This window comes from Halichoeres trimaculatus, unplaced genomic scaffold (genome assembly GCF_033239565.1).
Source record: "Halichoeres trimaculatus isolate MK-OKI-2021-1 unplaced genomic scaffold, fHalTri1.1 fHalTri1_scaffold_20, whole genome shotgun sequence".
NCBI lineage: Eukaryota > Metazoa > Chordata > Actinopteri > Labriformes > Labridae > Halichoeres > Halichoeres trimaculatus.
Window position 1 is genome coordinate 21,275,961 of NW_027437198.1, and position 135,345 is coordinate 21,411,305.

A 135,345-nucleotide genomic window follows, 5' to 3' on the forward strand; every position below is an offset into this window, starting at 1 on the left:
TCATAAATGAATTATCATTATTGTCTGTCAGAACATCGGTATATACAGGTACCTGGCCACAGGTGGTTCATACAGAAGCCTGAACAATAGCCCTTGTAGGGCAGCGTGCAACTCTTCAGAAAAAGCAAAAAGTGATGGGAGCCTTGACATCATGAAGTGCTCCATGAGAAGAGATCATGTAGTGCACAAGAATAGTGGAATAGCCCTTTCAGGAACCACCTGTTTGTTCAATTGACCTGAGCTAAGTCCCGCCCACACATGCAATGAGCCAATCACAGTGCGTATAGCGTTCCTCAGACATTCTCTACCTGAAAGTCAGTTTTCGTTCGGTTTTATGAGGCTTTTCCCTCTTTAGTTTGATTTTGAGTTTAAAAATGGCCAAACTGTGTTCATAGGGCTCATTCAAATCCAACACAAAGTATCCCGAGAGGCTGGGAGACGGGATGTATTTTTTACTCTTTAAAAAGCCACATCTCAACCAAGGGACGTGTCTTCTTTGGATAAAGTTGTGCGGTTGACCACATCAACACAGCGAGGATGTCTACATCTGTTCTGGGGTAAGCTAATATCGTATTTGAGGTGACCTGTTGTTAATTTGCTGGCAAGAAATAAAAAAGTTATCTTAAACACGTGAACCGCTACTGCAGTCTAACGGGAGGCTAGCATTAGCTAAAGTTAGCCAACCGTTAGCTCCTAGCTGTGTTATTCATCATGTTGCTTGTTTGTTGGGAGTTAATTGGCCTGTTTTGTTCTAGTTTTGTACTTATATATCATTGTTAGCTGTTGTCCAAGGGGCTCTAGTTAAACTAAGATTAGCTTTTGGAGTTTAGCTTCAGTATCTGATCAGTAATAGCCAGATTTGTGGACTCGAGTCATGTGACTTAGACTCAAGTCAGACTCAAGTCACAATTTTGATGACTTTGGACTCCACTTGACAATATCATCAAAGACTTGCAACTCGACTTGGACTTCAACATCAGTGACTCGGGACTTGACTCTGACTTTAGCGTGATGACTTGAAAATACTTGAAATTTTCAGTAAGACTGAAACTTTAACCTAAATAACCTTAAGTTAAGGACTAGTAATAACACCTTAACCTAATGTTACCCAGTCCAACATCTTCACTTACACACACCAACCCTATATATCCACTTACACACCCTGCATAGATACACACACTCAGCACACCCACACATTAGATGAGTTAAAATGAAATATCACATCACAAAATGACCACACTTTCAAAAGTTCATTTGTTGTTGCAGTGCTCAGCACTCATTGTTTTTTGAATGCTACGTCAGCACTCTTTTTCTGTCATCAAGTTCTGTAAGGCTGGTCACATTTTATCTGGAAAATAAAGCACCTGAAAATACCTTAATCGTACTGGTCAAATTTGATAGATTATTTGTTAAAATTACATAATATTTGGTAAAAAAAAAGTGCTTATGACTTGAAAGGACTCAAAAATTTTAAGCCTATGACTGCAGACTTGACTTGACTTGTCTTCTCTTTACTTGAGACTCGACTTGGACTTGCACGTCTTTACTTGAGACTTGACTCGAGACTTGGGTTTAAGGACTTGAGACTTACTTGAGACTTGCAAAACAATGACTTTCTCCCACCTCTGGTAATAGCCGAGATAACAATGGTTGGCAAACGTTATGCTGAATGATTCAGTGTAAACACTGCAGCACCAAAGCAACAGAGACACACTCTTGGTAAAGATGATTAAAAGCCCAATATATTTTTGTCATGACCAATGCTGATTCTCCACCTTGTTGTCTGAGATGGTGATTGTGGCAAAGAGATGCGATTTGTCACGTTTGCACATGGATCTGTAAATTTTGGCTTGTATTTGAAGCTTTTTATCAAAGGAAAAACTCACCTCTTCTCTTGTGTTGGTGCATTTTGACCTGGTGAGCCCCACAATTCTGACCTGCGATGCATTTAGCGCAGCAGTTGGCGGTGCCCTGTCCCATATTCAACACAATACTGAGCGCCTTATCATGTGTGGCTCTCGCTGTCTAACGGAAGCAGCAGAAGTACTCTGTGGGGGAACAAGTAGCACTGGCTTGTGTCTTGGCGTCTTGTGTCTATACTAACACTTGCAAAAATGTATAGTATATTAGGATTAAAACAAATATCGTCATTCATATTCATTCATATTGATTCACCAGGGTGTCAAATCTGCAAGTTGCACGTCTGCAAATCTAATCTAATAAATGAGATGCTATACATATTATTTGGTTTTACATGGTTTAAAACACTTTTTGAATGTTTTTTTTCTTGTAATTTGATTAAAAAATTATCCCACAAACTCTTTTATGACAGTGAATCTAGTTTCTAATGCTCTTATCTAAACAAACATAGCTGTTGTAAAAGCAGTCTTTATTAGCTTTGGCCTCCTCCCCTTGTTCACCATAATAAAAAGCAGTCATTCTTAGTCACTGTGTAGACCCTGCTCTGCTTCGTTGGAGAAATGATCTGCAAAACTATTTGCACGCTCCTCAATTGCCTTTTGATTTTTGCAGTTGTTGCTTTGTTGATAAGTAACAGCGTTTTGATATGGCTTAACACCCAGCGTATTCCACAGTGCCCGGCCTACTGGGAACACTCAGACCAACCTGTGATCCACAATGAGCGCAGTGTCGTATTTGCTGACCTATCGGAGGAAGAGATTCTTCAGGTGCGTGACTATATGTCCACGATCCAAGGGATGAACATCTCATTTGACCCATCTTCACCTCTATCAGCTGACTACTTGTATATGATCGAACTCTCACTGCCAAAAAAACAGGAGGTTTTGCAGTATTTGGATAGCAATGGACCAAAACCAACAAGAGAGGCAACTGCTGTGGTTTTTCATGGCAGTGATAACAACATAAAGGAATATGTGGTTGGCCCTCTACCCAACCCTTCCTACTACAGAGATGTCACTGTTGAGAGATACAAAAAGGAGATCCCCTTAACTGCACGTCCAGTTCACTATGGAGAATTCATTCGTTTACAGGCTTTTATAAAAAAAGGACTCGAACCAGTACGTACACTCATGAAAGAAAGCTTTGGTCTTACTCCGTCATCATCCCAAGTTTACTATGACAGCATGCCCAGAGGGCTCAAGTCAGGAGACAGACAGACATGGATTGCACTCTGTCGACACGAGGAGGGCTTCTTTATCCATCCGGTGGGTTTTGAAATTTTGATAGACCACCAAAGCACCAATTTTTCATTGTGGCGTATAGAAAAAGTGCTATACAATGGTCAGTACTTTGACACTTTAAATGAACTGAGGCAGCAATACGAAGCAGGGACTGTAAACAAAGTCACCTACCAACCCATTCCGAACTATGCATCACTCAAACCCAGGAAGAGACCAACAGGTGCTGGTCCCCAACAGTTTGATATTCAAGGCAGGCGATTCAGTGTAGAGAACAACAATGTGGTGTACCTTGACTGGAGCTTTGCTTTTGGTCTGAACCCCCTCAGAGGTATGAGAGTATTTGACATAAGGTTTAGAGGTGAGAGAATCATCTATGAGCTGAGTGTCCAGGAGGCCATGTCAGTCTATGGATCTCTCACCCCAAATATCATGCTATCTAAGTTCCTTGATGGCAGCCTTGGCATTGGTGCGTGTGCCTACGAGTTAGTCAAAGGGGTTGACTGCCCTTTATCTGCTGAATACATAGACACTGTCCACTTTATGGACAATGATGTTCCATACAGGCAAAGAAACTCTATGTGCATATTTGAACACAACATGGGCCAACCTCTACGGAGGCACTATTCTGGGTTTGCCTTCAGCAGTTATGGAGGACTAGCTAACAGTGCTTTGGTGTTCAGGACAGTTACAGCAATAGGAAACTATGACTACATGTGGGACTTCATCTTCTTCCAAAGTGGCTCAGTGGAGGCGAAAGTACATGCCACGGGTTACATCGCATCCTCGTTCAAATTCAACAATGATTTTAGATTTGGTCATCAAGTGGCAGAGAATGTTACGGGAAATATCCACACCCATTTCCTTAACTTCAAAGTGGATCTTGATATTTTAGGTAAGTCTTAAACATTAATATATTATACACATATAATTGAAATTTACAAATCACAATTACAGATATTTTATATGAAATGGAATATTGGGAAAAAATTAAGGTATGATGAAAAAACAGTGGTGTAATTCTTCTTTATAGGGGAAAAGAATGTATTCCAGACTAAAGACATGGAGTTTGTGAACGTCTCTCTGCCCTGGATGCCTGAATATCATGCCATGATCCCTCAGATGGTAGAAAAGCAGCTACTAACAGAGAAGGTACATTTTTCCATTGGTTATATCTATAATGCTAGATAAGTGTATCAGTTTGACTAGCTTTTTCCTATAAAACATACAGAATGATTAAATTTATTATGCTTGACTTTTAAAGGAGGCAGCACTACGTCATGACACAAAGACCCCACGCTACCTCCACGTAACCAGCAGCAAGCTCAACCAGTGGGGCCACCAGCGCTCTTACAGGCTGCAGGTGTTCAGCAACACAGGGGACCACCTCCCAGAGAGCCAGCCACAGGAGAAAGCCATGTCCTGGGCCAGGTGAGAATCAAATCAATAATCAGATCAATAACATTCTGCATTCACCCTGTTCTGTGGTTTCTGTGTCTGCAATGACAAATTAAATCTCCTCACCAGCATCCAATCCCTTCCTTTCCCTGGATTTTTTTTACTCTCCTTTAACCAGGTATAAGGTTGCCATAACTAAGCATAAGGACCTTGAGCAGAGTTGTGGCAGTCTGTACAATCAACATGACATCTGGAATCCTGCTGTTGACTTCAGCACGTACATTGAAGATAATGAAGCCATTGAAAATGAGGTTCGTGCATATGTGTGTTAGCATTCAAAACCTAAAAAAAAAAAACAGGAAAAGACACAAAACTCGATACATTATTTCTCTGTTTCACCCTATTTCTTTTTCAGGACCTGGTTGCATGGGTGACCACTGGTTTCCTGCACATCCCCCACGCTGAGGACATCCCCAACACGGTGACAGTGGGCAATGGGGGCGGGGTTCTACTGCGACCACACAACTACTTTGACGAAGACCCATCAATCCACTCTCCTGATGGGGTTTACATTAGCCCAGGCAATGAGGACAGCTGTGAGGACAACAGGATGGCCTGTCTTGCTGAAGAACCCTGCACTCCGTTCCTGGAACCTTTCACCTATGGAGGTTTCTACTGAAGTTCCGAGTTAATCCCGAGAAGGATTTTTCATAATTTTCTTTTTTTCTTTCTCTTTTATTTGATTTCATTTTCTTTAGACTACAGCAAAGTTAACTCAGTTTCTTAAGATATTTCAAAGTAGAATAAAGAAGCACTGTTGGTCTATCAGTTCATTGTATAGCTGCATTATTTTTTTTGTCTTTTATTTTTTACTTTAGTAGATAATTTAATTTGATTTGATGTGACAAGTCTTCTTGAATTGTAGAATGTTTTTGAAATTCTGTTTTAATTTTCTGCACACAATTAATTAAACCATTCAGAGATAGTTTTTATTTCCTGTTTCTTAAAAGGAAAATCACCTATTAAAATCAATACCATTGATTTTAACAAGTAAAGTAAAAAAAAATTAAAAAGTAAAAAAAATAAAGAGCATTTTTTTAAAAACAGCATCATATCTCTTTGTTGGAAGCCTTTATTTTTAAATTCACTGTATTTATTTTGTGTACACTGTATTCAACTGCTTTTTGTGTTTTTATGTGAAGTACTTTTAAAATCTAATAAAAATCTTTTGCTCAGCCTGCCAAACTTAATTGTTTTTATTTCATTAAGAGGAGAGTATTGGCATGTTATAAAAACCCCTTTTCATGTTAATCAAAATGCTTGATTTCAATACTTGGCTTAATACCTAACTTAAAAATTTGTCTCCAAATAACAAAAAATGTATTATTTGAAAAGCTGAGTTGAAAAAAGACATGAAATCAGTTTTTTTAGTTTGAAACTTAAGTTTTCTTCACACAGAAAAAAATCACATTCATTTTTCAAGGTTTAGTTTTGATCTGCACATTTCATTTTCATTTACTCAGATTTCCACAGTTTATTCAGAGACACATCCCCTTGAACTAAAGAGCATTTAAAGTCGATTTGTGTCTTTGAGCAGACAGTCGAAATGCCCCAAGTTTATTCTAAAGAGTCCATACAAACGGCATAATGTTTATTTACTTTACAGTAGACTATCATTTGCTTTCAACACATAAACCTGACAAAATGAGAGATAAAGGTTGAAAAATGGTAATGCCATCACAGGTGGCCTTGCAGAGGGAAGCAGACAGCTGAAATACACAATGAATGAACAGTAGAAACATGAAAGAATTTTGGCAAGAGGGGGCTTATTTTCCACCATATGCCTTTGAGGCCAAGCTGCACACCATTAACTGTACTGATTTTTATTTCGGACACAAATGCACACAGACTAAAGAAGCTCTAGCAGCATAGTAAATTCATGAATAACCCATTTTCTGAAAGTCTTGTTAATCTTGCACGTGAGGTTTAGTTATAACCTCGGGGCAAAATAAAACTTATCTGGACGGTATAATTACTAACAGTTAACTTGTTGCCCTGTATGCCCTGCCATAATCCCATAGAGGTGGTGGATCTGTAAACAAAACAGATCTCTTACAGCTGCAATCAAAAGCAGGGTTGAAGGACAGTTTGAGATAGTGTTAATCATTAAGCTTTTCATAAAGATATATTTAGTTACAGATTGACTGCTTGCATTCAGGACTTCAATTTAACACTATCAAACCATAACTGTAAATACCAAGGATAAGTAAGACTCGTGTCAAAAACATTTCATCAAAGTTGATACAGAGCTTGTCATTCCTTTGGAGACTGTCTTTTTTTAAACAATAATTTAAAAAAAATAACCGATGTAATAACTTATACTTAGTTAATCCCCCAGTTTCCTTTATATTTCCTATTATTTGCTAATATTTTCTCTGCAACCATACCTCCCCAAAATATTTTCTTCTAGTTCCACTTCCTTGTGCAAGTAATGTGTTTGCTTTTTTATTGCTAATTTTCTCCTTCATCAAACATCTTGCACAGCTTTTAAATGATATCCTATTAATGTGTTACTTCTTGTATCAATATCTTTGGCTACTCCGGTCAATGCCGACAGCTTTATAAAGATATGTTTGCCCTTCCTCAGTTCCTCTTGACTTCAGAGAGATAAGTGGATAACGTTTATTTGAATGGCACTGTAATCATGTCATTTGGTAATTTATATAAAGCATTTTATTGCCCAGTGTTTCTGTACACCACATTTTGCTGTGTGAACTTAGTTTGAGCAGGAGTTTCAGTGTAGGGCTTTTCAAGATAAAGAAAAAACATTTCTAAAGTTGTACTTTTATCAATGTAGAATACTTAAATATCATCTGCAGAAAAAGGTTTATCTGTTACAAGCAACTCCTGTTTGTTTGGTTTTTAATTATGTAACAGTGTTTAACCTCAATATGGGACACAAAAATAAGAATTAGAGAAATGAACAGGTATTCAAATCCCTTCAAACTTATTTTCTATTTTTTAACAAGAAGAGTTTGATGCTTTAATGACTGCGACAAACACTTAATCTAAAAAATGACAGGAAGCAGATATTGAAAAATTACCTTCATTTTTATTTGTTTATTTTGCAGAAAACATTCACAGGAAAAAGTTAGTTGGGGACGTAGCCAACCTTACTGTTCACCCTTGTACCCTGAAAACACAACAATATGATTTACTACCTGCCTCATCAGAGACAACACTTAACAACAATTTTGGGATGACGTCATCAGGATGTGATTTGTAGTGATAAATCTTCTAGGTCTTTCTCATAACATTTTGAATTGCCATTATAATGATACTTTAGCATAATCACAGATGGACCTCTCATACTTGGCGGAGAAATTTTATCCCAAAGGTTAAAATATCATCAACTAGCCCTCATGTTGTGTTGGTTTCATGTTAAGCATCATTGTGTTCCAGTCATAAATGACGCATTGTCATCATAAAAACTATTATAATACAAATATTATAACTATTTGTGTTGGAATGTCTTTAAAATAAAGTTCTTGTGAAAAAAAAAAATTAAACTTCTGTTTGTATTTATATCCTGTAGGCTTCACTGATCCGAGCTGATTCAAGCTCCAAAAAACACAATTTCTGGATTATTTTTTATACATTTATTTTTATAAAGAATGATCAGTTGAAAAAAGTATATAGTTTATTCCAGACTTCTGTGGGTCTAAGTGACAAAGTATATTTGTCTTGACTCCATTGTACATTTTAAACAGTCATACAAAATAACACCCAACAGTGACAGTAAATGTCTCATTTGTAAACAAAGTAAACTATACCAAAGTACACTTCACAATATTATAAGATCAGTGTTTTAAAACAGTAAAGAAATAACAAGAACAATTATACTGTAATCATCAGTATATCATATGTGTTTTCCCTTATAACAGAAAACAAACAAACATGTTCTCAGGTCGTTGTCAACAAGACGAAGTGGCATCAGTCAGAGAGGTTTGGGACAAGAAGGCTGAGCACTTAACTCTAATCAGTAAAACTAGTCCAAACGTCACAATAGATGATCCTCTGGTCACTTTTAGAAGACGCCCATCAACTGTGACCTTTGGACTTGCTATAGGAAAAGTAAATTTTATTCAAACAAATATTATTGAAGCTCAGTTTCAACTGCCTGTAAGAAAAAGAGACTTTATTGGGCTACAGTTTAAACAAAGGTGTATGTGTGTGTGTAGGTGTGCACATGTGTGTGATTGTCTGAGTGCAGTTGCATGCATATGTGTGCAGGTGAGTCCTTTTGACAAATAGGGAGGTACCTGGGTTTAGTGTTTTTTTCACTCATTTTTACACTCTCCCCCTATTTATTTCTATGACTGGTCATTTTTGACTGAGAACAAAAAAAAGAAAACACAAAATAGAATCCAAATTAACAGTAAAATCCTACTGACATGGACATATGTATCTGTTCTGTGCTGTCATACGTGCATGAATAACATGTAATCTATCAGTGATTTGAGAAAACATGGAGAAAACATTCCAACACTACTTGTATTGGTAAGTAACCTGCTAACACTGAGTAAGTAAGACCCAATCCTCAAACTTCAAGACTCCATCAAAGCCATTGTAGGTGAAGGATTCAAGGTTAGGGCTGCAGGCCTCTTGAGCAAGGCAGGCCATCCTGTTGCTTTCACAGCTGCCCTCAGTGCCTGGGCCTATATACACAGCATCAGCAGAGTGGATAGAAGGGTCTTCATCAAAGTAGTTGTGAGGCCGCAGCAGAACCCCGCCCCCATTACCCACTGTCACTGTGTTAGGGATGTCCTCAGCGTGGGGGATGTGCAGAAAACCAGTGGTCACCCATGCAACCAGGTCCTGCAAGTGCATTTTTAAAAACATAGTTGTCAAGTTTACAGATATTTTTTTGTTTTATTTTTTTTATGTCACATGCAGATAACTCCAAACAAACCTCATTCTCGATGTTTTCCTTGTCTTCAATGTATTTGCTGAAATCAACAGCTGGAGCCCAAATGTTGTTTAAACTGTACAGACTGGAGCTAGTCCGCTCTGAATCCTTGTGCTTGGTTATGGCGACTTTATACCTGGGGATAGAGCAAGTCAATAGATTTCAGCAGACAATCAGCAGTTCCTTGAAATCACAGGCTCGGCTCTACCTAAAGAGCGTGGCCTAAGTTTGAAAAAAAAATAAATAAATAACACAGCCATGTGAAAGTTGTAATGTTGCAACTTGTAATGGGGGCCACTCTCACCCCCTTCATCACTCTTTCCAGCTACTGCCATCAGGCAGACGGTATAAAGTTCTACCGGCCTGAAAAAAACAAACATAAAACATCTATCTATCTATCTATCTATCTATCTATCTATCTATCTATCTATCTATCTATCTATCTATCTATCTATCTATCTATCTAATTGAGGCACAAGGACTTTGCCTTTGTTTCAGTCTCACCTGGCCCAGGACATAGACCTCTCCTCTGGCTGGCTCTCTGGGAGATGGTCTCCAGTGAAGCTGAACACCTGCAGCCTGTAGGAGCGCTGGTGGCCCCAGCGGTTGGTCTTGTTGCTGGCTATATGGAGGTAGCGTGGAGTCTTTTTGTCAAAACGCAGAACAGCTTCCTGTGGAGGATTGGCAGGAGTCATTTGCCATGCATAAATCACTGTATACCCAAACCACAATGAATAATACCATTGCATAACAACAACAACAACAACAACAGCAGCATGAACAAGAACAATGAAATAGTCATAATAAAATTATTTTGATAGTAATAACACTTCAATACAGTGGAAATGGGGGTACTACTGTTCAAACTAGTGTGGTGAAAAGTTGAGGTTGGACATGTAGCTTTGAAGACTAGTTAGATTTGTGTAATGGCACAAGCTGGCTGAATTTTGACGTTGACTACTAAATAATTCAACATAATTTCTGTGTATTATTTATCAACGATCTCTACAGGGAATGGAGAGGGAGGTCTAGATTATAAAAGACACACTTTTGACTTGGAAGATCACCTCCTGGCTTAACCGAATTGAAGTAACATGTTGTTTTTCTGACCTGCTTGACCTTGGTGCCAGGTCAAGATTCTGGTTAGATCAGCTTTTACTCTGCATCTGTCTTGGTTTTACCTGCCTGCAGCAGCTTGCCTTTATGGTTTCACTGAGCCTAAAAAAATCCTCTCTACACTTGATTTACTGGCCTTTGGAACAAACCAAAAGCAGTTGAGTCTGGGGTATTAGTAAACTGATTTTAAAGGACTGTTTTGGCAAATTCAGTTTACTAATGCTTGACAGTGTGGAGGGTGCCTCTATTCTAGTTTAAAATGAAAAGGTGCACAAATCCACAGGTACTCTCCCAAACTTAACACTGAATATGTAATCATTATGGTTTACTCCCCCCACACTGAGGACTGACCTCTTCTGTTTTTAGTTGTTTCTCCACCAGCTGAGGAACCATAGCGTAGCGGTCAGGCATCCAAGGGAGGGACGTGTTGACAAATTGCATATCTTTGGTCTGGAACACATTCTGCAACCCTGCAAATAAAATGATGCAAAATGTTTTTTTTTTTATTTAGCAACAACATCAACCGTGTGATTTTAAGTTTTTATTAACTTTCTAAAACATGTGCATCAAAGGTACGACTGAGATTCTGTCATGTCCTTTCCTAACAATATACGGTTGTTAAGAGTTAAAGATATCAAAGCTTAGCTAATCCATGACTCATTGGAATTGAATGTTTTAGTTGTACTGAGCTGCAGCTGCTCCTTAAATATGTCAACTAGTTTGGTATTTAAAAAAAATAAAAATCAAAGTTGAAATGAGGTCAGGCACTAGTGCTTCCAGAGAGAGACGGGGTTTCATCAAGGCTAAAGGGGCATTTCCAGACTTTTAGGATGGCCCATCTGGAACACTGATTTCTACGGGGGTGGCATGACTGATGTGTGCATACCATGCATGCTTCCATGTTTTTAACCTTTTACCTTTCTTGTCTCTGCTAATAAAGCCTGCATTTCTAATTTTACAAGCTAAAAAGTTGATGTTGAGTCACAATCTAAACCCAATTGCAAGCAAACTCAAGATTAGCTCATCTCCAACATGTTTGTACCCACATATTGTTGATAACGGTTTAAGTTTGTGCTCAGTAAGACAGTTTATGAAGGTTTTTGTTGCAATTTTTGTGTGCTGATCTCCTACCTATCCACTTGTCTTGTATTGAGACTTCAATTTAAAGTGCAAAAAAGAGAAGTATTGCACCTAAAGGCCAAGAAAATGACTGCTCAGGCTTTTGAACTACAATTTATTTTTGAAAAAATGACCCGCTTTTGACAAGGTCATGGTTTGACCCCAGGGGTGGTGACTTATCTTTCAAGGGGGGCCATGCCACCCAAGACCACTCCTCTGAAAGCGCCCCTGGTAGCCTACTGAATTCCAGCTGCTCTGTATTGATTAACACTCTCAATTCTTTAGCATTTATTAATGACCTTTGACCCTGGTTGGTGTGAATTGGTTGGCTCTCCTGTTTGTGAAAATAAAAATTTAAATCTTTGCTAAACTTAACTTGACATATCCAAGCCCTGTGTTACTCTCTACATTGGAGGGACACATTGTTGAAAATGTTTGACTGCCACTCACCCAACACATCCAGATCCACCTTGAAGTTCATGAAATGAGTGTGAATGTTCCCGAGCACTTTGTCTGCCACCTGGTGTCCATACTTCAGATTACCATCCACCAGGTAAGAGGAGGAGATGAAGCCTGTAGCATGCACCTTAGCTTCCACTGATCCGCTTTGGTAGAAGATGAAATCCCACATGTAGTCATAGTTTTCTATAGCTGTTATGGTCCTAAACACTAAGGCGCTGTTGACCATCCCTCCATAGCTGTTGTGGAAGAAGTCAGCAAAGTGTCTCCTCAGGGGCTGACCCATGTTGTGCTCAAAAACGCATATAGAGTTTTTAAATCTTACAGGGACTGGGACATCGATGTAGCGGTATGTGTCGATGTAGGTTGCATCATAGGGGCAGTCCACACCACGGGCCAGTTCGTGGGCAAAGCGTCCAATTCCGATGCTGGAGTCCAAAAACTTTGTCATCATCATACCTGGTGTCGCTGAACCATACACAGACATGGCCTCCTGCACACTCAGCTCATAGATGATCCTCTCATCCTTGAAGCGCACATCAAAAACTCGCATGCCCGTGACCGGACTCAGCCCGAAGGCAAAGCTCCAGTCCAGGTACAGGACGTGGTTGTTGCTGACGCTGAAGCGTTTTCCATCCATTGAACAGCTGTGGACCTATCTGTGGAGGCTTCTGTTTTGGTTTCAGTGATGCATAATCTGGAGACTCTTTGTAAACTATTTTCTTCACAGTCCCAGCTTCATATTTCTGTTTCAGCTCCTCTACTGTGTTGAAGTACTGACCGTTATAGTACAGCCGCTCCACTTTCCACTCGGAGGCTTTGACACTCTCGTGTTTGACCATCACCTCAAAGCCAACCGGGAGGACGTACACGCCACTCATGTCTCTGAAGTAAGAAATCCAGGTTTTTCTGTCTCCTGATTGAACTCCGCGGGGCATCTGCTCGTATCCATTAAGCTTCCTACTACCCCCCACACCAAAGCTCTCTTTCATGAGTGTCTCGAGTGGGGAGAAGACATGTTCCTCTAAAAACGAGAAGAGCACTACGTATTCCCCCACAGTGATGGGGCGCGCAGTAATGGGCAGGTCTGTCTTGTATCTCTCCTTAGTGACATCCCTGTAGTATGTTGGATTTGGAAGAGGCCCCACAACATACTCCTTTATCTGGCTGAGAGTACCGTGAAAGACCACAACTGTTGCCTCTCTGACTGGTTTGCTCCCTCCTCCGTCTAAGTAAGCAAGCGCATCCACTTTCTTTGGCACGGAGAGCTCAATCAAATACAAAAAGTTTTCTGATGGTTTTGTGATCTGGTTTGTGGATATTCCCAAGTCCTTCTGCTGGAGCATGTACTGCTGGACTTGCGTGTATTCCTCCCGGGTGAGGTCAGCGAACACCACGCTGCGCTCATCGTGCTTGGCCCGCAGCGGGTGGACGCGCTGCACGGAGCATTTAGGTTTTCTGCTGGAGTGGATGCCGATCAGGACGATGTTGAGAATGATGGAGAAAAGAACAAAGAGGATAAGCGCCCATTTCACAAGAGAGTTCATTCTCAGCACTACTTTTACGCACAGGCTTCTGCCACAGGAACGAGCAAATGCTGAAATAATTTGGAAAGAATGGGCGTGACACTCCCCCTTTTCTTCCCACCACTTATCGATGAATGCCAAAACACCAAACCGTATCCTTTTACAACTGGGCTGTGATATAGCTGCATTTGTCCAGCCCAAAATTTTGTTGCAAGTGCCTCTGTTATAGCGCGCGCCAAGCTACTATGTTATAAGATTACTCCCAAGGCACAATGAAGAGGTGTGAACTGTCTCCTTTCTTAAATTTTGATAGTAAAATGCCTGAATTTGAAGTCTAATCTTACATTGTGTGATGACATTCAAGCGTAAACAAGCCCACAGAGTTCTGCTGCAGTGAAAAATGCGTCATGCTCCGATTCCTGGTCAAAGTGTGGCTGAGATGAGCTGTGAGCATTTCAGCAGTGAAAGGAGGGGAGTACTTCTGACAAGAAGAGTGATTAATGACAGATGAGACACAGATTTTAGTTTTCACAGAGCTGGAAAAAAAACAGCTCGCTTGAATCTGTAGTAAAATGCGTGTTTTTATTAAAAAAAGATTTAGGGTTATTTATTTTCCACATTTATCTTACATTTAAAAATGTTTTGAGGCTACTTCTAGCAGCCTTTAGGTAAAACAGCACACTTAGGAATATAAAAGCTTTGACTCTCTTGATGATACAAGTTTCTGTGCATCAGATGTTGCATCTAAAAAGCTAGAGAAATAAAATGAGCTTGCATGATACAAAAGAAGAATCAGATGTAGGAGAACCTTATTAGCCTGTATGAAGGGGAGACTGGGGACAGTTGGAACATTTTTGACATTTCAGTCTCTAACTTTGAGCTCTCTTAACCCAGTGTCTTTAAACTGATGTACAAACTAGTTTAAAGTGTCTGCTTATAAATGACTAAAAATTGCCTGAGCAACACAAACAGAAAATGCATGGCGTACTAATCACTCTAATATTTTCTGATATTCTGTTGTCATTTCATGTTTTTGATTATTAATGAAAGTTGCATTTTATTTTATTTTTTATCAGTGCATTTAGTTGAAGAATTTTGGCAGAGCTTGAATACAAACAAATAAAAAATAATCTTCCAACCACGCTGTACTACATTTCAACATCAAAACAGACTTTTTGTTGAAGAAGTAGATAAGCACAACCTGAAATTAAAGCCTAACAGTGCAAAAATCAAAGCTAATCAATGCTGGTAGATGCCTTCATAAGTGAAGGACTCAAGGTTAGGGCTGCAGGCCTCTTGAGCAAGGCAGGCCATCCTGTTGCTTTTACAGCTGCCCCCAGTGCCTGGGCCTATATACACAGCATCAGCAGAGTGGATAGAAGGGTCTTCATCAAAGTAGTTGTGAGGTCGCAGTAGAACCCCGCCCCCATTGCCCACTGTCACTGTGTTGGGGATGTCCTCAGCGTGAGGGATGTGGAGGAAACCTGTTGTCACCCATGCTACCAGGTCCTGTAAGTGCATTTTAAGAAAGCATGCAGCTACTGTAAGTAACACGATCCAACATCAAGTTTCCAGACGTGTAGTTTTTATCTTGTTATTTATACACACAGATAACTCTAAACAAACCTCATTCTCAATGCTCTCGTTGTCTTCAATGTATTTGCTGAAGTCAACAGCTGGAGTCCAGACGTCCTGTTGATTGAACATACTCGAGCTAGTCTGCTCTGAATCCTTGTGCTTGGTGATTGCGACCTTGTACCTGAAGACAGACAAAGACGGTTACAGGAGAAGTTTTTCATCTTTCCCAATGGAATCTTTCCGAATGACTTCTACGAAAACAATAGTATACATGGAAAGGAATATTCCAATCTCTGGTCTACATGCGCCGCTATAATCAAACTGAATGGTCAATGGGGCATGCGCAGAAAAACGTAAACATCACGGGATTTATCAAAGCTGGGGGACGACAGTTTGTTTATCACGGTGTTGCAATACTACATATTGCGAGTTTGTTGTCCGTCCAGTTTTGAAATTACATTCATTTCTTTCAAAGTTTGGATCAAAAACAAACTTTCAGCCGCAGTCCAGTGCTGACGGCTCGCCGCCATTTTTAAAGTTGAGGAACGTCTCTAGTTGCGTCTTACGTCATATCTGAGCATGCGCTGAAAGAACATACCCTGACAACTTTCCGTTTGAGTGGATACATGATACCTCAAAGGAATATTCCACCCCCGTGAAACTGATTAAATGTCCATTCGGATTGGTACTTTTCTTTCGGAATGAGGTGTATACAAAGGTTAAATTCTTTCTGTTTGAGCAAATAAACCAAATGCAAGCGGAATATTTGGGTCCATGTATATGTGGCTACTGAATGACCCAAATGACCCATGCCTGCAGCTGTGATGAGTCTCATATAGAGGAATCAGGGAATCATCAATCACAATTATAAAAGATACATATGGTAGAACTATGTTGATGACGGCGGTGACATGCTTAAACACAAACCTTACCTTTTGAATTACTAATTACAAACAGCCTTGTGTGCACAGCATTGCTAAATAATTTAAAAATAATTAGAATTGTTTTTAATGTTTTCACAAATTTATCTAACCCCCACCATGAAATTTTATGTCTATACTCCACAAAGAAATTTTAACATGCCATATCACTGACTTAAAGATGCCATGAGGAGGATCTGTTTTAGTTGCACTCCCATGCCACCTTGTGGCCCGGAGTCTCTGCACACTGTTGTATATTACTTTTAGCAAGACGTGTGTTTGTTTTGGAATTTAATGGAGATTGAATAAAAAAAAAAATCTTTGTTTAAGGCAACTTTTTACTGGATGCAATGCGCCGAGATAAGGTTTATATAAGTACAGTTACGTAGCGCTAAGGTTTGAAACATGACATCAAGCAAAGTTGTAGTAGCCAGCTATAGGTTAGCAACATCACCAGCCTGGTGCTCCAACATATCTGTAGGCTAACAGGACAACAAGTAAACACTGTCAGTTTTATAGCAGTTTAGTAGCTGTAGCTTTTAGTAGGCTAATTAGCCTTTAGCTCAGGCTGTAGCACTCTCCCGTTTAGCTTTCTTCTGCTTTTCTGTCCTTTTTCTGTCTGACAGTTAGGCTCCTGTGTCCACCATCACTACAAAATTAATCACAGAAATTGTCTTTAGCAGAGATAAACACAGATTTCTGTGTTTTATTTTTTCTCACTACCAAACTTCGTCAGCTGGCGTGGTGTTGTCATAGAGGCCTGGATGACCCCTCTTGGAAGCTAAGAAGTAGCTATTTAAAGTAGGCTGTAACCAACAATATTGGCGCTGATAATCTCATTTTAGAGTGTGGATTATGATCAGACATATATCTAGAAGGGAGACTTTTTCAAGATCACTTTCAAACTCCTTACAGCCCCTTTAAACTAGTTGATTTTCTTAAATAAATATACCGGTTTTTAAGAAATTTAACAAGAAAACTTTGCTCACCCCACTGCCATCATACAGGTTATAAGACCTAATTTTTGGCTTATAACCTGTATGATGGCAGTGGGGTGAGGTTTTGGCTTCTAATATCTAAAAACAGGACTTTTTAGAGGAACTTGTCTGGTACATATGGCTAACATTACTTAACATTTGCTTGGCTCTGAGCTTTTGCAGTGTGATTGAACAGCTGGATTTCACTCTCACATTGTGAAATAAGTTTTGCTTCTTGCTTACTATTCCACAAGTCCTTTGACTCTACTGGGATTATTGCTGAAAATAAGGGAAAGGTTCACACTCTTGCAGCACTTTTAAGGAACCCACTGTTTTAACAGAATCAGAAAGTAAGCAAGCTGAACGGTTGGTGTAGTCGTTGATTTATGAACTAAACAGAAACAAATGTCCTGCTAGAAATTCTTTGAGTCAAATTCTCTGAGACCAGAGTGCAAGAAGTTGTTTTGCCAAACCTTTAATATTAGTTGATGTTAAATGGTAAATGGACCAGAACTCATATAGAGCTTTTTTAGTCTTTCTGGCCTCTCAAAGTGCTTTACACTTCTGATGTCTTTCCCCTACACTACAACCACACACTGGCGATGGATCGTGCCATTGTAGGAACCATTAGTTTTATTATACACATTTATATTCAACTAATTGGTCACACCAACAGTGACCAACTGGGGGCAGAATTTGCTCAAGGACACTTCAGCATGTGACCGTAGAAGCTGGGGTCAAAATGAGGGAAAACAACTTTACTGCTGAACCATAGCCGCCCCCAATGTTAGATGAGACGACTTTTTTTTTCTGCCGTCATTGGCTTATTGGGACACAAAGATGTTTTGCCTTTGTTGCTGTCTCACCTGGCCCAGGACATAGACTTCTCCTCTGGCTGGCTCTCTGGGAGATGGTCTCCAGTGAAGCTGGACACCTGCAGCCTGTAGGAGCGCTGGTGGCCCCAGCGGTTGGTCCTGTTGCTGGCTATATGGAGATAGCGCGGGGTCTTTTGGTCAAAACGCAGAGCAGCTTCCTGTGGAGGAATCACAGGAGACATTGTCATGCATCAATCAGAGTTTCACTGAAACAAAAGCACAAAAAACAACGATCTACAACGTGTCACAGTTTGTAAACAATTTCTCTTCCAAGTTTCTCTTCACTTCCTGAAGAAGCATGTGGTTTTCTGTGGTTGGCAGTGGAGCTGAGCTGAGCTCCAATAGAGAGAAAGCTGGGGAAAGCAAACTTGTGTTTTTTTAGCCCACAGGACATGGCAGACAGAGTGTAGCGATTGTCTGTTATTCTGTATTATGTGGCAATTCATGGTGTTTACTTGTCCACAAGGTTAATCCCTCAGAAGTGGACTTCGGATTGCAGATATTTAATATGTTTAATTACAATTCAAGTTGGGCCATCTCAGCTGTCCTTCAAGTAGATCAGGGAAAAGACAATTGCCACTGAAATGAGAAGTTGCTGACTTTACCCTGCTTGAGATAAAGGGGATTCAGAGCACCTGACATCTTTAGAGTCTGTCTATCCTGCGAATGTGTTTGCGTAGGATTTGCTACATAAGCTTTTCATAAAACACTGCCAACTTCTGCTTGGGAATGATTTAAAACCTAGGGTAATTATAGGATCTACACTTTCTCACAGTCTCCAATCAGAAAAAAAAGAAAAACAGATCATTTAAAACATTGTAGACACAATAAAATAGTTTGCGTAACTTTTACTTTTTAGTTTTCTTCGACCCAGAGTTGTTGATGATAGGGGTGGGAGAAAAAGTAGAATAATAATGATAATAATATTAATAAACTTCATTTATATAGCACTTTTCAAGACAAAGTTACAGAGTGCTTTACATCATAAAACCAGCCAGTAAAAAGAAATAGAAGAGAAGAAGTGAAAGAGAGGTAAAAGAGAAATGTGAGGAAAAATATTAAAATATACAAAAGACTACGAACCACCACCTATAAAAGAAAGAAAAACATCTGTAAAAAAATAAATTAAGGATTAAAACAAATAAAACAACAAAGGATAAAAAATCAAAAAGGATTTCAAATACTGCCCATGACACTGTCAATTAAAAATGAAATAAAAATAAAGAAATACGACTTATCAGGATGTTTTGTTTGACATTATCAAAATCTGGATTCTTTGTCAAATTTTTTTTTTTTTTCAAATTCATTTTCTTCATTTCAGTCTTTGTTTATAAACTGTATTTGAAAAAAGTTTCCACTTTTCTCCAGCAGAACATTTGTACATTTTAAGGGAAATTATGGCTCCCTATTTAGTCTGTAGACATTATCATCATCATCATTTTACTTTTCCCCATGATCTGGTGTTAAAAAAGCAAACTAAGAATCGCAAAAATCGAAAAAATATCAAAGAATTGTAATTTCAATCAAATTGGCACCCCAAAAATCGTAATAGAATCAAATGGCAAGAAAAGCATATCGTCCCAGCTGTAGTTGATGGTGCCAATATTGCTGTGCTCAGATTTGCAAAGCTTCAGAATCAAAAAAATTTCCCTGTCTGCTCAACATCATATACGACAACATCCTCAGTGCTGAAAATTCTGACCTGTTCAGTTTTCAGCTGATCCTCCACAAGCTCAGGGATCATCGCATAGTGATCAGGCATCCATGGCAGAGACTTGTTGACATATTTCATGTCTTTTGTCTGGAAAAAATTCTTCTGTCCTGTGAGGAGAATAATGGCGACATGATTTTACAGGTTTGTCTGTTTCAGTGGAATCAGAGATGAGCTGTGGATGTGCATGTATCGGTAGTTTGTAAGAACTATAGGTCCTTGTTTAACTGCTGTGTGTTTCCTGTTCCTTTTTATAGCTAAGTATTCACAGGAATTCAAAAGATGAACAGATTTTCCTCTTTTCTGGGAAACTTTCTCTCTAATGAGCTTTTTATGGCCTCTTTTGGAAATATTTGGAGCTGAAGCTGTCTTTTAAGCAGCTGGAAATGGGCTGAGAGTCATCTGTTCTTTTTTCTTATTTACGCTAGAGAGCTTTAGTCACTTTAGAAAATGACGCAGAAACAACCAGCTGTGAGTTTTAAATCAGTGAACTGAGAAATACATTTCCACTCAATCAGTCTCTTGTTATTGGTTTGACTATTGAGTACACCAATGATTCCCAAACTGTGGGAAATATACAGTATAATGTTTAGATACTTTGAAACTTACTCACTTTTAAATGGATCTTGAAAATGATCAATATTCTTTAATTCTGTCTTCCTTAAAGTATTAGATGTGACAAGCAAATGAGAGACAGGAACTTTTGGTATCTGCTGGGTCGTGTAACAGAATTCAGTTCAGTCCTCAAAGAAAGTGCTCTGAGAATGCATTTCATGGCCTCTAGATTCATGGGGTCAGAGGTGGGCTGCGAAAATGTTTGAGACCTGAAAGGGGGCCCTGAGTTGGAAAAGGTCAGGGATCACTACCTTACGCTTTTGCACATGGGAAGGCAAACAAGGGACAACTCATATATCAGTAACTGATGCGTGACTTGCAGTGAGGAAAATGGATGAGAAACATGTGGGGTAACATATGACACATGACATGAGAAACAGTTTGATAAAAGACAAACTTTCATATGAATTAAGACTGGTACTCCTTTGTTTTCAGAGAACAAATACATGTCTGAGCAAAAGTCTTCAACTCTGTTGTATGAAGTTAGGTTAAATAAATAGGTTAGGTTAAATTTCTCATGTTGATCAGAGGTGTCAAGGAACTAAGTAAAAATACTTTATTTCCTTACTCAGGTAAAAAAATTTGGGTATCTATACTTTGCTTGAGTAATTATTTTTAGCCGACTTTTTACATCTACTTTTTACATTTTCAAGCAAATATCTGTACTTTTTACTCTGCACATTTTTAAAAAATAGCTTCACTACTCCTGTTTCTTTCCAGCTTGTCGACGTTCAAAAAGACACACCACAACGTTCACAAAGACACACAAAAATTAAAAACTAGGGGTGCACCGATCACAATTTTCTGGCCAATCACCGATTTTTAAAAAGCCTGACCTGCCGATACAGGTTTGGGCCAATATCAATTTTTACTTTTTATATTTTATCAGCATATGCCTTCAATGTCCCAGTCTTATTTTATTGAAAATCATTAAAAAATTCCTGTGAAACGATAAAATCTTTATGTTTTAAGTTAAACAACCAATTAAGTGTCCTGAGTTTTAGGTCTCAGAGCAACAAGCAACTAAGGCCTTCCCGACGGTATATAAGATCAGTTTTGTAAGGATGGGCCAATCACCAATCCCTGATTGCCGATCCCCCAAAATTATGGAAATCGGCACCAATCAATCGACCAGCCGATCCGATCGGTGTATGTCTAAAAACCTCTTCTAAAATCGCTGATGTAGCTGTATCCTGAAAGAGTAAATTTGATTGTGTATGGAAGAAATGTATAAATGTAATACTATTCCAATACCTTGTTGGTTTGTAGGCGATCCATCACACCTGCACATTACACAGATCAATCCACCTTCAGTTACTTTTACTTTTATACTTTAAATTGTTTTAAAACCTGTACTTTTACTCTTTTACTTAAGTAAAAAGCTTGAGTTGATACTTCAGCTTCTACAAAAGTCTTTAAAACCCTAGTATCTATACTTCTACTTGATTAATGAATGAAAATACTTTTGACACCTCTGATATTGATCTGGTGTACATCTTGGTAAAGATGTGGTCATTATTTTTCTATTTTTAACAAGCAAAAATCTGCCCCATTATATGCTTAGGTTGGCTAGTGAGGTTAAAACTTCATGTTTCTACTCACCCAACACATCTAGATCCACTTTGAAGCTCATAGAGTGAGTGTGAATGTTCCCAAGCACTTTGTCTGCCACCTGGTGTCCATACTTCAGATTACCATCCACCAGGTAAGAGGAGGAGATGTAGCCTGTAGCATGCACCTTAGCTTCTACTGATCCGCTTTGGTAGAAGATGAAATCCCACATGTAGTCATAGTTTCCTATTGATGTTATCGTCCTAAACACTAAGGCGCTGTTAGCCATCCCTCCATAGCTGTTGTGGTGGGAGTCAGCGAAGTGCCTCCTCAGGGGCTGACCCATGTTGTGCTCAAACACACAAATAGAGTTCCTGAATCTTACAGGACCTGGGACATCGATGTAGCGGTGTGTGTCGATGTAGGTTGCATCATAGGGGCAGTCCACACCACGGACCAGTTCGTAGGCAAAGCGTCCGATTCCGACGTTAGACTCTAGATATTGAATCAGCATCATGCCCGGTGTCACCGACCCATACACAGACGTGGTCTCCTGCACACTCAGCTCGTAGATGATCCTTTCACCCTTGAAGCGCACATCAAAAACTCTGGCGCCTGTCAGCGAGCTCAGCCCGAAGGCAAAGCTCCAGTCCAGGTACAGGACGTGGTTGTTGCTGACGCTGAAGCGTTTTCCATCCACATTATACATTTCAGGACCTATCTGTGGAGGCTTCTGTCTTGGTTTCAGGGATCCATAATCAGGAGACTCTTTGTAAACTATTTTCTCCACAGTCCCAGCTTCATATTTCTGTTTCAGCTCCTCTGCTGTGTTGAAGTACTGACCGTTATAGTACAGCCGCTCCACTTTCCACTCGGAGGCTTTGACACTCTTGTGATTGACCAACACCTCGAAGCCAACCGGCTGAATATACATGCCACTCGTGTCTTTTAAGTAAGAAATCCAGGTTTTTCTGTCCCCGGATTGAACTCCGCGGGGCATCTGCTCGTACACTCTCAGCTGCTCCCCCTTGCTCACGCCGAAGCTCTCTTTCATCAGCTGAGTAAGTTTGGAGAAGACATGTTCCTCTAAAAATGAGAAAAGCTCTATGTATTCCCCAATGGTGACGGTGCGCGCAGTGATTGGGAGGTCTCTCTTGTATTTCTCCTTAGTGACATCCCTGTGGTATTTTGGTTTTGGAAGAGGACCCACAACATACTCCTTAATGTAGCCGTGCGCACCGTGAAAGACCACAACTGTCGCCTCTCTGGCCGGTTTGCTCCCTCCTCCGTCTAAGTAAGCAAGCGCATCTGCTTTCTTTGGCAGAGACAGATCAATCAAAAACAAGAAGTTTTCCGATGGCTTAGTGAACTGGTCTGTGGATATGTCCAAGTCCTTCTGCTGGAGCATGTACTGCTGGACCCGCGTGTATTCGTCCTGGGTGAGGTCAGCGAACACCACGCTGCGCTCATCGTGTTCGCCCCGCGGCGGGTGGACGCTCTTAGTGGAGCATTTGGGTTTTCTGCTGGAGGTGATACCGATCAGGATTATGTTGAGGATAATAGAGAAGATGAAAGAGAGGATAAGCGCCCATTTCACGAGAGGGTTCATTCTTAGCACCACTTTTACGCACAGGCTAAACAGGGGAAACTGACAAAGCTCCACCCAGGGGAGAGTAAACACGATGCCTCGAAAGGTATAGGGCTGTCCCCCGCCCCTTTTTTATGAATGCCAAACCCTGAAATCTGCGTCCTCTTCCACATGACTGTAAGATTTGAAGATTAAACAGCTTGTAAAGAAATTGTTATACGAGATTACTCTTTGGCACTGAGGTAGTTTAAAGTGACCTGGCTGCTATATCACAAACTGAGTTTATTTGTCCTCTCTATCTTCTCATTCAGGTATAATCCACAAAGCAGATTGTGCAATGATATACAATGGCAAACACACCCAGACACGTTTTGTGGCTCTGTATAGGCTTTGTGCTCTGGTTCCAGGTCAAAGATGAGCTGTGAGCATTTCCACTCTGCTTCACTCTGTCACTTTTTGTTAGATGTGTTCCTTTGTAGGGGAGACCGGGGACTGATGTAACATTTTAAATCCCTCTAACTTTTAGCTCTTTGAACGCGGTTCTTCAAACTACTGTACAAACTAGCTTCAAGTGTCTGCTCATAAATGGCTCAAATGTGTAACTGGCCTAGAAAGCACACACACACAGAGTAACGACCTTGAGACACAAGTGTGTGTCAAGACAGGTGTAGCAAATGAGTGTAATCAAACAGAAGAGAAACACAAAAGCAGAAGGTAAAAGTAAAATAGTAAACACGAAAGGCTCAAAAAACACAAAGGAAAACAAACAAGACAAGAATCACTAAGAAAAATATCTAAAGCATAACCAAAAACACTAAATAAATCCACTAAAGAGATTAACTCAAGGAAAGTACACAACGATAAGGGCAACACTTGACACACCCTTGCATGTGCTCTTATCTTTGAGGGGTGAGCTGAGGGTAAGGGAACACTTCTCTCAGTTTATTGGTGAGAGGTTAATGATAGATGTGACACACATTTACACGTTTTCACAGAGCTAGACAAATACAGCAAAAAAAACCCCTCATAATTTGTACGTTCAAGAGTTCAAAAGTTTGGCAAGGTTTGCAGATTTTGGTAATCAAATGTGTCCATTTTAATGGTCATTCACCGTTGAAATGGAGTTAGGTGCAATTAATCTTTTCATTAATTTGTACATTTGTGAATGCTTTGCCTTTCATTTGGATATTAATATCAGAAATATTACTTGGCATGACATCAATTCTCCAGCAGATTTAAGTCTGAAATATTTTTTTTAAGGTACAATAGTTTTATAAAATACTTCAGTATAGAATAGAATAGAATAGAATAGAACTTTATTGTCATTGTAACAAGTACAACAAAATTGAGGTCACAGCAGCAATCAAGAAAACAAAAGTAAGAAAGTGTATAGAAAGTGCAAAAAGCTCCATAAGAAAAAAGATGATGACAGCTTGTCCATCATTGTCCAGTTCAGCCAGCCTCCACCTCCACAGGGTCCAGGACTGAGCTTCTTCAGCAGTCTGTTCAGTCTCTGTCTCCTGGATCCTGTCTGCTCACAGCAGGTGAAGCTCTTCCAATGTGGCGTTGGTGTCTGGTGTTAGCTCTGTTAGCCATGTCTGTGAATAGCTAGTAGCTATTCTGCCTTCTGGTATTCCCTCTGTTGCTGGGTTAGCACAGCTAGCTCGTCCATCTTATTGGAGATAGATCTTACATTCCCAATAACGATGGATGGAAGGACAGGTCCATGTCGTCACTTCTTAGCTCACACCTGAGAACCAGCACATCGTCCTCACCTCCTTTTCCTCACCTTGTGGGAAGACATCAGGCCTTGCACCAGTTAGCATTGACATGCTACAGACTGCAAACAGCTGAGTTCACATGTAAACAATGCAGCCATGGTTACATGTAGGATTCTTTAGACAAACACAGGAGACAAAGTAGTAAAAATATCGCTGGAGCCACAAAAAGTTTGGTGTCCATGACCAACAAATGACCCGTTCAAAGTAATGATCCACTCCAAAAACAAAGATGACGAAAAAGTTACAAGAAATGGACAAAGAAGAGAGAGCTGCTGCAAAAGGCAGCCATAGCCAACAGGGCGGCGCCTAGCAGTATAAGCTGTGGCAGCGGTGCCTTAGTGGTTAAGTTGGTTACCTCTCAGATTGAAGGTCGAGGGTTTAATACCAGGCTATGCACTTAGTTTGGTCCAACGTTTGATTCAGAACAATAAAAACATGGACAGATTGAACAATATTTTTTACTCTAAAAGCAAAAAAAAATTTAAATGCGAGTGTGCTCCCGTTATAACTTCATCTACCTTCCTACCTGCACTGGCAAAGTTTTAGAATAGAATAGAATAGAGTAGAATAGAATAGAATAGAGTAGAATAGAATAGAATAGAATAGAATAGAATAGAATAGAATAGAATAGAATAGAATATTCTTTATTGATCCCCTTGGGAGAATTTTTTTTGCCACAGCAGCTCACAAAAAAAGTGCAGTAATGCAATAGAAGAATCACTAAAAGGATCTTGGGTCAAATTTGTCTCTGCGAGTATTTAATCAGCCTTGTAATGTAGAGTAGCTGTTTTTACAGAGTATGAAAGCAGTCTGCAAGAAAGCTTCCTGAGTCTAAGTTCTCTGGGCTTTCTGTTCAGAAAGAAGGAAACACATGAGACACACACATTGCATTATCAGCACCAACGGTCTGATGACAACCACAGCACACAGTTTTAGTCACGTAAGGAGTCAAACTTTGGTCAGCACAGCGGTGGCAGATACACAAGAATAAGCGTGAGGGGTCAGGGTTTTTTTTTTTAATAGCTCTTACATTTTAAGTAAGACTTGTTAAACAATAAATGGATGAGAAGTTACATGTTAGTCTACGATGCAATAGAAAATTTTCCACCATAGTTGATAAGCTAATGTTTTTTAAAAATCTTAGAGCACTCCTATAACATATCATCACATCTTTTATCATGCTTTAATAAGCATCAATTCATCTTCATGTTAAAGACAGGGTTGAAGCACTGCCCTTGTATTAAAAACAGGTTTTTACAGGACAACCACCAATCACAAATCTGAAACAAACAGCCCCACTGGCAACAAACACTGAATTACAAGCAGCTTTCTTAAATTTAACCCGTTTTATATCACTATAATTTTCTACTCACAATACAAAATCTCAACGTTACAAATACAACTCTTTCCACTTATACGCTAGTAGACAACTCAGACAATTATTTTCGTTCATAAAAATAGTTTCCAAGTGGTTCCTGTCACATGACATTATCTGCTTCCTGCTCTTTCGGGTGGAAGACATGGAGGATGCAAATCATTCTGGAAAGAGCCAATTTTAATAAATTTCTTATGGTTTCCCCCCAAACATATTTATAATTATTTAACCATTCAAGTCTCTAGAGTACCCCACCCCAAAATAATTGTACCTGGGATAAGTAAGGTTTTTTTTTTCATGGGCTTATTTCTGTGAGTGTTGGGCATTTAGCTAGTTGCTAACCAAAGGAAAAACACTGCCTGCAGGATTGCTCATAATTTACTTATTAGGTGCAATTTTCTTGACACACAAGTACTTACCGCAGCCAATGCCCACACCTACCACCCCCCATACACACCACTTTTTTTTTTTTTTTCTAAATTTATTATGACTATATTGTTATTTTTTATAACTTAATTATTTTTATATTTATTGTTATTTCCATTTAATTATTAGGTGACCTAGTGACAAGCTGTGTGACTACCAGCAACAATTGTTACCAGTCATAGAAATCCTATTTTCCTCAAAATGAAGTACAAAATGGAAAAAAATAAATACATAACATGGTTCAGAGGGACTGAACTGATAAAACTATATGCCTCACAACTCTGAAAAAAAATAGAGCATAAATTGGTTAACTGCAATAAAACATTGTCATTGGCCCTCAAACGCCTCCCCCTCTCATCTCCACTGAGAGCCTCTCATTGTTATACAGTCACATCCTCCCAATAGTCTGTAACCTTGGGATCCATCTCTTCTTCAAATCCCTTACCAGAAACATAACCAAACCCTCTGCGTTCTGCCTCCATCACATGACTTAGACCCACCCTTTCCTCTTCTGCTGACACAACACCCATCTGAGCCCTAATAACCTCCAGACTGGACTGCTCTAACAGCATCCTTCATGGCCCCCAATCTACAGACCTCAAAAATGTGCAAAACTCAGCCACCTGGTTGCTCACCCAGTCCTGCTCCAGTTTATAGTCTGGTTTCAATGTGTGTGTCAGAAATTATCATAACCTTGTCTTGTATTGTTTTGCAAAGTAATCCAACCATTTATCATGGAGTTATATGCACATATGGTGAAAACGGCCCTATCTCACAATGATAAAGAATCCTTTAGAAAAATCCTGGATTCAGACGGTGATCTGGATCACCTCCAAAATGTAATCACTTCTTCCTAATCCCATTTTGAACATTTTCTGAAAATTTCATCAAGATCCCTTGGTTACTTTTTGAGTTATGTTGTTCGCAGACAAACAAACAAACTCTCCCAAAATCATAACCTCCTTGGTGGAGGTAATTACCGCAATATCTAGTTGTGCTAAGAGGATAATTTGGGATTTTTTTGCTTTTTGGTAGACACACTTTCAACTGTTCATGTGAACTTTTAAATCAGGTGATAATAAATTTAATGAATACCCATTTATAACTTTGAAATTCAAAAAACAGAATTCACAAACACAAGTGTATAATTTTTTACTCCTTTAAAAAAAAATCAAAAAGTCACAGTTTAAAGTACAAAGAAAAAAAATGTGCCACACTTAATCCACAGCCCACAAAAACCTTTCTAATTTAAGCCTTTGAAGGAGTTACACATAATCTAGGATTATGATGCAACACCTGGGGAATCAAATTTCAGGCAGGAAGGGGCACGCCGCTAAGGACACCGATATTTGCTTTTGCAGTTTAAATGTGTTACAAAATCTGCTCTTAATACTGAGGCATCAGCTTGTACTTTTTACCATTTCTGTCTTAGTTTGGAGCAGTGTACTGCAGGGAAACTAAGGGACTTGGCTCAGTGGTTGAGTCAGTTGTTACTCAATTGGGAGGTGGGGGTTCACTTGTTTCCTGTTTATATGCAGGATTGTCATCAAGGCACTTAACCAGCCTGGAAAAACTCCCCCTGGTGGCTGCACTGAGCTATGACTGTGAGTGGAGTGAGATGAATGAATACTAATAGATTAGACAAAGCAACCTGAATGTGACATGTAATATGAGAGTGCTTTGAGAGGTCAGGATACAAAGAAGTGTTACATAAACACCGCCCATTTATAGTTCAGCTAAAGTAATCCCAAAGGAATGCCCTGCAGCACTGATCCAGACAGGTTATTAACTATTTTAAGTTGCCTGTGAGATCACTGCCATTATCACATCTTCTACAGGAGGGCAAAATCTGAATTATAAAATGTCCAAAGAGTCTTTTCAAGCCTCTGCCTGGATATTTGATCTCATAATGTGGATCTTATCACCCAAAGCCAAGTTTTTCTGGGTGGAGTTTTTTAAAATCTCATATTTATCTCGTTATTATCCAGATGACCTGTTTGTTACTCCATGCTGATATGCTCCATGCTTGTTTTGTTGACAACTGCATTTTCTGGTGTCCTGTTGGTGTTTAAGTGTTTTTGAATGTTGCCTTTATTTTCATATCGGTGCATCAATCATAAAAACAAACTTCTTGTTATATTAGTAGATAAGCACTTTCTCAAGCAATAACTGCTGAATCAAAGCCAATCCTCAAACTTCATGACTCCATCAAAGCCATGGTAGGTGAAGGGCTCAAGGACAGGGCTGCAGGCCTCTTGAGCAAGGCAGGCCATCCTGTTGCTTTCACAGCTGTCCTCAGTGCCTGGGCCTATAAATACAGCATCAGCAGAGTGGACAGAAGGGTCTTCATCAAAGTAGTTGTGAGGCCGAAGCAGAACCCCGCCCCCATTGCCCACTGTCACTGTGTTGGGGATGTCCTCAGCGTGGGGGATGTGGAGGAAACCTGTTGTCACCCATGCGACCAGGTCCTGTGGGTGCATTTTTAAACACAGCATGGAAAGTGGGGTTATCTGATCTCAAGTTTCAATAAATGTATGTTTTATTTAATTATTAATACATGTAGATAAGACCTCAACACACCTCATTCTCAATGCTCTCGTTGTCTTCAATGTATTTGCTGAAGTCAACAGCTGGAGTCCAGATGTTGTTCTGACTGTACAGACTGGAGCTCGTCTGCTCTGAATCCTTGTGCTTGGTGATGGCGACCTTGTACCTGAAAACAGACACAAGAGACGCAGAGTCTTCACTGAAAGACCTGTGGAGACCACCCGCACAGACCTCAGGCTGTGACAACAAATACAACCATTACATATAATTATGTGCAAGATCCTAACTTGGGTTGAAATGGAACTTTAAAGGTGCAATGCAACTTAAAAATAAATAAATAAATACAAAGTAGTGGTGGGTACCAAATTGGGTACTTATACAGGTACCAAATTTTGTCTGTAGTACCAATTCACGTAAAATCAAATGGTACCATGTTTTGGTATCCGAGCGCTTGTTACTGGGAGAAAGTGGAAGAGTAGATGATTTACCATACTGGACATGAACACAGCATCAAGTTTTAAATCAAATGAACAAATAAATAAAAATTACTATTGATCACCAATTCTTGACATTGGTACCGTTGAGAACCAATACTGATTTCCAGGTACCGGGCATCAGTATCATATTGATTCAAATGTGACACAAGGATGTTTTGCCTTTGTTTCAGTCTCACCTGGCCCAGGACATGGCCCTCTCATCAGTCTGGCTCTCTGGGAGATGGTCTCCAGTGAAGCTGAACACCTGCAGCCTGTAGGAGCGATGGTGGCCCCAGCGGTTGGTCTTGTTGCTGGCTATATGGAGGTAGCGTGGGGTCTTTTGGTCATAACGCAGAGCAGCTTCCTGTTGAGGATTGGCAGGAGAAAATTTGTCATGCATTGATCAGAGTTTAACTTAAACCCCAATTAATTAATTGTTTGGTGTATGCCTCACTTATTGAGATTGATACCAGTACAAGTACTTCCTCTTGAGTACTGAACTACACTGAGTACCCATACCACTAGTACTTGTGATACAAAAGATTTCAATTAAGAGTGACAGATCATTTTGAACAAAGGCAGCACAGTCACTCTGCCACACATATTTGCCATGGTATCAAACTGCAGCAATGTAGCGCCAACCACTGGTGAGGAGGTCTTACTCGACGTAAGATGTTTCTGCCTTGAGTATCGGCTAATTCCAGTATGATTTCTAGGTATCTCTACTCGCAAAGGTTACTAAGTCTTGTAGCGTGTGTATCCTTCAGGGAGATAGGGTGGATTTCATATCATTCACATCTGCCTATCAGTCTGTTTATCTTTGAGCATACATATACCAACAGATAATCAGTGTCTGTGGCTGAGCAAAAGAATGGAAAGTTTTAGTTGCCACACTGTAGGATTTGCTGCCTAACCTTTCTAAAAGTCTTCCTGCCCTGATCGCCTTTCATTTCTTTCTTTTTTTTAACCTTTGCCAATCTTTAAAACTCACAAAAGTGAACCTACTCTGATGGTATGCCCTGCTTGTGGGCTCAGGTTTTGTTTTTCCTGAGCTTTTACAGAACACTGCCACCTCCTGTGCGGTAACAGTTTCCTGACCCTTCAGGCCAAAACAACAACCGACTGTGGAGCTGATGATAAGACAGACTTTCTCACAGTCTCCAACCTTAAAAAAATAGTAAAACAAGCAACAAAAACATTAAGTAAAACTTTTTAGACACAAGATTATTGATTTGCGCAACCTTCACACGAGTTTTCTTCTACCCAGCTTTACTGATGGTGTCGTTGTTGCTGTGCTATTCAACAGCTTAAAAATGAAGCAAATTCCTTTATCTGTTGAACATCATGCACAACAACATCCTCAGTGCATCATCCTGACTGTGTGCTCTGCCTGTGGGCTCAGGTTTGCTGTTTTTCTTGAGCTTTAACAGAGCAGCGCTGCCTCCTGCTTGGAAACAGTTTCCTGGCCTTAAGTCCAAAACAAAAGCTGACTGAGAGCCGATGCTACTGAAGATAAAACTCTGTTAGTTTCTCACGGTCTGCAACCAAAAAAGGTAATACTACAAATCATTCAAAACATTTCAACTATTAATTAAAACATTAATGGTTTTTCACATTCCCCTACGCTTTATATGTTTTCTTTCACTTAGGCCCAAAGAGTGCCATTGTTGCTGGTAGAGGTGTCCCAGTCCGATATTGATATCTGATATCGGTCCAATATCAGCAAAAAAAACAAATGGACAATCGGAATGCATCTAAAATCTCTAATATAAGCAGTTTCTGTTACCCATTGGTTAATAATAAATGGGTCAGTTTTTCCTCATACCTACTGTTGCTGAAGACTGTTCTTTGTTGGAATAATATCACTTAATCAAGCCATGTCTAACATGACAGACATACTACAAAATAAGTAATAAAAGTATGAATGTTAAATGCTGATATCGTATTGGATTAATATCGGTATCGGCCAATACTCAATGCTGCAGTATCGGTATCGTATCGGAAGTGAAAATGTAATATCGGGACATCCCTAGTTGCTGTGCCGAGATTTGAAAAGCTTTAGAATAAAACAAATCCCCCGTCTTTTCAACATCATATACAACAACATCTTCAGTGCTGAAGCTTATGACCAAATCTGACCTGTTCTGTTTTTAGCTGATTCTCCACAAGCTCAGGGACCATCGCGTGGCGCTCAGGCATCCATGGCAGAGACTTGTTGACATATTTCATGTCTTTTGTCTGGAAAAAGTTCTTCTGTCCTGTGAGGAGAATAATGGCGACATGGTTTTAGAGGTTTGCTGTTTCAGTGAAATCAGTCTATTTTTATACAACCACCAACTAACACTTTAAAACATTTCTGTGCCTCTGATGGCCAACCTCTTACTATGTGAATCACATCCTTTTCTGTCTCAATGATTCTGGTTCATACTGTGTTGTCAAGGAATTGGAGATGAGCAATGCATGTCCTTAGTTTTGTATGTTAAGCAGCTGAAATGGGCTGAGTGTCATCTTTTTTTCTGATTTATACTATTAAACGAGTAATTACAGCTGTCCACAGATAAAGAGAAAAATATGCGAATTATTGGCAACATATGGATAAGTTACTAGGATGCTATTAGGGGTGGGAGAAAAAAATCAAAAATTTATATATCAGGATTTTTTGTTTGACAATATCAAAATCAGGATTCTTTGTCAAAAAATCTTTTTTTTTTCAACTTCAAATTTTTCATTTTAGTCTTTTTTTATAAACTGGATTGGAAAAATGTTACCACTTTTCTCCAGCAGAGGGCGAAATGTTTCTCTCTGACCCACGTGATGTTCATTTTATGGGAAAACATAGCTCCTGATATAGTCTGTAGACATTATTGTCTTCATCATTTAACTTTTTCACATGGTCTGGCGTTAAAAAAGCAAATTAAAAATTGCAAAAATTGTAAATAGCAAAGAATTACAATTCAAATCTAATTGGCAACCCAAACATTGTAATAGAATAGAACCGCACGAATAGCATATTGTCCTAGCCCTAGATGCTAGCTAGCTATAAATACAGGAAGGGGTGAGGTTGAGGTGGAGTCTTGCCCCTGAAACTCCGCAAAAACTCCACCTAATATTCAAACATCCTTTTCATTACTTTTTTTTGTTTGTCCTTCAAGTTTCAGACGTGAAAAATGAAAGATAGCGACTTTTGTTGTCATCGGCTGGACCACTTTGTAGCAGAACTGCATTGCAATATTCAACTTAGTCTTTAATTAAAAAAGTGCACTGAGAATGCATCACATGGCCTCCATATTTATGGGGTCAGAGGTCGGCTGTGGAAATTTGGAGACTTAAAAGTGGGCTCTGGGTTGGATAAGGATGGCAACCACTGTGCTAGAGAGCTTTAGTCACTGTAGAAAATGACGCAGAGAAAACCAGCTGTGAGTTTTAAATCTCAGGGAATTGGGAAAAAACATTTCCACTCGGCCTGTCTCTTGTTATTGGTTTGTCTAATCTCTACACTTTTGCACATAGGAAGCAAATGAGGGAAATCACACATCATTTAACTTAAGTTAATAATAATTGTGTCACATCAGTAAAGAGTTATTGACACATAGCACATTCATGCATAGGCTGCATTGGGTATTTCTCAAGATAAACTTTCATACAAGTTAGGACAGTGCTTAATTCAGAACAATTATATTTCTAGAGAATATTTCACTGGTAACTCCACTGAATGATGTAAAGGTAACTAAACACTGCTGTTCCCTCTGCTATGAACATATCATTGGGAGCCAGGCCTATGATCTCCTGCTTTATGGTTAAATACTGCCAGAAACTTTGCAAGCTGTTAAACCACAGAGATCCTGCTCACATTTGGGATCTTAACCTGATGATCACATCTTGATTTTCAAGGCCTAATCTGTGGTGACCTTAGAGGTCACACACACAAAAAACATAATTAGGTCAAATATTCATGTTTTTACTCACCCAGCACATCTAGATCCACCTTGAAGTTAATAAAATGTGTGTGAATGTTCCCAAGCACTTTGTCTGCCACCTGGTGTCCATACTTCAGATTACCATCCACCAGGTAAGAGGAGGAGATGTAGCCTGTAGCATGCACCATAGCTTCCACTGATCCGCTTTGGAAGAAGATGAAATCCCACATGTAGTCATAGTTTCCTATGGCTGTTATCGTCCTAAACACTAAGGCACTGTTGACCATCCCTCCATAACTGTTGTGGAAGAAGTCAGCAAAGTGTCTCCTCAGGGGCTGACCCATGTTGTGCTCAAACACACAAATAGAGTTCCTGAATCTTATAGGAGCTGGGACATCGATGTAGCGGAATGTGTCGATGTAGGTTGCATCATAGGGACAGTCCACACCACGCGTCAGCTCATGGCCAAAGCGTCCGATTCCGATGCTTGAGTCCAAAAACTTTGTCAGCATCATGCCCGGTGTCACTGAACCATACACAGACATGGCCTCCTGCACACTCAGCTCATAGATGATCCTTTCACCCTTGAAGCGCACATCAAAAACTCTGGCGCCTGTCAGCGAGCTCAGCCCGAAGGCAAAGCTCCAGTCCAGGTACAGGACGTGGTTGTTGCTGACGCTGAAGCGTTTTCCATCCACATTAAACATCTGTGGACCTATCTGTGGAGTCTTCTGTTTTGGTTTCAGGGATCCATAATCAGAAGACTCTTTGAAAAGTATTTTCTTCACAGTCCCAGCTTCATATTTCTGTTTCAGCTCCTCCACTGTGTGAAAGTACTGACCGTTATAAAGCAGCCGCTCCACTTTCCACTCGGAGGCGTTTACACTCTTGTGGTTGAGCATCACCTCGAAGCCAACCGGGTGAATATACATGCCACCCATATCTCTGAAGAAAGAAATCCATGTCATTCTGTCTCCGGATTGAACTCCGCGGGGCATCTGCTCGAACGCATTCAGATGCTTGTCCTTCCCTGCGTCGAAGCTCTCTTTCATCAGCTGAGTGAGTTTGGAGAAGACATGTTCCTCTAGAAACGAGAAAATCAAAGCGTATTCCCCAACAGTGACGGTGCGCGCAGTGATGGGCAGGTCTGTGTTGTACCTCTCTTCAGTGACATCCCGGTGTTTAGTTGGTTTTGGAAGAGGACCCACAACATACTCCTTAATGTAGCCGTGCGCACCGTGAAAGACCACAACTGTTGCCTCTCTGGCCGGTTTGCTCCCTCCTCCGTCTAAGTAAGCAAGTACGTCTGCTTTCTTTGGCAGAGACAGATCAATCAAAAACAAGAAGTTTTCCGATGGTTTAGTGATCTGGTTCGTGGATATTCCCAAGTCCTTCTGCTGGAGCATGTACTGCTGGACCTGCGTGTATTCCTCCCGGGTGAGGTCAGCGAACACCACGCTGCGCTCATCGTGCTTGGCCCGCAGCGGGTGGACGCTCTTAGTGGAGCATTTGGGCGCCCTGCTGGAGTGAATGCCGATCAGAACTATGTTGAGAATGATGGAGAAGAGGACAAAGAGGATGAGCGCCCACTTCACGAGAGAGTTCATCCTCAGCACTACTTTTACGCACAGGCTTCTACGACAGGATGAGAGGATACAGTGCCCCGGGCAGGAGCGAGAGGTTCGATTTTGAAGAGAAGCGCTCCCCTACACCCCTCCGTTCCCACCCCTTCTGCACGGATGCCAGAACCCCAGCTCCACCTTCCCAAAATGAAAAGTTAAAGAGTTACTTGTATCCAACCCCAGAACTTTGGTTTCACACGCTCCAGTTTATTTTTACGCATTCCATCCAGTAAATGTAGATTCAATTTAATAATAAGCTTTATAAGCATAAGGTTTTTAATTTTTTGGGTTGTTTTTTGTAAAGAACATGTTACCAAAGCAAATGTTCAAAATAAGAAGATTAAAAACATAACAATCAAACATATATTCAGAGCAAGAAGACTAATAACACCAATTAAAAATACATCAAACTATAATAAAATAATGAATAAATTAACAATGATCTATGTTTACAATGACAGCTGGTTTTTGTTAACTGTCTTTCACAGAAGCATGTTTAACTGTGACAAGCTGTCACATATTAAATAAAGATGCAGAAAGATGTCCTAGATACAAAACAAGGTTTTTGATTCTTCTCATACTTAAATCAAATAAACTAGTGAAATGTTGCAAAACAAAATCAAAATAACTCCAAATTCAAAGCTGTTAAACTACTTCCCCTTTTATTCAGTTTGCCTGATTGAACACAGGGAAAGAAATGAAGTGAAATTATTCAGTAAGTTAAGTAAGTTAGCATCAAAGTATCTATTTTTGTCACTTTGTCTGAAGCAATACATCATCCAACCACCAGGAAACCAACACCAGCAACCCTGACCACGGACAAATGATGACTTTTTTCTTTCTTTCTTTTTTTGTCACCCTCAAAAACTGCTGTCATGGTTAAAGGGCATTTTTTACAATTAGAGTGAACCTTAAACAACAATGGCGCTGGGTGTGCAGCTTGTGAGAGCAACAACAGTAGGGACACCCATTGTTGTTTGTCCCAAACCATGCACAGCAAAGAAAGTGAACCAGGCTTTCAAGCCTGCTGTGCTTCCTGCTCAAACTGTGGGAAATGTTTTGGGTTTTTTTTGACTTGCAGACAGTATTCTCTCTGACATGTTTCAACAAAAAGGCACAGATTAGGTTTGGCAGAGAGCAAGTCTGTTCAAATGAAGGTGTAACTGTTATGTTTTTATAACTAGTCACCCCTTTTCATTCTGAATACTGAGGCAAACATGTCCTGTTGTGCTGTTACTACACTTCAGGTCACCTCTTCCTGACATCAAAACTGTTTTTAAGCAAGATTTAAATATCTAGACCAGTGCTTCGTGCTTTGCTTTGCTTTTTATTTTAAGAGAAAAATAATTGTGTTCCTTAGCTGCTTGGACTTGTGTATGTGCTATTAACCAACAGGCTAGTCTAAGTTAACTCATCAGCTCTACAAACAGAAAGGTGGGAAAATGTTAAGTACATTGTTTAAAAGGAAATAAAGTTTTACTGACATCTTTTTTAAACTTTAATTAGCCAGACTGTTGATGGTGAACAGCACTTGCTGCTGGATGGCAAAAAAGATAGATAGATAGATAGATAGATAGATAGATAGATAGATAGATAGATAGATAGATAGATAGATAGATAGATAGATAGATAGATGGATAGGAACTTTATTGATCTCTTGGGTACGGTGCCTGGTAACGGACACAGAAAAGTTGTGAAAGTCTGTAAATGATTGTTTTCTTTTTAACTTCAGCTTTGATAAATATATTTATAATGCTTATGTTTATTAATAAAGCTAAAAATAAGACAACACATTACAGGTAAACATAAAAATATAAGTACTATGAAGGATATCACTCGGTGACACTCCAACACCCCACCCAAACCATCAGACACTTATTGGCCACCATATCTGGGAAGGTTCCCGGAGAACAGGGGTGGCCAACCTGTGGCTCTTTGCCTTTCTGTGTGCAGCTCTTCGATCCATTCATAATACATATATGTTATGAGTAGTGGTGCTGATTAATTTCAAATATTGATATATTGATGCCAACGCTGGGTTCAGTATTGATTAATTCTTGGGCAATGAGATTGATACTTAAGTTTCAGTTTCTTTTCTCTACATGTGTTCCCCTCAATTGCCCATGTGCTCATATTTATGTATCTAGATGGATGGATAGATAGGTAGATAGATGGAACTTCGTCTCTTCTGCAATGAAAACAGAAATTTTGTTTTAAATACACCTATAAACACAATAAATCTGGCTTTGAAAATTGGAAATGGATTTATTTTCATTTTATGTCATTTTGTTTATATTTGAGAGTAAGTGCGTTTGTAAGACTGCGTGTGTGATGTGGCTCTTAGTAGTACCACTGTAATTTTTGTGGCTCTTGGTCTCTAACTGGTTGGCTACCTCTGCTGAAGAAGATTTAGATTCCAGCAGCAGGTAGCACCAAAGGATAGAATCAGCTCACAGGTGCAAAAAAAAAATGTTTGGATAAAAGCTCGAGTTATATACAAACACTGTACACAACAGCAGGAATAATAGTCATGTCTATAAAGGAAATACCAGCAGTTTTTTTTTCTAAACTATCAGCAGCAATTAGAAAAGTTAGCAAAAGTTGTGTTGTTTTATATTGTCCTTTGTATCTATAAATAGATGGTTAACAATAAATCATAAACAATGTCTGGTGTAAGCTGTTAGGATTGTGTTGTGCTCAGTTCAGACCTATTTTTTCTCATCTTCTGTCCCCCCAAGTTCAGAAATGCCCTTCATTCAATCATTAAACAAACATGAGAAGACCAAACACTGATCATAAAACACTTTAATTCATTTAAACAAAGAAACACATTTACTGTGAACACCAGAATCAGCTTACATCAAATTAAGTGGATTCAAAGTCAATGTAGGTATGTTTGATTTGTGTCCTACTAAAAGAGGAGGAAGATTTAGTTGTGCTATTTAGACAGGATGCTAAAATCACTGGACACACCTTCAGTACAAATCATAATTATGAAGCTGAAGAGACACACTACAACTGTTAACCTGCTTTAAACCGGACCTAGTGTGTTTATTATAAATCTTTGAATACACACTTAAGCAAAGGAGTAAAAAAAAGACTGTCTTTAGACATCATTTTCCTCATATCTTATCCCTTTAAGCTTTCTAAAGCTTCATTTTTTTGCATGTAATTTAGTTACCCTAACACTTTCCTGTCAACTAAATGCCATATAATCTCTATGCTTTATAATAGAGAAGTATTACAATACAGGGAAACCCTTAATTTGTTTCTTTGTTAGACTAACCACACAGTATGTGAGTTCTTTGTTTAAAGCTGAAAAAGCTTCAGGCGAAGAGGAACAATTGAAACAAGAAGAGTGTAATTCTTATGCACTGAATGATTTTGTTGACTGGAGTTTTTAAAGTAAAAAACTTGGCAAATGCAGGATCATATATCTTGACGCCAGAGTTGCTTTACCAAACTTTAGCTGAGAGAGTCACAGCGCGCTTTAATTTTGGGGCTGTCTTGCCTTGGGTTGCAGAATCCCATTACCATTCATCAACTGCCACGCAGCCAGAGTGTTTGTGTTAAAAGACACAGAGACATGCTCGCCTGGTCTCGCCCTGTCATGCTCTTTTTCCTTTTTGCCTTGCATGGACTTGTTTTTTCACTATTTTTAATTGTACAAAACAGAATAACTAACTTTTTTTATCTGGTTCCAAAAAGCATTGCAAAATCCCAGACCTCTTGAACATTTTTAGCTCAGAGAACAGCAGTAGTATGCCTGCTTTCTTTCCCACCATAACCCTACTTGTTGTGTAACTCCTCTTGGCAGGGCTGTGTCTTTCTGATTAGCCTGCAATGGCAGCTGACCTGAAAATAACCCTCTGGTTGGCTGTTGCTCACCTAAAAAATGCAGCGAGGGAGAGAAAGGCTTCAAAATAATCTCATATGGGATCATAGAAGTATTGTTTACAGGCGACAGGATGGACAACTACAGCTGTAGTAATCAAGCGTTAAACACAGACACTGGTAACTCGCAAGCCAAGAAACCTTGGATCCTGCACAAACTAACACATTCAGGCATGCACTCGTTCACACACACACACAGACGCACACACACACTCACGCAGGTCTGTTACCAGTTAAGCTTAAAAAAACTGCTGTTTAGTTGACCCTGTGGTCTGTGTACATTCCAGCTTTTTTTCTGAACATGTTCCCAGTCTCTCCCTGCTTTAGTTGCTTAACTCTTTTTAGATCTCCCACCATGCAAAAAGCACACGCTGTCACAAAGTACCTCCTCATCTTATGCCTTTATTATTACTAACAAAAAATGTTTAGTCCCCTAAGTTTAAATGCAGCTGCAGCCCCTGAAAGTCCCCCAGTGCCTCCTTTTTATGTAAGGAATGGGCCTGAATGAATAAACAGGATGCCTAGCTCCCAGCTCCCCAGTGCTTTTGTGCACTTCCGTGAAAACGATTCTTTTTCTTAAAGCTGCTCCGAGTCTCTGTGTTTCACAGTTTATATAAAATGACTAAGTCAATATTTTTCACAGAGCAAGGAATTGTTAAAGAAATGTTAACTCAGATTATGCTAGAGACTCCCTTCTTAGCTTCTCGATCAGATCCAGCAGGACAAGATTGATTGGTTTACGGCACATTGAAGTCTCCACGACAACACCACACTGGCAGACAAATTTTAAAGTGAGATGTGAGATCTAGTTTTTCTCTGCTGCAAATGATTTCTTGGATTTTTTTTTGTCATAATGGTGGACACTGGAGCCCAAAGTCTGATTAATGCTTGATGCGTCTGTAGGGTCCGGGCGGCCTCGTTTGGACAAATGACGTCATTTTTTGAACTGCGCGCGGTTCTTTTTACACAGAAAATTCTTGCGCACACTCAAAAATTTGTAACCTGTCGGACGGAGATGGCAGATGATAGCATCTCCTAGAGGTCAAGTGCAGAAATACAGGCATCTGTATGACTCTTCACACAGAGATCACCATGATAACCGAGTGGTAAATAATTAATGGCGTGAAATTGCAGCCACTCTCAGCAGAAGAGGAATAAGTTAAAAAAAAAAAAAAACTGGGGGACAGATGTGTCATGTTATAAACAAAGACAAACTTCTTTGACTCTCGTGTAGTACTTTGGTAGACCAACATTTGTGATACACTGCCCCCTGCAGTTTGGAAATGGACACCAACGGACACCACGTGGGTAGTAAAAAGCATAAAAGTCTCATGCGTCTCATTTCTGCGCGTTAGGTTTGCACGGAAAGCATAACACAGCCTTAACTGTCTGATAGAAAAAGGACAGAAGAGCAGAAGAAAGCTAAACGGAAGTGTGCAAGAGCATGTGCTTAAGGCTAAAACACAAGCTAAACTGTTTCATTCCAACCCACATGTAGCAGTTATTCTGCAGTAGACTGTTCAGACTTTAGAGTCTGTCAATAAAATGAAGAGTGAGGTTACGTTAGCTCTGATTGGTAGATGACTGGCAGGACATAACCAGGATTTACTAACGTCACACATTACAGACATGTCTTATGCTGCGTTCCATTTACATCGGAACTGGGAAGTGGGGAGTAAGATTGACGTCATCTCCAAGTTAAACGCATTCCAGCTGCCAAGTTGGAAAAACCTGCCATAACAACAATATTTCTGTGTATAAACACTGAATTATACTATTATAAGGCTAATTTATTGGGACAAACACTGGTCAGAAATGCTAAAATAAACAGAATATAACAGGAGCTTAATTACTGTTTACACCTGGGGCAGCCATCTTTGATTGTAAACTCGGGGGACGGTGTGGATCCCCCAACTTCCCAGTAGGAAATTGAAATTCTGACTTCAAGGGGCAGTACAGTTGAAATTTCTCTCTCAGAACTCATAAATTCTGACTTCCGAGTATGAATGGAATGTACCATTAGAGCGCCGTGCTACCAGCTGTGCTACACATAGCCGGCTACTAAACTATGGTACAACTGAAAAAGTTGGCTTGTTGTCACGTTTCAAACAACAGCTCTATGTAGCTGTTGATAAATACCTTACCTTGTCGCGTTGTAAGAACATTTATTTCAATATGATACCCATTTATTTCCATAACAAAAAAGCGTCTTGTTAAAAGTCATATCTTCACATCAGTGTAAGTGAAACTCCGGGCCAAAAGGTGGCGCTGCACTCCAATTAAAACAGATCCTCTTCACAACAGGTTTAAATATATTAGAGGTTGTTTGTGACTGTAACGTAACTTTATTCTGAGCTTTTTAACTGAACCAAAAATAAATTGCAAGTTGATGGACATGGAGAAAATTAGTTGAAGTAGGTTCATGGAAAGCTTTAAATACTTAAAATGTGTTAGTTTTCCAAAACTCTAATAACATTTTATGCAATTGCAACATCATTCTCCCCGACCAATTTCAGGGTCATGTTGGAACAAGCAAAGGCCACCCAAATATGGTATGAGCCCTTTTTCCCAGAACAGAATGGATACAGTGAAATAGTAATACAGTTATAAAAAAAAAAATCATGATACACTCATAAACATTTCCCATTTACTTGAACATAGGGTTGTCAAAACTGGCATTTTCCCCCTTTTTTTAGTGCTCCTCATGTAAAGAAATCACCGCTAGTTGAACTATTCCCTGTGAACTTGTGTTTAAAAGTAGCACAAACACGTCAGTGTTTCCTCCCTTCATTTTTTAGAATTCCAACTCCTTGATATGATAAGCCAATCTTAGCTCCTGTCCTCTTTTGAGCTGGGATTTTCTACCCTCATGTTCCTCCCAGCAGGAATCTGTTAGATAAGACGCCTTTTTGTATGTTTATATGAAAACTAAACTATTAATCATATATATACAAATCGTCAAAATCTATAACAACATAAACTCTTAAGGTAACCGCAACATCCTCTGAACAGTGGTGTGGGTAGTGACGGCAGGAATAGGCCACAGGCTGGATTTAAACCCGAGACACCAGTTTGAGGTCGAACCTCATGGAGTGCAGCCTAGACCCCTAGGCCAGCTGCTCTTGCCTAGACCACTTGCGCTCCAAGGTGTAAGGTTTTTACATTTATACTCAAACACTTTTCAGGGATTCAAAGTGAAGCTGTGACTCTCTTAGGCTGGGATAGGCCACAAAATAATGTCAAAAGTCAAGGGCAAGAAGTGATGATACCAAGACAAAAGGAGAGTTTGTTTACCAAAATAAAACAGGCAATACTGGAGAACAATGTTCCGATAACCTAATCACAGGGCCAGGATGTCCCAGAAGACCTGCCTTTGAGCATTTCCTGTTAGTCGGCGCTACGCCAACAGCTTCTTTGTTTTTGATTTTCAGTGTTTTTGTTTATGGAGGGGTTAATGATTGGTCATACGTGGTCGTCTGGTTTTATACTTACAGCACTATCCTCCAGTGTGATCACCCTGCTTAATATGTCGTTCACTTTATCCGTGTGAGTCTGTGTGCATATAGTTAAAATAAACATGATAACCACATAACAGTAAGGAGACCACATTTGTATTATTTCTATTGGACTGAAGCTAAAACAATACAAAATAGGCCATGCCAAAAAATGTCGAGGGATGTTACTTCTAATGTTTACCAGTGTTTTCTATAGCTCACAACTTCAACAAGAAGTTGGCTAAAGGATTTCTTTTTAACTCAGTCCCTAAATCAATAAACTCTGTGAGTAATTTGTCTGAGTGGTGTTACTGTGTTTTCCATAATGTCACTCATAGACCTGTTAATTTTTTTTGGAAAGTGTTTTGAGATCATGTTTGTCGTGATCCGGAGCTTAATAGATAAAGCTTGATGGAGAACAAAAATCATCATATATCCTGAGAAAATTATTGGGATAATCATTACTGTATATCAATACAAACATTTCAAATCAAGCTATGTGTTTTTTGAGGAACGTATCCGCCATTTTTATTGGTGGTACAAACTATTTTTTCCATTATTTTGGAGGTGAGAATCTGTAGTAAGTTTTAAAAAGGTAAATTATGTTTTTTTAATAACATATCAGAATGTACATAATGTACTAACTGCACTTAAGCACTGAGAAAAAACAGAGCTGTCAATCGATTAAGATATTTAATCGCGATTAATCGTATCATTGTTCATAGCTGGCGATTAATCTCAAATTAATTGCACATTTATCATCTTTTCCAAATCTACCTGAAAGGGTTAACTTTCAAGCTTTTAAATGTTAGAGCCTGTTTTTTTAGGCAACACAAACTGCCAGAGCTCATGCATCATTGTCCAAAAAGTGCTTTTGGTCAGAAAAAAAAAAAAATCCGGCACAATTCACATTTTAAAAAATTATCGCACACAAAAAAAATTTCTTACTTACTTAAATCAACAGTAAATGCAGATAACTTCGTTCTTGTTCAGAAAACCATCTAAAATCATCTGAAAGTGCTCTAGAGCTGAATTTCCTTTTCAAACACTGTCTTTACTTGTTTCTGTTTGTCAACTACAATGTTATGTTGTATGTATCGAGTCCTGATTTCCCAACCTATGTGGGAACTCTTTAACTTTCACTCCTTTTAGTGCAACAAGCTATTCATTAAAGCTAAAAGATATCACAAAAGTCCCTGTGACATACTTTCATTGAGTGCGTGTTTAACATTAAATACATGTGTGGGTTTAAGTATACTTTTATGTTTATGTTGGAAATGTTTCAGATATTGCTTCACTTGAAAAAACAAGCTCTGTTGTTTTTACTCTGTGCTTAACCTCAGGCAAATTATTAAGTCTCATTTATCCACTGACAGACACCCACACACAGACCTGTGTAACTGCTAACTGTATCATGTCATACTGAGCAGTAACAGAGAGATAGCAACGTCATAAATACATATCCTCTGTGCATTCTTTCTGTTATATATGCTCGTAAATTAAGCTCTTTGCCTGAGGTGACCCGTGCCATGAAGGGAGATATTTACTCCTATGCTCCTCCTCTCTCCTTGTCGCCGAGCAAAGACCTTGGAAAGAACAAAGAGAACTGTTAGCACTAGATTTATATCTGTCATGTTGGAAGCCAAAGTCATGCACTTCACTCAGCCACTGCTCCACAAGTCCTTTTACAGAGAAGACTGCCATATCTGGTTTTCCCCAGAGCGACTCTCATTTAAACTCCCAGATCTCTGGCTGTCAATGAATATGCACCTGATCGTATCAAGTCGGTTGCATCTACATATCTATGACCATTTTTTCTACAGTCAAAATCCTCACGTGGAACCTCACCGTGTACTGGAAATAAAAAGAGAAGTTCGCAGTAACTCCAAAATTCAGACAGAAACAGAGCTATTCACTGTGCACTGGCTTTGAATAACAGGAAAGCTACGATGTTGTGATAAAAAGCTGGAGTGCGGAGAGTTTGGCATTACACAGTGTTACATAGTGTTACACAGCTTATTGGCTGTTCAGGGCCAAAAGGCACTTTATTAATTGCTCCCTGAAGCATTGCATCAAAAAACTAAAATGAATAAATAAAGAAGTACATAAATTAATTAATTAATTAATTAATACATAAATAAATAAATAAATGATTACATAAATGAATGAGTAAATAAGTAAATAAATACATACATACATAAAATAATAAATGAGAAAATAAAAAAATAAATAATAAATAAATACACAAATAAATAAATACATAAAAATAAGTCAATTTCTACTGGAAAATATCCTGTTAAAATAAATGTTATCAAAGTTTCTCAAACATATCCTAAAAAAAACTGTTCAAAAGCAAAATAAATAAATAAATAAATATTTGCAAGTAAAAAGTGAAAAAAATCTGCCAGTGGGGTAAGAAAAATCTATTTGCAATGTTTCTTGAAAAAAAACTTCAATTTGGATGTTTTAATGAGTTTATTCAAGAAAGTGATTTGGATTGTTTTTTTTTGTTTGTTTGTTTTTTACCTCAGCGGCAGATTTTCCTTTACTTTTGAATTATAGTGTATTAAAGTAATTTCTTAACAAGACGACACACTAAAATAAAAATGGCAATTTAGCTACAGGTTGTTAAAACCTCTGTAAATTTTAAAAATCAGGTGAAAACAGTTTTCTTTTTCTAGAAATGGAGACAGAATACATACAGACAGGTGGTAGATACTGCACTTTTTATGTTCCAACAGCAGAGTGCAGTATCTGCTTTCTGAGGTCATAGGTCACATTATGGTGACAGTTCCGTTTCTAACTAATTTCCTTTGGAAGAAATATCAAATAAATACATTCACACGGATCAACCAACAACATGTTTGTCTGACCTAACCAGAAACTTAATGATTATTCTCTCAGTTGCTCTGTTTGTAGTTACTGCACATTGCCTTTTTAGGGCAGAGTAGTTTTGTTTATACCAGGTCCATGCTGAGAAGGATAGTTTGGCTGTTTGTGGTGCTCCACTCATTACACCATCTTCTGCAAAGGATTTAAACAGCTGTCTGAAGAAGATGTGGTTAATTCTTGTCTGACTTATAACCTGAGAATTCAAATCAGTAAGTGCTGAGTGCAAGTGGTCAATTTGCCCCATAAGAATCCATGATACTAAATGCATATTTCTTTTCAAATTTGTATTTCCTCTGTTCTTTGTCCAGTCTAGAATCACATGGATCACTTTACCAGTAAAATGTGTCATTATCATAGACTGTAAAAAAAATGGACATCCGCTTGTTTGGCTCAAAGTGAGGTCTCCACTAAAACTGCTCCCCCTGGTGGCTGGCTGCAGTATAGGTTAAAAAATCTGGCTTTCCAGTCATTCCAGATGGGCTGTGGTCAAATTTTAAAAAATTGATACACCTCGTAGAAATGTTTCTCACGTTCGATGGTTGTGGTGATTTGGAGATATCATTTGGCTGTCTTGTATCCAAGTCCTCTTTGTTCTGAAGAGTTTTGTTTTCATTAGTTGTACAAGGTTAAAAACGAGGCTTTACGTAATGTTTAACGATGGTTGACAGCTGCCTTTCGTGTGTATTTTTTTCAGGATTGTAACATACGTCGGAAGGTAGAGTCAAGAAGTGATTAGACTCTCGAAAAAAAAATATATATATTATTTTTGTCACCAGCTCCACTCAGATTCTCCCAGAATCCCTCACAGTCTCTACTGCGCAGACTCTGGCTGCAATTGCTACCAATGGCTGCGCCTGTGACGGAGGAATTTTGGCTTCAAAACCATACAATGATAAATGGAGGAGCCACACTGACCACTTTATATACAGTCTCTGGTCATTATTGGTTTATTTAATAATTATTTAATCTTTATTTAGTGCTTATCTGATTGCGAACTCCAAAACTTATTAGTTTAACCTTGTTGATAATGTCTCAGGAACACTAGATATTTGTTATTCATTAGATATCCGCAAAAATAGGGATTGTGTTACTCTTTACTAACCCCATTCTCATTAATTAAACTGTATGAACTTTAAAGAGATCCTTAAAAAAGTTTCTCTTCTTGATATATGCCTGATTTTATTCCAGAGCTTGAAATGAGATCATCAGCACCAACATTAGAGAAGAAAGCTAAACGGGAGAGTGATAGCGCACAAACTAAAGGCTAAAACATGGGCTAAAGGCTAAATGTGGTTATAGTGTTTTAATAAAGTAATCAAACATCTTGGCGGGGCTATATTAGTCTTAAGAAGTCTAGCCTTTGTGTTGAGTAAGACCCTATTGGTCATTAATAGACCCTTACAGGCAGCTCGTCATCATATTTTCTGCTCCATTAAACACGTTAACGTCAGCAGTTTTGAGGTGGGGTGTTTTCTTTCGTGACAGTGAGTCTGTACTCTCTTTTTTTAACCCTCCTAATTACAAAACCTCCCACAGGTAGAGTCACAGGCTGACATCACTTAGGTGTGCTCATTCACTCCCTCATTCACTTAATGCTCTATAGTAGTGATCGGGGGCTGCTAAATGAACACAAAAATGGAGTCAAAAGGAGAAAAAAGGGAACAATGGAAGAGAAAGAGGGAATACATTCTGGCTGCAGCAGGCAACGTGGTGGGCCTGGGGAACGTGTGGAGATTCCCTTACCTGTGTTATAAGAATGGAGGAGGTGAGCTTGATTTCTGGCAAATCTGCAAATACTTAAAGAGATCTTTCCAGGTAGAGCTTTTGAAATCTTTCTGGTGATATGCAGCACTCAAGGCAATGCTCATGACATTTTACACTTTTATTTTTTAATTTTCAAATGAATGTCAATTCTATCCTCACTGACAGCAATAGCAACATCAATCATCATCATAATCCTAATCAAACTCAATATAAATATCATCTTCAATGGCTTCGTTACATCATCTCTGGCATTAATGTCACTGAATGTCTATAAAGATAATTATTTCTGTTAAAGCAGTTTATGTAGTTTTTGTCACATAAATAATTAAAAATGCAGCAAACAAAAGAGTATAAAAAGTATAAAATGATGACACTAAAGGAATAATTTAAAAATCTTCACTGTTGGCCTGACAAACTAACACACTTTCATAATATTTATTAATAGTTGTGTCTTGACGGCTTTATGTTTCAAGGAGCTCATATGGAAAAACGCTCCTCAGAGAAGTTGTGCTGCAAGTTTTACTGCATGCTTTTGCTACTTATGAAGTTAAACTTCATTATTAAGTCAAAAGTCTGCTCTACTGGTTTGAACAGTCTCAAGACTGTGAGCTTACTCTTCTTCAAGACTATTAACTCTTAGAGTTACTTAAGAACAATCACATCATGAGTCTAAGCCAGAAAAGCAGTGTCTATGAAGGACTGGAATGTTGATGAGTGGTTTAAGCATGAAGTAAAAAATAATAGAAAATTATTAATATAGTGTTCATGATGCTAAAAAAAAGTCCCATCCCAACGGAAGACCTAACAATCTGCTATGTTGTGTGTCTCCTCAGGGGTCTTCCTGGTGCCCTACTGTGTCTTTGCTGTGCTGTGTGGGACGCCACTCTTCCTGATGGAGACTGTGATTGGTCAGTACACACAGGAGGGCGCTGTCACCTGCTGGACCAAGCTCTGCCCACTAGCAAAGGGTAAGTTACACCAAATCTGTCTGAGTTATTTTTAACAACAACATTTCCCAAACTCTGAGAAAACCAACTCTACACACTGTTTGTTCAAATTCAAACGACAGTGAAGACATTTTATTCTTCAACGAGTCAAAACATGACCTTACCGCTAGAAAGCTACCAGCAGCTCCATAACTTGTAGTCTAAGTCAGTGGGTGTAAAACAGGTTTTTTTTTATTTCTTATTGACAAGGTCGAGTACTTTCTAGAAGTCAGTAAATGACTTGATGTACTAAATCAATCATCGCCAGACATTAATGCCAACAAGAACATGCTTGCATTTTATTTTCATTGGCCCACATCTTGTTTATTAGTTTCGGTAGGTCTTTTGATTTACAATGAGTAGGGAAGGGTGGGAAGTGCATCATGATGATAGATAATTGCGCAGCTTTTTTTTCTCTCTACTTTTTTCTTTAGTTTGTTTTGTGTTAAAAGATCCAGCGTTCTATGCAAAGTTATAGAATATATGATACAAACATACAGTTTTTGTTTTGTTTTGTTTTTTTACAGTTATCGTTGTAGTTCATGGTGCTGAAAACATGGAGCTGATGTTTTTCTTTTGTTTGCATAAATACAGCTCTAATGCTAACGTTTTGACATGACTGATTCTTAAAGCTAAATACAAGATGATATATTACCAATAAGGAAATGTAAGTAATATAAAGGATATATTGAGGTGAGACCCATACGAAGCTTTATTTGTCATAGATGCAGTTAGTAAAGAAAAAAAACATTTTGTGAATTTCACAACTTTTCTGTGTCCGTTTAGATAAATAATCTCTTTTAACTTCCTTTGTGGCTGTGGCGTTAGCATTTGTGTTCTCACTTTTGCGTTTGTGTTGTGGCTTCTGCATGTCATCTGATACCTACAGGCCACCGTATTATAGAGAAAGGGATGGAGCAAAAAAACAATTGAAAAACAACACATAGAGGTCAGCAGAAAGTCTAAGGTGGTTGTTTATTGATAAAAAAAGGAAAAAAAATAAAAAGAAAAAGAAACTAAAGTCAAAAACAAAGGAAAAAAAAAACAGCCTCACATCAGACTGTTACCAGTGAATCTCTCCAGGTAAAACAACGGACTTCTCCTTTAAATTGGAAAACAATTAAATAAAAGAAATAAACAGAAAAAGTAAATCCCTCTGAATCAAAACAAAAAACACCAAAGAAAAAAGCTCCTTATCGTTTTTTTATTTTTGTTGATTTTTTTCCAACTCATGTTTTTATTCATATTTTTCTTGACCATTTCAATGAATGGCACAACTAAATTGAGATAAAATATCATGAAAACTTTAAATAATAAGGCAGAGTTTTTCCACGTAGTTATTAATCAGGTGTGACCAAAACAACTGGAGTAAAAAAGTGTCAATGAAAAAATGGAAAAAAGGAACTACAGTTTGAAAATATATCTGTTCAAAAACTGTTGTCAGCTTTTTAAAAATGGCACCCCATAGCTTGCAGTTCAGTGACTTCACCTGCTAAAGGAAACAGAGAAATGAACAATGGTATCCTGATAATTAAGAAAAAGGAATTCTGTTCATGGCCTGAAACTTTTTAACAGAAATTGTTAGGATGATTAAAAGTAAAATGTGAATTTTTACAAACTTTGATAAGACAGCATATAGTGTATTTATAAAAGCTGAAGGCAATTCATCAACTTTGGCCCATTGCATTCAGGTACCTGTTAAACAACAAATAAATCTGCCCCAAGCAGCATTCTTCACTTGGTATCATCCATGATGTCATTCAAGACAGTGACTTTACTGTGTTATTTAAAAAAAGAAAAAAAATATATATATATTAGGAATGTAATCAATTACATTTAATTGATTATTTATTATCCAAACTCTTGGGAAAAAAAACTTGCTTAAAATTTGTTGGAAGCAGATGGATCAGCTTTGTCAAATCAGAATCTGAGCAGAGATATTTTGGATGTTTTCTACCTTCAGGCACTGGTTATTCAATCATCATGATCCAGCTGTATTCCAGATTCTACATCATCATCCTGGCATGGGCCGTCTTTTACCTCATATACAGTTTCAGAGACCCTCTGCCCTGGGCAACCTGCAACAACCCCTGGAACACAGGTCTGTGAAAGATGAGTTTTACTGTTGTACAGAGCAAAATCAAAATGACCTCAGACATATAAGTCATTTTATAAATAACAGACTCTGCACAATGTTTGAAAACTTAGAAAGGGTTAGCCTCTCTTTACAAAAAAATAAATAAATGTGTAACTACCTAATCGCTCATAGGATTTGAAGATTTAGGCTTATCAGTCTCCTTCCTGTCACTAACACATCACCAGATCTTTGTGTGGACCTCACCTCTGCAAGCACCTCTACAGTACATACCAGCAATCTGACAGGAAACTGGACATCTGGAAATCTCACTACGTCTTCTGTCTCAGAGTTCTGGGAGTGAGGAAATCATAAATACATCAAATTGTGATAAATTACATTGGATGGCAGAAAAAACTAAATATAAAGTGGGATTCTTTTTATGTGTTACCCATGAAGGAGAGGAGTGTTGTCCCTGTCTGGAGGAATAGACGAGCCTGGTACTGTACAGTGGAAGCTGCTCCTGTGCCTCCTGGCCTGCTGGGTGGCCTGCTACTTCTGTGTCTGGAAAGGGGTCCGCTCAACGGGAAAGGTCTGTGAACAAGGCTGTTCTGGTTTGAATATAAATTGTCCTATGGGGGGTCCACAGGTGTATTGTATATAGAAGTGCAGTAATGTTTACGTTACAGGTGGTGTATTTCACGGCCGTGTTTCCCTACGTGATGCTGGCCATCCTGCTGGTCAGGGGGTTGACACTACCAGGAGCCTGGCAGGGTGTAGTCTACTATCTGTACCCGGATCCCTCTCGCCTCACAGACCTTGAGGTGGTACATATACTTTATACTTAGATACTTAGAAACTATCATAAAATTCAGCAACAAAAGAGATTATTTTACATTTCATCTTTGGGTCATCAGGTTTGGATGGAAGCTGCTGCTCAGGTCCTCTTCTCTTATGGTGTTGCATCAGGAACTATAATCACACTTGGCAGCTACAACAAAGTCAAGAACAATTGCTACAAGTGAGTAAATGCAGAAGTAAGGCATCTTAGTACACTTTCTTTTGATTGTTTACATTTTCTGCAAGCATGCCTCATACTCTCAAAGCACACAATAAGCAAAAACCCTTCAATGTTGTTTCTTCTCATTTAAGACTTGTTTCCTTTTACCGTGGGGTATGTGTGCACAATTGATTATCTGAATCCATGCTAACAACACTGGGGCACTGAGATGCTATTAGCTTTGCAATCTTGCACTTCAAATGTTGTGTGTGTGCAGGGACAGCCTGTGGTTATGCTTGCTGAACAGTAGCACCAGCTTTGTCGCTGGCTTTGCCGTCTTCTCAGCTTTGGGCTACATGGCCCAACAACAGGGAGTTCCAATCAACAAGGTGGTTCAATCAGGTAAGATGTTAAAGATAAATAAAAAAAATATATGTCTAAGACAGTGATAAGGACAAGACTCAAAGTATTTTCTTTGTCCCTTTAGGTCCAGGGCTGGCATTTATTGCTTATCCCCAGGCTGTGGCCATGATGCCCCTTCCTCAGCTGTGGGCGGCCTGTTTCTTCATTATGCTGATTCTGCTGGGGCTGGACACACTGGTGAAGAGAGGAGAGCACACCTCACATCCTTAATTCTTTTGACCCATAGATTTAAGGTTTTGAAGATGGAAATTTTCCAGCACGAGCATGAAGCATTAGGATTTCTCATTGGTTTGGCACTTGTGGCATGTTTAACTATGATTGGCTCACAGCTGTTTAACAGTAATGTTTTTAGCTTTGCATCCAGTTTTAATAACCATACTGTCAGATTTACTTTAGTCCTAACAATAGTTTGTGAATGCTTTCCTTTAAAAACCATTCCAGACTCCTAATTTGTTTCATTTGTTGTAACACTGTTTTGTCTCTTTGACTGTTTAAGTTTGCAGGTCTAGAAACAATAACTTCTTCAGTGATCGACCTGTTCCCAGATCAGATGCGCAGACCCTGGCGCAGAGAAATCTTCCTCATCTTTTTTTGCTTCGCAAGCTTCATCGTCCACATCTCTCTCACCACTCAGGTACCACACAGGCTTGTGTATGTTAATGAATTCTCTCATTGGAGTAGTATTTGTGGTGACTTCACAAAAATGATTTGTTTTGTCCTTCCAGGGAGGAATGTATGTATTCCAGCTGGTTGACCACTATGGAGCCAATGGAGCTTGTATACTGTTTGTGTCATTTGTGCAGTGCATGGCGGTTGGTTGGGCTTTTGGTAAGTGGTAAATAAAAAGCAGAAGTATGTTTGCCCCAAGGATCCTAAACTCCAGGTCTTTGGGTCCAAATTTTTGGTTGTATTTCAATTTATTGGTGACTATTAATACAAAAAGGCAGTGTAAATGAAAAGTGGGCTATTTATGTAAAAAGATCTTAAGGGCAAGTGTGACTTTCTAGAGATTCACAGATTCTAAAAATGAGATTATCAACGTCAATATAGGCTACTTTAAAATGCTACTTCCTAGCTCCCCAATTGGGTCGGGTAGGAACGGATTAATTTGAGGCGCGTTGAAGTCTCCAGTACTTCTGTGGTGATGGTAGACCTGGGAGCCTAACTGTCAGAAAAGGTACAGAAAAGTAGAAGAAAGATAAATGGGAGAGTGATAGAGCAGGAGCTAAAGGCTGAAACTAAACTGTGTGTGATAATATTCATTCCAACCCACATGCAGCAGTTATTCTGCATTGGTCCATTCAAACTTGAGAGTCCATCAAATTTATCGTGTTAAATATAGCCGGCTACTAAACTGACAAAGTTTGCTTGTTGTCAGATTAGCCTACAGATATGTCGGAGCTGCCAATAGGGCTACATATAGCCAGCAACTAAACTACGGTACAAACTTACGTTTGTTTGTTGTCGCATTTCACACAGGGCTACTTAACTGTTTGTAAAAACCTTACCTCTGTGCGTTGTATCCAGTGAAGAGTTGTCTTGCACAAAGAAAATATGTTCCAATTCAATCTCCTCTTAATTCCAAAACAAACACGCCTTGTTAAAAGTCACGTCTTCACGACAGTGTGCATGAGATTCCAGGCCAGAAGGTGGCAGTGTAGTTCAATTAAAACAGCATCTTTAAAACTAGTAATACAAATGCAAACAGTGATGTTGTCTGACACTTTTTTTTTTTATTAATTCTTCTTTTTAATTAATGCAGATCAAGACTCTGCTAAGGAGCTGCCTTCAGCTGAACTTGAGCTAATGTTTGCACCAAGGATGCAAACTAACATAATGATACATGTAAAACCTGCAATATCAGGGTAACTTATACTTTTTTATTGCAAGGACTGTTTCAAACTTTTGGAGTGCTAAAACAGGCGGGATCTCTGCAGCTAAACAAACAGTGTTAAGCAGCAGAAGAATCCCTGATGAAATCAACTTGGTAACAAACAGTGAAGCAGTGCTACTACTTTCAGAGAACCTTCTCTTTCAAATTGACACAAACTGTCATCCTACAGGGGCTGAAGAGATGTGTGTTGCAGTCAAGGACATGACTGGACAGAGACCATCTACTCTTTTCAAACTTTGCTGGCGTTACTTCACCCCTTTGATCTGCATGGTAAGTTAAAGATTAGAGGTATTTTAATCAGAGTAATCAGAGGGTGAAATTATTTCATGCTGACCTGTTGTTATAAAATGTCTTTTTATGCAATGAATGGAACTGTATTCTATCAATGATATTTCTTGAGGTATTACTAACATACTACTGTCAGCAAAGTCAGGGGTTGGTTTAGTCCTCTTCTGATTTTCATTTTTCTCCCAGGTTTGCTTCATCTGCTCCTTCTTGGACTACCAACCCCTGACATCCAGTGCAGGCAAGAAGTACCCAGACTGGGCTTACTCTCTAGGCTGGGCCATGGCCCTCTCCTCTGTGATTGCTATACCCATCTGGACTGTATGGAAGATCTACCTCACTGAGGGCACACTCAGACAGGTAACAGCACAAACACATCCTTTTTTACATATACAGGCTTCATATATTAAATATCTGCATCACTCCTGTATAGATAACATTTATTTAAGTCTGTTTTTAACTTGTCTCTTTGCTGTCCTCAATAGCGTCTGTTGGTACTTTGGTATCCTGTGAGAGATTCTGTGCAACACAAGACAAACAAGGATTATCTTTCCAATGACGCAGAATCAAGAAATATATCAGATTCTTACTCAGAAAAGTTTTAATTCCTGGATTTTACAGCATTTCCCCTAAAGAGAAACCTGGGCCCCAATTCATTTTCTTACCATTATCATTCGTTTTACATTTTTTTGGAATCTGTATAACTCAGAACTGAAGTAAAAACAGGCACATGCAAATAGTTAAACTTGGATTATAAACATCTGAATCCAAAAACCAAATGAAGAGCTTTTTCATCTCTTTTTGAAATGTATTCATGAAGTCATGAAGAATATCTATAGCAGGATTAAAGGCTTGTAGCATTAAGGTAAATACGAGACAGATTTACCTTGGATGCTCCCTGTGGAGGTATTCCACATGTTTTAGATCAGTGTTTCCTTCCTTTTCATGCATTTGATTTACTCAGTGCTACACTCATTATCGCCATCTCCTGTTCATAAATGGAAAAAAAGTGAAATTATCACCACAACTGTACTTTTCACAAGCTGTGCGTGTAAATGACATGCAGGGACACTGAAGGAAGTTGGCAGCTTTGCAGCAACCGTTACACAGTTTATGTGGATGAGATCATTCAGTCCTCAGGGAGATTTTAGGAAACAGATGCTAGGTTAATCCTGGCATGCTCCCCGTCAACAGGGGAGCTGCATGTGCCTAAAACTGGGAAAGAGGTGCTCCAAACCTCTAAAATGAAGCATCTATCTGTATGTTAATGCAAATAAACAAACGGGCATAATCGTGAATAAGGGCTCTGTATTTTATTTTTGTCACATTCTGTAAACTTGTACTTTTTGAAACTTTTATGTCTTATTTTGCACGCTCTACTAATGTGCTATTTGATCGCATGTTTTTTATATGCTGTAATGTGTTTGTTGTTGCTCTTTTTGGAAAATTAAGTACATGATCAGCAGTTTATTTGTGGGATAAAATGGTGCTTTTTTTTTTTTTTTTTTTTTTTTAAATAAAATCGTTTTCAAAATACTTGTCTTCCACTTCTTGAGTGATAAACATTGCCTTAGTAAAGATGTGAGCATTTCACAAATAACAATTTGGTGTGCTAAACACCATGATTGCTTCATGGTCCAAGGACCGCAGTTTTATATGACAATAAATTTTGCAGACACAGATTGTTGGTTCTATTGTTGCTTGATTTTTTTTTTTTTACAAGTTCAGTGTGAAGTTTCCAGTCATCATCTGGGGTGCCATGATGTCATCTTCTGGTGTTTGCCCACTGTGTTTTATCAGGCCCCAAGTCAACACTGGGAGACTTCAGATCTCTAAGCACCTGGCCACTATCTCAGAACTACAACCAAAGTGTTTGCAGGGCATTTTATCTGAAACCCACTGAGATAATGGATTTTTTTTTTTTTGAGAAGAGTAAGAAACACCCATAAATAAATTGAATAATTAAAAATTAAATAATTAAAAATTAAAAAAAAACATCAGTGAACATAAGCTGACTTCAATGATAAAATAGCAAAGCAATCTTACAATTTGAGATAGATTTCTGACATGAAAGGCGATGTACGATATGAAAATTTACCTGAGAAAATTAAACTAGAGGAAATAAACTCTTTTCATTATATTCCCATTTGTCCAGCTATTTTTAGAAGTCTTTTAATAAGTGTCAGTTAACTTCAAAAATGAAACTCTACCGTCCTCTAGCGGTTCCTGTTTTTTACCACCATAGAACCGGAAGCTTCGACCTCTCTTCCGGACACGTGGTGCAAGGTGGGCGTGTCCAGCGCGCTGATGTAAACACAAAGTACGCCTCATCCCCATCGGACAAGTGACTGGGAAGCGAATTGGCGAGATTAACCCAAATAGTTGTTATTGTCGGGGAAAACGCTCCGTCGTTCGTCGTGTGTAATATGCTTTAGGGCACTGAAAGACAGCGTCATGGACTTCTACATTAATCTGAAGGTGAATTTCAGGGGAAATTCAAAAAATTTCCTCCTGTCGGGATCCGAGACCAAGAGCTGGGAGTCAATGGAGGCAATGGTAAGAGGAGAATCGCCGGGCCCGTTCTTAAACACCACCGATCACAGCACGTTGTTAGACCGTGTTGCCTCTATCCTGCCTTAATAAATTTTACTTATCACAAATGATGACACATCAAATTGTCCTTACCTTTTTGCGGAACGGCCTTCCAGCTCCACATATGCTATTAATATGCAATGCTAACACGTTAGCATCACGAAGTGTTGACCTGAGCTACAGCTGTGGAACCTGTCTTCAGAATGACACCACAGCAGAGACAGCAGTGTCACTGAGGACAGGGAGGAGGTGGTGCATCGCACTTTTAGGATAGGTACCAACCTTTTCGTCATGGTAACATGTTTATCAGATTGTCATACCTGGTCCGAGCAGTTTGAATCCACCATTTGAGATGCATTTCACTGCATTAGCTCAGTTGCTTTGAGATGTGGCTCATGGTTGGATGTGCACCCTCTAAATGTATAATTTGTTTATACATACTATGGTATGTGTTGTAATTTAAATAGGTTAGTATTGCAGGTAGGCTTTCACCTTGTATATTTGCTTAATTAAGATGGCTATCTGTTTGCTGTTATGATTTTCTCCGAGTTATTGATCTTATTTTGTTATTGATTCAATGTGTCATGGACTCTCCTGTCATTTGAAAATCAAGGTTTATTCACACGTTATCTGGTGTAATCTTTTGATTGTCCAGTGTTTTTTTATTGTTTGTTGTTGCAATTCCAAGGCAACCCTAAATTGTTTGCCATAACTGGTTTAAAATGCACCATAGCCCATGCCCTCATACTTTTCCTTATGTCAATTACAGTTCAATAGTCATACTGAGCACAGCCATTCAATGAAGGTATCATGGTGTTTGTAGAAGATGCTCATTTGCTGTGTGATCTCTGTTTTTTTGTGAGTGTAAAAGTTGAAGTAGTAAAAAAAATTAGGGATATCCTGATATTACATTTTCACTTCTGATACAATATAGATACTGCAGCATTGAGCATTGGCTGATACCGATATTGATCCGATACGATATCAGCATTAAACATGCATACTTTTATTACTTATATTGTAGTATGTCTGGCATGTTAGAAAAGGCTTGATTGAGTGATATTCAAACAAAGAACAGTAGTCAGCAACAGTAGGTATGAGGAAAAACTGACCCATTTATTATTAACCAATAGGTAACAGAAACTGCCTATATCGGAGATTTTAGATACATCCCGATACAATACCGATACTTGTTTTTTAGCTGATATCAGACCGTTATTCGATATCAATATCTGACTGGGACACCTCTAAAAAAATGAAAAGCCTAAATATTACAGTGACTGGATTTCATTATCTGGACCTTGTGATCAGGGTTGTTTCTGACTGAGGCCCTGAAGCCCTCTGGATAGTCAGCTCCAGGTTTCTCCTCCCATGCTTTAGACATCCTGATATTACACATAACAGAGGTGTTCTTCCTGCATGGCCCAAAGACTGCCACACTTCCACTGGTGTCTGATTAGCTGCAGGGTCATTGTCTGGGGACCACGACTCATTAATAATTTGCCCCTAACAAAAAAAGCTCCTGATTTGCAGGGCAGAGGACTCTCTGACACTCTCCACAGACAACCTTCTTTGGGAGCTGTTTGTCCCTTCTCCTCAGCCATAGCCAGAAGCTTGCTTTTCAGCAGCCTCTGACAGCTCCTGGGTTTCCTTATGAAGCCTAGCTCTCTGACACTCCAGGAGGTTTCAAGCCCCCACCTCCACTGGCTAGAGCCTTACACTTCATCATCCTCTTCTTATGATTTTGCCCTCTTACTCTTGGCGGGCAGCCTAATGGAGCAGTCTGCCCACGTCAACCTCCAGCTAACCCTGGCGCCCGGGGCTTTAGTACAGGTATCCTGTTGGTTCAGGCTCCCTCTGTGTGAAGAAGATGATCCTTTGTTGGCACCTAGCAGAGCTCTTCCTGCTGCCTTAATTCTCCTTCCTTTCACCACCTCAGCCAGCTTCCTGAGCACTTGGTTGTGTCTCCATCTGAAACAACCCACATTAAGCATGGTTCCACAGACTTCATGGGTTTTTCCTGTTGAAACCTCTTGTGGTTCAGGCTTTGAGGGAAGGGGAAGGTGCAGTTCCAGACATCTAACCAGCTGATCGCTGATTTGAATTTATGGTCCTTATTTGTCGACCACAGCAGCCTGGGAAGAAATTCATTAGTTAAAGTGATGCTGAGTCACCAGCTTCCCTTTGAGTTGTTGTTTTACTGATGAGAAGGATGTGGGAGAGACCTCTGAGTACAGGTTCAGCAAACGGCTCTTGCGTTTTTGGCGTGGTCCAATGAGTCTTGATATCTCAGATACACACACTTATCAATATGACTTTTGAACACTTAGATCTTTCTGTCTGTTTGTTGTGCAGGTGAAACGATCTTTTGGTCTGTCCAGTCTTCAGCTGACCTACTTTGATGAGGAGAATGAGGAGGTGAGAGACTCTTTTGTTAATCCTAGTTGGTTTATTTGATGCCAAGTTTAACAGTGAAGTTGGGCGATACTGTGTGAAATTAAGAGACTGATATATTTGCGTCATCACTACAACACAGCATTCATCCTCTATATAACAAATAAGGACACAAAGTTAGAAGATCCTTCCTAGTTGCAGCTGTAAAACAGACTTTTATGGTTCCTTAAAACAATTTTCAAAAATTCCTAATAAATGCTCTTGGTGTGGACTTTTTATTGGACTCAAATTTCTACTGGCATTACTTTGACTCCATTACATCCTGTTTCACAGCTGCTGTCTGGAGTCAGTTTTTGTTTTACTTGAAGACTGAGACAAACAAAGTTTTAATGATAGGGATGAGTCACCAATTATTTTTTTTAATAACTTTATCATCCATCCATTATCATGTCCATTTTTCCTTTATGTAACATGGGCTGAAGCCTATCCCAGCTGTCTTTTGGTGTTACAGGCCTCACACACACATGGAGCGGTGGCAAGACATGGTCAGCTGGTTAAACTAATAAATGTCAATTGGTGTAACCGATATTTTACATTAAAAATTTGGTATTGCACCAAAAAGTCACTATAAATATGATTTTATGAGTCTGATATTCTATAAAAATGGTATTTACAATGATTTCAAACAGCTGACCCCAAAATAAAGAGAAAACATTGCGGCATAATGGCTTGCTCAGTGCAACAGAACCCATATTTTCAAAATTAGAAATGAAATATTTTAATAATCTTTGACATGATATTCCATTACAAATAACTGATTTCATCTGTACACTTGCATGATTTCTAGGAAGGTGAATTATTTAACACTTGTTAGGCTTTTGTGGTTTCACCATTTGACAATTTACTGGGACTGATTCTTAAATTGGTTAAAAATGGTAAAATTGCCATTTAGAATACAGTGACACCAACAGAAATGCAAACTACACATTGAAACAGACAGCCAACATGTTCAATAAACATGTTTAAAGCATATTTTTTATATCAACACATATTTGTCATTGTCCCAGAGACAGACAATTAGTTGGTTGTGGCTTGGTGGTTGAGTCAACTCTCTACCATCAGTGTGTGAATTTGGTGTGGGTGGGTGAAAGAGATCAGAAGTGTGAAGCCAAGCAAAAGGCATCAGTCAGGCCACGGCATCAAAAGAGAAACCTTCTTGCTGTGACACAACAGACCACTGCATCTCCATGCCAAACTTTAATATAAACGGAGAAATGACTTATTGAAGTTTGCTCTCCTATAAGGACATCGAAGCAGTTTGATTTCACATTTCTGTAAAGTTAAGAGACCGAGAGACTCAGCTGGTGACTTAAGGAAGGATTATCTGCCCTAACCCAACATGTGCCCTCATTCAGCTCTGATCCCTTTTTCTCCAAACCATTCCCTTCATTCTGCTTTATTTGCTTATTTCATGTTTGATGAAAGCTTTACCAACTCCACTTTAGCATCATTCAAGTCATTTTCTCTGACTTTGACTCAGCCAAAAGTGTAGTATAGTTTTCAACAACTTGGCAAGTGTAACCGACCACAGAAGAAACTGGGTTTCTAAAATAATAAACTCACAAAAATCAAGAATTATTGACATATTTACATTAAAAATGTTCTTTCCTTTCTCACCAGGTGTCTATTAACAGTCAAGGTAAGCAAACATACAATCAAACACAATAAGCTAAGGAGCTGTTTCACATTGATGTTGTGATAATATTTCTATTATTTTTGTTCCAGCCGAGTATGAGGAAGCACTAAAGGTAAGTTGATTTTAACTAATATGACTAATAATCATTTTTACCAAGACTCTCTTGACCTTTTTAATTACTTCAGAGCCATACTACAGCTACTATAGAGTACAGTTCACATTCAGCCTTGGTTTAATCTAGAGCACATGCACAAATCCTCTGGATTTATACCATAGACTGTAAAAAAAAAGTGGACGTCATCTTGCGTGGCTGGAAGTAAGGTCACCACAAAACTGCTCCCCCTGGTGGCTGGCTGCAGTATAGGTCTAAAAAACCATCTCCCCAGTCTTTCCAGATGAGCTGTGGTCAAACTTTAAAAATTAAATACACCTTGTAGAAATGTTTCTCACATCTGATTGTTTTGGTGATTTGAAGATATTATTTGGCCGCCTTGTATTTAAGTCCACTTTTTTTCTGAATTCTTTTTGATTGAGTTATAAGAGGTTAAAAAGGCTTTACCTCACATTTAACAACGATTGACAGCTGCTTTTTTATGACTGAGTTACAAGTAGTCAGATTTTCCCCAAACTTCTAACAAAATTTAAAAGATATTAAAAATTTTCCGTGTCTTGCTTTTCTCAGAGTTGTGACAGACTGTATTGTTTGAGGGTGTTTCAGGCTGTTGAAACCAGCTTCCTCAGTAAAAGGTGTTTCTTGTTTCTCAGAGCGCAGGGAGGCAAGGGAACCGACTGCTCATGAACGTGTACGAGACTCGGGGCCAGCCCACACGGGTCCCTACAAACAAGGCCAGTGCAACAGAGCCAAAGAGGGGCTTCAGACCCCCACAACACTGCCCCGCTCTGGCCCAGGTGGTCAGCCGCAAAGTCCAGGCTGCAGTGCCAGAACAGGGCATGGTAAGAGCTGCTTACACAGGAGGGTGTTTGTCTTTACACAAGTTATGATGATCAGATCTGAGCTACCATTCAGCTTCTATTTCATTAACAAAAATGAGATATGAAGTGTTCTTAACAAGTAAAAATATCTGCAAACGGAATAAGGCAAGTTATTTTTTTACTTGTTTCAAGCAATTCAGGCCTCATTTTTGTCTTTAAAAAACTTAAATCAAGACATTTTTCTGGACTGTTCAGGAGGATGAGGCTCATATCAAGTCAAATAAAACATTTTTTTAAATAAAATTACGACAAAAAAACTAGATAAGAGTTCATTTTTTTGCAGTGTAATAAAAGGCTTGCACTAACTAGTCTTTCTCCTCTGCTCATCAGTTGATTATGAAAGAGGTGAAAGGGACCAAAGAAGAAGATAAGACTCCTCCAGCCTGGTTCACCTCCTACATGGAGAAGGTAAGAACTTTATGAGGAGTAAACTCTGAGAAAGTTACATCTGTCATCTCTTTTTATCATTCTGACCCTGCTCTTTTTAACCCTCCAGTTTAAGGACCAGGTGGTCCGTGAGGCCGTGGAAAAGATCTGCAGAGAGTTTTCTGGACAGTGCTGCATCCACAAGCCCCTGGGGGGAAGTGGAGGAGCCGGGGCGGGAGCTGGAGAAAGAGGGGAGGCAGTGGGAGGAGCAGAGGCCCAGCAGGTCCCTGAGGTCTCTTCTTCTACTCTGCCAGGAGCTCCATCCTCCTCCACCCCTCCCTGCTCCTCCTGCAGGGGGCAGACCACTGGAGGAGGCTACCAGTGCAGGTAAGTTGTTAAAGCACTATTTCAGTGTCACACAGAGGTTAAGATCACCGTGCAGCTCAGAGATTCTTTAGAAATAAAACTTTATTCTGTATTTATGTTCTTTTTTATGCTGAGGTCCTAATGCAGTTCTTTAAAAATATTTAATATTTTCCAGACAAGATATGAATGAATATACATTTTGGTCTGTGTGCGTGTGTGCAAAGACATGAAACAGCATCAACATGTGAAATAAAAACAAACTACAGCTAGAAAAGCACTCAGAGAGCACAGATCTCCACCAAGCATATTGTGATTATCACCAACACTTTAGTCTTACTTTAATGTTATACTTCCTTTCAGCAGACTATCTGCTACAATTTGGTGTTAGTTGCAGGTTTGTATGATAATTTGTTTCCTGACAGTGTTGAAAATGATAATGGCCCAGTACATATTTCATATTCCAGATCTTAGTATCCAGAATATTGCCAGGATCTGGATCGTACTTTTACATCTGTCAGAAATTATGGTGACTTTGTCTTTTATTGTTTTGCAAAGCAATCCGACCATTTATCATGGAGTTATACACACATATGGTGAAAACGGCCCTATCTCACAATGATAAAGAATCCTTTAAAATAATCCTGGATCCAGACAGTGATCCAATTCACCTCCAAAATTTAATCACTTCTTCCTTATCCTATTTTGAAGATTTCCTGAAAATTTCATCAAGATCCATTCGTTAGTTTTTGAGTTATGTTGTTCACAGACAAACAAAATCTCTCAAATACATAATCTCCTTGGTCAAGGTAATGAGTTACAGGTTGTTAATATAAAGCCTCAAAAAAAAAGAAAATGATTAGTTAAATTAAAGCAGGGGTGGCCAACCAGTCAGAGACCAAGAGCCACAAAAATTACTGTGGTACTACAAAGAGCCACGTCACACGTGGTCTCACACACACACTTCCTCTCACACATAAACGAAATGTCACAAAGTGAAAAGTAATTCATTTCCATCTATCTATCTAGATAGCTATGAGCACACGAGCAATTAAGAGGAGCACATGTAGAGAAGAGAAACCGAAACTTAAGTATTCCTCATCACCCAAGTACTGATCAACACTGATCCCAATGTTGGCATCATTGTATCAATATTTTAGATTGATCAGCACATCACTACTCAAAACAATATATAGATCTATATATATTTTTATGAATGGATCGAAGAGCCGCACACTGAAAGGCAAAGAGCCACATGCAGCTTGCCACAGGTTGGCCACCCCTGAATTAAAGGGACAAAAGATGAAACAGTGGTTACAAGGCTGATCATGTAGACCAGGCCTAGAAAAAAGGAGAGTGAAAATAAAAGAAAGAAATCTACAACTACGGCAGCATTGTGCTCCATTGTCCAAAGTGATGAAGTTATCAAAGAGATTGTCGTTAACATCACTGGTTTTTGTTTTTATGCCCCTCTGTAAGTGACTCTGCAGCTACTTCTGTCATCAGACAAAGGGCTTGTTTTTAGTTAACTTTGTTCACAATATTCTAATTTTTACAATAGTCAAATATATCTCCTGCTCCTGCTTTATCCATGGGAGTAATGCAGGTTAGAGGCTGCAAGACTGGTTTCGCTGAGGCATACAGGCAATATTTCCAGACTTTTCATGAAATCTGAAGATAAAGCTGTTAATCAGTTTCTGTTTCTCTGAATACCATGACTCAGTAGACTCTGTTTTCTCCTTTTATGTGTCACAGCCACGTGGAAGTAGTTAAAAGCTCTGTGTCAGTGCTTATAATGGACTTTGAGAGGTTTTCATTGCTGTGGTAGTGGGTTTTGACTTCCTATTTTCTTAGTTATGATGCAAGTCCTTAGGTCAGAATTACCCAAGATCTCATCTTTCTCTTTCATTTTTTACTTTTCTTTGTCGCTCCACTCTCTCTTTACCTCCTCTCTGCTCAGTGTATGTACGTCCTGTACTCTGTGTGAACCCTGCAGCTTCTCTCACGACCCCAGTCATAACCTGGTGAGAGCTAGGACTCCTCTTTCCATACCAGAGCACGGATCACCTGCGCCGGACCACAGCAGGTACTGTACCACTGAAACAAATTAAGCTAGGTTTTTTTCTTAAATTTGAAGCTTGTGTATTTTTACATGGCAGGAAGCAGAAGTTTAACATAAGTGTATTGTTTCAGTATCTTATTGAACATATGTGCATCAGATTCTGTAGCTTTACTCATCAATCTGCATCTGGTTCCATTTTGTTGAATCGTTTCATGTTCATTTTATTTCTGCCTCTCAGGTTTTACAGGCGAGGCGACCGAAGCTTCCGTAAAGCGGAGAAGCAGCGTCTGAAAGCGGAGAAGCGTCTGCTGAAGGCGGAGGTCAAAGAGATCAGAAAACAGCTGAGGATGGAGAGGCGGGGCATTCAGTGGAGCTCCTCTCACAGGGATGGAAGCTCCTCTCCTGTGCTTCTGCAGCCTCGAGCCACCCAGCACACCAGCCCAGAGTAAGTTAATAAAAAAACAGCATGGTGCAAACTAAAACACTGCATATGAGAAGAAGATGCAAGCATTTCAACTGCTGAGTCTATAAACCTGGGTAATTAAGATGCTAATCATGCTAAATATAAACTATGGGTAATAAGAAATGCTTATCATGGTAAGGGTTAGCCAGCATCAGCCACCCACACTCACTCCTACCAAAACCCACATTTTCAAGACAGCTTTCAAGACATGACTCATTAAAAACTCTTTTTTTTTTTTTGTTCCGTGTGATATACTTCTGTCCATGTTTTAAAGTGTCTTTGAGTACTATTAAAAAGAGCTACATAAATCTGGTTCATTATTATAATTATTAGGGTTAAGTGACAGTTTAGAATTTATGTGTAAAGAGAAGTTTTATGGAAAGTAACCTATTTAGAGTGACATGAGTTCGTGGTAACTAGAACACTTGAATTTATTTACCAGGGTCGAATGGGAAATATGATGTACTACCCATGTTCCTGTCAAGGGCACATTCAAGTCCATCAACAAGTGTAGCTCTTAACTGTTCCGCCCTAATCATGTGTTAAATGTCTCATATTCTGCACCTCTTCTGTAGTTTTATAAGGATCATTGATGTCTTCATGAAACATGTTTTGGTCCAAAAAGCCAATAAATCAAGCACAGCAGCATTGTTTCCAGGCTCTCATAGCCCCTCTGTTCAGAACGCTCTGATTTAGTGGGCGTGGCCTTCATATGTAAATGAGCCACCGCTGATACCACGTCACTGAGAGTGGCGCCACGAACTCCAAGAGCACAATGTTAAGAAAACAGCGAAGCTCGTTAACTGTAACATTACAGGCTAAAACAACAGGCTAACCGCAGCTAAAGTTAGCATCCTGAAGCTAACACAGAGACAGGGGGGGGCACTGAGAAAAATCTCTTACATCTGCTCCACAGCACACAGCATTTAAAATACTCACATTTCCAGGGTCTGAGGTTTGTTGGTGGATGGTTGGTAATGCGCCTGGATTCAGGACCAGTCTTTAGCTAGCCCTCTGTTGTACTGTCCAGAGTTGGAAAAGCAGTCGGCCGTGAAGTGACTAGCACACACATGCACAGTTTTACTGAGTGTAGCTGGAACATTTCCTGATAAATGAACTCTAGCCACTTAGACTTGTCTTCTTCAGAGATAGGAGGCGTGTGCATGGAACTATGTGGCTGTTTACAGCCCAAAACAGAGCAGTGATGGCTCTTCAACTTTGGCATTCTCCTCCCCGCTGCTGGAGAGATTTCTCCAGCAGCGGGGAGGAGGTTCGGGGGTATCTGCTCCATGCTGGACATGAACACAGCAATGCAAGGTTATATATTGAAGAGTAAAGAGTCAAATCGAAGAAAATATATATTTATTATTAAACAAATTTATATTTTTTACCACATAAACACAAAAAAGTACCAGAAATTGGTACTGTTGAGTACTGTATCATTTCAAATGTGAAAGGTACCCATCCCTGGTTAAAACATCTTTAAACAAACAGTCCAGGAAGCATGACTAAAGCACTATATTTCTCATCCAGGCGCCCGAAGCGTCCCTGTCCCCTGGTCGTTCCAGCTATGACGGCTGCTTTTCTAGACGAGAACCTCCCTGACGGGACCCGTCTGCGTCCCAGGACTAAGTTTATCAAGTACTGGAAGATGAGGAACACTGGGGCAATCAACTGGAATGCTGACACTAAGGTGGAGATTTCTTTCAACTAAATAAAAAAATGAAGTCATTGCTGTAAGTAAACAACCACCTGAGCCTCACACTGTCCTGTTTCCTCCTGGCAGCTCAAGTTCATGTGGGGAAATCTAGCAGTGGGATCTGGGGACCGTTGGAGGGAAGTGTCTGTCCCCTTTCTCCAGCCAGGACAGGTGAGGTGACACTGAGACTTGGAGAAGGAGACTAGTTTTTGTGACCTCTGTGATCTCTGTCTGTTTATTATGTTCCTCTATTCATGATCTCGCTGAAAATGTTCATGATCATATCATGTGTCCAGGTTGGTATAGTGAGTGTAGCACTGTGTGCTCCCACTGTGGAAGGCTCCTACACCTCCCACTGGCGCCTGGCCCACGCTGGAGAGCAGTTTGGACCGAGGGTTTGGTGCAGCATTGTGGTCGATCCGCTGGCTCCAGCACCAATGATGGCTGATGGGATCCTGGTGTCACCCTGTGTCACTCCACAGGTAGACCAAAGGATTGATGACTGGAAAAGCAGTTTTAGGACAGAAATCAGAAAAAGATCAATAAGTATTTAAAGTGTAGACTTTATTTTAATGTGATTGCTTATCAGCAGGGCAAGAACCCTGTGACTAAGGATGGGAAAACCTGTGCAGCCTCCAGGGAGCAACCATTAATGTCTGTTGACCAAGAGGAGTACTACATCCCCTCTGTGGACCTGCTAACTGCTCAGGTAAAATCAACACTCTTTACACTTTAGGGTACATTACTTCAAGTTTTTTTTTTCTGCACTGACAGTTTTAACTGTGGCAGTGCTGTTATATCATGACAAAACTATAAGAGTTTGGTGGTCTAAGCCATCTCATACCTGTTCCTTTCAGCACTAATAGAATATTAGTGCTTATATATTAGTAATGCAACTTGTTGGAGAGTAATCTCCCTTTCTCTGCTTGTGCACATGTTAATTCTGCTGCCATGAGCGTAGTCTCCTGACAGTCACATGAGAAAAGAAAATACTCTGTTATGTCCCTCCTCTCGATGATTATTGTGGAGAAACCTCTGCTTTTTATAAACTGTAGATCTAGTTTAGTCAGGATGTTTTTCCCCCAGTTGTTTTTACAAATAGTAATGTATAAATATATCCTATGTGTCTGCCCAAAGATGCAGCTCACATCCAACTTCAACCAGGATCCCAAGACTTGTTCGTATTAAGTGTAGTAAAGTTGTATTAGATGATTGAATTTAGTCAGCCTCGTAAACCTTTACCAAATCACTTCACTGTTTGAAAAACACAGACAAACAGGAAGAGCACACACATCTTTAAGGAGTGTAGAACAGCAGCAACGTAAACAAAAATCACCAAACATGAAAAAAGGCAACCAACCTGTTTACGCTTTTCCTCCAAAACTCCTCTAAAGAAGCCTTTAAAGGCACAATTTGGTGCTATTGACCCCCATAATGAAATTATTCAGGGGCCCAGCAATATTTCTTTTCATGAGGCCCAAAATACCTGGCAGCGCCATTTCCCCCCCAAACAGCATTTGCTCTGGCCGGGGGCCCCCTTTTGGAAACAGACAACGTTTCAAAATATGTAAAGAAATGTCACCATGTAAGAATTTATTTTCCAACTTTTTTTTTTTTCCATTTTTAAATAATTATTACATTTGTTTAGAACAGGAAGTTATTAACAAACAAAAGCCAGAATCATAAAAAGGAGAAGGCATTTCAGGTCTCTGTCAGCCAAGGTGGGATACTTCTTTTTTACATGTAGCCAGTAGTTAGACAGGGGAAGAGCCTCAAAGTTCAGTTTAGTTTCTTAAATAGCTTAATAACAAACAAAAACTGTCAGGTCGACATGGATCATGATGTCATTATGCCAAAGTCACAGTTGTCACACAAGGTGCCGTTAGGAACGATGAGAAACTTCGGAATCTGGTGGTTATGGTTCATTACATGTTGTATGTTCAAGACAAATGGTTATAAAAAATAAGTCAATAAAAACTATTAATGCGATCCTATTTTAACCTTCACTCCAATTTTCTTAAATCGCTACATTTTAGCTGCTGTCTCTTTAAGCTCCCCACTCTTTAAACCCCCTTCATTCTGATTGGCTGGTGTTCTGTAGGACTGTTTGGGCATGCCAGCAAGTCTCATGGGGATCTATTTTTAAAACAGGCAGTTAAAACACAAGTTAAAGTATTTCCAAAGTGTATGAATATAAAACAGGTTGAAAATCTGCACTTTAGTATGAGCATCCAGCGTTGTGCTTTACATCCATGCTTAAAATATAGGAACTCATAATACAGGCCAAATTCTTTGACTTTAAGTTATTCACAAATCAATCACTGAAATTATTTTCCACATGCACATTTTATAGCCCTGTCTTTATCAAATACTAACACTTTAATAGCTAAACTGGTAAGAATTGTAAGCATAAAGAAGAAACACTTAAGAAAACATAATCCTGAAGCCCCCAAAAGTCCAAATGTTTTTTTTTCTTGCACAAAAAAATCAAAAAGCTAAAGATGTTTCAGTTATTAGTGAGTTTTAGTGATTTATGTCAGGAGGTTGTCTTGTGGTTTAGTGTGCCTACCTAAAGCTCCTATGCCCCCAAAGACACGTTAGAGTGATTGGTAAAAACACAATAACAGGGACAAAATCCTGACATTTAATACAGAGAATGGGCCAAACTCCAATAAACCTGCTGCTGAAACTGACCATTTGTTGTTTACTAATCTCTCAGGATCTTCTGTCCTTTGAGCTGCTGGACATCAACATTGTACAAGAATTGGAGAGTGTCCCAAACAACACGCCTGCACGTAAGAAGCTCTTATCAAAATAAAATTTATGGAAACAGATAATATGGAAGACATGTAAATAACTAGAGAAACTGTAAAGAGTAGAGTGATAAAAAGACAGAACCAGGTTCAGTAGATTTGCTGTCTGTGTGCTCTGTCTGCTCAGACGTGACACCGTGCATGTCCCCTCTGCCTCAAGATGGACACCTGCAGGACAAGAGCAGTCCCTCCTTGGGACTCATCCAGGAAGAGACTGAAGCCATCAACAGCATCATGAGTAATGGATTTTATTTGTTTTTGAAAGGTTGTGGATGTGGTTTTGTGATTTTTGGTGAATTTTTTTACAGGGATCAAACAAAAACACTTTGGCTCTTTGTTGATTCTTGTTGTCTCTTCTTTTCCCAGATGTTCCTCACACAGCAGGACTGGCAGCAGCAGAAGGAGGTGGTGTCCCAGCTCAGGAGGAAGGGGATGATGACATCAGCGGGACTCAGTTTGTGTGTGAGACAGTGATTCGCTCGATGACTTTAGAGGAAGCGCCTGACCATGCCCCTCTGAGAGGGTCTCGCACAGGGACAGGCAAAGGTCAGTCCTTCTTCTGCTCAATATACAGGAAATCTTAAGGTTTCTTTCACCATCAGGATGTAAAAATGATTTAAAACTGCAATGAACAGCTGCAGTTTGAGAGTTGTAATATTGGGGGGAGCTGTTTGTTCTATCTGCGTTTGATCATATGTGATTCAAAGTGCTGGATTTCCTTCTGGTTTCTAGTCATGCCTCCAGCTGCTCAGGGCAGCTCCTCCTTCTCCTCCGTGAAGAGTAAAATAGTGAAACCAGAGGAGACCCCAGACAGCAATCCCAGCTGCCCAGAAACCCCTCAGAAACCATCAGCCACCCTGAAAGCTTCTCTCCCTGCCCCGCTGAAAGTATCCGTACCTGCTGCCCTGTCTGCAACCCAGAGCCTGGGACCTGGCCCCAGCTCAGCTCCCACCCCGCTCCACGGCTCACCCAGGGCTTCAACACTGCAGGAGCATGTGAATACGGGTGACTTTAAAGTTCTTATTTATTAACTGGAACCTTTTACTTTGTTCATTTGTGTTCACTTTTATTTGTAGTGCTTTTGCATGATGTTTTACAGAATGTAAATAAAAAAATTATGTAAAACCCAAAATGTAACAACTCGTCGGTCAAGAAAACAAAAGTGCCAAGCCCAAAATGTAATGATGACTTACAACATAACAAGTTGTTACGTTTTTTTGGCAAAAAGTGGGTTTTATTACATTTTTTAAATTCTATTTTTAAGGGCTGGGATGTTATGCTGTTCTCGTGATTCAATACCATTACTGTTTCAATTTAAATTGCGTTTCTTCGATATTTTCAATTTTTGCTATCTCTAGTTAGCTTTTTTAACAACAGACCATGTGAAAAAGTTAAATGATGATGATAATGTCTATAGACAAAATCAAGAGCCATATTTTTTTCATAAAATGCACATCACGAGTCAGAGAGAAACATCTCGCCCTCTGCTGGAGAAAAGTGGTAACTTTTTTTTCATTCAGTTTAAAAACAAAGACTGAAATGAAGAATTTGGATTTGAAAAACAAACAAACAAAAAACATTTTTTGACAAAGAATCCCAACTTTGATAATGCCAAACAAAAAATCCTGATGTGTTGATTTTTTTATTTTTTTTCTCTCACCCTTACTATTTTGGGTCATTGTTTGGTTTCAGTCTCGAACAAGTTTTCCTAAAGTAGCAACTAGACATGCACTGATCAATGGATTGGTGCAGATTTCCTTAATTTTGGGGGATCGGTGATCAGGGATCGATAATAGGCCCATCCTAACATATGAAACTGATCTTATATACCTCCAGGAAGGTCTGACAGCCATTGTTGCTTTTTGCTCTGAGACCTAAAACTCAGGACACTTTGTTGGTTGATAAAGCTAAAACAAAAAGATTTTTCAATGATTGTTCAATGATTTTCAATAAAATAAGACTGGAATATTGAAGATATATGCTGTCAGTTATAAAAAAATAAAAATCAGTATTGGCCCAAATCGGTATCGGCAGGTCAGGCTTTTTAAAGATCTGTGATTGGCCAGAAAATTATGATAGGTGCACCCCTGGTAGCAACAGTAATACTTAAAGCAATGTTCAGTAATAATATTTCATGTGATGAAAAGTTGAGGTCCAGAGTTTTAGGTCGCTTGTCTGTATAATCAGTCCAAAAGCTTCAAGGCTGTCGGATCTATAAGACCAACTGATCAGACAACTATTGAGACGACTTAGGACAAGAAAAATATCTAAGCTGCATAGGTGTACGCATCGTCTCTGCCTGTAATCCAGAAAAGCAGACAGAAATTTTTTACAGTTTTTCTAGTTTTTTAAGACTTAATTCTAAGAGGACAGGACATTAGATCAGAAGGGATACAGATCGAGTGCGACGTGCGAGTTGGATTCAAACCAAGACCCTCTGCTCCGGATTAGCTGTGACCTAAACAGCTAGGCCATCCCAAGGCTTCAGATAATGGCTTTACTAATAAAGTGATTTGGAATTCATGCAGTGACTTGTTCTACAGAGTCATGTCTGTTAATTAAAAAAAAACTTCAAGCAGTTCAGGGCCAAAGATTAAAGCCATCCTGTTCTGGTTCTCAGCCTTGTCTCTTTCTCCAGATTCTCTGAATCTTTTAATCATATTATATACCGTTCATGACGAAATCTCTAATTTTGTTGCAATTTTACACTGAGGAACATTTTTCTCAAAATTTATTAAAAACATACACCCACAGGGGGATAAAACTTTTCCCCAATTTAATAATAATTACTCACTGCATAAAAAATCTTAACCACACATGAAGTCAGGGGGACACACAACCTGTTTTTCGCTGTGAGATAAATGTAGTGCACAGCTTTTTGAGAAAGCTTGAATGAATTTTGAGAAAACACAATATTACTTCATGACTGCTTCATGATTATTTGTATTTGAGCTCCTAATTTCTCACAAGTTTTCTGGGTTTGTCCACAGATACAGGAGAAGTTTCCCAAATGAAGAGCTTCTGTGTGGAATCCAGGCTGAAACAGAAAGAGAAAGAGCCAGAGGAGGGCAGGGAGAAAGAAGAGGAGGAAAAGAGAGAAGGTATAAGGAGTCGCTCCTCCTCCACCTCCTCAGAGGATTACATTATCATCCTCCCTGACTGCTTTGACACTAGTCGCCCACTGGGAGAGTCCATGTACAGGTAGGTGATGTGGACACCTGGCACACCTCCTGGCTGTTTGAAACAACAATGAAGTTTCAACACCTTCCTGTTTCTCACCTTTCTTTTTACATTTTTAGTTCAGCTCTGTCCCAGCCTGGGGACATCCCAGCCAGAACCTCCTCAGACCCAGAAACCCCATCTCCTGACCAGCCGGGCAGTTCTATGCCCAAGGGAGATCCAGTTGAGGGTGATGCTGCAGCGGCTCCAGAGACGGGGATGCCAGGTGCCAGTAGTGCTAATGACATGCTTTGCACGTCTCAGACACTGGATGACGAGCCGCTGACACCTGAAGTGGTGACTCTGCCGCAGAATGTCATCACTCCAAGGTCAGGACCGTGATCACTGTCACACAAGTAGATGATAAATTCAATGAATGGATTATCAGTTTGGGCATATTTGCCATCAGAAGAGGAATAAATTAAAAATGCTAACTGGAAATACTTATTGAAATTTGAAACTTGTTGTTGTGATTCAGCCCAGAGAGCAGTGGAGACACAGAAGTGGACCCGGCAGCTAGCGCAGAGGGAGCAGAGGGCTCTGATCTGTACCAAACAGAGGATGGTAATCACACTGCTACTTAACAACCACTAAAACTGAGCGTTAGCCATGCTACTAGCTGGCTGTTAGCATCTGTTTCACTGGTGTCTGGAGAAGTGAGAGCTTGAAGAAGTTTGTCGTACTTTTGAAACTGGATAGAGCTTAATGTTGTGTCGATGATAACATGATTTAACATTCTTCCCCACAGAGTCTGCGCCTAAAGAAACTCCAAAAGATGATGCTGAAGCTACTGAAGACACAGAGGAGGACAACTCTGAGGATCCCAGGTGTGTTCAACACACACACAGAAAATCTCATGATATGAGGAGAATGTTTGAATGAATCGACATGTTGCTGTTTTAAGGAAAACATGCTGAGTTTCTAGCATAAATATACATATGAATGTAAACTGCTCAAAGACACTTCACAGAATAAGTCGACACAAAAACAATAACACTTTAAAACATAGTCTGTTAAAGCGCCAAGCAACAGATGAGGTTTTTGAAGGTGGGCAGGTCTTTACAGTCACAGGTGAGATGTGGCAGAGAGTTCCAGAGGGTGGGATCAACTACAGAAATGCTCGATCTGGTTTCAGGTGGTATAAAGGGGAGCCTCGTGTCAGAGGAACAGAACCACCAAATAATGATTTCTGAACTCTTAAGTTAAAACATTAGTATTGTATTGTTAAAAAATAACTATGAACTTGTTTTCCTGCATTATTTGTGGCATGAGAACCCTGTGTCTTTTTGGATCTTTTGGCCATTCGTCATTTTCTGTAAATGCTCTAAGTGAAAACTTTTGTTTAAAAGTTGGAAGAAATGTTGTCAGAAAGTTTGTCAAACCAAAGTAAAATTAAAATTATTAAAAGTGAAATCAGAGGAACTAATAATTGTACTCTTATTTTTCTCAGAGCAGTTTACCTGTTTACCATATTTTGAAACACAGCTGTCTGGTTTTCTGTTTCCTAACATATCTGCATGAAATGGTTTGTTTTCCTTTGTATGTTTAAATGGAAACACTACCAAAGCTGAAGGTGATTGGAAACAAAATGTGTACTTCAGAACCACAAGTGAACCCACAAAAAGCCATTTTATTAAGTTTGATTGGGTTTTGAAATTTGAATATTTCTTTAAGTAAGTAGTTACCAAACTGGTTGCCTTAGGAGTAGTGCTTTTGCTAATTTTGTTTCTGAGTGTTTCCAGAGATCGTAGGTGTAACAATGGTTGCATTGTTTACACACAAGCTCAGCTGTTAGCATCCTGAAGCTTATTGATGCTAGCCGGTGCTAGATCCAATGTTCCCTGTAAGCTGAGGAGAAGGGGGCAGGAATGATGTGTTGGTATTGCAGTGTGGGCTAAGAAGAGATGACATCGACCTGTTGTTCCATCTATGGTTATGAATCTGTTTCCATTAAGACGGATGAGCTAGCCATGCTAACCCGGCACCAGAGGGAATACCAGAGTAGCATCATGCTATTCACAGACACGGCTAACCGAGCTGATGGACATTTTTTTCTAGTTGACACTTTTGATATTATTCTTTTTATATATTCTGGGATTTTTTTGCACTATGCACTTTCTTGTATTGCTGCTGTGACTCTGAATTTCCCTTAGAGGATCAATTGAGTAAATTCTAATCTATTCTATTCTGTTCTATTCTATTCTATTCTGAAATATTCTAAAATATTCAATCCATTCTTAAGACAAATATTTGAGTCCGGAAACTGGGTAGGCATTGAATGAAGTCTTTCTGGTAGAATTTTGATTGTGCTCATGTATTATGGATTTGTGCCCCAGTTACAAGGGAAACACCAAGAAAAATGACTTTATAACTTAGACTGTGCCATTCATTTTCTCTTTTTTGAAAATTAAAGTCTGTGAAAAGGTTGGTTTAAAGTGCAGACAAGGTGTTTCCCATTCTCATTGTAACCTTTTCTCTGTCTCATCAGGCACCCAGGCATCACCAGCGGTCTGGTGAAAGGAGCTCTGTCTGTAGCTGCTTCTGCTTACAAAGCCCTGTTCACTGGACAAGGCCCCACACAGGTAAGCAAACAGTTTATAACCTGTAACCGCACTGCTTACTTTGTACATTTCATCAGACTAATGCGATCTTATCCCTGTGCAGCCTCCGGTGGATGCGTCCACACAGGAAACTATGATGGCGGTGCTGGTGGAGATGGGATTTGGGGATCGGCCGCTGAACCAGCGACTGCTGAACAAATATAACTACAACCTTCTGGATGTTGTGAACGAGCTGGTCCAGATGACCGACAATGACTGGTACTCTACACGCTACTGACACGAAAGATAGGAGGAAGCATAGTGAGGAAAAAAAAGGAGGGGAGAAGGAAAGACAAGACAAGAGGCTGAAACACCAGAAGACAGAAATTCTGTTCTGCTCATCTGCCTTTTTTTACTTCTTCTGTAAAATCATAGAACGAAACATTCCTGCAAACTTTCTTTTCTTTTCTTTGCGCTGATGCACTGGGCCATCAAACACACATTATCTATGACACTACTTTAAGTTTAGGCCTTTGTAGTGATAGGAGAGCTGCCTGGTGTGCAGCTTTTAGCAGAATAAAGAGGGTGTATCCAGTGAGCCATCCTGAGAAGAGTAGAAGCTGATACAATATATCAGTTACAGAATAACCTGTGTTGAAAAAACAGTTTGCACTAAGTTTGATCTCAATGGTGTAAATTTCTGTTGCAGTTTATAGTTAATGTCAGATACAGCAAATCTGAGGTTAGTCAGCACTGAAATGCTACTCAGTCTACTTCTTTGACCAAGGACGGTCAGAGGCAAAGCAGAAAGATAATTCCCACCTCTGCACTTAAAAAAGTAACGACACATAACAAGACACTTTGTCACACACTTGGTTTTTATAATGTGTTTCTTTGACATAGTTACTTACTACAGTCGTTTGTGTTCTTAAATTAAATTAAACATTCCACTAATGTAGCAGGGCCAAATGGATGGGGCGTAGTCTTCTTAGTCAACAACATTAAAGCAAATTATTTCCAAAAGCAAATGAATACCAAGTCTTAAAATAGTGTAGTGCTTACGAGTGTCACTATCTATTTATCAGCAAATTTCAAACAAACAGCGGACATAGATGCTCTGAATTAAATATAGCATCCTTGCTTTATTTGCTGTGCTTTTAATTCGACTGGATACATGATCAAACTTTTAAGACCAGCTGAAAAACTGCACATATTAACATTTTGCACTGTTGGATCTTAATCAGATTCTGAGTGGAGCTTCAAAACGCAAAAAAGGAGAAACAGGAGTAAGATGAAAATAAAATGAGTAAGCCATTTATTTCAAACAACAGTTGAAGTGAAAGTGGCTGTTTGTTTTGCATTTTGAAGCTCTACTTGCAACCTTCCAAAAAATTGTGCAGTTTTTCAGCTGGTCTTTAAATGTTGCTGTTACTAAAAGCAGTGATGCCACTTCATGTGCATCTATAGAGAGCAGGATTCAGATTTCTACTGAAGCATTTTCCATTGGGTAAATTTTGCTCCTAGCTGCTGTGAAGGGCAGTTTATAAAGCAAGTTCACTTCTGCTGTTGTCATTACGACTTACTTTTACATTCTTGTTCAGGAGACCTAGACCTGGGCATAATGCAAATCTTTGTGTCAAGTAAGGCTACACTTTATATGTTTGTTTTTTTTAATTATGATAGTCCATATCACTGGAGTGAAAGTGTTTCTTCACTTTCTCAGTTCTGTTTGCTGCTGTACTTATGTATGTAAGACGACTAAAAGCGGAGAAAATTATCTTTTGGGTCTGGTTTTATCTCTATTATAGGATATAGGGACCATCCAGTCAACAGGAAATGTTCACTATCACACTTTGTTCTTTTGGGTTTTGAGAACTCCTATATTTCATATTTGTTTTATAATTCTTAGCTAGGTCTTTCAACAAAACTCCTCTTAGTATGCTTCAAACAAACTCTGCAGTATTTTGGTCTTTAGCTGTAACAAAACAAACATGGAGGGTGTTTATAAACAAACTTTTTATGTTCCCCCTAAAGGCTATCTTTGTTAAGATACATGGGAATAATGTCAACAAACTCTGGCATCAACTGAAGAGATCTCTTAAGAGATGTTTTAGACATCTAATTCATGCTTTCTTGGTCTCAGAATAAATATAATGAGCTAAAAGTGGGACTTAAATGCTTCCATGAAGGCTTCGTTTGAAGTGTGCAGTCATTAAATTTATAAAGTGACTTAGTCAGAATTACTTCTATGCCAAACTGTAACATTTTTGAACGGTAATGTATATTCACTAGGGCATAAGCTACCCAGGTAACTGGGTAACTGGGTAACTTATACTTGATATGTATGAAGTCAAAATCTGTTATTGATCTTTACTCCCAGAGGCAGAAACTCAAGTGGTCGTACTATAGCATAACTTGAGACTTGACCTAGACTCAAGCTTCAGGTCTTGCAGATCATCTTTTTATTTGGTATTTTTGTCTCATTAACAAAACATGCTACAGTTCAGTGTTTTCAACACAAAGACAAGAGCTCGATAGGCTACTCAAGTGAAAAACCTATTAAATTCCTTTGCTTTTTTCACAGAAGATTATTGTCTAGGCACAATAAGTGAACTATCTCCCAAATGTAGCAAATAGCATCTGTTCTCTGATCCAGTGGAGACAGAGAGATCTGCATCTGTCAGAGTATCCTCCCTGATAATGCTCTGGCAGAGGTCAATGTCTCATGTTTATTGTGAAGTTTTCTGCTGTTTTGAGTTTAATAAAGCTTCTTGGTGCACTCTAGGGATGGGTATTGATAAGATTTTATTGATACCAGTGCCATTATTGATTCTGCTTATTTAACTGTTTCTTTATTGATTCCCTCATCAGTTCATTCCGGGAATATTTGGTGGTTGATGCCGTGTGTCGACAAATGTTTTAACACGTTGGTGGTGCTGCCACCCTTGCATCTTATTACAGCGTAGCACAAATTGCACTTTGGGTATTTAGCACCCTTTTTTTGGTAAAGTGAAGCCAATCTTTCCATCACCTCGAACTTTTCTTGGAAATTCTGCATCAATGTAAAGTCTAGCCGCTCTTGCGTTAAGTGAAGAATCAACAAGGGAACCGTTTAGCATAAAGGCTAATGATTCTTAGCAGGAACCCTTTATCGATACCCATCCCGAGTGCACTCTCAGTTTTGGATCATCACTAACAAGCTTTACCCACAGACAGATCACCATTTATGATTAATGAAAAATTTAAAACTTAAGTTGTGATATTTGGGTTGGCTGCGGATAATTAGAGAGACTTAATTAGGATTTACCTGTAGCCGTCTGAGACTGTGACTCATGTCCGACTATGTAAGACTAGACTGGGATTTGCAAAATATCACTTGAGCCCATCTCTGTTGAGGAGGCAAGATTAAATTTCAGATATAACTCGACCAAACCTTTGTAAAAGTGGTCAGGCTGCTATTCCAAAAGCATGGCTTGGTGAAGTTAATGAGTGTAAGAGTGTGACCAGTGCCAGTGAGGTTGTTCAAAACTGAAACCAGAACGTCAGTGTGTGACTTACTGAAAAACATTTTTGTACTATTTACAGAAGGTTTGAGCTTTGACTATCAGCTAAATTAATGATGTTAAGTTAAGATCGTTTAAGGTGTTTTTCTTTGAATGCTTGAGTTGTCTGGAAATGTTTAAACTTTAAGCCGTGTTAAAAGATGAGCTGTTGTATTTTTAGGCTTGTTGTACGGTGGTTGAATTTGCACTTCTGTATGTGTGTTAGTGTTTTTCTTTGGGAAAATATGTCATCAGATTATTTAAGATTGTCCTGTTTTGCCAATGAAGAGGATTAAAGGATTAGTGGTCAAAGACAAAGAAACTTGTATGGTTAAAATTAACTTTCTGCATACTGTATATTAAACTTCAATGGTTTAAAAACTTTAAATGATCTTGCAGTTATTTATTTAGATCCAGCAAGGAATGAAATTAGTAAATAAAATGAAGCAAGCACTAAAAATAAAAGTCATAAAGATTTTTATGTGGGATGCTAAATTAGCTTAGTTGGTGAAGCAGGTGCCCCATGTACAGAGGAAAGTCCTCATCAGAGTCTCAACATGTTTTGGTGCAGGCCATCCTGTGCTCTTCCCCACAGATCCCCCCTCTTCTCTTGATCTGTCCTGTTAGAGAAAGGCAAAAATCTCCCAAAAATATACATATTAAAAACTTGTTTACATTTTGTTAAATACACAAATTAAAGTTTTGCTGTCTGTATCTTGAGTTTTAAGTCGCTCTCTGCCATCCAATATTTATAGGGGCTGTGAGGAGTTTGAAAGTGATCTTGAAAATGGCTCCCTTCTAGATATATGCCTGATCTTAATACAAACTTTAAAATGAGATTATCACCTACACCACCAATGAAGGTTATTTCAAAATGCTACTTCTTAGCTTTCCTATCAGCTTAAGTAGGAATGGACTGACTTACATCTAGGTCTCTATGACAACACCTCGCCAGCTGACAAAGTTTAGTAGTGAGAAGAGAGATCTGTGTTTTTCTTTGCTAAAAACGACTTCTGTGATTAATTTTGTAGTGATGGTGGACACAGGAGCCTAAATGTCAGACAGAAAAAAAAAGAAGGGCAGAAGAAAGCTAAATGGGAGAATGATAGAGCATGAGCTAAAGGCTATAACACAGTTAGATTTGTTGGTGATAATGTTGATTCCAACCCACAGTCAGCAGTTATTCTGCAGTGGTCTGTTCAAACTTGAGAGTCTATCAATAAATGAAGAGTGAGGTTACGTTAGCTCTGCTTGGTAGATGACTGACAGGACATAGCTAACCAAGATTTACTGACGTTACACATTACAGAGACATCTCATCGCACCAGGCTCTCGGTATCGCTACTTATGGACGGCTACAAAACTACTGTACAAACTGACAGTTTGCTTGTTGTTACGTTTGAAACCACAGCGCTGCGTAACTGCATTGATAAAAACTTTACCTCATCACGTTGTATCTGGTAAAAGTTGTCTTGAACAAAGAGAATTTGATCCAAAACAAACAAACTGTCTTCACAACAGTGTGCGTGAGACTCCAGGCCAGAAGGTGGCGAGGTAGTCCAATAAAACAGATCCTCCTAATACCACTTTAAGCTTAATTTAGTGTAATAACCCTGCCTTGAGCATTGCATTGAGGGGTTAGATATCATATGTTGGCCTTGATACTGAGGGATTCCCTCCTGTTTTTGCTCTGCTTATTACCAATAATATTACTCCTGACAAACTTTATCTGGATTAATACAGAGCACGTCTTGTAAACAGTGTTTTGAGACATTTTCTTTGCTGGTGCTGTATTTTCCAAAACCAAAGTTTTTTTCAGCGAGCGGCTGAGACTCACTCACAAAGAGATCACTGCTACTCACGGGGACTGAAACTCTCTCCCTCTCTATAGATATTAGATAATAAACTAAAAAATATGCTGGTGACAAGTAATCTGAAAAGAATTATATTTAGTAATGAAGACAACAAACTGTTCTGTTTCATTTAAAGGTGTATTTGGATTCATCTCCTGCTTCACACACACACAGTTCTTAAAGGGGAAGCTGCTGTTTTCAACAGTACACCTAACAATCTTTGTATTCCAAGGATTTATTTGTTATTTTCTACACTGAACCTCACCACGGTACCTTTAACAAACATCACGCTCTATTCTGCTGAAATGGGCTCTGACTGAAATGTGCGCCTGAGATGGAGGTGAAACGTTTCACGTACGTCATTAAGTTTAAAAACAAATCTCATGTGTCCAGTGAAGAATCGTTCGGTTAAAAAACGTTCATTCAGTGTGTGGATATAAGTGAAGTGTTTAAGGAGGAGTAAAGCTGGATTGTTTGAGCTTATTTTTCTGTGTTGCACTTTATGAACATGTTATGATGTACAAACCAATCTGTATCCTATTAAAGTTATTACACCCATGGGAGGCTTCCGTTTTATTTTTGCTGTTGAGTAACGTGAAGAGTCCGAGCACCCAAAGGGGACCACGTGAAGGTTTCAGTTTGTCCCAGCAAGTTTTTCTCAAATATTTGATTTAAAAGTAAGTTAAGAGAGACTTTGGTCATAGATGTTTTAGTCTTTCTTGGGTTTCATTAAATCAAATGGCTCTAAATTGTAGGCATAAGGAAGGATCTTGATCAAAGAGCTGTAAACAAATCAGGCAGTGTATGGTTGATGGACTTGATACACAATGAGGAGCCTTATTAAAACAAAAATAATAAAAATTGTTAAAATAAAAAAAAAGCTTTACATAGTGGATGAGTCCTAATTTCAATTTTAATTTCCATTTTATTTAGCTCAGCCCCTTGAGATGCAACAACTTAATTCAAAGGGGTCCCAATACAAAACAGAGGTAAGAAGGAAGTAAAAGAAGGAAATAGAATAAAAAAATAACAAAAATAATAAAGTACATAAACAAATAGAAGGAAAATGAAGTTGTGATAAAAGCAATGAAAGGCAAAATTCATCATATCAATAATAATGATAAGTTTATTAAAATTTTTTAAAGAAAACCACTGAAAAAGGGGGGATAATAATAACAAATTAACTGTTAATTAACAAAGAAGAGAATAAAAGTTAGAGTAATTAAAGTAGTTAATGATAATAAATAACATAATTCTAAAAAGTTTTCTTTTTTTAAGTTATGTAAATTTATGGGAGTACCAATAATTGAACCAAGGAAATAGAGGAATGGAACAAAGAATCGATAATAGAATAAAATAGTAAAGATTTATTTACATGATAAAGGAACAACAAACATATTTTTAAAAGCTTCTATTCAAAAGAGAACACCAACAAAATAGAAGCTAAACCAACAAACCTAAAATCAATCTTTAATATAAATAAATCAAAACAAGGTCAATTTTCATATTTGAATTCCTCCAGGAGCATCTGCTGCAAAACCCGACTAAGATACTTCCTCAGGGCGTCCACGTCATATCCATGAGTCCTTGAACTAATCATGGAGCAGCAATCATCCTCCTCTTCCTCCTCACCACTGCTGGTTGTACTGCAAAGACTGAGAAAAACTGTCATTCCTTCTCTTCATATTTAAATCCTTTTAGAATATATAAATCTAAATAAATCAGCAGGTGGCTGTGGACACTTACTGAGTATCTATTGGGGATCTTTGGACCATGATGGACAGGTGTCTTCAGGTCACCATTACAGTGAGGACACTGTCCCACACCTAAAAACAATATATGGAAAATATGACGCAAGCTTGGCAAACAATGACCAGGTCATAGGAAAACAGTAAAACAGGTTTTTAAGTCACATGACGTGGTTTCTGTTACATGTAAACACTTTTCAGTCAAACTTGAGACAGTGTGTGTCTCTTCATGAATCGATCAACAGGATGACCTGATGTTTATCTGAGTGTATTTGTGCTTCTGTTTATGTGGATGCCTTAAGTGTAAAGTAATGATGACATGTTAAAGTTTACTTTTGGACTATAAAAAGTGGATAAGCATTATCATTTTATTATTTTCCCGATCATATATATCAAAAACACTGATACCTGTTTGCTCTGGTGTTGAACATGATGCAGGTTCGTTGCTGCTGGTCTCAGAGTCCTTTTGAAGCTGCATTAAAGAATGCACATTTCTTATTTCCAGTAATACAAAAAAAGTCTTTCAGTCAGTTTAAAACGACGACACAAAGTCTCATACTTGGAACTAAAAATGTTGAAGTTTCGAAGAGTAACAATCATTTTTAGTCAAGTTTGCTTGTATTGACGATGTCCTGTGGGTTTTCCTGGAATAAGTCCTAAATACTGTATTTTTGTAAATCTGAGCTCTTATTAGTGTAATGAGCATACGAGCCAGCTAACAAGTTTATTCGTTTATTTATTTGATGTAATTGGTTTTTTTTCAAGCATTCATGTTTTATTTTCTTGATTACACATTGCTTCTTGAAATAACAACGGTTGACCTGTGGGTTTTTGTGATGTCAGCAGATTAATGTGAATCAGAGCGATCTAATGCTTTTTCTGAGCATGTCTTAAAACATTGCATCAAAGTCCAACTAGTCTTCAAAAAACAGGAGACACATTTAAATTCTCTTATCAACTTCTCATATGTCTGCCTTTTGCTCCCTGTTGTTCCTGACATGACTGTCAACACATGTCTGTCGACATTATCGCTCAAATGTCGAGTGTCTCTACATTACCTGAGTGTTTTTATGTTAACAAGAAGATAGAGGAAAGGGTTTATTTATCTCTTATGCCTTATCTTTTTTCCGAGGCATTTGCAAGTAAAAGTCAGTAATTAAAATAGTATTAAAAAATAAAAAACAGTACAAGTATAACACTGAATCTGGAGGAAAAAAATGAAGGGTTACAACATGTTTTTCACCTGCAGTTTGTGTCTGGCCATCCTGTTATCCAGAGAACTCTGACGCCGTCTGGCCTCCCAGTGCATAGCTGACATACTTGAGTGCAGCAGCTAGAGGAGACAGTGCAGTTGTACCGGTAGTTATCTTGTTGTTACATTACAAACAATAGCATAGTCACCATCACTAAACACCAGCCTTTCCAGATCGTCCCCACAGACATGTTGGGATGTTAAAGAAGCAAATCACAATGAATAGTTGAGGAGAGATTCATACTTTTTTCTTTTTTTTCTTTTGAAGGTCATACATAAGCTACATTAATTGGTTTCATTAGTAGCTTAAAGCTCCTCTGGCTTACAAACATAATTGTAGAAATTGGTCAAAATTCTTAATTTAAAGAAGAAATGTTGTCCTTTTGATTCACCTTTAGCAGCTTTTTATAATTTACAGAACAAAAGAACCCACTATTTTTCTCCCACTGGTGTTTAAGAAACTGTTATTTCAGCATCTTTCTGCAACACTTTTTTTTCACCACTGTCTCTTTAAGACTCCCTGCTCCAAAAACCCCCTTCCTTCTGATTGGCCGGCACTCTGGAAGCCTGTTGGAGGCAGACCTTGGTGTTTTAGGCCCACTTTTTTAATATGTCATATCAAGAAAGATAAAATGTAGCGGTTTAAAAATCTGAAAACGCTCAGTACGGACTCCAGTATTCCAAATTCAAAATAGAGGTAAGTGAAATGCCCTCTCAAAATGACATTTGGAAAGTATATATAGCACATTGCTGTGCTAGAATGATGAAATATTTTCAAAAAAAAAAACATCAAGACCTGATAGGACAGCAAAAAAATGTTTATTTAAAACAATGTCGGAAATCATAAAATAATATTATTACTTAGATGTTAATGATTATCATTGTCATCTCTCAGCTGCATTATAATACAAAAATTATAGCAGGCTGTTACGCCACTGTCCCTGTAGTTTATTTCATTTCTGCCCCTGTTGAGGCAAATAATAATAATAGTAATAAAAAAAAGCTATAGTAAGAGAATTTAAGATGATACCTACATGCATATTTAAAGTTACTATTTAAAGAAATTAAAAAAAAAATAAAAATAAAAAAAATAATAGGTTAAACCCAATCAGAAAAAAAAGAAACAGCTGCACAAACACATTTGTTGGGGCTTCACAATACTGTTTAAATATGCACCAGCTTCCCTCTTGTCTTACTCCATTACATCTATTTGATCTGACAGAGGCTTCACCTGATCTGCAACAACATCCAGCAACTAACAGCAGCGACTCTGATTACGGATATCTTTCCTGTGTTTCCTTCTCTGTGCGCACTTTGCTTCTCGGCACAAAATGAGTAATTTTAACATCTAGCAGTGTGACCTTTTCGTGTGTTTTGCCTGCTTTTTACTTTTCTTATTTCTTAATTTAACCTTGATGGAAAAATCTAAAAATATCTGGGTATCGAATTCAATGTAGACCAAACCACTTAAAGTGATGGAAGACATGTCCATCAAAGTGTACTGTAATTTCCTTGCATAATTCAGATCTTTTTACTGTAAATTTTCACTTAATAAGGATTTCGTCATTCAGTCTGTATTTAGATCTTGCACATTACATTAATAAAATCAGACTAATGAAAAAACAGGGGAGATATTCGCTCACCTGGCCTGGGCTCTGGAGAGAAAGCAGCTGAACCAGTGAGGACTGGAGGACTAGAGGACTGTTGAAGGCTGAGGTGTCGGTCTCTCTTTACCACTCTCCTGTCTCTGACCTTGTTAAACTAAAGTTTCCAGGCAACACAATACTCCCCGGGGAAGTGTTCATAAAGAGAGAAGCAGAGAGGTAGAGGAAAGAAATCATTGTGCACTGCCACACTTGGCTGTTTAACAATGACTCTGACTCTGTGTGTGTGTGTGTGTGTGTGTGTGTGTGTGTGTGTGTGTGTGTGTGTGTGTGTGTGTGTGTGTGTGTGTGTGTGTGTGTGTGTGTGTGTGTGTGTGTGTGTGTGTGTATGTGTGTGTGTGTATGTGTGTGTGTGTTTTCCATTTATATTGGATATGGTTTTTTTGTTTTTGTTTGTTTGTTTGTTTTTTTTCCCCAGTAGTACCACAACACAGTATAATAGCATTTTTTATTTTATTTTATTTTTTTTATTATTTTTTACAAAACAGCATACACTCCAAAACTTTAAATTAAATTATGAAATTATATATATAATTTGTTTTATTTTATCTTATTTTTATTTTAATGTGAAATCACTAATGAGAGTCTATTATGCAGTGCATTTATAGCGACACAGTGAAATCCCTGGAGTCACCCAGCATCCTTGTACTCCTGTCTATTTGTCATAAAAATGGTTTCTGCCATTGGAATATTCCTAATGTTAGATTTAACAGGATTATAACTATTTCACTGCAACAATAAATATATTAATCTACCAGATGTTAAGGAGAAACTAGTTTAGTTTTCCCTAAAGGACAAAGCACTGGTCAGTTTTATTTTGTTTTTTTGACAAATGGTGTTTAGTTATTTTTGTAAACATGTCAGGGCAGCTCGCTGACATGTTTAAAAGCCACTTCCGAACAAAGGCAGAACAACTGGGACTAATGGTTTGTTTTTCAGCTGCCTCTGTTCCTGTGACAGACAGCAGAGTGTGCTAATATACTGTGCAAAGAAAAAAATGGCTTCTTTCCTTAAAGCTACTCATAAGAGCAACAAAACACCTTTTTTTTTAATTTACCAGCAAAGATGTGAAAAAAGAAAGAGTCATAGTGTCAAGATTTTTTTTCTTTTTTTTATTCTTTTTTCGTCTTTTTTTTCTTTATTCCTTTTTTTTACTGTATATACTTTTTTTTAAAAAAAGAAAAACAGCTAGAAAAGGTTGAAAACAGACAGTTCTTGTTTTTTTTTTGTTTTTTTTTTTTAAATGTAATTTACCTTACCTGGCCAGGGCAGCTCTTTGAGTGCTCACCACCTCTAAACCTCTAATCCTAGAATCGTTCCCACTGACAGCTAATAACTTTCCAGCTGTATCCTCTATTCAAATACTCCCCTCTGTCACAGTGTTATCAAGATTTTCCCAGAAGAATCATTCATGTCATAGTTTCCTCTCATCCACTTCATCCTCCAGTGGATCATTGCTTGTATCACACACACAGACATTTGCAGACCCACATCACTCTTTGTTGCATAACAATAAGGAACTACGTAAACCATTGCAATGCAAATCCATAAAGCTGACCCATTATGTCATTGATATTTCCCACTGACCCAAGTCGACCTTCTGGTTGTCTGAGCTGCTGTGACTGAGGTAAAGTGTTACAGACACCCGTTCATGCTATTTTTATTTACCCTGGGGAGACCCTGTTACTTTTTGAGCAGTATTATCATTTTTTTCTTGCATTATTTTTCAAGAATATTTCAAAAAATATAATACTAAATTTGGAGTTAATAAGCCTTTCACCTTGGATTTCTGTCACTAAGTCTTGTTGATTTTCTTTGAGTGGGTGGCCTGGGCTCAAATCCAGCCTGTGGCCTCTTTCCTGCTCTATCTGCTGTACTTTCCTATATCTCATTAAAGGGATGAAAAACACTCCCAAAAAAGTCACACTGGTGCAACTAGTGTTTTAAATGTTTCCGAGTGTTGTGACCTTTTGTCAAGGATTGGACATGAGTTTGCAGACAGACTCAGTGACTGAAAAACTCTAGTCCGATGTGACACTTATGGCCAACCCCTTCATAGATTTGGACATGAGATTTAAGGACAGATGGCTGAACTTTTTCTGTGATGCTCCTGTAGAAATGGAAACTGAGGTTATCAGTCTTCAAAATAATCTGCAACTTGAGCCTCAACAGCATTCTCAACATTTCTGGAGCTTAGTAGAGCCAGGTCACCAAGCAGCTTAAAAAAAATGTCTGCTTTCTTTGGGTCTACATTCCTCTGTGAGTCAGCATTTTCTTACATGAATGTTATGAAATCAAAGTTCAGAGCAAAGACTGATAGATCAACTGTTAAATAACTCCATAACAGTGAACCCAAGTGGTTACACTCTACAATACACTTCTTTTATTAACTCCATGCATCTGTCATCTCACTAATTAAACCCTCTGAATACATGCCACACACACAACCGGGAATGTCCACTGTATTACTCCACTCTTGTGGAGTAATACAGTGACATGTGAACTGATAATATAATTAAATGTGGATAAGAAACAGTATCTGTGTATTTGTAATTGCATATTTTAAATTTATTTATCTATTTTTTTCACAGCATTCAGGTTTTCAGTTAATAATACGAGATTAACTATAAAGAAATACAAGATACAAATGAACAATTTTAATATTTTTTTTAAAATTCATTTTAACAATTTATTATTATTATTATTATTGTTATTATTATTATTATTATTTATTTATTTATTTATTTATTTATTTTAATACAAAATGTGATTTCAGGATATCAAAATTTTGTTGATATCCAAGCAAAACTGTCAGTTTGTTTGGGTTGAAATAAGCTATAAAAATATATGAGTGGCACTCTTACGTTTTCATTCTGTAAGAGTGGCTCTCAGAAGAAAAAAGGAAGGAAACCCAAAGCAGTATCTGTCTTTAACATTGGGTTTGAACAACAACACAACACTTAGCTGACAGCAATAAAATACAGGATAAAGAAGTTTAAAGTTGGGGTATTGCACGAGACAGTCTGATGAATAGTAAAGAACGTTGAAAACATACAAAGTAATCTTAATTATTATTATTATTATTATTATTATTATTATTATTATTATTATTATTATTATTATTATTATTATTATTATAAATTTTTATAATACAAAATGTGGGTTCTGGATATCAAAATTTTGTTAATACCCAAGCAAAACTGTAAGTTTGTTTGGGTTGAAATAAACTATAAAAATATATGAGTGGCACTCTGACATTTTCATTCTGTAGTAGTAGCTCTTAGGCGGAAAAAGTAGGAAACTCCATGCAGTATCTGTCTGTAGCATTGGGTTTGAACAACACAACACTTAGCTGACAGCAATAAAATACAGGATAAGGAAGTTTAAAGTTGGGGTATTGCACGAGACAGTCTGATGAATAGTTCAGAATGTTGAAAATACACAAAGTAATCTTTATTATTATTTTTAATAATATTCTTATAATAATAATAATAATAATAATAATAATAATAATAATAATAATAATAATAATAATAATAATAATTTTATTTAGATTTCAAAAATATTCATCTGGAATCCCCCCCAAAATATCCATTTAATTGGAGAAAAATAGTCGAACTAATTGAAACACTGTCAAATCGTCAATAAAAACTTGAAATAGCATAACTCTGTTCAGCTTCTCATTTCTTTAATGCCAGAGAAGGCCATATCTCAAACTTGAATTTATTAGATGAACACATCCTCAGAAGCCCAGCAGTGTGGGTTTTATTCGTGTTATTGGACCACTGGCTCAACCCTCCCCCGCTGCTCCCGTGACGTCATCAGCGGGGGGTTGGGAGAGCTATTCCCGGGTGCCGTGTCTCTACTTGCTGCACTCTTCGTCGGACCGGCTGAACAGATAACACGCCAGAAATCTGAGAACGAATTTGTCGGGACTACTTCGTGTTGACCTGGGATATTATTGCATTTATTTGTAACTTAAACATCGTTTTGAAGTCCAGGGTCCTCGGGGCTTCTTGAAGGTGAGTTACATGAACGTGTCTGAAACAGCGAAAAATCTCCGTTGACTGAAAACGCTCGAGAACAATCTCCGCAGATTGCACGGTTCAGCTCATTAAAAAGAGGAGATGCTCGGTCTGTAGATTGTCTTTTTTAATACTAGCTTCTTAACTTAATCATGACCTTTAGTTTTAAACTAGAACTTTCTTCGTACAAAAGTATTTTCCTCGACTTCTTATCTTGTAATTCTGTTGCGAGCGGCTTTGTTTTTAACCGGATTACTGACTAAACCAAGAGTGTTGTCTGCAATTTTCTGGTACTAGAAACTCTTTGTATACTCTTTGTATTTCCAGTGTTTCCAGCTCTGTGCTGGAAACAGCTAGAAACAGAATTCACCACAATAGTTTGACAATACCATCTGCATGCCAGTTCAGTAGCTTTACATTTACAGAGAAAGCTTTCAGGCTATTTACAACGTTGTTTGTCCACCATTACTTTTCACGCAAAACCCTACAAGAAAAAAAAATAATAATAATATATTTTTTTGTATGTTTTGTTTTTGTAAAGAGGCAAATGAGTATTCTTTTGCTCAGTTTTATGTACCAAACAAACAAAAAAAATTGTTTTGTGGTATTGCAGGAATGAGGATTCCACTAAACTCTTTTAAAACACATATATATCATCTATATAATTTGTTAATCAGGTGTTACCCAACAAATGGTCTTAAAAGATGGGTAATCTTGTAGATACATGATCCACAATATGTGCAATATGTGGCAGTGTAAGATGCATTTGTAGTACCAGACAAACATTTCTATAAAAACACATGCTAAACCTTTACCATGGTCTAAATATGAAATTTAATCTTGTATAAGTTATGAAACTGCACAAAATGTCATATACACCCCCTGTGGTCCTCTGCATAGAAAGAAGTAGAAATGCACGGAGCTGTGCATGATTACTCACAGCGTAGTGCCCTTGCTAGAATAGCTTACTCATGTTTTCCTCCCCCATCCTTTTTTTATGTCAGGTCTTCTGTGACTGCAGCCCAGTGTCCTCCTGCATCAACCTTTGAAGTACAACCAGGAGTGTGAAGGCAAGTTTGTGTGTGAACTGTTCTCCTGTCAGACACGCCGTCCTTCCTGTAAACTTCAAAGCAGACTGACTGAGAGAGACGGATCCAGGAAACAAACAATTCAGAGAGTGAAGAGAATGGCCTGCTAAAGAAATCTGTTACATCCTGTGAGTTTTTAGAAGAATTTGCTACCTTAAGGACATAAACATGGGGAACCAGTTAACAGAAATCGCCCCCAACACCCAGTTTCTCCCCAACTTTCAGTCGTTACATATAGTTGTGATTGGTTTGGACTCTGCTGGAAAAACATCCCTCCTTTACCGACTCAAGCTCCAGGAGTTTGTTGAGACCATCCCTACCAAAGGTTTCAACATGGAGCGGATTAAAGTGTCAATGGGGAACTCCAAAACCAACACCACTATGCTCCAGGTTTGGGATGTAGGCGGACAGGATAAACTGAGGCCCCTCTGGAAGTCATACACCAGGAGGACGGATGGACTGGTGTTTGTGGTGGATGCTGCTGAGACTGAACGCATGGAGGAGGCTAAGGTGGAGCTCAACCGGATCGCCAGGTCAGCAGAGAACCAGGGGGTGCCTATCCTGGTTCTTGCTAACAAACAGGACCTCGTTGGAGCCATGTCTGCTTCGGAGGTAATAACCCGTAATGGAAATGTTTTAGATGGACAACAGACTGTACTGTTTGGATCAGATATTTTCAACACTCTTATGCTTTACATCAACAATATAATGGATGTCTGAGCTGCAAGTAGTCCAAGATGGCAAGATTCAAAAAGTTACAGTCACAGGGCTGATCATTCCCCTCCACTTTTTGTGTCTCCGCTTGTATATGTCTGTATGAGTCACAGAAGGCTGAGCCAAGTGTGCTATTATGGGGGTGGAGGTTTTTAAATGCATGTTGGCTCTTTAGGTTCCTGGTTCTGAAAATTATTGGTTGTCAACAGTACACATGAAGTTTTTTGCATCACAATGCATCCCAAAGAAAACAAAACCATGTTATTCTGTTCCACTTTATGATTCGCAGCACTTGCAGTCAGTGTTTACATCTCTCAAGTGCCCAAAGCAGATCAGGCTAAGTCAAACTTTATTACCTGCTTATCACCTTGTGGTGTCAACAGCTGACTGAAGATGGTAGTCAACAGTGCGGCAAACTTGGCAACTTTCTTGTTTGATTAAGCAGCTTTTCTGAGCGTCTTAGCTTCTTTGGAGAAACCGTATTAGTGAATTTGTAGTTGTTGGCACCGCCACTTACTGTTTTTCCAACCCACAGGTTTCAGATCAGTTAGGAATGAGATATAAGAATAATATACCAGACTCATGGTCCAGTTGTGACTGACGTTATGTCCCATGCTTCTATGTTTCAGGTGGAGAAGGCTCTCGCCCTCCATGAACTGAGCTCATCCACGCTGCACCACACGCAGGGCTGCTCAGCTCTGGATGGTCAGGGCTTACAGCCAGGCCTGGAGAAACTTTACGAAATGATCCTGAAGAGGAAGAAGATGCTCAGACACAGCAAGAAGAAGAGATGAAAGGAAAGATTTGGACAGATGTGATTCTTTTTAAACCACTACTTCTCTAAGGAGCTTCCCAGCACCAGTGTCTGGAACACTGGACATTTCAAGGGTTCAACTACAGAGAAGCTTGCCATGTTGGGATCATCAACGTTAAAACAATGGTTTGGAAACTGGAGCAGAATGTTCACACCTTGTTTGGCAGAAGTCATGCGTTTGGATGATTCTGCTTCTGGGCCCTCTGGAAGGATCACTGCTGAATTACAGCTCCAAAGAGCCAGACAAAGAAAATCTGTGCAATACGAACACTAGCTGATGCACTCACTCCATTGTTGAAGGACTTGTTTTATGGGACTAATTAAGAAGACTGTACTGCCAAAAGAAACGTGCAGGCTTGCCCGGAGCACACTTCCTGTTCCTTTCACCACGTTTTAATGTCATACTTTATCTAAATCTTTACACAAAGCCTCTTTATGCTGGATGATGTTTGCTATGGAGTACTAAGACAAGCTCTTGGGGACCAAAAGAGGAGTATTCTGATTTTTGTGAGTTAGAAACAGTCCAGGATGTCACTCAGAGGATGCTGAATCCAGCCATCATAGTTCAAACTGTTTCAACCCTTTCTTCACCAAAGTATTTGCTTGTCTCAGTTTTTTTGTACTTCAAGTTTTGCTGAATGATACATTTGTTGGTTCTTTGTTCAATGAGAAAGCATATTTCCCGTGTGCATGTTGTGTTTTTTTGAATGTCAAGATATGAATAAATTATTGAGCAAGAATTGATGACTGTCTTTTACAACTGGTGTCATTATTTCACTTGCATATAAATAAAGAATAGCTGGGAATGAAAGGAATGTGACAGACTTGATGGTGACTGATTCATACGTGCATTCTGTCACAGACACATGGTTAGAGTTGTCACACGGCCTCAAGCAGGCGTCACATGTTTGTAGTTAACCTGCAGCCTCTGTCCTGCATGCCACTCGCCACACTCTCCCATTCTCCTGCTCCATCCATGATGTCCTATCAATATAAAGACATAAAAGCCAAAAATATGAAAATACTTTCATCTCAAATTTCTCTCTGAATTGGGGTCTGGATGGACAATGTTTTAACAGTATGATAACCTGCAACTTTGTGTAAATGTTCATACTAAAATGAGAGTATTGGTTTTGGTGGCTTTAATCCTTTCATCTCTGCATATTGAAGATAAACCAACTATAGCACTGCATAACAATATAATATAATATAACCCAAACAAAACTAATGGTGCAAACGTCTTCTTTCATTTACTGCATTTTTTTGTAATTATTCACAGACACCAGTTCAGAAAAAAAGATGGATGGACATCAAATTCTGTTTCAGTTATAAGCCATTTAAAGGTCCCATATTATGCAAAAATCACTTTATTAAGTCTTTTAGTGAAATTTGTGGGTCTTTGTCTTTCCTCCCAGCCCACAAAATGTTATATTTAATGACAAAACCTGTATTTAGTAGTGCTTGTGATTGTGAATGTAAAATCCTGACTTAAAATGAGCTGTTTGGATTTTGGGGATTCGCCGACGTCAGCGATTCCCTTTTTTTGACCAATCAGGGGCAAGTCTGACCTGATTGGTCCACCAGAGTAGATACCCCCGCACCCCCTCCCTACTCACTCCACTCCCTCAGCAGCGGGGAGGAGAATGTCAAAGTTGGATAGCCATCACTGCTCTTTTTTTGGCTGTAAACAGCCACATAGTTCCATGCACAAGCTTCCCATCTCGGAAGAAGACAAGACTAAGTGGCTAGAGTTCATTTATCAGGAAATGTGCCTGCTACACTCAGTAAATCTGTGCATGTGTGTGCTAGTCTCTTCACAGCTGACTGCTTTTCCAACTTTGGACAGTACAACAGAGGGCTAGTGAATAGACTGGTCCTGAATCCAGGCGCATTACCAACCATCAGCCAACAAACCTGGGACCCTGGAAATGTGAGTATTTTAAATGCTGTGTGCTGTGGAGCAGATGTAAGAGCTTTTCCTCAGTGTCCCCCCTGTCTCTGTGTTAGCTTCAGGATGCTAACTTTAGCTGCGGTTAGCCTGTTGTTTTAGCCTGTAATGTTACGGTAAACGAGCTTCACTGTTTTCGAAGTATTGTGCACTCGGAGCTCGTGGCGCCGCTCTCAGTGACGCTGAAGAGCGGGGTGGTATCAGCGGTGGCTCATTTACATATGAAGGCCACGCCCACTAAATCAGAGCGTTCTGAACAGAGGGGCTATGAGAGCCTGGAAACAATGCTGCTGTGCTTGATTTATTGGCTTTTTGGATCAAAACATGTTACTACCATTTCATGAAGACATTAATGATCCAGATTCAACTGCAGAAAAGAAGCAGAATATGGGACCTTTAAACCTGTATTTTGCCATCCACAACCAATCAGCTTATAGTCAGTAGAAACTCATCATAACGTTAGAAATGGACTTAATTTAGTCTTCAGACAACGCTAAATGCTATGATGTTCAAGTCACATCCATCCATTCATGCAGAGGCTGCTTTGCAGAGCTCATCAGTTCTGACATAACTCATTTCCACACCAGTGGCAAGATCTTATTAATACATAAATTAATTCTCTCTAACAACTGAATTTGATGGTTCATAGCTTCACACATCTCAGCAATGCTTGCGTGCTGGTGGTGGTGTCATAAGTAGGCCTCACTCTGCCCAGTTTCTAGCCAGCAGGGGAAGATTGTGCTTTGGTGACGTTAAGGGCAACTAGGCCTAGTGTGGGTATATCTTTTGAGTGTGCGTGCTTGCTGCTAGGCAGTATGACAGTGGGGGGTATGCAGAGGACAGCAGGATTAGTTTCACACACAGACATCAAGAAGAATTCATGTCAGTGTCCTCCTCAGGCGTGAGTTTTCATCAGTAGGTCATCCCATTATTTCTTCAGTGTTACTTTGTATCATTACCCTTCTCACTCCCTGAACTTCATCTTACTCCTCCCACACTATCGTACATAGAGGTATCAGATACTCATTGACCTGTTTGCTGAGGGGAAGCCCTCCTACAGTGAAACCACTGGCATATAATGTTTCAGTTTTGACTGAATCAGGTGCAGCTCAGGTATCGCATTCCTTAGAAAAGATACTAACTTTTATTATTCTTGTGACAACTTTTCAGATCAAGTATTTTCGATGTTTATTTTGTCAACTTTGGAAGTAGATCAGACAGTAGATTAACTCTACAACTTCTTGTATAAGACTCAGTTACAGAAAAGCTCCAAAGAAAAAAAAAGCTTCAGATGACTTCACTTTAAGTGCATGTCTTCATCATTGGGACTGAAAGTCTATCAAAGATGCTTTAAGGAGTATCTGTTTTGATTGGACAGCAGGGCCACCTTTTAGCCTCACACACACTGTCGCGAAGACATGACTTTTAACCAGGCGTGCGTTTGTTTTGGAATTAAATGGAGATTAGATTGAAACAGATTTTCTTTGTTCAAGACAATTTTTTACTGCATACAACGTGACGAGGTAGGGTGATCAACAGTGATGTGGTGCTGTTGCTTAAAACGTGACAAGTAAACATTGTAATGGCCAATTGCTTGTACCACAGTTTAATAGCTAGCTATATGTAGTGCTATCGGCAGGCCTGTGCTTCGACTTATCCATAGGCTAATGTGACAACAAGCAAACTTTTTCAGTTTGTAGCCAGCTACATTTAGCGCCACTGGCAGCTAGCTAAGCTAGTATGATTAAAAATGTAATATTTTAAGATTTAAGTTGGGACTCTGAGGCTGTTAAAATTATTATTCGTTGGCATGGGGTAGTGCAGACTTCACAGACGCATCAAGCATAAACTGAGCTGAAGAGTTTTAAGCAGTGAGGGTCAGCTCACAGCCCAACCCCCACCAGTCCCGTCTGTCATATGCTGGAACCAGCAGCTTAATCCTCAAGTCCTCTTTATACTAAGAGTCATATGACACAAGGAAAACTGCAGCTTGAATACAGTTGGTATGTAATTTCTTTTTTTATATGAATAAGGTCTAAAACAATATGTGGATCTAGGATCAGAAAAGTTTTCTCAGACTTCTCTCTGAGACTAACATACTTGTGAGGTCTTGATTATTTCACAACTACCTTCTGTGAGGGACTTGTGGATTAGCATCTTTAGAACATTCTGGTTAGTCTAAATATTTAAGATATTTTCTGGAGTTTGGTGTTGATGCATTGTTAAAGAAATATTTTTACTGTGTAGAACCATAAACTGTGAAAAAAAAAAAAAATGGACGTCCGCTTGCCCGGCGCGAAGTGAGGTCTCCACAAAAACTGCTTCCCCTGGTGGCTGGCTGCAGTATAGGTTTAAAAATCTGGCTTTCCAGCCATTCCAGATGGGCTGTGGTCAAACTTTAAAATATTATTACAACCCGCAGAAATCTTTCTCACGTCCGATTGTTGAGGTGATTTGAAGATATCATTTGGCTGTCTTGTATCCAAGTTTTCGGACAAGTTTCGTTTTCATTAGTTATACGAGGTTAAAAACGAGGCTTTATGTAACGTTTAACAATGATTGACAGCTGCCGTTCTCGTGTATTTTTTTCGGGGGTTGTAAAATATGTAGGGAGGTAGAGTCGGGAAGTGGTTAGACTCTCAAAAGAAAAAAATATATATTATTTTTACCACCCAGCTCCACTCAGATTCTCCCAGAATCCCTCATCGCCTCTACTGCCCAGACTCTAGCTGCACAACTGCTCAATGGCTGCACCTGTGATGGCGTTATTTTGGCTTCAAAACCGTACAATGATAAATGGCGGAGCCACGCTGTCCACTCCATATACAGTCTATGTGTAGAAAAGAAACATTCAAGTTTACATTTTGTTTTAGGTGTACAAACCAAGCAATTGAAAGAATATTTGGATATCTGTTGTGACTCAGCTGTTGAAACACAAAGACAACAGAAGGATTAGTGAGTCAGCCGAATGTTGAAGGAAATACCCCAGTATAAAAATGTCTAAAGCCAAGGACATCTGACTTTGATTTGTTCAGGCAGCTTGTTGGACAGTTTTGATGAGGTACCTGTCACAGTAAATGTATTTTGGAAAACCAGAACAGGCTCAACTCAACCATATCATCAAGCTAAGTTAAGTTAAAGAGGACTGACCCAAACTTCTGAAAACTGAAGAAAATCAGTCAGGGAACTCAGGGTGCAGATCAGACTTTTCCAAGTTCAGCTAAGACTGGGATCTCTCTCAGAGACATGGGCTCACATTTCTAACACCTGTGCCTCCAGGCCTTGAGTATGCATGTTTCCCCCATAAAATAGCCACATTAGGCTGATTTTCTTTATAAACGGGCAAAGCTGATGAGTTTCTCCTTTGGGTACCAACTTCAAATACACCCACAGATTTTTGAGTCTAACACAAAGGCTGTGGGAAAAGGTCTATAGACCACTCAAAATGGTCAAGAAATAAAGAGTGTAGAATGCTGGATGGTTGTGAAATGTGATTGTAATTTCCAGTAAGTGCGAAGCCACAGTGTTTGATTTGAGACAACACTTCCCTGTAAGATTTCTTGCACTGCAGTAAGTGCAGAGTGTACAAAAAGTAGTACACAGAAGTACTCTATTTGAGACACAGCCGTAGACTCACTCAGCAGGGGAAAACTATTCCTCATTTACTTTGCTTAAGGCTAGTCTCTGTCTCAAATATCAGCTGCAGTGATGTCAACAGGCCACAGAACAGTCAGGACCAAAGATATCGAGCTCTACTTCCCTCTTTTCCACGTGGACATAAAAGTCGATCCTCTCTGTTCTTCTCAGTTTCTCTCTGCTGCGTTCCCTCCCTCGGAGCAGGGAGGAATTTTTAGAAGGCTATGTGGTTTCTGATGAGTATCTTCATTTCTGTCCAACTGGGCCTGCCTGTAAAAAAGGGAGGCTCCATCTTCACGCACCATTTCAGATGAGAACATGTTTCTCTAAATAGATCAGAGTGAGATCAGAGCCAAACATAGTTGCCCCTATCTGTGAAGTTTCATCATCGAAAGAACATTTTCCCTTCTCTACTGAGTTAAAACTTTGAACAAAGTTGAAATGACAACATTTAAAGAAGGAAATATGATAATTTATAAAGTTTTACCCTCATAGTAGATTATTTTTGTCTTCCCCTGTCACTCAGTCTTTGCTTGTCAGGGCATTTTCATGGTCAGCTTTTGACCCTAATTCCCTCCACTATACTTAACAATTGGGATGAGACTTTTTTTACATTCTGGGTCAGTTATTAAATTTCCTGTTTTTAAGTTTTTATTATTATTATTATCATTACATCTTGTGTCGTCGTTGCATTTCGGGCTCTAACATGCGTCTGGTTTTTATTCTCACTCTAAGTTTTTGGTCGTCTATTTGTTTGTGTGTTATCCATGTAGCGGCGCTGAAGCTGAATTATTGTTTGCTAGTAAGTTTCCACCCAGCATCTAAAAACAGAACGCCTCAGAGAATGTGAAAAACGTCAGAGATCTCAGCTATGTGATGCTCTGGTATGCTTCAGACTACCTAACATCTCAGACACTCACAGGAACGCATCTAGCTTCTTCGCTAACACATTACAGTGATGATGATTTCACAACCACAACTTGATACAAACACGTCACTACGGCTCATTAAAGCTGTAAATATGAGACATGCTGATTTCTTTTTGTTATGATCAACATTTTATTGACATTTCGTTACACCTGGTACAATTATTTTATCAATTATTAAGCAATTTTACACCAAATAGAAGAAAATATGTTTATAAATACCAAAAGTTAGTAAGAAAAAGAAAAAATAAGACTTAAACAAAAAGGAAAAAGAACAAAACATTACGTTTTTTTTAACAAAGGTTAAAATCAAAGCTTGGCAGCATTAGACACACTAGTATGACATGGTACAGATAAACAGATTTCTTATCTATATAGGCCCTGGGGAGGGGTGTGACCAAAAATCTGTTGCTGATTAAGTTTTTAAAGCTTCACCAATCTCCCACCCCTCAGTTTGAAGCATAAATACTGCACCGATATCGTTTCCACTTAAAATGATAGAATTATATTCTATTTATAAGTTTAAATGATAAACCCTCCGGAGCAGCTAGTCTACCCAAATGATTGTGCCAGAAGTTAACCGATGGGGCAGAGGGAGCCTTCCAACCCAACACAATTAGCTTACACCTTAACATTGGTGCTGTTTGAACCCATTCTGCCTCAGAAGGAGGAAGTTAACTAAGGGGCCTTGAGTCCCAAAGGATAATCAAACCTGGACAAAAGGGAATGTTGTGCTTCATAATATGTACAAATTTTCTGTGGATGTCAGACCAAAAGTCGACATGCTGGTTTCTTTAATTTTGGGGGATCGGTGATCGGTCCATCCTTACATATGAAACTGATGTTATACCTCCGGGAAGGTCAGACAGCCAACCAATGTTGCTTTTTGCTCTGAGACTTAAAAATCAGGACACTTTATTGGTTGTTTAAGTTAAAACATAAAGATTTCATCGTTTCACAGGCATTGTTCAATCATTCTCAATAAAATAAAAGTGGAATATTGAAGGTATATGCTGTCAGTTATAAAAAATAAAAATCGGTATTGGCCCGAATTAGTATCGATGAGTCAGGTTTTTTAAAAATCAAGTCATCGGGGATCAGTGATCGGCCAGTAAATAAGTTTGTTGACAGAGTTGGATAATAAAAGAGAACTGCTGGGCTGCTGGTTTAGCCTAGATGTTGAATCATGTGCTCCATGTGAAAAAGCTTTATTCCTCAATGTGGGTGGCTAGTGTTCAATTCTTACCCTTATCTACATGTTTCTTCCCACTCTATCTTTCCAGATTCTTATAAACTATCCTATTTCTTTCAATAACGACAAAGTATAGAGGTCATGGAAAATACTAGACTTTATTTTTGTTATTTCAGCACAAATATATCCATTAAAATCTTCTCAGATACAACTAGTTAAAAAAAAAAAACTATCAGCGTGTTACACTGAAACACACCTAACCCAGAGTAACTGCCTCAGGTGAAATATCCAGTTCAGTCAAGTTCCTCAGCGCACTGTTTTGACAGCTCCCTTCTTGTGTATGTGTGTGTGTGTGTGTGTGTGTGTGTGTGTGTGTGTGTGTGTGTGTGTGTGTGTGTGTGTGTGTGTGTGTTTGTACCAAAGGAAAAATGGTGATCTATCCACTGGCATTCTCTTCACTCCTCTTTCTTAACTTTACACACACTGGTACACTCTGGGAGGAGCCAGGCCGTTAGACTGACGTAAAAGGGGTGTTCCACCGTGCCCTGGAGCTACATACGCACCTGAATGCAGGTGTCAAAAACAGGCCTTTCTAGATACACGCCAACACCACCCATCAAGCACAGACCTGTGCCTTGTTGGTATCAGCCAGGGTACAGGTTTGGCAGGACTGAAGACAGGGGTTCATGCATAACCAGAAGGTCAGGAGGAAGTAGTTAAGGTCACTTTAGGTTCTGTGTCTTTGTATGTTAGATTTTACCACAAACTGCTTCTTTGGTAACTTCTGTGATCAATAGGATGAAAAGGATTGCACCTGGGCTGCATTTATGTATCTGACCCAGTTTTGATCTGGCTATTATCTTCTTTCTTCTAAGTCCTTAGACGTGGCTTCAGTCCGATGGGGATGTTGTCCAAGATTTTCACCTTTGGGAAGAAGCCATGTTCCTTCTTCCCTTGAGTGTATGTGAAAGCACTTGCTGGCTCTTTGTCAGATTGTTATATAATCAAAATGCACCACAAACATTTTAGTGTCTCGGGAAACAAAAGTAGTATCATCTTCTGTTATGGTCTGGGTTTATGGTTGTTTTTTTCCTGTCTTGTCTCTTGTTCTTTCAGTGTCTGTGGCAGGAGGCATGGCTGGTTTTCTCTCTATCCCCTCTGCGGCCTTGTACACACGTAGCTGGGTACTTTCAAAAACAGGCATCCCTCCTCATTCGTTCTTTAAAAACCTTTAATTCATATGCAGCTACCCATAATTGTGGCTCAAAGCATGTCAATCCCAAACTTGGCAATGTTTTCCAGACATTAAACCCGTGCCAGCCAATCAGAGTGATGCTCAGTTGCAGTTTTGGGATGTGCAGAAAGTGTTTTACTGGTTGTTTGATTTATTTATTTATTTATTTATTTATTACCTCCACCAAGGAGGTGATGTCTTATGGAGAGTTTGTCTGTTTGTCTGTGAAAAACATAACTCAAAAACTAACGAACGGATCTTAATGAAATGTTCAGGAAATGTTCAAAATGGGATAAGGAAGAACTGATTAATTTTTGGAGGTGATCTGGATCACCGTCCAGGATCCAGGACTTTTTTAAAGGACTCTTTTGTCATTGTGAGATAGGGCCGTTTTCACCATATGTGTATATAACTCCACCATAAATGGTCGGATTGCTTTGCAAAACAATACAAGACAAGGTCACCATAATTTCTGACAGGTGTAAAAGTACGATCCAGATCCTGGCAATATTCTGGATACTAAGATCCAGAATATGAAATATGTACTGGGTCATCATAATTTTCAACACTGTCAGGTAACAAATTATCGTACAAACCTGCAACTAACACCAAATTGTGGCAGACAGTCTGCTAAAAGGGAGTATAACTTTAAAGTAGGACTAAAGTAAACAATCACAATATGCTTGTTGGAGGTCTGCGCTCTCTGAGTGCTTTTCTAATTTGTTAATGTTATTGTTCTTGTATTGCTTCATTATTTAATGTTAAATATGTAATGTTGTTTTTTATTTGCATCCCACTCTTCCACCATGAATTATGGTTTTGAGTTTGAAGGATCTAACTGCTGCACAACTGCACATACCCTGATCTCAGGCAAAAAAAAAAACTTCACCAGGTGTCTGGAAAAGAAAGCGGTGAATTTCTCAGACACACTCATGTGCACAAAGTCTTTAATGTGGAAAACAGCTGATGAAGATGAAATCTGAGCTCTAATGTGGAGCCTTTACTCTGCAAACGTGCCCGTGCTTGGTTGTTCTGCCAGGCAGACTGATGATTTATCCAACAGCTGTTAGTCCTATAGCAGTGTGGTGTGTACATGTTATTGCCGTGTGTGTGTGTGTGTGTGTGTGTTTGTCATCTGTGGCTATGAGACAGAGGGTCTGTTGTTTGAGAAAGGGATGAGTCAGACAGCAGAAAAACAAAGGGCTTCAGCTCTGGTGGGAGAAAACACAGATTTATAACTGAACTGAGTGTGAGTCTGTCTCGATGTGATGAATAAGCGCACGAATAAAAGTTTTAAAGAAAATAGTCATGTCAGTTGAAGTGTTTTAGAAATGGAGATATAAACTAAGGTTTATCACACTGGTGTAAAAAAAAAAGGAGAGGCTTTGAAGGTTTGACGGTGGGCACCCTGTAGCTGTTAGTCAGGAGGCTCAAAGCCAAACTCTTGACTCAATATTTATATATATAAAAAAAAGAGATATAAATTAATTGCAAATGATAATAAAAATGAAAAAGGCTGTTCACTAGCTGATCATAGCTCAAGAAAATCCAACCCCCACCCCCCCAAAAGTTTGCTTTGGCATGCTTGATGCAAACGTTTCTTGGACATTAATGGGAATGTTGCTCCAAGTAATGCAGATGGCTTAGTGGAGGGCATCTACTTTCTGGAACTGATGTCAGTTTTTGTAAACTCATCAAGAGTCCCCTTGAGGCTGGCTGTAGGGGAGGCTCAAAGCCCGCCTCCTGAGTCAGTATTTCCAATATGGCCTTCTGCATCAGGAACAGATGGCGTGTATGACTGCATGATGCTGCTCACACAGTTATGAAGCAGTCATGGAGTTGGTTGACTTAAAAGAGAGACTAAGAGCCACAAAAATTACCGTGGTACTATAAAGAACCACATCAAAAACGCACTTCCTGTCACACATAAACGAAATGACATAAACATTTTAAAACAACATTTACTGTGTTTGTAAGTGTGTTTCAAGTCGTACTTGGAGCTGTGTCAAAGACAAATTTCTGTTTTTACTGCAGAAGACATAAAGATCTATCGATCTAGATAACTATGAGCACATAAGCGATGTAGAGAAAAGAAACTGAAACTTAAGTATCAATGTCATCACCCAAGTATTGATCAATACTGATCACAACGTTGGCATCAATATATCAATATTTTAGATTCATCAGCACACCGCTACTCATAGCAATACAATATTTTTTTAAATGGATGGATCAAAGAGCAGCATGTGGCTCTTTGGGACTTCACCTCCCCTTTTCATCTGCATTTTTTTTCTAAATCTTCCACAACATTTCAGTTCAGTGTGCCTGCACGATAGACTGCTCACAGCTGACGCTACAGGCTCGACTGGCCTGTTGGTATGTATGAAGCAGCGGGTGGGTCAGCTATGTGGGTTTCAAGGAATGTCGTGTGACTTCACAGATCTGGATTCCTCAGATATCTTGACACTAATGACTTTTCTGATCAACACTGAGCCAGGAAACACTCACACAGACACGCGAACAGTGGTGCCAAAAGAAAGTGAAGCCTTGAAGAAACCTCCACAGACCCCTGCATCAGTCACATAAATCAGAGCTAAAATCAGACTCATATCATCACTATGGTTCTTCCTTTACCTTTACCATACTTAAGTTTCCATATCAAGATATTAGAGTAAATAGCTGCCTTAACCCTTAGACTTTTATTTATTATTATTATTATTAAATAATTATATAATTATATATATATATATATATATATATATATATATATTAGTATTATTATTATTATTATTATTATTATTATTATTATTATTTAAATCATTAAGCTATTTAAACTAAAGTCAGTCGCAGTGCAGCCGTCCTGCTAACTTCCTCCACTCTACTGTGTTATGACACGACTAAGCACCTGTTTTTGTTTCTGTTTCTGGTACCATGTCCTTACAGAATGTTATGTATGCCAGGATCAGGGACAAAATCTTCAAGATAATATTTTACATAAGGGTGACACAATGTGTTTCCCCTTTTTGACCCCTTTGTCCCTTTTCTATTTTCATTTCTGTCGTTCTCTTGAACATGGATAAGGATCTGTCACAAGTTGAGCTTTAGATAAGACTTTCCTGTGATACCTCCTCATGTCACAAGACAAAGGTTAGAGTAGCAGCAGGGAGAGTTCATTATAATATGTGTACAGGTTTTAGAAATAGTCAACTTGTTTGGTTTGAAAGTTTTCTTCCCTGTTGTGATGCAGCTCAAATCCTCAGACTCACATGTTGCTCAGAGTCAGGATGGTCTCATTAATTCATTCAGCTTCACCAGCTTATCCTGTTCAGGGTTACAGGTGGCTGAAGCCTATCCCTACGGTGGCCAATGAGGGCCAAACGTGCTGGGACAACTGAAACAATGTACATCATGATAAACACATCATATTCAGAAACGCTGCTCATTCAAAAGGAAACAATTGCACTGCAACAACTGATTTAACATCAAATGCGCTGCAAGTCCTGAAACAAAACTAAAGTCGCACACAACCAGAAAACAACTGCAAAAATAGAAATCCCATAAACGTACATGCTCCAGGCTGTGGGGGGCGCTCTGTGGTACAACTCACAAGAGACAACTCACACAGAGAAAGACCTTTTGACCTTTTCAAAAAGCAACAAGAGACAAATCTAGCAGCTTTTTGGGGATTTTAGAGACTGCTGTGAAAATATGATTTAAAAAAAACAAACGAATAAATATTAATGCGTATTTGTTGATGCATTGCTGAAACTTCTGTGTGGAAAACAACTTCTTGACAGAAATGTCAATCATCTGTAGAAACTCTCCTTTAGTTTTTCTAGATAACATGCACGCAGAGGGGAAACAGGGACAGATGATGGTCGAGCTGGGAGGGTGAGGTTGAATTGAATTGATTTGAGTTTATTTGGTAGGAGAAACTTGTCTTGGAGGACAGGCCCCCCATGCTGTTACATACAATAGACAATACAGTGTAAACAAGATACAGTGCAGGCAAATGCAACACCCGCCCAAAAACCTCAAAAAACTTTCAGGCATATATTATACACATCCCACCTTGCCCATCCCCAGACAATACATGGTTTCCGTAGTGTGAGCCCTCAAGTCCTCTGGCTCTTCTGTCTGCGTCCCGCTAGTTGCTTGTTAATTAAACCTATAGCATGTGGGATAAATGAGTTTTTGTAGCAGTTTAGTGCACAGAAAGGGGTCCTATACCTCCATCTTGAGTTTAGGAGCTCAAATTTGTAGGTGGAAGGATGTGTTGTATAAGTACCAGAGGCAGATTGGCTTTCCTGCTTCAACAGTCCATTCCTAAAGATCTTAACAAGATCTTTACAAGACTAACTGAAACGATGAGGTCGTTACACAAAGATCTTTCTTTACTGTTTCATGACAGGTTGGAGTTGTGGGCCTCAGACACCAAGTTCTGCCCATAGCTTTGCCTCAAAACAGTCCTTAGAGGATTGGCCGACTGAGGGAAAGGGAGCAGGGAGTCTTAAAGAGACAGCAGCAAAAAAACATGAAGTTTCAGACAGAGGCTGAACTAAAACAATTCCAAAAACACCAGCGTGAGAAAAAAAAGGATTACTTTTGGAGCTGAAAATCATGCAAGCTATTTTTAAAGGCTATAAAAGAAAACTCACAATGCTTGCTCTTAAAAAAACTTCACAATCGTTTGCAATGACGATTTTCATGTAATTACTGCAGCAATTTCAGATAGAAAAAGCATATATAGTACTCATGAAGATCTTAAAAATGAATAATATAGATAATAACAACAATAATAATATTAATATTCATCATTATAGTAAAAGATTTTTAAAAGTTTTTTGATGATCTGATGCCGTTGTGATAAATAAGCAGATTTTACACGTTTTTCTTTTCCATTACTGCGATTCCAGTGTGTAAATAATACATTAGAGAAGTCTCTAAACACACCAGGTAAAGGTGAGAAACATTGATTTTTTAGGAGATCAAATGCCCATGAGCTGCCTTTGGTCTACATCAAACAGAAGCTCTGCTTTAAAGAGCATCATCAACAGTCTGTCTGCCTCACTGATCCTCCAACAGGAAAGACTCCTCGTGATGCTTTCACACAAACATCACTCTGTCGCAGTGATTCATCGAGGACAAAACCAAGGCTTCAGATATAAAACCTGATATTGCTGTGAAGATGCTTTGCTGTCATTGTAAATACTTTAAATTGAATGAAAACTACTTAAGTGTAGTGTCCATGCACTCGGATCCATGCAGGGAATTTCCAGCTGGAGATCAAGCCCAGCCATCATTTAGAGCAAACCACAAAATGAAGTCTGCTTGCAAGTTTTTTTTCTTCAGCATTAAATTACACTTCAGACCCATCAGATAAACAAACCAAATACATATTAAAACACAAAATGATTACTGTGTAAAGAACGCTAAGGGACTAGAACAAAGACCAAGCCTGAAGTGGTGTTTAAGGATTTTTGGTGGACAGAGATTTTCTCTAGTTAAAGATCAAGGCTGAACTCTTGGCCACTCCTTCATCGTCTTGGCACTGTGTTCAAAACCTTCACTATAATCACACAGGGGCCATTTTCCTCTGAGTTCAACCATAATCCTGTGGTTTAACTCAGAGGAAAACTAGATCTCCAGAGTAAATTTTAAAGATCCAACAAACCATTTTAATTTCTAGACTTAAAAATAGAAGAGTGGGCATCACACCAATGTGTATTTACACTATTCACTCTGTAGTTATACTTTATTCAGTTTAATTCCCCATCCCTGGTCCCGCAACTGTTTTGTTTTTCTGTCCTTCTCCCAGATCAATTTCATGTGTCTGTATTATTTTTTTTTCACACATCTAATTTTACTTCTTTTTTCATCCCACTCAAGTCTCAAGTTTATATATCTCTTACACAATCTGACTGACTGTCAAACTCTTCAAAGTCTTTACTTCAACTACAAATTCATGGACGTTTATTCCCACTAATATTAAGATGAACATAATTTCTTAATAATTGTATAATTTGCTTTGTTTTTACCTGGCGAATTCATGTATAGAAGTGTATCACAGTATTCAATTGTCTTTAGAATAGAAGACGAGTTTTTCTCCATTTTTCAGGATTGTACACTGTAGAAAATATTCCTGTCGGCCCAGTTGCAGTCTGGTTTTCACATCAGTGGAGTGGAAAATGAGCCTCAGTCATCCAAACAGTCTAGACTGTGGTTTAAATATTAACTCACATATGACCTCAAACACACATACACACAGACTTATAGACATAAAAACACATGTACTCCACAGGGATTGAGAATACAGGCAGTGACAGCTTGTTTGAAACCCTGTGTTAACTGTGTGTGAGGGCTGAAGCAAAAAGGGGAAACGCTGCCCTCTGTAGGTAGAGCCAGGTACTGTTTCCTGCCTGTGTAAGGTCATGTGTGGCCAAAGAGTGCCCCCTCTTTGTCGGACTCCTGATAGCAGTGTAGCCACAGACCAGGCATGGGCAAACTACGGTCCGGGGGCACATGCGGCCCGTTAAACGTTTTAATCCGGCCCGCCGAACTTGAAAAAATTAAATGAATAAACCTCGTTAATGTTTTATTTTCCCTGCAATTCTGATGTTTTCTATATAGACTGTTCACATTTAATATCAAATTATCACACAAACAATTTTGACACAATCTTTTGTTATTTTTTGTTTTTTCATTTTTAAAACCAGGACAGAAAAAACATGTTTTTCTGTAAATCCATTTTTCCGTTTTGGTTTTAAAACAGAAAAACAAAAAAACAAGTCAGTTTTTTCAATTTTTAGATTTTGTTTTGAAACAGAATAACAAAAGAACGAACCACACAAGGATTAAAAATCCCATTATAATTCCATTCTCTCATATTCTAAATCTAATTTCAAAACAAAATCAAAACAGCAAAAAACAGACCGTTACGTGTTTTCTGATTTTTGATTTGAAAATGAAAAATTGAATAACGAGTCGTTATCCGTTTTCCGATTTTGGATTCTAGAACGGATATGGAATGGACGAATGATACCCTGATAGTTACCAAAGCACTCCATCCATCTGCTCCTGGTCCGGCCCCTTTTTCAAATGTTAGAACCCATTGTGGCCCACGAATCAAAAAGTTTGCCCACCCCTGCCATGGACTGTTTAATTAATGAAAACAAATGTGTATTCCTGATAAATCTCATTATTATATTTGCTAATTTCCATATTTACAAGTGTAAACTTTCAAGCTAAAGACCATATTTCAATACTTTTATGTATGAGTTCTAACAAAAAAACAATATATAAATTCCCCCAAAATACTCTTAGAAACAAAATGCAATTAAAACTGTTTCCACGTTCATCACATTGACCCTCATATCCCCCCTGGCATTTAATGTTTGCTTGTTTATGTGTCCTGTTATTTCTTCTATGCATTTAATTTTACACAACTATACATGAAAATCATAAATTGCATGAATATGAAGCTGACTCCTTGACACACTTTGCTGGTTTAAATGGCAAAAAAATTAAAGCAAATATAATTATTGAACAAGAATTCATTAAAAAAACAGTAAAAATCCTTTCAATCCACTTTTGAATCACTTCCTCTTTCTTTAGATAAAGCCCTTCATCGAACCAAGAAAGAATCATACACATCTGAGGTCTGTAATAATAATAATAATAATAATAATAATAATAGTACAGTTGTGAAGCTGATAGTCAATTTTTTGGTTGTTATAAACCTTTATTTGGTCACAACAAAGCCCCACCATTAAAAAAAACTGTACATATCAAGGGCTGTAAATAAATCAAAGGCTCCATTGAACAAAGAAAAAATAAATCACTTGAATTTGTATCTGACATTCACAGCTGACAAACTTTACAAGATGTCAGCCAAAAGGTCTCTGGCTTCATGACTTCGAGCAAAGGCAAACTTTAGAGTGTATCTATATAACAATAAGTGGAGGATGGTAATTTACACGCTGGATTTAGACATACAAAAACAAAAAAGATTACTTGTTTCTTAAAAATCATTAATGATACACATTTGCTCCGCAAGAGCAATTTCTACTGAGTGAAAAAACTTTGCCAAATGCAAAACATTTGAAACTGTATAAAACACTACTGTACAAAAGTCACTCTCACACAGCTTTAAACAAAAACCTCACGCAGCAGTAATTTAGTGTCTTCCTTCAAAGCACCAGAGGACTGAGGCAGGTCAGATGGCATTTTAAGTTCAGCGATTCAGTCATCTTTAATTTAATTTTCTGCCAAACTAACGTGACGCCTTCAGGGACTGTGTTTGTTTGGAAACATCACCCGCTCTTCAGGGGAAATCTTTAGCAAGGTGCTGCAACGTGCTCTTCTCTACACCCATACCGATTGCATCCAGGTAGTGAAGGAACCTGGAAGAGGCAGGAACAAAACAGTTTGTCTTCCTGTCATCCACACAATATGTTTCCTATGTTTACATCATACAAATGTTGGTGAATCTATCAAGAGATTAGATTCTTTAAAGTGAAATATTTGTTGTAAATGACCCAGGCATTAGTCATCTGGTATTAAAAGGTTTAAGTTTGTGATGTTTTGCTTCATGGTTATGTCTCTGAACGTGGAAGCCCTACGTGTTTTAAACTTTTGGCAGCTGATGAGTGGCCTGTTTGAGTTTGAATTCAGTTTTCAGTTAAATGACTTCTTCTCTTTGTTTTTGTCTCTTCCTCCTGATTCACTCTATCATATGGAAAACTATAAACTAAGGGAATCTTAAATTCTGGAGACATGTGATCTGGAGACTTACCTTCGTTTGACTTTGCCCTGCTCTTTGAGTTGCTCTGATCTGCAGATGGTGCGAACAGCTGGCAGGTAGTCCAGTGCAGCTGCTGTTCTGTTCCCGAGAGACCCAAACGCTCCTTTGACTGTCAGACTCTCCAGGACCTCACTCCTCTGCTGGACCAGCCTGCAACAGAAAAACACATGAAGCAACACATTGAAACTGGCCTTAACAAAAACATCTTGAGTTGAGATTTGGTGCAGGACTTTGAATCGAAAAAATAATCAAAACCAACATTTAGAGCCTCCGACCGACATAAAATTGCCAGGTTGGTTATTTCACACACCCCCTGCAACTCTCTCTACTAACACACCATCACCCTAACATGCAATACTGGTTGTGTAGTGACACTGTCCTATCCAGTCAGCTACACACAGTCCGTTTACATGCACATTAAGAAATCACACTAAGAGCTCAGTCAGACTGAGATCAGAATATTACAATGCATGTAAAAGCTTAGTCAGACCAAGAACGGACAGAGCACAGCTTGATTCACTAAGAGTGCACGATGACAATTTTCTGGCTAGTGAGCGATCTTTAAAAAGCCTGACCTGCAGATACCGATTTTTCCTTTTTATTTTTTATAACTGACAGCATATACCTTCAATTTTCCAATCTTATTTTACTGAAAATCACTGAATACCTGTGAAACAATAAAATCTTTATGTTTTAACTTAAACAACAAATAAAGTGTCCTGAGTTTTGTGTCTTGGAGCAAAAAGTAACTATGACTGGCTGTCAGGTGTATAAGATCAGTTTCATACGTAAGGATGGGCCAATCACCGATCCCCTAAAATTTAGGAAATCGTCGCTGATAAGTGCATGTCTACGATTCGCACACTTTTCTTAACTAAACCTTTTACCTTCAGAGTTAATGATATGGATACCAAATTAGCTACTTTTATAGATACCGATCAAATTCTGTCTGTAGTACCGAGTACCAGTTTCAACTGTACCATGTTTCGGTACCTAAAAACATCCTTGTGACTGTGAGGGAATGGAAGAGTTGGTGATTTTCCTTTCCTTACTGAACATAAACATAGCATCGCAAGTTGATATATTGAGAAAAAAAAATGTTAAATTGAAAAACTTTTAGATTTTAAAAAATTGATGTATATTACCACATGAACACACACAAAAGCCGTGGAAATTGGTACCATTGAGTACTGATACTGATTGCCAGGTACTAGGCATCGTAACATTTCAAATGTGAAAGATACTCGTCCCTAATTAATGTTGTTGGAGCTGTGACTAAAATGACATTGAACTGTTGATCACATGCCGCACTAAGCTAATACCTGACAGCTTATTGGACAGCTTAAAAATCATTGTACTTTACTTGAAGCACTTCAGCGATATTAAAAAATGTATTTTAAGCTCACAATATAAAAAAAAAACAATCTTTTTTAGGTGCACAGATCATTATTTTACAAGTTGAGTTTTTGTTTTATGTTCAACGTGAAACCATTTTTCTACCTCTGGAAATAAAAGGAGAAGATTTGGATAAAACTCTTTCAGTTTGAATATGATACAAATGTTCCTGTTGAACAAATAAGATGACATAAGAAAAAAAAGTTAAACTCACTGAGGGTGGCAAAGGACGTCCACAGAGAGGCTGTATCTTTCTCGGTGAGCAGCCAAAGGGAGTCTGAGCTCTGCTGCTAACTCTTGGCCAAGCTCTCCATCCACTTTTTGCGCTTTGTCCCACGTCTCAGCCACTGAGACCCGACACCTACTGAAGCTCAGCGCCTCCACAGCAGCCGCCATCTCAGAGACAAGCTCTCGTCTCACCCCGCTTCCTCTGTCCATCTCAACCCTGGGCTCATCGTTCATCCCGTCTTTAATCACTGCTCCAAACTTTCTCTGCCCCGGGTCAGCCGCCGTAGATTCCTCTGACAGGAAGGAGTCCAAACAGGACATGTCGTCAAAGAAGGCAGCTAAAGATTTCAGACACTGGGACACAGGAAGACTTTTCACTCGCTCTTCAGGCGTTAGCGGTGTCCTCTTTACTTTCTCCAACACTGAACTCTGAGCGTGCTCCTCAGTGGCAGGAGGAGCTCCCTGCGACTCTTTGAGAGATAAAAAAGTTTCCTCTGAGTCAGAGTGTGATTTGTCCTCCTCAGGTAAACTGTGTCGTCTTTTCTTCCTCATTCTGTGGGACATTTTAACTGGACTGCTGTCATCTGAGCAATCTGCTGATTCTGCCGTGTTGGACCTGGCGTGGGATGGCGGCGCGTCAGGGGGATCACTCTGTGATGTTGGAGCAGGAAGGCTCGGTTTGTAAGTGGAGGTAGTCAGCTGAGTGCGAGGTAGAGGTAGGAGCATCTCCATGTTGGAATACAGCAGGTCGACTCCTCGTCTCCTGCAGCTCGTCAGCAGCTCTGAGCTGAACTCCCCCTCCAGCAAAGTCTGGCTCTGTTAGAAACAAACATCAGGTCCATGATCAGTTTTCTGTTCCTCCTGCTGTCAGCTGTGAAACACAGTCAAGAATAAACCAGTTTACCATAAGGAGCTCCCAGACTTCTCGCTCCGGTTCAATGTTCAGCAGACCCAACATACTCTGAGCGCAGCCGAGGTCACAGGGAGGAAGAGACGCCTCTTCATCTGGTAGAAAGAAAGAAAGAAAGAAAGAAAGAAAGAAAGAAAGAAAGAAAGAAAGAAAGAAAGAAAGAAAGAAAGAAAGAAAGAAAAAAGAGGAAAAAAGACACAAAAAATAAAAAAGAAAGAAAGAAAGAAAAAAGAAAAAAAGAGAGAAAAAAAGAAAGAAAAAATAAAAAAGAAAGAAAGAAAGGAGAGACAGAAGAATAAAAGCGAGAAAGGATCAAAGTTATAAGGAAAAGAAGAGGAAGAATAAGGGACAGGAAGAAGGAAAGGAGGCAAATAAGGGATAGTAAATGATAAGACAGAAAAAGAAAGAGAAAGGAAAGAAAACAGGAAATAGAGAAAAGGAGACCCAAAAGAAAGACAGATAAAAGAAAGAAAGGAAAAAAAGAAAGGAAAAAGAATAAAGACAAAAGACAGAAAGGAATGAAAGGAAAAGAAGAAAAAAATAAAGAAAAAGAAAAAGAATGAAATAAAAACAAAAAGAAAGACAAAAAGAAAGAAAAAAGAATGGAAAGGAAAGATGGAAAAAGAAAAAAAGGCAGAAAGTAAAGAAAGAAAAACAAGAAAAAAACGGAAGAAAGAAAAACAAGAATGAATGAATGAAAGAAAAAATGAGGGAAGGAAAGAAAGTAAAAGAAAAAAGAAGGAAGAAAAAAGACAGAAAGAAAGAAAAAAGAGAAAGAAAGATGAAAAGAATGGAATAAAAACAAAAAGAAAGAAATGAAAAAGAATGAAATTAAAAAAAGAAAAAAGAAAAAATAGGAAGGAAAGGAAAGAAAAAAAACAAAGACAGAAAAAAATCAAGAACGAAAAACAAGAAAAAAAACAGGAAAAAAGAAATGGCAGAAGGAAAGAAAGAAAGAAAGAAAGACAGAAAGAAAGAAAGAAAGAAAGAAAGAAAGAAAGAAAGAAAGAAAGAAAGAAAGAAAGAAAGAAAGAAAGAGAAAAGAGAAAAAAATTAAAATAAATAACAGGAAGAAAAAATAAAAAAGAAAGAAAAAATTAAAAAAGAAAGAAAGAAAAACAGAGAAAAAAAGAAGAAAGAAAGAAGAAAAAATAAAAAGAAAGAATTAGCCCTCTGTTTCTGTTGCAGTGGTTGAGGATTTACTCATCTGTCACTGTCCGATATTGTCTCACCATTTTTCGCTGTGAGTGTGGGTCCTGTCGCTCTGCGTCCTCCTCCGCTGCGAGTCCACAGCTGCAGCTGCAGTAAACTCTGCCTGATGTCGCAGCCATTGAGTCTGAGCAGAGAGCTGATGTCTGCTTGCTCCGTCCTGACATCCTCTGTCAGACACAGCAGCCTGAGGAAGCTGCTCACATCCACCTGTATCATGATGAGAAGGTTAACGCTGCGTCCATCAACACATCCCAGAACAACGTGCTTCACACAACTCTTCCACTTACTGATGAGGGGGTTTGAAAAATGATCTCTTCAAAGATTCCATCAAACATCGCGCTGAAAGATGGATCTACAACAAACATACACGATTAGATCAAAACTTACAGAATAGAGACACTTAAACAGATTCAGGAAACTTTCATTTCTCTCCCTTACCACTGGTGGTGAGGACGACCGGTCTCTTTGTGGTGGTCATAAACGTCTTGATAGCAGAGAGGAAACCGGAGTCATCATCAAAAATCACATCCACTTCTTCAAACAGGATCAGGGAGGTGGCTGTCCTCCTGCTCTGCTCCTCACTGGCTTTCTCTTTTGTCGATGCCAGGTTTGGGGAATTTTTGGCATGGTCAGGTTTTTTTGAGGGTTTCTTCACAGCAGCTGAATGACGAGGTGAGAAAATGCACCAATAAGAGTCCTGATGGTAGTTATCTGACGGTAGCACTGAAAAATGACACATTTAAGGATAACTTACCAGTTTGCTCGTTCTTCTTAGTGCTAGGTGCCTCTTTATTAGTGTGCTGACCCCCTTTGAAAAAGTTGGCTAAAGAGGTGGGGGCTAGTCTTCCTCTTTTGGCACCTCGAGGAGACTGGGGGGTTTTCCTGGGAGAAGAGACTGCACGGCGAGGAGAGTTTATCTTCCCTAGAAAAAAAAATAAAAAGAAATGATAACAAATCAACTAAATGTATGTTTTCAGTTAGGAAATATTATCAGTGCTTTTATTTTGACAGAGTATAGAAATACTTCCTCTTATATAATAAAGTTAAAAAAGAAACAGAGAACAGCTAAAAGAAGTATCCATAAGTAGTATCATTTTTTTGGATATAACAGCGCCTCCTGTGGGTATACTGCGCTGTCCATGTTTATTCTAGTGTTGTTTCCGTCAGCAGCAGCAGCTCTGAACTTACTGGGAGAGGATCCAGGCCTCAGGCTTCCTGTGCTGCTGCTGGTGCTGTAGCAGTTGAAGTAGGTGGGTTTGTGGGCATTGACCCCCTGACTGTCCACTTGGTGTGACTGAGTGGCTTCTTTCAGCTGGGACAGGATGAGACGGCCGCTCCTCTGAGATGAGGCATTCACCTCGAACACCTGAGAGAGAAGAGAAGACAGAGGTTTGAAAACAAGGCCTGTAAGTCTTACCTGTAGGAGCTGAAGCTATTTTACTTCCTGTGAAGCTGATAAATAATAACTATAATACTGATTTTTTTTCTGAAACTTCAAACATCGCAGGCGTTTCATTCATCTCAACATAGGTTTAAACGTAAGGTCAATATGTTGCTAGGCTCTGCCCTGTTGGTTGTGGCTACCTGTTGCAGCAGCTCTCTCTTCTTTGTCTGTTTCTCATTATTTTTTCATCATCTTTTTGTTTGGAGTGGGTCATTACTTAGTATGGCTCATTTGTTGGTCATGGACACCAAACTGGTTTTGACCTTACTGATATTTTTACTATTTTTTCTCCTGTGTTTGTCTGGAGATCCTACATGCAACCATGGCTGCATTATTTACATTTAAAATCATGTCAATGCTAACTGGTGCTAGGCCAGATGTTTCCCCAAAAGGTGAGAAGATGCAGGTGAGGACGACGTGCTGGTTCTTGGGTGTGAGCTAAGAAGTGACGACATCAGAGACTGAACAGACTGCTGAAGAAGCTCAGTCTTGGACCCTGTGGAGGTGGAGGCTGGCTGAACTGGACAATGATGGACAAGCTGTCAGCATCTATTTTCTTATGGACCTTTTTGCACTTTCTATACACTTTCTTACTTTTGTTTTCTTGATTGCTGCTGGGACTCCTGGATAAATAAAGTATTTTCTATTCTTTTCTATTCTACAAGTGCAATAGAAATATCAGAGTAATGCTCCTGGATGGGTTGAGTACCTTGAAGCCCAGCTCCTGAGCACAGGCATAGACTGCAGCAGTCTTTCCAACACCACTGGGTCCTGTGATGAGCATCGTGTTGCACAATATGTCCTCTCCATCCTGGGAATCATCCTCTCCGCAGTCCCAGTCTGAATCTGGACACAAACAGGCAGCATGTTTTTAAGCATGGACCACATACTTCTACCACATTTCTTGTATTCCAATGAAAAACTTCTCAGAGAAACAGAAACAGCTATGAAGAAAAAATATCAATGTTATCTCGAACCATTGCTGCCTTCCTCTTGTTTCTGTTCCTTCTGCTTCTTTCTTTCCTCTCGGTCCACACGGAGTTTCCATTCCTTTAACCAGCTGCACAAAACAGGAAAAACAGGAAACTTTAGAGGTCCCAGCAAATTATAAAGCCACACTGATTTACCTCTGCATCAACAACTGAAACTACTTTAGTCACTGAGTGAAGGGCAGGAGCTGCTCTGATTCTAGCAGAGAAGTAAAAGCAGGTTTGGTTCCTCACCTGTGCAGCCTCCTCACTGACGCAGAGTTCCCGATGATGTCTGTGGAGTTTTGGGGCTGATATTTGTCCGTCCACAACACGTCCTCCTTTAGCACATCTGTAAAACCATACAAAGTCTGAGTCTGGTGCTTTATGTCAGTCAAAAAAAACATGATAAAGGCACAAAATAAAAGATGCTCATTCTTGATTTTAAAAAACGGAATTCATGAGGTTTGTCTTCTCACCTTTTTCCTCCACATCATGAAGCAGAGCGGCTGAGCCGTCTTCAGGCGTGACGGGAGCAGCTTTAACTGAAGGTTTGTCCTCCTGCCTGGATCTCTGCCCTCGTATTGAACGGCCTCCTCTTTTTGCGGGCCCTGGATCAGGGGTGGGAATCTCTGAGGAGCTGGAGCGTTTCCTCTTAGCCGCCTTCACTGTCATTCCTTCTCCATCGTCCCTCCTCTTCCTCTTCCCTCCTATTGGTTCAGATGGCAGTGACGTGTTCGGCACTCTGGATTCAGCCCCTGGTTCTAATAAAGAAGATGAAAAATGCAATTAACATAAAAAAATACATATTTTAATCAGCGACTTTAGTCTTATTTTCTGTCTTTCTGTCAGTGCTATCAAAGAAAATGAAGCTAACTAACATCCTACAATTAGCAGCGACTTGAACATGATGTTTTACCAAAGGATTGTTTTAAGGTTTCCTGTCACACTGACCTGAGACAGAGCTCTGCTGCTGCTGGTGGTCAGAGCGTCTCTTCAAGAAGCGACTCATGAACATCTGAACAGGAAAAGGAGGGTTTGAGGCTCTGACCTCCTCCAGCAGCCTCTGATGAATATTTTCAGGGATCTCAGGCCTCCAACCAGAACCCTTAAAAACAAAAGACCATGAGTTACAACTGTGCTTTACAGGATTTAAAACATGTACACCATTTCTTGGTATTAAGAAAATACTGAGCAAAACAGGTCTTCAAGTATAAGTCATTACAAACAGAATTTAAAGGCACATGTTAAATCTAAGAGGCTGGAAATAAACTGACGGACACGTAGACTCAGCTTTAAGCGACACATATTTAAACCAAACAGCCTCTCAGTCTGGAGTTGGTCCTGGATATTTAGAGGTTCAGAAAGTACGCTGGTAGAAATTATTCCAACACACCTGTTCACTGAAGGCGGTGCGGTTGGGTTCAGTCCTCACACAGACTGGGCCACATACAGGTGGTACTCTGCCGCATGTCAGGCTCCATGAAGACCTCAGATGACCCAGAGACTCAGGCCATGACAGACTCCAGAAAGGACAATCTGTGGAGGCACAACAAAAACCAGTTTCCTTAGACACAGGTCCCTCCTGGTTTACCTGTACCTGTCTCTCAGATGAGTGGATGATACTGAGGTTTCCTCTTTTTAAGACACTCATCAAGTAATTCATATCTAACAGTTGCTGTTGCTGCACTTTGGTTCGTTTATCTATTGTGTTGTTCTTCTATCTTGACATTAAAGTGTATTAGGTAAAAAAACAAAAACAAAATAACAGCTTAAAAATATAAAAAATAAATGTGTCCGTAGTATAAATGTGCTACATATAGGAAATCCAAAACGTCAACGAAACCTAGAGGGTTAGGGTTAAGGAGTTGATTTGCTCTAATTTAGACTACATTTACGTTAAAAAAAAGAAAAAGAATAAAAAATTTAGGGCAGGCAGTTCAGTAAAGAGAGCATTTTGTCAGGAACAGCTCACCATTTGTTTGCTGCTTTATGTGAACCACCAGCTGAAAGGAGGAACAGGACAGCGAGTACGCCTCTTTGCTCGCCGCAGTCTTGGCAATCTGTTTTCTGAAGGACTCAGGCAGGCCGCTCTTTAAGAAATCCCTACGGGCCCTGAACTGCTCGTCATCCTGCGTGCTGTCAAAGCAGTCACGGCTGCTGTCATCAAAAATAGAAATGACTGCTGACACCTTACGGCCAGGTTTTTCAACGCCTGGAGAAGAGATTCTGGAGCCTGTGTGAAAACAACACCTCGACATTAATATGAAGCCGTTAAAGGAAAAAAAGTGGTCACATTGTGTTTTGACGCAGGACATATCACCTGGCCCAGGTGCTGCTTTTCCCAGAACATCGTTAAGACTTCGTAAAGACTTCTGGGTTTTAAGCTTTTCTGATTTTGCCTTGGGAGGAGCAGGCTGATCGTCGTCCACACAAATCACAGAATCCTGACAAAATTAAAAAAACATATTTATATAAATGACAACAACACAAAGTTTCCTCTGTATCATTGAAACGTAAGTGCAAAACGCTGCAGTCTGGTGTTTATATCCAGGAAATACAAAGTGTTTTAGTTTGTTGGAATAATAACTGTACCTCATCCTCACAGAAGTTCTTCTTGGTGTTGGCCTCGGCTCGTGACGATCGCCTCAAAGGGATGTCAGTTTTTTTACCGTGTTGAATCACTTTAGCTTTTTCCACCAACTTCTTAACCCGCTTCTTTTTCTGGGCATCAGTGAAAACCTGAAACAGATAGAGAGCACTTTGACATCCTCTGCCTAGAAAATATGGCTGGGATGATATGCTTTTGTCCCTTCTTTGACACTTTTTGGGGTGCTGATTCAATTTAAAATGCGATTCCTTGATAGTTCCTGATTTTTGCAATTTTTAGCTTGCTTTTTTGACACCAGACCAAGTGAAAAAGTTGAATGATGATGATGTCCACGGACTACATCAGGAGCCATATTTTCCCCCAAAAATGCAAATCACACGTGAGCCAGTTATTGAGATTTATTCAGGGGATCTGACATCTCAACTTTTTTCAAACCCAGCTAATTAACAAAAATTGAAATGAAGGACTTGCATAAAAAAAGGAACGAAAAATCCAGATTTAAAATTGTTCAACAAAAAATCCTGATACCACGATTCATCAAGTTTTTTTCTCCCACCCCTCCAAGAAAAGTTGTATAAAGTTTTTTAATCTCCACTGATTTAGCTTGGGGCTAACTAAATTAATAGAAAAAAAACAACTGGACTCACCTTCTGATCCACAGATGTGTTTAAGCCGCTCCCACTTTGGACCTCAGGTATGGAAACATTTTTATGAACCCGAGTAAATTTAATCCTAAAAAAAGAAAGAGTAAAAGTAAGATCATTTAAATATACATTACCACATCAGTGCAAACAAACTTATACAGTCAGAGCAATTTAATCTAAAGCAGTCTGTAACAGCAGCTTTCAGACCATTCAGTGTTAGGATTAAAATGTTCAGCTGATATTCTGTAACTGTAGCTGTTATGGAGGATGTAGATGGTGTTACCTTTGTTTTAAAGTGTTTCTATCAATAAAGTAAATAAGGCTCATAATAACACATATCACATATCTGCTGTTACATCATCAAACTGACAAATTCTGCTCTTTTAGACTAAATCAGGGTCAGGAGAGGACACACTATAACTAAGTGTCTAAATGCAACATAAACACTCTTTATAGGTCGCTATTTATCTATAATGCGTCACCTGATTGGGCTTTGCTTTGTGTCAGGAGGGCATGTTATTTCAGCAACGAAGACTCCATGTTTCGTCCTGCGTCTCTTTGTGGTGGTCGTGAGTCCAGGACTTTGATCAGGAGGAACAGCAGCAGCGTCCTTTGGCTCATTGCATTTCCTGGTTTTCCTGACCGGAGTTGTCAGCGTAGCCTCAGGTGTTTGTCTAATAACTGCCTCCCTTCTGGACCGCCGTACAGCTGGAGTGGAGGGAGCTGAGGTAATCTGACATTCTTCATCTTCTTCATGAGACTCAACAATCGTAATGACTTTTTCTCTGGTAGGATCAGGATTGGAATCAGGATCAGGATCCAGAGGAGCAGGAGCATCAGGCTGAGTGCTGGCTTTTTCCTCATCAACTCTCCTTTTGTCTTTTTTTGCTGGTTTCTTTTTCGCAGATTTGTTTTCTTGAGGAGAAGCACCCTCTTGATCTGCAGGAAGTGGATTTTCACTGACTTTTCCAGACACTTTTTCAACCTGCTCCAAAACACCCTCCCCATCTTGCTTCTGCTTGCTCTGGCTCTTGGTGGGTTTGATTTTGGACCCATCCAGGTTTGGCTGTTTAAAGGCAGCCATGAATTGCTTTCTCTCTGCCTCTCTGCACTTGGGCACAGATTCACTGTCGAGCACAGCTAGCTCCAGATCTTCCTCCTGAAGAACCACGTTGGATTTTCGCTTCACAGCCAGAGGAGAAGCAGGAAGTTGTTGTTGTTGAGCCTCTGTCTGACAGGGGGAGGTTAAAACATCAGAATTTGCGGACCCTTTCCTCCGGTTGAAGATGGACGCTAACTTTGCATTCACCTTTGCTGCGTCTTGTTTGTGTGAGACTGCATGCACTTCAGCCTGAATGGTGAGGGTTCGTGGTGACACTTGGAGAGGTGTATCCACAGGCACATTTTCCTCAGCTTTGAGTTTTTCCATTGGCTCAGCATCCATTTCTTCCTCCACTGTAGTTTTCGCGTTGTCTTCTTCTATAACCTGTTTATTTGTAATGTCTTCTGTCACTTCTTCCTGGCTCTGACTCTGCAGAAAATCTTCATAAGACACCGTTACCATGCTGTTAACCTGAGAAGAATCACCCTCTTTGACCTCCATATCAACATCACATAAAGATCCCTCTTTCTCCTCTGTTTCGGTATCCTTGGTCTTCTGTTGCTGCACTTTTCTAGAATTTCTCGCAGCCGCTCTGGGTTTTTTAGGTTTCTCTTTTGAGGGTACAGATGGAGATAATTCAGTACATTTAGTTTCAGGTTTAGATCTGACATGTTTGCCGTGTTTTGGGCTTTCATCTTCATCGTTTTCATCCCTTTCAGCTTGTTCAAGACTGACAGCTTTGGTGCCATTCCTCTCAAGCGTTCCTGCAGACAGGCATGCCTCAGCACTTAAACGGACCAACAAAGCTGCTGTATCACTACCAAGAATGCCACAGCTACTTTTTGACCTTGCTGCAGAGTCTTTGCTCTCATGCTGCTCTTCTTTATTCAGGTTGTTCTCCTCTGATGTGCTGCTGATATTTTCAGTCGCCACAAGTTTCCTTGCTGCTCTGCTGGCCTTCCTTCGTTTCTGAGGTAGATGGTTTGTGTCTTTTTCTGCAAGCTGGGACATCTGCTCATTCTTCTTACTCTGCTCTGGTGAGCTGTCTTTATCCTTAGATAACGAAACTTTCCGGTTAAAGTAATCCATGATGTTGTTGGAGCGTGGAGGAGAAAAGGGCTTCTCAGCTGGCTTGGGCACAGGCGAGAAATAGTTTGTGATTGTCTTGACAACAGGACTGCCAGAGTCTTTGCCAGATTTCTTGCATGGCTGTGAAGGAGTGACAATGTTAGTTTTATGATATACTCAGTAAGAGTGCAGATCATTCTGTGACAGCTGAAATAAAAACAGAGCAAAGAAACACCTGGGTCTCAAAGTCCTCGATGACAGACGCCATAGCCACAACACCAGCCATAATTCAAGACCTAAAACGAAAACACACAGGGAGACATAAAGAGACAGTTAAGCAATGTCCAGTTCAGCCATTGCAGAAAAATACCTAAACGATAAAAGTAGTTGCATCAACTTCAATGTGCTGCTTTGTGTCAAAATTAAATTAACACTAAACTATCAGATGGTTGACTTAAAAAATATTTGGTCATCGCATTTTGTACTAAAACAACAAAAGTTCCAATCCAGCAAATGTATGACACCAATAAAAATGGGTTGTTTATATTAAAAACAGACTTTAGTGTGTTTGACCACAAACTGGCCCCTCCAGTGTAACCCTGACCCTCTAAACTCTACCACTCCACCAAAAACCTACATTATAACAATGTCCCTTATTTACCGTAATGTGTACAATAAGGGGGAAATGATTTGACAGACAGAAAGAGAGATCGTCTTGCAAAGGTTTACTATTTCGACAAAGCTCCAGTAAAATATAACTAGGCTAGGGTTGGTTAAACAGGAGACCTTGTTTTAGATTGATTGATAAGATGTATATTTGATGCTAGGGTTGGTTTCAAACGAGGTTGCGTTCCAGTTTCGCAATAACCAACAAAACAATAACCGAAGACACACTTACCGACAATGCAGAGATACCGTAACCGATAAATACACCCCGCAGCTTCTCCTCTCTTGACTGTTACCGTAGTTTTCAGGGACACTGTGGCTGAATATCAGAGATAGAGCTCATCGTGTGAAGCCTTCAGCTGTTTGTTATAACCGGCCAGACTACAGTCACTATTTAACAACAAGCTAACAGACTCCTCCCAGGACAAAAAACCACTCCGAACTTCCCCTCATGTCGGATACAGATAGTTAAACGCAAGAGTAAACGATGGGCGCTGTTATTTCTACAAATATTCTAGTAAAAACTCAAAAATACAGTTCTTTCAAAAACGCGCCAGGCTGCTCGGGAACGAAGAGCGCCAAATATACGTGCCCTTTGACATGTCTTGATTCAACCAATCACAGGACCGCCAAAGCTTCCGGTATCATGCAACGTAATTTGCCCATAGCAAAGATGGCGGATAGTGTGGGACTGAAGGGAGCGGAAAAGTTGAGAGCTCCGTCTACAGGGTGAACAATGAGGCTACATGTTTTCAATTCAACACATACGAATTGATCTTGAAACCAGAGTTAATCCTGCTACTTTTTATTACTTTTATTGTTTATTAATTCCAGTTTATAACATAAACCAGTTCAAAATTTTGTATATTTTTATGTAAGGTAGTTCCTGATGGTCACCATAAATTCATATTTACACTGTTTATTACCTGCAACAAACTCTCAAACAGAAGAATGTTAGTAAAATGAGTAGCATCTGTTTTGTAACTGTCCTTCTTTATTCCTGAATGATCCCTTTTTGTCCACCAAAAAGTAAATCATCACTGGATCATTAGTGTCAGAAAAAATTGCACAATTTGCTGAATAAAAACTTTGAATATGTTGGCTTGTGTAATTGAGACACTCGTGTCTGCTCCTCCTTTTTTTTTTTTTTTTAGCTTTAAACCTAAATACACTTATACTTGTGTGTGTGTGTGTGTGTGTGTGTGTGTGTGTGTGTGTGTGTGTGTGTGTGTGTGTGTGTGTGTGTGTGTGTGTGTGTGTGTGTGTGTGTTTATTGTGATTGTGAAGCAAAATTCAGAAATAAAAGAGTGCAATTTTAAAAATTCTTTAATTTATATCTTTAAAATTAAAAACATCTTTTTGCATTCTATCACCTCCAAAGGCACAGTCATACTTACAGCAGACCAAATTCAATAAACACTGCCACTGAACATCTTTTTTTCCAGCTTGTTTTGTACATAAGAAACAATGCACTGCAAAATGACTTAACATCTTTCTGACAGGGAAACAATGGCCTTTCTCTGAGCTGTAGATCATTACTGGAGCGATATGTGCTCAGCTGCAGTAGCATTGGACTCCACAGAAAGGATGATGTGCTGGTTTGAGGCTGCTGATGCCTGTTGAGAACATGCACTCTGCAGCTGTTTAAGGACACGAAAATCATAAAAAATGTTTACAACAACCGATTAAACAAAGAGTGTTAAAGAATATGGATGGTTGAAGTAAAAGAAAGCTGCAAAAAGCAGGGCCTCAGCCTGTCGGTGTAAATTGTCTGATATGAAGAGAACTAAAAACTGAACATACAATCACAAATCAAGTATTCACACAAAGGTATCTTACAATGTGTGACAACACAGCACCATACACTGCACAAGAGGTTCACTTAGTGACAACAGAATTCAAAATAGTGATAAATATACAGCAGAATATATCACTGTTCCTACTCAGGCACAGTCCTCCTTAAAAACAGAGTTTAAAACTTAGCTGAGATCAAGGATAGAAGCAGAAACACAGGTTTGGCACACAGGAGGAAAAAAATATATAAGGCGAGGAAGAGATGTCAAAGGAAAATGAGGCAGCAAAGGAAAATATCTTAAAGGAAAAGCACTTAAATTATGACACGTACAGCTCCTCTCTAATTAAAAACAGGCGTTAAAAGAAAGACTTCTGCAGCAACTAACAGGAGCTCAATTTCCACAGCTTTATCTGTACAAGAGAGTGAAACAGCTGCCACAGGCACTCCAATACATTACAACTAACCACAACCCATAACCCAGACCCCTTTACCCATGAACCTTAATCCTGACCCATAAGCCCTATCCTTAACCCTGAACCCTGACCCCTTACTCTGATCCACAACCCCAACTATTAGCCTTGACTTTTAACCCTTACCCTTTTGGAAACCTAGACATAGCTTCCTGAACACCTTAAAAATATCTACAGGGGAAACTGTTCACAGATCACACACATTCACACACATTAACACGCACACATACACACACCACTGTATTTTCCAAGCACTGTGATAGGGCAGTGACATTGTAAAGAGGACAAGCAGAGGTTTCTGAGCAGGCAGCGATGAGATGAGAGGAAATGAAAACATGCCGGCTTCGGTTCTTTTTTTATAAAACAAAAAAATCTGACGTTCACTGTTTCATTGACACGTCCTTTCCCCACGATGATGTGCTGAATCAAAGGGTCCATCAGGTGGTTGAGTCATCCAGGCAGCATCAGTATTCAGTGTGTTTGTATGTGTCAGAATGTGTGATTGTGTGTATGTGCATAAACAAGTGTGAATATTACAGTACCCAGCAAGAGAGCGCACACACATGTACAAGATCTATATACACGTGTGGAGTGTATTAAGTGGTGTTCTTTATACATCTGTGTTTGTGTGTGCATGTATATGTGTGTGTGCATGTATATGTGTGTGAGTGTGTAGCCAGTTAACCCATGTGGGGCCGCAGTGTTTTTCAGCGATCAATTGTCAGCTGATCCAGTGGTGAACAGGACTCTCTGGTCAGTTCTGGCCAGTTTAGCGGGCGGTTCCAGGGACTCGTCTCCGAGCACAGCGCCATCTGAAGGAAGAGCCAGCTCCTGACCTTCATCATCACTCTCCTCCTCCTCCTCCTCTTCATCTTCTGGAATAAAAAAAATCATTGCATGAAAAAAGAATTGTCAGAAAGTGCATTCCCATGTTCATTGGTAAAATTAACTACAACCAATTTAGTTAGTGATGCTGCTGCGGTAATCAGTGTAACCCTGGACTCCAAGACAAATAACCTTAATCAAATCATATCATATCATATCATATCATATCATATCATATCATATCATATCATATCATATCATATCATATCATATCATATCATATCATATAAATAATTTCATAAAACATTTATCATATCATATCACTGAGTCAAACCGCAGCAGGGTACGGATCTGATTGAAGTCCTGCATAGGGATTAGACTTAAGAGGCATCATGTGAACTTTCCCCGTCAAACTAAATATATTGTTACACAAACAAATCATAGAGTCAGTCTAAGATGCAGAAACACAGTTTAGTTACCTTTATCAGGATCCAGCTGACTAAGACCCCGGCCTAAACTGGCAAACTGATGACAGAGGGAAATATGTTAGTGTCATGAATTAAAAGACTGTTTAAAAAATTTGCATCACTGAACGGTATTTGTACCTCTCCCATAACAGCTATGGGGGTCTCTCCTTTGGCCTGGGCCACTCTGTGCTCAATCAGGTAGTACATGTACTCATCGTACAGCAGGCGGATCAGGTGAAAGGAACCAAAACTGGCAGCACTCCTCAGGGTCAGGTCCCTGATCACCATGGAGCTGCAGGGCACATATAGTAGGAGTCAAAGTATTGTACTGAAATTTTCACAGCATTTCTATTCAGTCACTCTAAGATCCCAGTGTTCTCATTGACTGTGAGACAAATGCCAATGGATAAAACTCACATCATGAACAGAAAAAAATAGACAGGAAATGAAAATATCTACGCTCTTCCCAGCACACCTGTAAAAGGACCACTTCAGCAGGAAAAGCTTGGCAGCTTTGGGGAAGGTTGGGCTTTGTTGGTAGGGTTTTAGGACCTGGGAGACCACACCGTCGAGCCATGCAGCCCACTGCTCCAGAGAGTTTTGCTGCTGGAGGGTCAGCTTAAAGTCCTGCTCCAGCCGCTGGACAACACGGTCTTCACACCTGCACACCCATGAAGCCTGCTCCTGTCGAGAGCAGATCGGGATCAGGTGTTAGTAAGAGAGCAGGAGGATAAATATGTGTTTTTACAGACCCCTCACCTTACAATACTCTCAGTAAGGAAATAAATTACCAGCTAACCATCTCTATGTCAGACACAAAATCTCCACCAGGCTTTTTTTTCTGTTTCTGTATTCATTGTTATACACATGTGGTTTATATTTCCTGGGTTGGAAAGGTTGCAGGAAATAAACAGTTATCACCGAGCTGACCAACTACCACGTGTGACTTCAGTAAAACTAAAGCAACGGCTGCTTATGGAAAAAAACGTTAAAAGAAAGTTGAAACAATCAACTACACCAACACTGAAGTTATGAAACTGCCAGTGTGATCAAGAATGAACCAACCTGGACGTTAGCGAAGTCAACCCGATTGAGGTCAGAGAGCATCTGAGTGATTTGGGCGGTGTTCTGGAGCACAGCGCGGGCCGCCTGGGCCAGGTGGTTCAGGCTGGTGTAGCGACGCAGAGTCTGAGCAAATGCATTGGCAGACATAACCTGAGAGAGAGAGAGAGAGCCAGGCAGAGGAGATGAAAGGATGAGCTCAGACTGAGTCAGGTCTGTAAGACTGGATCTGATCCTGTCTCCACGCTGGGGCTTTGTTGATAACAGAGTACGCTCTGGACCTGCTCTATTTGTAAAGAGGCTTCAGATAACATTTGTTGTGAAGGTCAGTACCTTGGTGCGGACCATTTCCTCTGGGATATTCATCATGGCATTAGTCAGCCAGCTCTCCAGACTCTTGGCAAAGTTGCGGATGGCTTGAGTTAAGGCACCTGGGGACAGCAAAGACAGATTATTACATGCCTCAGATCTCCATTTGTGACAATCATGAATTACAAATCACTAATCAGACTTAACCCCAACCCTGGTGATCTTTTGGGCTTATGCACATGAAAAAAAACTTAATTATGTGATTAAGATTTTTATTAAAGACACTCTATTCAAGTCAGGGAAATATTTCTGAGCTGAAACACAAGCAAACAAGTTTCAAAGCTATTAACACATTTCCACAGAGAAGCACAAAAAGGACAAACTGTGTCCAACCAAAGAGCTGGCAGCATCAGCCCCAATGTTCCACCAAAGAAACAGAAGCACCATTAAAATCTAAAATACTTTTATATATAAACCATCTAGCTGAATTCTGGTCTCATGTTCATGCAAAGTATCTCCAGATATAAAAGAAAGGTTTGCTTTAATTTAAAATAAACACAAAGAACAGCTGTTTTTCTGGAAATGAAAATAGCTCTGTCTCATATTTTGACTGATGTGTTTGATAAAGAGTGGAGTCTTACTGGGGATGGGTCTGAGGACGTCAGGGATCAGGATCTCCACCAGGCCCTGGTACAAACTGTTATCACAGTCACGACTCCAGCGCAGAACTGGATCATACTTACACAGCAACACCAGGCAGGACTTTGGGAGACGCTTCTCTGACTCATCATGGCTACACACACAAACACAGACACACACACACACACAGAATAAATGACCTTTCCTGGGACTAAAACTGTATTTCATCGTAGTATTTCCTCATGACTCACACAGCCAGCGTAGCATCTCCAGCCTGACTCTGGCTGAACCTCCAGAAGGTTTTCCAGAGAGTTTCCACGAGAGTAAACTGCAGGTTGACCATCACGTCTAGTATAGCCTGACAGGATAGAAGAACATGCAGTTAGAAGCTAAGTTTTTAATGCTGGTAGTAAAACTGTCAAAGCAGTCTTGCTGTCAGTTCACAGAAACCTCATAGAAACCCAGCAGGAGTCCATCTGACTAATGTCTTCTCTGTGGGGTTACCTCACAGTGTTCCCTGTAGAGCAGCTGAAAGCTCTTTATGTGCTCCAGCTCGATGCCTTCTGGCAGAGACTTCCCCTGGAGGTCGATATCTGGGAACTCTGGGAGAGCTCTGGATGCATCTGGTACACAGCACGTAAAAAAAAGATCATTCAAATCAGACAGTACACAATACAGCCTCCTACCCTCTTTAATGTTTTCTATATAAATCTATCAGACTTTAAACACCATTTTTATGAAGGTACCTGTTTGTTAACTCACCTAAGAACTGCTGGTACTGCTGAACCTGGGTGCTGATGTCCACCTGTCCAGAGCCCTGCTGCTGCTGTTGCTGCTGCTGACCGGCTCCTGATGCTGTTCCATTGGTCATCCCCTCCACTTTATGCACAGGCTTCAATCTGACGGGAGTAGACAGAGTATGTCAGATACTGATGAGGAAATGCTAGATGGTGGTACATGACACAGGGAAACAAAGCTATAGGTCTATCTTAGAATAAGTTAATACCTGGAAACTATTAAAGAAGAATCTATACTATGAGAGCTGTAATTTATAATTTAAAAGGTTAATCAGACAGAAAGAGAGGGTGAGTGTGTGTGTACCTCTGCTTCTGTGAGAAGGGCTGCTGCCTCATGGCCAGGTGCTGCTGGTCTTCCATCAAACGGAGAAGAGATGAGCCGGCCTTGATCCTCAGACCATAGTAATGGTACTTTGAGTTACCGCTGCAAACAACAAATGAAGCAATTTAAAACACCTGGAACTGATCAAAGTGCTGTTTGTTTTGGTTTTCAGGATGTGACTTTTTCTTCCTCCACAACGTGAAGATGGTTGATGATGTTTCTCTGATGTAAACCTAAAAATGCTAATGCTAACCCAAAGCTTCAGACAGGATCAGCTTTTCAAAAAAACTCAACCGGACTCCCCATGCTCACATGTCATGTCTGTCTCTCTGCATGTTTGTCTATTTCCACATGTCTGATTCAAGATTCAAGAAGCTTTGTTAGCATAAATGGAAACCATTATTGCCAAAGCACAAAAATAAACAAAATTATATATAATATATACATAATTATATTGCATAATATTTATTATTCTGCGCTGGATTCAATGTTGTTATGAATGAGATATAAAAAGAAAGGTATATTTAAACACAGCTCATCTGAAATAACTAAACAGTATTATCTGACAATAGTAACGAACATGCAAGTGAAACCTGAGAGTTGTGATCAACACTAATGGTTTTTCCGTAATGGCCATGTGTTATATATTTAGCAGCTAAATGTGTTAAGTGTGATCTTCTCCTAAACACAGTTTCATCACTTCAGCTCTTTTTTTTCTCTGATTGGCTGAGTCTGCTGCTGTAACCTGTGTCTGGTCTCATCTTACCGTGTGCCCAGGCGACGTGTGCGAAGCCCCATGAACACAGATCTGATGAGTTTGCCAAAGGAGGCGGCATTAACGGGCTCCAGTTTCTGCTCCTGGCAGTGCAGCAGGTAGTGACAGTAGAGGGTGGATCGAGGGAGACTTACTCCTTCAGCTGTCTCATAGTTATCCAGCAACCACTGTACCTGGCACACAGGCAACAACAGAGAAGACAGCTGGAGCAGTTAGCAAAGCTAGTCATCACAAGCAGTTCAGACGTCACAAAAACCAGCTTAATGCACAAATCATGCACACACTGTTTAAGATTAATAAGCCATAAACACACAGATCAATCATGATAACATCATCCATCAACCAAAAATGAAAACAACACAACACTGGTCTGCGTGCCGTGGCATACAGCTTTGGTATGCAATGATTTATGACCTTAATAGTGATGGGATGTTGTCAGAACAGAGGCTGGTCTTTATTTTCATATGGGCTTCAATAGGATGAATTTGGGATGAGGAACCATTGGAGCGTTTCAGGCAAATAGAAGAGCCCCTGTCACATGCACGGTGATGATATGAACATGATGAGGTCACGGATTGTTTTCTTTAGAGAGGAAGTCACGATTAAAAAGACCGACTTTTGTGGCATGAAAACACATCTTCTGTCTTAAGACCAAATATGAACATTTTTTAATGTGCTTCCCACTCAACCACACCATGACATCATCAGCGTGCGCCACCGAACGGTTGTATAGATGATAACAAAACAAGAAGAAACTCCTGCGCTTGGCGCCTCTGCATACCTTCTTGTCTGCCGACGGCACGCTACTCTCCTCGCCCTCTGTAATACTCACAGTGGCTGGAGAGGCGCGGGCGGTGTGAGAGTAGTTCTGACTGTTGCCAGCTGTTCCTCCTCCTCCAGTGCTGCTGCTGCTGCTACCCAGCATGTAACCCCCCTGGATCACATAGCTGCCAGCTGTGCCACCGTTGGTGCCTGCCCCTTCACCTGACCCATTGGTGGCGCCACTTGTGGTCACCACTGTGGCCTGTCCTGCTGCTGCACTTGTGGGCTGGGCCACAAACATGGACACGCCTCCTGTTGTGCCAGTAGTCACAGAGACAGTCAGCGGTGTGCCAGGTGTGGAGGCCTGTGAACCAGGGGCTGTTTGACCCTCATAATACTGAGAAGCTGTTGTCTGAGTGTACAGCGGGGCGTCAGTGTACGGGAAGCTTCCAGAACGACTGAAAGAGGCACAAAACAATAAATGAGTCTCAGTGATAATGCAAACGTGAGGAAATACGTTCAAATATCATGTTAATTCATTTGTTTCATTCTTACATGGTGCTGCTGGAGTAGCTGTTATCTCCTCCCTCCACATACTGAACCTGATTGGTGTACACATGTTGCACTGGCACAGATGTGAGCTGCTGCTGGACCTGAGGAGAGAACGTGGGCGCATATGCAAGCACACACACACAACACAAATCAGAACCATTAACTGTACTCATTCTGAGTTTGAAGCCAAAGATCTACTCCACCGCTTTGCACTGTTGGAAGAATCTTGAGACTGAAGTCACACCTGTGATGCTGACCATAAGAACTAACTATAATGACAAAAACGTGTTTGACAAACATCAATTTGACATGTCTTCAGATTTCACAGTTTGACCAATGTTTCCTGTGTAATGATAGCAAAAGTGGTGTCTATGACCTATACTGCAGACAGTCAGCAGGGGGTGCTGTGAGTCTCTTGGCGTCATCCCAATCCAACTTGACAACATCCATTCTTATGTACAGTTTATGGTTGGAACCTGTCACTGGGTGACATCCATGCACTGTCAGATTAGTTCCCTGGCTTAGGGTAATAAACTCACAGTATACACGTGTCCATGTGATTCTATTATGTCTGTAAGTTACAGGCAGATTCTCTGTTTCTTTACTGTGTAGTCGTAACCTCCCCTGCGTCCCTGACCTACTTGGCTAGTTGCAGTTTTTGCCTGTAGAGGGTACAGATCAAGGTCTGAGTCTGTGGCTGACAGGTGGTCTCCTATCTCTCTGTCCCCCTGCAATAAAAGCAGGTTCCCAGCCTGGTAGTACGGCAGAAGTTCCATATGGATGCCGAAGGAGAATGTTTGTCCAGAGCATTCTTGTATGTGCTCCCCTGACGCTGCAGCCTGTTGCTCTGGCTGCTCTATCCCCTGCTGCAGCTGACCCTCTACACTGCTGTCCCTGACTACCACTGTCACCTCAGTGTTGGGGAGGAGCTGGAAGGTAGTACAGGCAGATTTGACATCAGATGTAATTTCTAAATCATTAATCTCACTAATACAAAGAGTAAGTGTGTCTGACTCACCTCTGGGCTGATGTGAACAGGCTGCAGACTGGTGACACTGAGCTGGGTTCCTGGCTCAGTCTTGGCTATTTGAGAGGTAGCCTGCACCACTGACCTCTGCTGACAAAAAAGAAACTATTCTCTTTTAATAATTCAGAAAAATAATTTCTGCTTTAATCTGGAAACATGTTTTACCTGTTGAGCTGTCTGGACCTGCTGAACAACTTGCGTGGGTACACCTGTCTGCACCACAGCTGGAGGAGGACTGGAGTCTGACACACTGTCACTGGAGTGAAGGGAGCCCTCTGGAGAGCAAACACAGGTATTACAATTGTCTAAAGGTATGCATATCAACAATGCGTATCTTCAAATACATCTTTAAATGTAAAATTCCAGGCTGATGCATTGTTGATGTTTTAGTTTTCTAAATATTTGATTTATTTTATGCTTTAGTGCTTCCAAACAAGTTTCAGCAGAGTGTCATTCTAAGGAAATCTGGACCCTGACACCTCACTGTTTCACTACATGTCATACAGATCTGACTCATACATTATTACCTAAAATATTTATTGTCACTAATATAACTTTTATTAGTTATGCAGGAGTGGCTTCATGGTGGCTCTATAAAAGCCTAAATAGCTTTACAAAAAAAACGTTACCAACACAAGACGTTCATTTACTTTGGTTTTATGAGAAATAAAACAACAACAAACCCGTAGCTGACCTAGTCTTAATACTGCAGATAGCACATACCCTAATTAACTTGTTATCTGCCTGTTTTGATTGTTGAGCACTAAGTCTCTTGATTTTATAAAGTAATAATGTTTACAGCTGTTAATTATTATCATTATCATTATTGACATTAGCAGGAGTAGGAGCAGTACTGTATGATAAGGCCATCCTGTTACCTGTGACTGTAACGACGATGTACTGTGGGGTGCTCTGGGTGTTTCCAGTCTCTGTTGGGGAACCCTGGATCTCTGCGGTCACATACTGGGTCTGGGCTGGCTGGGTCTGCACTGTAGACTGGGTTTGACTTCCAGCTGCAGGTTTCTGAGCACTGATGGAGGCATCTTGATCAGTGTGAGCAGTCTGACCTGTAGGAGTGATGATGGTGGGCGTGGCCACAGTGGTCTGAATCTCAGCCAGAAACTGAGGGGCAGTAGGTGGGGTAGAGCTGCCGTCAGGTTGCCCAGGCGTGATGGTAACTACGCCCCCCTGGGTTTGGGCTGCTTGCTGAATCTCACCTACATAGCCTGAGGTGGCCATTACAAGAGTTGGGAATCAGCCTAGTAAAAATAAAACAAAGAGAAATGTATTTTATGGTAAACTGAGCATGCTCCAACCTGATTTGTCCTGGAATTGATTTTTTTCCTCGGCCAGGTCAAGTAGATCAGAAAAAAGAAAGCCGCACTGCCTTCAGCCTTCTTTTACCTATATTATTTTCTGACTCTGTATGGATTTACATTTATGAGCATGTTGGGACACACGGCTGTTTGACAATCGACACAGGCAAGGCGATGACTGATGTAGGAGTTTTTAAAAGACTGATTCAAATAAGAGATCTGATCTTTCTGCATTAGCTTTAATCACTCTCTTATAATATTTTCCGTCCTCACAACGTTTCTGAAAGTGGCTGCTCCTGTCCACGGTGCAACTGATGTGGGGGGAGGAGCACTGACAGAAACAAGTGCTGCAGTGTCTTATTACCTGTAATATGAGTAAACATCCCATCTCACACCACAATCACAAGCTGGGAGTTCCCCTCACACACAGCGTTAATAAGAAGTGTAGCACTGTCTGGGACATACTGTGAGTCACAGATCACACTTCTACACCATCAGTGCAGGTGAAATCAACCTCCAACGACATGCTAGGGAACAGCAAGGAGACAAGCCTGTAGTACACAAGCATGTTAGTACACCTGCAGTAACAGGTGTTGTACAGGTGTTATAGTCTTTGAACGAGGATGGTAGCTGTGTATGAAGTTACTGTTTATACATGTCTTTACACTCTGCTTATAGACTTTCCATGACGATCTGTGTGCTTTTTGACAGGCTTTTCAAACGTTTTGTAGTCAGGTGGGTTCCCAGGTGTCTATTTTACCTTCATTTTCTGTATGAATTAAGCACTGTGACCTGTACCAGCTGCGTACCTGTATCACAGTTCACAACAGGTAAAAAACTGTAAGCTGAACTTGGACACAAACAGCACCTGTTAAACCTCTAGGCCTACCTGTAAACGCCCACCTGATAATACCTACCCACCTGGTAACGCTACATCTGATTGTCCGACACAAAGAGCGATACATTTATCATAATAGTTATTAAATGTTCAACCCGTCTTCACCTGCGCTCCTGTTTAGGTAGCTCACCTGATGAGCTCAGGGAGAATTAAGCCTGCCGCTGAGGAGAAAGTAACCGTTTGTTAAATTTATCATTTTGAGCCGTTAACGCAGAAAAGTGGCCGTTACTGTGTGTTGGGCACGCGCCTGTCGTGACAGCTCTCATGCTAACAGCTAACTGTCTCTACAACAACCGCCATTTTGTTCCTTTTGCATTTGACATCGCCATAACAACGGCCTGCTTCAGTATGCGTCCGTGGCTGCGTCGTCATGGTAGGGACGATCCACAGACCCCGGACCGAGCAGAGGACACTTACTACCCCGCTCTACCCCCTGAGCCGACCCCTAAGCAGCTCTTCGGCTGGCCTGCAGCTAACCTGAGCTAGCCGTGGAGGAGTATGTGTTATGGCTCCGGAAACAACAGGGAAACAGCAACAGCTCGCCTGAAGCATGAGTGGACATTAAACATATCCTATGTGTAAAGAGCTTCACCTCAGGGTCCACGGTCGGCTCTCTCACCGCTGAAATCTCCTCTTTTATTTTTATGGCCGGTTCAGTTGTTGTTGTTGTTGATCCTCGTTGCTGGGTTCTTGTCGCCAGGGCTACCGTGGCTATGGCGCCTCGTCCTCACCAGGGCAACTGTTGCTACCCACCCGATCCCTTCCCTCCCCCTTCTTCACTCTCATTGGCTGATTCTGTCCAAATTGTCTTAAAGTCGCAGACCCATTTTTCTCTTTTTACTACAACACCTTCCACGCCCATTAGTGACATTCCCTTATTATCAAAGAAACAGAGAGTATTTACATTGTAACACGCGTTTCGGTGATAATTACAGCTCAATAAGAGCCAAAGGCAGATGGGTGACTTAACACAGTAGAAAGAACAGAAGATAGCCACACAGTACATAAATGACAAACTGAAATTGAAATAGA

The 135,345-nt window shown here is 39.5% G+C and overlaps 8 protein-coding genes, 1 long non-coding RNA gene and 1 pseudogene across 15 annotated transcripts; 4 read left to right on the forward strand and 6 right to left on the reverse strand.

Annotated features, from left to right (window-relative positions):
- Window positions 1-292: 292 nt before the first annotated feature.
- Window positions 293-55,132, forward strand: LOC141809517 (sodium- and chloride-dependent taurine transporter-like). Its single transcript, XM_074696583.1, has 14 exons — window positions 293-557; window positions 48,582-48,716; window positions 50,698-50,835; window positions 51,057-51,168; window positions 51,268-51,400; window positions 51,498-51,632; window positions 51,726-51,829; window positions 52,086-52,210; window positions 52,296-52,408; window positions 52,728-52,865; window positions 52,957-53,059; window positions 54,295-54,395; window positions 54,600-54,770; window positions 54,896-55,132. The coding sequence occupies exons 2-14, from the start codon at window positions 48,641-48,643 to the stop codon at window positions 55,013-55,015; spliced, it is 1,569 nt and encodes a 522-aa protein (XP_074552684.1). The 5' UTR covers window positions 293-557; window positions 48,582-48,640; the 3' UTR covers window positions 55,016-55,132.
- LOC141809516 (amine oxidase [copper-containing] 3-like) lies at window positions 2,481-5,315 on the forward strand. Its single transcript, XM_074696582.1, has 5 exons — window positions 2,481-4,053; window positions 4,192-4,310; window positions 4,423-4,589; window positions 4,735-4,867; window positions 4,972-5,315. Exons 1-5 carry the CDS (start codon window positions 2,481-2,483, stop codon window positions 5,233-5,235), a joined length of 2,256 nt encoding a protein of 751 aa, XP_074552683.1. The 3' UTR covers window positions 5,236-5,315.
- LOC141809855 (primary amine oxidase, liver isozyme-like) lies at window positions 8,895-13,826 on the reverse strand (annotated as a pseudogene).
- Window positions 14,325-24,049, reverse strand: LOC141809042 (primary amine oxidase, liver isozyme-like). The gene is made up of 5 exons (XM_074695849.1): window positions 22,024-24,049; window positions 19,798-19,916; window positions 18,087-18,253; window positions 15,372-15,504; window positions 14,325-15,254 (listed from the first exon to the last, which is right to left on the reverse strand). The coding sequence occupies exons 1-5, from the start codon at window positions 23,579-23,581 to the stop codon at window positions 14,985-14,987; spliced, it is 2,247 nt and encodes a 748-aa protein (XP_074551950.1). The 5' UTR covers window positions 23,582-24,049; the 3' UTR covers window positions 14,325-14,984.
- On the reverse strand, window positions 28,247-35,776 carry LOC141810193 (primary amine oxidase, liver isozyme-like). The gene is made up of 5 exons (XM_074697573.1): window positions 34,132-35,776; window positions 32,305-32,423; window positions 30,363-30,529; window positions 29,723-29,855; window positions 28,247-29,610 (listed from the first exon to the last, which is right to left on the reverse strand). The coding sequence occupies exons 1-5, from the start codon at window positions 35,687-35,689 to the stop codon at window positions 29,320-29,322; spliced, it is 2,268 nt and encodes a 755-aa protein (XP_074553674.1). The 5' UTR covers window positions 35,690-35,776; the 3' UTR covers window positions 28,247-29,319.
- A 1,570-nt stretch (window positions 55,133-56,702) lies between the features above and the next one.
- nbr1b (NBR1 autophagy cargo receptor b) lies at window positions 56,703-81,788 on the forward strand. Of its 2 annotated transcripts, none has more exons than XM_074696399.1 (23): window positions 56,703-56,966; window positions 59,358-59,420; window positions 61,077-61,095; window positions 61,182-61,204; window positions 61,858-62,046; window positions 62,416-62,493; window positions 62,582-62,838; window positions 64,775-64,900; window positions 65,115-65,321; window positions 66,873-67,032; window positions 67,126-67,209; window positions 67,335-67,520; window positions 67,628-67,747; window positions 69,758-69,833; window positions 69,979-70,089; window positions 70,218-70,397; window positions 70,584-70,856; window positions 72,842-73,052; window positions 73,151-73,399; window positions 73,549-73,634; window positions 73,819-73,897; window positions 75,559-75,652; window positions 75,735-81,788. In XM_074696399.1, exons 1-23 carry the CDS (start codon window positions 56,865-56,867, stop codon window positions 75,906-75,908), a joined length of 3,147 nt encoding a protein of 1,048 aa, XP_074552500.1. In that variant the 5' UTR covers window positions 56,703-56,864; the 3' UTR covers window positions 75,909-81,788. The 2 variants fall into 2 exon arrangements, with proteins under 2 accessions (XP_074552500.1, XP_074552501.1); XM_074696400.1 differs by having other exon boundaries at window positions 67,631-67,747.
- Window positions 81,789-82,329: 541 nt separating this feature from the next.
- Window positions 82,330-85,775, reverse strand: LOC141810172 (uncharacterized). The gene is made up of 5 exons (XR_012600054.1): window positions 85,649-85,775; window positions 83,997-84,086; window positions 83,162-83,225; window positions 82,752-82,831; window positions 82,330-82,660 (listed from the first exon to the last, which is right to left on the reverse strand). It is a non-coding gene; the product is annotated as an uncharacterized LOC141810172 (long non-coding RNA).
- Window positions 85,776-90,780: 5,005 nt separating this feature from the next.
- On the forward strand, window positions 90,781-93,042 carry LOC141810069 (ADP-ribosylation factor-like protein 4D). Its single transcript, XM_074697385.1, has 2 exons — window positions 90,781-91,394; window positions 92,126-93,042. The coding sequence occupies exons 1-2, from the start codon at window positions 90,951-90,953 to the stop codon at window positions 92,288-92,290; spliced, it is 609 nt and encodes a 202-aa protein (XP_074553486.1). The 5' UTR covers window positions 90,781-90,950; the 3' UTR covers window positions 92,291-93,042.
- Window positions 93,043-108,972: 15,930 nt separating this feature from the next.
- Window positions 108,973-122,899, reverse strand: atad5a (ATPase family AAA domain containing 5a). The gene is made up of 22 exons (XM_074696796.1): window positions 122,530-122,899; window positions 121,867-121,927; window positions 119,944-121,772; window positions 119,465-119,549; window positions 118,802-118,948; window positions 118,530-118,653; window positions 118,182-118,442; window positions 117,603-117,745; window positions 117,161-117,314; window positions 116,686-116,970; window positions 116,462-116,558; window positions 116,216-116,298; window positions 115,948-116,084; window positions 114,983-115,160; window positions 114,549-114,716; window positions 114,233-114,454; window positions 114,082-114,146; window positions 113,815-114,001; window positions 112,577-112,677; window positions 111,659-112,488; window positions 110,041-110,199; window positions 108,973-109,648 (listed from the first exon to the last, which is right to left on the reverse strand). The coding sequence occupies exons 2-22, from the start codon at window positions 121,915-121,917 to the stop codon at window positions 109,570-109,572; spliced, it is 5,385 nt and encodes a 1,794-aa protein (XP_074552897.1). The 5' UTR covers window positions 121,918-121,927; window positions 122,530-122,899; the 3' UTR covers window positions 108,973-109,569.
- Window positions 122,900-123,605: 706 nt separating this feature from the next.
- rfx1a (regulatory factor X, 1a (influences HLA class II expression)) lies at window positions 123,606-135,066 on the reverse strand. Of its 6 annotated transcripts, none has more exons than XM_074696483.1 (18): window positions 134,906-135,066; window positions 132,978-133,358; window positions 132,265-132,374; window positions 132,091-132,186; window positions 131,076-131,173; window positions 130,591-130,978; window positions 129,750-129,931; window positions 128,966-129,085; window positions 128,627-128,763; window positions 128,369-128,487; window positions 128,116-128,222; window positions 127,867-128,018; window positions 127,250-127,347; window positions 126,920-127,069; window positions 126,330-126,538; window positions 125,993-126,146; window positions 125,867-125,912; window positions 123,606-125,437 (listed from the first exon to the last, which is right to left on the reverse strand). In XM_074696483.1, the coding sequence occupies exons 2-18, from the start codon at window positions 133,336-133,338 to the stop codon at window positions 125,277-125,279; spliced, it is 2,688 nt and encodes an 895-aa protein (XP_074552584.1). In that variant the 5' UTR covers window positions 133,339-133,358; window positions 134,906-135,066; the 3' UTR covers window positions 123,606-125,276. The 6 variants fall into 6 exon arrangements, with proteins under 6 accessions (XP_074552584.1, XP_074552580.1, XP_074552583.1 ...); XM_074696479.1 differs by having other exon boundaries at window positions 130,540-130,978; XM_074696482.1 differs by having other exon boundaries at window positions 129,750-129,925; window positions 132,091-132,189.
- Between the last annotated feature and the right edge of the window lie 279 nt (window positions 135,067-135,345).

What these genes read in the sequence shown, in the direction of transcription:
- LOC141809516 (XM_074696582.1), top strand. Translation starts at nt 2,481, where the DNA reads ATGATCTGCAAAACTATTTGCACGCTCCTCAATTGCCTTTTGATTTTT. An exon ending in AGTGGATCTTGATATTTTAG is followed by an intron (nt 4,054 to 4,191) that starts GTAAGTCTTAAA and finishes TCTTCTTTATAG; the next exon opens with GGGAAAAGAATGTATTCCAG. An exon ending in AAAGCCATGTCCTGGGCCAG is followed by an intron (nt 4,590 to 4,734) that starts GTGAGAATCAAA and finishes TCCTTTAACCAG; the next exon opens with GTATAAGGTTGCCATAACTA.
- LOC141810069 (XM_074697385.1), top strand. Translation starts at nt 90,951, where the DNA reads ATGGGGAACCAGTTAACAGAAATCGCCCCCAACACCCAGTTTCTCCCC. An exon ending in GAGCCATGTCTGCTTCGGAG is followed by an intron (nt 91,395 to 92,125) that starts GTAATAACCCGT and finishes TCTATGTTTCAG; the next exon opens with GTGGAGAAGGCTCTCGCCCT.
- LOC141809042 (XM_074695849.1), bottom strand. Translation starts at nt 23,581, where the DNA reads ATGAACCCTCTCGTGAAATGGGCGCTTATCCTCTCTTTCATCTTCTCT. An exon ending in AGTGGATCTAGATGTGTTGG is followed by an intron (nt 19,917 to 22,023) that starts GTGAGTAGAAAC and finishes TTCTCCTCACAG; the next exon opens with GACAGAAGAATTTTTTCCAG. An exon ending in AAGTCTATGTCCTGGGCCAG is followed by an intron (nt 15,505 to 18,086) that starts GTGAGACAGCAA and finishes GTCTGTCTTCAG; the next exon opens with GTACAAGGTCGCAATCACCA.
- atad5a (XM_074696796.1), bottom strand. Translation starts at nt 121,917, where the DNA reads ATGGCTGGTGTTGTGGCTATGGCGTCTGTCATCGAGGACTTTGAGACC. An exon ending in CTCAGGAGCTGGGCTTCAAG is followed by an intron (nt 115,161 to 115,947) that starts GTACTCAACCCA and finishes CTTCTCTCTCAG; the next exon opens with GTGTTCGAGGTGAATGCCTC. An exon ending in TTTTTCAAACCCCCTCATCA is followed by an intron (nt 114,002 to 114,081) that starts GTAAGTGGAAGA and finishes ATCATGATACAG; the next exon opens with GTGGATGTGAGCAGCTTCCT.
- LOC141809517 (XM_074696583.1), top strand. Translation starts at nt 48,641, where the DNA reads ATGGAGACTGTGATTGGTCAGTACACACAGGAGGGCGCTGTCACCTGC. An exon ending in TGCTGGGGCTGGACACACTG is followed by an intron (nt 52,409 to 52,727) that starts GTGAAGAGAGGA and finishes TGACTGTTTAAG; the next exon opens with TTTGCAGGTCTAGAAACAAT. An exon ending in GGCGGTTGGTTGGGCTTTTG is followed by an intron (nt 53,060 to 54,294) that starts GTAAGTGGTAAA and finishes GTCATCCTACAG; the next exon opens with GGGCTGAAGAGATGTGTGTT.
- LOC141810193 (XM_074697573.1), bottom strand. Translation starts at nt 35,689, where the DNA reads ATGAACTCTCTCGTGAAGTGGGCGCTCATCCTCTTTGTCCTCTTCTCC. An exon ending in GGTGGATCTAGATGTGCTGG is followed by an intron (nt 32,424 to 34,131) that starts GTGAGTAAAAAC and finishes TTCTCCTCACAG; the next exon opens with GACAGAAGAACTTTTTCCAG. An exon ending in ATCAGCTAAAAACAGAACAG is followed by an intron (nt 30,530 to 32,304) that starts GTCAGATTTGGT and finishes AATCCTCAACAG; the next exon opens with GAAGCTGCTCTGCGTTATGA.
- rfx1a (XM_074696478.1), bottom strand. Translation starts at nt 133,338, where the DNA reads ATGGCCACCTCAGGCTATGTAGGTGAGATTCAGCAAGCAGCCCAAACC. An exon ending in GGAGATGCTACGCTGGCTGT is followed by an intron (nt 128,019 to 128,115) that starts GTGAGTCATGAG and finishes TTGTGTGTGTAG; the next exon opens with CCATGATGAGTCAGAGAAGC. An exon ending in TCAGCTGGATCCTGATAAAG is followed by an intron (nt 125,438 to 125,866) that starts GTAACTAAACTG and finishes TTTTTATTCCAG; the next exon opens with AAGATGAAGAGGAGGAGGAG.
- nbr1b (XM_074696399.1), top strand. Translation starts at nt 56,865, where the DNA reads ATGGACTTCTACATTAATCTGAAGGTGAATTTCAGGGGAAATTCAAAA. An exon ending in GGAGGAGGCTACCAGTGCAG is followed by an intron (nt 62,839 to 64,774) that starts GTAAGTTGTTAA and finishes CTCTCTGCTCAG; the next exon opens with TGTATGTACGTCCTGTACTC. An exon ending in ACCCAGCACACCAGCCCAGA is followed by an intron (nt 65,322 to 66,872) that starts GTAAGTTAATAA and finishes TTTCTCATCCAG; the next exon opens with GCGCCCGAAGCGTCCCTGTC.